Here is a 144,179-nt window from a genome sequence, read left to right on the forward strand (position 1 = left end):
GTGCGATTTCTCACCCCCTGGTGGCAAAATGAGTGAACTACCGAAACCAATGAAGTCTCGGAAGCGTTCGCAGCGGCTACCCAGGGCTGTGAAACCGAAACCGAAACAGGCGCCACTGAGTAAACGAATTTGTTGACCCACACGTTTGTGTGGGCTGGGCCGTAAAGGGCTAGGGAAGCCTACGTCTGCCCCAGGACACGACGCAGTTACCTGGCAGGACCTCCGAAATCTGCCCCCAGAAGGGCATTGTAATTTTTGGGGGCTTATAATTGGTCATGAAAGTAGGACGATGTTCCTGAACTTCTTAAAACAACCATCATACACCTTATTCCCAAGGCAGGCAAGGATGCTTTAAAACCTGAAACGTTGAGAACTAGCGCACTAACGTCTACCCTAAGCAAGGTATTCAAAAGAATAAATAAATAATCGTTCAAAATATCATCTAGAATGCACGGGCCGGTTCCGCCATGCTCAAAATAGCTTCCGCCCGAATCCCGGAAAGCATGACTTCAAGTGGCTCCTGCGCCAAATCATCAACCGCAAATCCCGAAAATGCATACTATATTACGTCTTAGTTTTAAACACACGCAAGATTTTTGACAATGTTAGACAAAACGGAATCCTACAGGAGCTATCCTAGAGTATTCCCAGTGCAAGGGCAGAAGCCTGGATCCACAATTTCCTGCAACATCGCCCTATGCAACTCAACTCTTCTGGGCATGAGGTCACTACTTACTTCCAAGACAGAGGAGTTCTTTAAGGCTCAGTACTAAGACCGTTGCTTTCCAATTTTCTACGAACTGTGTGACCCGAGCGCTGTTAAATTGCTTGTTTACAGGATGGCCAAAAAGTCTTGTCATGGAGAACGTGGTTCCTCATGTCGCATGACTGTTATAGGTCATGCATTATTCAGGTGACTTACCATGACGTTTTTTACATTACAAGTTTTGGCATCATAGATATCAAATGAACGCTGTGGCGTTGCTTGTTAACATGATGGCCAAAAAGTCTTGTCATGGTGAACGTGATTCCTCATGATGTTGCATGACTCCTTCGGGTCATGAATTAGTCACGTTACTTACCAAGACGTTTTTTACATTACAGGTATTGGCGTAATAGGTGTCAATCGAATGGTGATGAATTTCTTGTTCACGTGATGAGCAAAAAGAATATTGTCGTAGTGAACATGATTCATTATGATATGGCATGACTCATATATTGGCCATGAATTAGCCACGTGAGTAACCATATTTCTTACATCCGAATTATTGGCATCATACGTACCACATAAAGGCTGTTGAATTTCTTGTTCATGTGCAAGAAGAATCTTGGTGAACATGATTGATTTTGATGTCGCATGACCCCTATGGGTCATGAATAAGTCACGTGACTTACGGTGGCGTTTATTACATCACGAGTATTTGCATCATAGGTATCAAATCAACGGTGTTTAATTGCATCTTCTTGATATCTCAAAGAATCTTTTCATGATAAACATGATTACTTATTATGTTGCAAGTACCACATGGATCATGAATTAGCCAATCAACTAACCATGACTTTTTTGCATCACATGTAATGGCATTATAGGCATCATATATACTCTGTTGAATTGCTTGTTTGCGTGATGTGCCAAAGAATGTGGGCATTGTAAACATAATTCCTTATGATGTGCCCTGAGTTCCATAGACTAAAAATTAGTCATCTGACTTTCCATGACATTCATTTAATCACGAGTATTGCCATCATATTGCCGCATGCTTTCGGAGATGTCGCAAAGTTGGCCGCGTTGCACGCGCAAGAACCGGCTGCAACCGGCAGCGCAAACTCGGCACCGGGAGCGCGAGCTTGTCTGTGTTCGCCGACGGAGGCGCGAGCGCACGTGCACTGCGAGGGGGAGATCAGGCAAGAGATCACGCCACGAACGCAGGCAGTCGTTCTCGGAGATCGAACGAGACGCAAGGACCTTTGCTCGCTTCCTCTCTCCTTGTTAGGGCACACGTTCCCCCTAAATAAAAGTTCTTTCTTTACTGTTGTGTCCTATCCTACGTGACACTATATACTTAATTAACGCCACGAATTGGTTGTTTACGTGATGTGCGAAAGTATCTTGTGATCATGAAAGTGATCCCATAAAATGTCGCATGACTCTTGTGGATCATCAATTTGTCACGTGACTCTCTATGAGGTTTTATACTAGACGTGTAATGACATCACATGTATCAAATGAACCCTATGGAATTGTTTGGTTACGAAAACTGTGAAGGAAGCGTGTCTTTGTGAACGACACGCTGTTTTCTACAGTACTTGATTGCAGGCAGTGTCATGCTGTCCACACGAACAAAAGACCTGATTTCGATAATAGGGAAAACACTTTGGTGTAGGAAATTTTGGTAATCTCATACATTGTTATGTTTCCCCGTGGATTCTTTTGTTGGTGCTGGACACATGACACTGACTGAAATCACGTTCCATAGAAAGCAGACTGACGTTCACAATGACACGCCTCATTCACAATTAACGTAAACAAACAATTCAATACCGTTCTTTTGATATCTATGATGCCATTACACGTGACTTATGAAACGTCATGCAACTTACGTGAATTATTCATGATCCAGAGGAGTCATGCTCACGATGACAAGATTCTTTCGCACATCACGTAAACAACCAATTCGAAGACGTTAATTTTATATCTACGATGACGATACTCGTTATTTGTAAACCTCATGGTAAGACACGCGACGAAATTAGGATACATGGGAATCATGGGACGTTATAAGGAATCATGTTTACGATGACAATGTTGTTTTCCCCATCAAACAAACAAGCAATTTAAAAGCCTTTATTTGATGCCAATGATGCCATTACATGTTATGTAAAAAGACTTCATGGTAAGTGACGTGACTTATTCATGATCCATAAAAGTCATGTGACATCATAAGGAATCACGTTCACATGCGAAGATTCTTTTGGAGATCATGTAAAAAAGCAATTAAACAGCGATAATTTGACACCTTTAATGCCAATAGTGGTGATGTCAAAAACGTCATGGCAAGTCACGTGACTAATTCATGACCGATAAAAGTCATGCCGCATCATAAGGAACCACGTTCACCAAGGCCAGATTCTTTGCATGTCTCGTGATCAAGTAATTCAACAGCGTTCATTTGATACCTATGATGCCAATACCTGTGATGTAAAAACTTCATGGTAAGTCACGTGATTTATTCATGACATCATGGGGAATCATGTTCATCATGACAAGAATTTTTGGCCATCATGTAAAGGCAATTCAACAGCGTTCATTTGATACCTGTGATGCCAATACTTGTGATGGAAAAACCGTCATGGTAAGTCACGTGACTAAGTCATGATTCCTAGGAGTCATGCGAAATAATGAATCATGTTCAGTATGACAAGATTCCTTTTCTACATCACGTGAACAAGTAATTCATTTCCATTCATTTGACACCTATGATGCCAACACTTGTGATGTAAAAAACGTCATGGTAAGTCACATGACTTATTCATGACACATAGGAGTCATGTGACATCATGAGCAATCAGGTTCACCATGACAAAACTTTTTGGCCATCACGTAAACAAGCAATTCAACAGCGTTGATTTGATGGCTGTGATGCCAATAGTTGTGATGTCAGAAACGTCATGGTAAGTAACATGACAAACTCATGATTCATAGGAGTCATGCGACATCATAAGCAATTATGTTCACTGCGCAAAGATTGTTTTGCACGTCATGGGAAGAAGTAATTCAAGAGCCTTCAATTGATAACTATGATGCCAATACTTTTGATGCAATAAAGCTCACGGAGAGTCACGTGACTAAATCAGGATATATGGAAGTCACGCGACAGCACTTTCAATCATTGTTTGCAAAGACGACATTTTTTGCACATCACGCAAAGAAGCAAATGAATAGCGATTATTTTACACCTATGATGCTATTACTAGTGAGGTAATAAACGTCATGCTAAGTCACGTGACTGGCTCATTATCTGCAGGAGTTATGCGACATCATAAGAAATCACATTCACAATGACAGGCTTCTTTCGCGCGTCACGTAAACAAGCAAGTGCATAGCGTTCACGTAATGCCGGTGACGCGTGGCTCGTACAAATGCAAGTGAAGCATTAAAGCTCACGGTAAGTCACCTGACTCCTTCTTGGTCGCACCTAATGGAACGGGTGTCCTGTTTGTATTCAACGAATCACTCACGCCTACGCTGGGTGTTCCAAATCATTGTTGCATTAGCTGGCAATTTTGGAGTTGTACCAATCCTGCAGCTTTCATGTGACATGGTGTTATGAAGATGTCCCGCTATGATACAGGATGAGGAGCCATTCAAATGGATTTTATTGATAATTATGACGTCATAATTTAGAGCGGGCTTCTCGTATGGCTAATATCAGAATCACATGACCATTTGGTTTCGAGAATTAGCCGTTCTGGCAGCTTCCCCTAACATGTCGGGTAAATGAGCAATTTAGATGCATTAATTCATACCGATGAAACCCCCCTCGGGTTGATATAGTAATTAGGTGAGAGTGGTTGAAAGCCACGTGACTCTGTTTCTGTGCGCTCTTTCTAAGTTATCAGCTTAAACAGGTCACGTAACATAGTTCACCCAACTTTGATGGAAATACACTGTGCCTGGATGGTATTGGTTGCCCCTAAGTTACAGGGCGTTCGCGTCCGTTCTGCCCTGAGTGACTCCCGGATTATATTGGGTGGTGGCTGGTTTATATTCACTAGGGCTTGATTTATATTGAGCGGGAAATCCTGTAGAAAACGCAAGAGGGAGCACGCTCGCTGCGCACGTTGCGAATTTCCCAAGTTGGTCGGCTTCGTGTGAGCAGTGCCACGTGGTCGCCATGTACTGCGACATGCTTTGTTGGGACATTGCCTCCGAGATTCCCCCGCGCGCCTTTTGCTCCGTCCGTCCCAATCGGCCCGAGAGAGCGTAAGTTGAAAAGGGGGCGTGGCCGCGTCATCCACCGCACTGCGGCGCTCGCCACCTATGCATCACCTATTCCGCGGCAGCTTGGCGCAAGTGAGGAAACTCGCTTTTTCGCAGCGTGCAGTCAAATTGAGCCGAGCAGGCAGTTTTAAAATGACGGGTACAGTACAATAACCTATATTTTAACATGGTTAAATAATTAATATGAGGCCCGCAAGTACAAAGATTAAGCGGCAATTAGCCGAACGAAGCCCAGTCGGTTCTGGCTCTCTATGCTGCAATTTCGCGTCCTTGTTTTGTATTTTTAAAATTTTCGGATGTGTATTTACACGCGGTGCCCTTGAAAAACCTCTTACGTCCTCACCCAACATTATCTGCAAGAGTGGCGACTTGCATAAACATCTATAGCGTAAATACAATAATATAATTGCTTCTGATTTGTATGCGTAATAGATCTTTCGTAAGCATGCAAGTCCGACCCAAGTCAACTGTGGTGCATTCAGTGACCACCGTTCATTGCATTGCGGTGCAATGTGGTTCATTGCAATGCGGCATTTTAGAGGTTTTAGTAAGCGCTTTGTGAACTAATATAGCGCATATGCGCGGCAGTTAAAAAAAACGCCAATCATGGTGTGCAAAGAACTACACGATACATCATAGCATTAGAAGCTGCATAATTATTGCGCGATGTGCGACTCATACATATTTGTGTTTGCAATTGAGAATGCTTTTTGTTTGTATACCCTGCACGCAGGAAACTGGCTAGATTAGTGAACTAATATAGCTGAATTTGGAATTATAAATTGTGCTAACTACGATATTTTTTTATTTGTAAGATCACTTAAAAGGTTGTTATTTATTTTGGTTATCGTTTCTGTTTTCAAGTTCCACTTAATAAATTAGCTCGATTTACCCTATTTTAATTATATTAAACATGCTACATTATATGCGAAAAAAGGGGTTTAGACGGTTCGTTTTCACGATATTTTTAAACGCGTTTCCGCAGTTCTTTTTAACGCCTTTTTCTAGTGTTCCTTTTTTTGGAAGAAGTGTATAAATGCGCATTTTATTTTGTAATGTAGGTTTTATAATTTATGTTGTAATTTCCGTTCTTTTAAGATTCTGTACAAGCAATTATGTCCACTCACGCTATCATAATGCTTAATTAAATGTGCTAACTCCGTCTATTATACATTTTCCCGCAAATGCGCAGGGCGTACGCTGGGGCAGTTTTAATGATTTTTATTTGTGTGTCCGCCGTTAATTTTTGTCAGGGCTTCTTATCCTTGTCCGCTTTGCGCGGGAGATGTATCTCATAGTTTTAAATTCGTAAGTTTATCTTTATAAATTATTTGTGGCTTTTCTTGTTTTTAATATCCCGTTCGATCGATTACCTTTATTCGCGCTATTATAACAATTAAATCAGTTAAGTCCGACAATTATGAATTTCTGTCCAAATGCAGGGCATCGCAAGGTTCGCCTGTTTGCGCGATTTTTTATTCACGCTTTTGTCATTATTTTTGCTGCTGCTTTATTTTTGTGTTTGTTTTGGCAAGCAGCTGGATAAAATTTATATCTTTGAATTTGTTAACATCACTCCTATATTTCTTATTTTTCTACTTTCTGCACTTTTATTTTTCCTAAATACGTTCGACTAATTATCCTTATCCATGCTTTGTATCTATAAATTATATTAACCCCGCCAATTTACATTTGTGTGGAAATGCAGGGCCGCACATTTGGCGCCATACGTGGGGTACTTGTCGGTTGTGTACGTTTGCTCTAGAATTAGCCAACAACGATAAGCTGCTCTCATTCTGAATGCGATTGTATCACTAATGGCATAAATCGTATATGACAGTTATATGCTGGCTTCCGCTTCGCGTAAGAGCGCAAGGGAGGGGTGGTGGGGTCCCTTTATGCACCAATCGACCAGCAAAAGCGGAGGCCTTTGCCTCGAAGGGGTCGACTTCTCGGGTGTTCCAATGAAGGACACATCCATTACAGGTGTTATGTGGCAGCATCTCCGGCAGGAGCTGAGAATTAATGCGGCAAATAAACTCGCAATTACGCGTGCTCGTGCCAAGACCAGAAAAACAGACCAGCGTTGATATGCCGCGAAATGCCGCATAAACAGCGGCCCAACGGGATGTACGACGCATTCGATGCATAGGTGGGCACTGCCGCCTGGCGGAGCATGGGGGATTCAGCGCGCTTACAAAATTTGGCTGGGGTTCGCGGCGATTGGGACGGCGGGAGCAAAACGGTCGCGGGGGAATCTCGGAGGTCATGGGTGGGATATCAGAGAAGCCTGGGAAATTCACACGCGGCATGAGTATTTTATCAGCGCAACCTCCGTCACCCTTACTGGGAAAGAAATCAACTGTCTTGGTAGATTGGAGAGGTTGCTCGGGCGCCTGATATAAACTCTGCTGGCTGCTGCAGATTTAGCAGTAGTGCAGATTACTGTGCCATACAAGTTTTTTAGGTTTAATGCGATAGCGATATTAGGCCCATTTTTCGGTTTCCTTGTGGCTTCAAGCCGTCCGCTATCAGCCGTGCTCATCACGCGTCCGCGAAAATACGTTATCCCTGGCACCCGGAACCTACGACTGAGGCAGCAAAATTCAAGGGGTGGCCTGCATCTTGAACATGGCGCAGCGGCAACTGAAACGTGGAAACGAGGACAGTGATACTAGTGTGAGACGAAATAACGGACACATTTTCAGCAGGTGCCCCGCCTGCGCAGTGAAGTTAGTTCAACGCACAGTCGGGAGCATATTCGACAGATACGGTAGTTTCCACAACTGACGCCTTCACACCAAATTGTCTCTCTATCGTAAGATAAAAAATGCGAATTTCCGGTTTTCTCGTGCCGAGAATAGCTCGGCATTGATTATGCGCAGAAACAACTTAAAACCCAGTCATCATCATCACCATCATCATCGTCATCAGCCGTGTTGTGCCTACTCCAGGTGTAACACCTGTCCCAAAGATTCCAGCCACGTTTATTCATTTCTAGCTGAGTCCACCCTTTCCACCCAAAACGGTCCCTTTTCCCTTTTTATCTCCCCTTTCCGTGCCAACAGGCCGTAAACGCAACAGGGGTCGGCCAAGAATTCAATGTCGGGATGAGCTAGAAAATCTTGTATACAGGGTATATTCACATGAATTTCCGAATTACTTTTCAATATTCCCGTGGTTTAGCTGCAAGCTCCGTTTGGCAAACGACCGAGGGCGCCACCCGGCCAACCTAAAAATCACCCTAAAATAGGTACGGATGTCCTCCGAGAGAACAGTCGCGTAATAATGCTCGGCGCGGTTTTATTCTACAGCCAAGCGGTGGAACCGAACTCACATTCGCCGAAAGAAAATATCCTTAACCAATTTCACAGAAACGAGACTGAGCAAAAGAAAAAAAGAAGAAGCGGTAAGAATCATTGAGCCAGTGATCATTAGCCGTATACGGCAGAGCCTAACGTACCCCAAATTTACCCCCCCCCCCCGAAGAAAATCAACACCATCATCAGGACAGCATATCAGGTATTCCTGAACTTCGCACTTTTGACCGTTGCACGGAAATACAACCGGTGGGCCACCAGGATAAATGAATGGACAGCCAGGGAGGGATCTGGAAGAAGGGGAAGACCATTAACGCAATGGAGCGATGAACATACATTCGGAGGAAAACAATGGACTTGGGCAGCGCTGGACAAAGCGGTAAAGAACAATGGGAGAGAGCTCCGTCCTGCAGTCGGCCTAAATAGGATGTTAGTGCTGATGACGTCCAATAGGCCCTCAAATTGTGTCTTCATAACGCTTTTGAATAAATGAGAGATACCACTCGCCCAGCCCCCATAGATGGGCTATGGAAACAAAATAGGCATGGGTCATTGTATGAAACAAGGCTACCCTCCGATAAAATCCACTGCGCGTCACGATAGACATGCCACCGATCCAGCGAGTCAGCCTAAGAACTCTCCTCTATTAAAATCATGGATCCGAGCCTAGACAAGAACAGCCGATACGTGAGGATCAAGTTCCACAACCATGCGTCTGCATTATATACCGAATCCAGCACGTACGAAAGTATAATGCAGTAATTGTAGTTTACTGCTTCAACAATCTTTCTGATTGCACGACCCCTCTACGCAGAGGAACAAATAAACAGAAGTTGGAGGCATCCTTATGGCAATCCGTCTAGCGGCGGTATCGAACAGAATCGTAAACATCATTCATCATCATCATCATCATCAGCCTATCTACGCCCACTGCAGGGCAAAGGCCTCTCCCATTATTCTCCAATTACCTCGGTCCTGTGCCAACTGTGACCAATTTATCCCCGCAAACTTCTTGATCTCATCTGCCCATCTAACTTTCTGCCGCCCCCTGCAACGCTTGCCTTCTCTAGGGATCCACTCTGTTACCCTTAATGACCAGCGGTTATCTTGCCTTCGCATTACCTGCCCTGCCCACGTCCATTTCTTCTTCTTAATTTCTACTAATATGTCTTTAACACCAGTTTACTCTCTGACCCACTCCGCTCTCCTCTTGTCCCTTAATGTTACGCCTATCATTTTCCGCTCCATTGCCCGCTGAGTCGTTCTCAATTTAAGTTGAACCCTCTTAGTGAGCCTCCAAGTTTCTGCCCCGTAGGTGAGTACCGGTAAGATGCAGCGGTCATACACTTTCTTCTTCAGCGACAATGGTAGGCTGCTATTCATTATCTGAGAATGTCTGCCATATGCACCCCACCCCATTCTGATCCTTCTAATTATCTCTGCCTCATGGTTGGGATCTGGGGTCACAAACATCATTACAGACCCTCAAAGGGCACCGGACTATTTTCTGCAGGAAGAACACTTAAACGCTTCGGTAAGACACACCACATCACCCTTCAGAAAGTTATAACGTAACCTGGACACCCGGACATAATTGTGTTGAAGGGAGAGCGAGGTACCAACCAAAAGGCACGCGAAATCGTATAACGTGCTTCTCGTGACGAGGACGACCGCAATCTCCTCCAAGGACCCGCCTCAGTGATTACAAATGACGTACGGTGCCGCTGCCTCGAGATACCAGGGCAGGAAAAACATCGATTTCGGCAGATTTCAGCGATTTTTTAGGTCGCCGGGACTTGAACGCATTTTTTAGTAACTTCTGATATGAATTACCGATTGAAATTTATTTCTGGTAAACATGAATGTTCAAAGAATCTAATACGACTGAAAACAACAAAGTGAAAATTTCAAAAAAAAACGCTATTTTTCGACCGGCGTCTTCCCTTAAAGCGTCCCGTAATCCTATGCGTAGGCACGCGATTCTTTCCTTTGCTTCGAGTGGGTCTCAATGCCGAAGAATCGCAAACGCAGTGGAGGACAAACCAACACAAGTGATGTGGGTGAAGATGCTCGGTTGGAACATATCGCACATTAACTCACAACACTGCTAAAATCGGGAAAGCATCCACCCACTTCCACGCAACCTACCAATCTCAAAGGGTACTTTGAAGGGAGAACCACTCAAACATTACATTTTCCACTTCTGTCGATACATGCGATGCACGTTTGACCAGCTAGGTATCTCGAGATCAGCTCGAATTGATAAGAGGGCAAGAAAAGTAGCTGCTGTACCAGGTGCCCCAGACTTTAGATTCAATCCTTCAGCTCAATATCTCTACCACCTTTTTCCTAAACCCCAACTATTTCTTCCGTAACAAAGATATTCCCTGTTTCTTTCTGTCCGTAACAAAGATATTCTCTCTCTCTCTCTCTCTGTCTTCGGAAAAGGCAAAAATGTTCACTCCAGCGTAGACATCAGAGAATGAACTCTTGAAACACTGACACTGACACCTTCTCGTTCAAACTGACCAACACCCCCTATTCGCAAACTTTCAGGATCATATCTTATACCGAGTGTGGCGACGCAAAGCGGCGCTTCCGTGTGTGGTGCAAAGAGCGCATGCGCACGCAAGAGAAAGTTATATCCGAGAGGAAGGCTGATAATAAAAGTCACTTGATTGGGACGCGGGTTGTTCACTTGCACAGTTCTTCCGAGCAGCGCGTCCCAACATTGGTGAACCGGAATTCAGACGCAGCCACCGGAGTGTCGAACCCGCCGCGATATGGCTTCACCGTTCATAACAGACGCCCCCCCGACAGTTTCCTCGGTCGACGGTAAGCTGCCCCCTTTTGGACTGCGGACTCCGAACTTTGGTTCATACAAGGGGAATCGCAGTTCGCAGCCCGGCGCATCACCGCAGACCTTACGAAATGCCACTACGTAATCAGCCGCCTGGCGCCCGCTGTAGCAAGTGAAGTAAAGGATCTTTTGCGCGCACCACCTGTCGAAAATGCGTATGCAACTCTAAAAGAAACTCTTGCTCGCCGAGTTGCGCCCTCCGAACCACAACGATTGCAGCAATTGCTTCGCGGCCCAGAACTCGGCGCCCGTACTCCTAGCCAGCTTTCGCGGCGCATGCAACAGTTGCTCGGAGCGATATCAACCACGCTAGAAGGAGCATTGCTCCGAGAACTTTTAAGTGCGAATGCACTTCTTACGCTACCCTGAGTCACGCTTCTGCCGCCGTCCGTCTTCAGCCGCAGGTGTTATCGCGCGCGCGCCTCCTCGCCCTTAGCAACGGCGCGGAGCGGAGGGGAGAGCGTGCGTAGCAACGGCGCCATGACGTAGTACGCCACGTGACGTCGCGCGCTCTCGCCTCCTCTCCCCTTCCGCTCGCCGTGACGTCACGCGCTCTCGCCTCCTCTCCCCTTCGCTTGCCTGCCGTTTGCGCGCTCCCGCCTCCGTCTCCCCTTCGCTCGCCTGCCGTTTGCGCGTTCTCGCCTGCCTCTCCCCCTTCGCTCGCCTGCCGTTGCGCGTTCTCGCCTCCTCTCCCCTTTCACTCGCCTGCCATTGCGCGCTCTCGCCTTCTCTCCCGCTTCGTTCGCCTGCCGTCGTGCTGCGCGAGGGTTTAAAGGCGAGGCTGTCGCGGCCCGAACGTGATCACGCGGGGGTGTTAATGTAACTAACGGGCAAATGCCACCAAATTTCAACAAACTCCCCCTCATAGCATCACCCGTGCATTCGCACTTCCTCATGCTTTCCTTCGGGGAAATGTGGGGGAATTTTTTGTACAAAAGTTGCCTTGAGGCGTCCGCATGGTCGTCGCTGCCTCAGCACAAACATACCAACTGGTAGCAATAACCCCGCCCACACCCGTGGCTGCTATGCAAGCACAACAGTCTCAGGACGAACGTCAAGAAATGCGTGAGGCGATTTCTCGACTCGCCGAAACGGTATCAGCTTTGCACGCAAGCAGGAGGGCGAAAACGATAACTGAGCCTAGCACGCCGCTATCGCAAATGCAGCACCAGCATATTTGCTGGAATCATCGGAGGTTCGGAAATAGTGACTGTAGATGTGTTCCACCATGCGTGCACTCGGGAAACAGCCGCGGCAAGCACTGAGGGCGACCAGTGCTACTACGTTGCCTCCAAGTCGTCCCTCGGTATTCTTTGTTACCGAGCGCTACAACGGAGTACGTTTCTTAGTCGACACAAGCGCTGAAGTGAGCGTTATACCGGCGTCACAAGCCGAAAGAAAGAAACCTAATGCATCACCCCTGCAAGCTGGCAATAACACGGTGATAAGATATGTCCATCGTTCACTCTCGCTGAACTTCAGTTTCAGCAGAAGGTTTAGCTGGGTGTTCATAGCTACAAATTCGCCATATTAGGCACAGACTTTCTCCAGTACTTCGCTCTGTTTGCCGACGTCCGCTTCAAGATCCTGTTTCTCGGGGAGCGGTACAAGGCACGCCGTGTTGGCGCCCCTTTATCAGCCCGACCTTGCTTAGGCCATCTGGAGAAGCGTACTTTACCGCAATAATACAAGGGTTCCCAGAGCTGACAAGACAGCCACATGCATTTCCTGAAGTAAAACACGGCGTCAAGCATCACATCAAAACCACAGGTCCACCGGTCTATGCGCGACCACGGCGCCTATCACCCGAGAAGCTGCGGCTGGCCCGACAGGTGTTTGCCCACATGATGGAACTCCGGGATAGTACATCCTTCATGCAGCCCATATGCGTCACCTCTTCACATGGCCCCAAATCAACAGAAGGTTGCTGGCGCCCTTGCGGGGACTATCGAGCACTGAACCGGGTAACCGTACAAGACCTTTACCCAGTGCAGCACATTCATGACATGACCTCGTTCCTGCAAGGTGCTACCATTTTCTCAAAAATAGATCTAGTACGAGCATGTCATCAGATGCCCGTAGCACCGGAGGGTATTCCCAGTATATTCTAAAGAACAGCCAGCGCGGCCGGGATCGAAGCAGCGTCACTGGGCTCAGCAGGACAATGCCTTAGCGGACCTTTTAAGGCGAAAAGCTGTCCAAATAAACGTAAAGAAACCGAATGGTGGCGAGTTATGTTTCGCTCAGGCACGCAATCGGCAGAAGCAAACTTCGAAGCTAGGCTACGTGAAATTGTACTCTATGAGTGTTGCTCGCGGAATGCGAAGGAAGCACCATATTAACGATGTATAAATCCACCGCCCTTCTGAGTTGTTAATTTTCGGTTCCAGCTAACGCACGCTCTGATGGGGTAATGAGCAGGAGGAGTTTACCGTCGTGAGCCTTTTGAGCTCCGGCGCGCCATGTGAGTGATTGTTCAGAATGTTGTCTAGCTTTTTACACGACACGTAATCCCGTTGAGACAAGAAACGTTCCTAGCGCAGTAAGTGGAATGCTGTTTGCTTGCTTACAAGCCCCTGCCAGCAGCCTGCCGGTGATTCAGACAACTGCTATCGCGACCGTGCTCTCCACGGTGAAGCTGCTAGGACAGAAACAGCGAAGCAGCAGTTCTTGAAGGGAAACGTTATGCAACCGCACATCGATACGTTTGCCCTTACAGTACGTGTCATCCGGAGTCCTGTTTTAGGACGCAGCCCTTTGTCACCCATCATTGCGCAGAGCCGCGTCGCCGTCGTTGTGACCGAGCGAACGATGGGAAGACCAACGAGTGGAAGAAAAAGGTGAACAATGGGGAGACCGACGAGTGAAAGACAGCAAAGGAGTAGAGTGTCGCGAAATTTGGCCGGGAGGGCGGTTCGCCGTGGCGGCGCGAGCCAGTGCTCTCCGAAAGTGTGCGGTGGGGGTGGGGGGGGGCAGTATGCTGTGCCCGCATTAGGCACTCGATGGCGCGACGCTTGGCGAAAACGTGAGGGGGGCGTGCGCGTGACTATGATACGCGTTCGCTTAAGACGCATTTCTCAGTCCCTTCCTGAGACGCACTTCGCGCAGCCGACGCATAGGCTCATCATCGCTGCCGTCGAGGGAACCCACGAGTGAGTGCTGCCTCAGCGCACTGCTTCTGCGCCCAAATATCGCGTTAGGGACTATGGTAATCGCCAACCCATTCTCTTGCTCTCGCACACACAAAAAATCCTAATTAAAAAGACCCTGCAACGTTTTTGATAAGCGCTTCCACTCTTTCCATCGCGTCTGGAACCACTGCGAAGGATACAGTTATCGCCAGCGCGGAGCAGCACTGCGTGATTTGCTCGTCGCACCAGATACGTCTTCCATTTCTGCTTTGCTTTTGTGCCTTTTTTTAAGTTGCTATCGAAAAGCATTCATTGATTCCGCTGAAGGAAAACGGGCCAACAGCCGCTGCATGGCCTTGGTGACGTAATTCGGGCCTTCGAAGAACGTCAAGACCGGGAAAGGATGAAAAATCTTTCTAGCAAGTTTACAAGTTATCTGATGGGCATAAAGCAGTATTTTTGGCTGAAATATTTTGCGACCCACTAATCTAAGTACTAGGTGTGTTGGGTGACTTCGTTCTGCAAGCATTTAAGATTTCAAAAACAGTGTGAAAAAAGTGTTGCAGGGTCCCTTTAAGGTACAGCAGTTTCTAAAATTTAAATCTTGCGTCGAGCACCTCATACAGAGCACGCGGCAAACTTTGTTGATTTTTTTTTGTGCTGCCCTGTTTGGAATTCGTGACATTCATTCAGTTAGCTTCTCGCATGTTACTTGGATTTATTGTTTTATCTAGGATGTAATAAAGTGATGACATAATAAATCCTGAATTTACATCTATAATAACGTTATTGAAAAGGCCGCAAGAGAAACTTGCTGCAAGTAAGGCAGCCTGGCAAGGTCTGCTACCTCTTTTACAAGGCACCCGGCCACAACAATAGCCACTGTACACATGAAAATGTAATCGGGTAACAGCTTGCACGAATTTTTGCAATAACAGGTTCTTAAAAAGCAGGGCCCTGAAGATCTTTGTTAGGGTATTACACGCGAAAATTTAAGCGGCTAAGAGCTTGCACAATTATTTGCAACTACAGATTCTTAAAGAGCAGGGCCTTGGAGTTCTTTGTTTTGATGTAAAACTGCGTTTTAAATAGGCTAGGTTTCCGATGTATTAAGCAATGTTTTACCTCCATGTACCTAATCTCCAGCGCTAGTAAGAAGAAATGTCTGGACTGGTTTAGGAGTGGATATAATACCAGTTGTCCTAAGTAATTAACCTGTGAATTCCAGAATTACAAAACCTAGTAATCATTGACCGCTCAGTATATTTCGCGTAGAAAAGTGCCATGGTTATTAGGGAGCTCAATAATGTTGCCCTGTAGGAACCCTGTCCTCACTGTAAGTAACGCAAAATCAATTTGGACATGTGTACACGCCTTCGGTACTTTTCTAGCTCAGGCGTTGTTTTAACTACGCGGTCTCCATGCGATCAACTACGTTAAAACGCACGCCACCGGATGCCCCCCTCGTAAAACTCACCGATACAGCATGCCTCGAGCACATGGCTGATAATGCCAAATGCAGTGCTGCAGTCTTGCTCTTTGATCGTGTTTCCTCCTCTTGGAAACAGTCTGTGGCAAAGTTCAGCAGCGTAATTCAAGGCCACAACATTACTGATGGTCTGTGTCAGTGAGTACGACGGAAGCAGCATTAGTGCTGCTTTCAGCAGATGTGGCTTCACCCAAGCCATCAGGAGAAGTTTGGCCAAGAAGGCGGAAGGACCTGCGCGGGAGTGAAAAACTACACTCCTAAAAAAGGTGGTATCATTTACGAACGGAACGAACACTAATTAGTTACTTATCACAGCTTTCACTAGGTACTCAGTAAATATAGCTCTAGTCAGTTTTCTAACTGCAGCAGTTAGTAAGCATCAATTACCTTCAGCAGGAATGTCCTAGTGAATAACATTGTCCTCAGCTACATGCTTTTACTAACTGGCCATGCAGAAAAAAGTAAAAAGCGTGACATGAATGTAGTGTGTACACAATAAACTTCAATTTTACAAACTTTTTGCCGAAACGGATCTATAAAGATCTTGCTCCATGCAACGAATCTGCAAAAGGTGCTAATAAAAAGGGCGTGAGGATGAGAAAAAGGTGTGTTTGTGAGCACCCTAAAGGAAGGGTGTGGGCAGCGAAGCTCCGCGCACAATGTGGATCGGCTGAGCGTGCAACACGACATGGAGACAGGTTCAACATGCACATATCACACTTAAAGAACAAATAAAAGTCCAACGGGATGCTCAGAGAGAGAGAGAGACTACAATTAGTTGCCTTAGAAATACATCTGCTCTTCTTCTTTTATAGCCAGAAGCGGAACGTTCTTTCATTGAGTGGGTGGGCTTGTCACAAAAATCAAATATCTTAACGATAATGGCGGAATTATGCATTTTAATGTCAGCATATACAATTCAGCATGTCCATTTCCAAAACATTTTAGTCGTGAGGTGGAGTGGGAAAAGAGCTGTAGTCATTAAGTTCAATAAGTCATAGAATTTGCTCTGTTACTATCACAAAGTGTTAGAATCAAACAAGCAGCCGTTACTAATAGCACGGTCTAGGCTGGTAATGATAGCAACTTACAGTGCACATTACATTCCAGAACCTACCTGTCGTCTACAGGGTGGTAAAGCTTGTAGGGTGTTAGTAAAAAGAGCCGTTAGTGCCCTTTACTAGCTTTTTGTTAAGAGTGAAGGAGTATGTGGTATCACAATCCAGACATGAACACGACTGCATAAAATCATGCAGGTTGTGCATTTTCAGAAGCCACGCTTCTGGTATTGCCTCGTTGGCTGTTAAAGGTGTCAGGATACTATATATATATATATATATATTAATTGCAAGACTTGGACACAGGGGGGGGGGGGAGGGGGGGGGCTCCGAGGACGCGTTTAATGGCGACGCAGCCTCGCCGGGAAGCTGTTGCAAAAAAAGCTAAGATGGGGAAGGCGAGACGATCAAAGATGAATAAGATGGTCTGGTGCTCGCATGTGACATACTGATGATGATTTGCTAGGTGGGATTGACCACTCCGGTAACAGTTATACAGCAACGATGACACCTGTGCTCACACTATTCCACCCCCCGGCAGAAGCGGCCCCTCCGGGTGCTAAAGAGTCGAGCGGCGCCGGTGAAATGGCTTGATGGGTGAGACATGGACAATTTTAATTTCACAGCACCGACGGTCGGACGTGGGGTGAGTAGGAGCCACCCGATAGTTGACTGGAGAGGTCTGCTCCAGAACGGTGTAAGGACCGATGAACCATGGAAGGAGCTTTTCACATAATCCCGCTGCACGCATGGGAGTCGCAAGTAACAGTTCATCACCTGGTTGAAAGGGTAGTCCAATGCGTCGCATCATGACAATACTTGCGGTCTTCTTGACTGGCATGGGTGTTCAACTGTGCGAGACGGCGGCAGTGTTTAAGGCGAGAGACAAACTCGCCTGGGACATCCTATTGCGGAGAGGCAGGTGCAGAAAAGAAAGTGGCATCAAGGACGGAAGACCGAGGGCGGCCGTAAACGAGAAAGAAAGGCGAAAAGTCAGCAGTCCGTTGCGTTGCGATGTTGTACGCATAAGTGACGTAGGGTAAAACGGTGTCCCAATTCTTGTGGTCGGGGCTTATAGAAAACGAAAGCATATCGGAGAGGGTGCGGTCAAACCGCTCAGTCAGCTCATTTGTTTGGGGATGTTAGCTTGATGTGGCTTTGTGGACGGCACCAGCAGCGCGAAGAACTTCATTCAGCGGGGTTGAGAGAAACGTTTTTCCGCGGTCGCTGAGAAGAATGTGGGGAGGGCCGTTGTGCAAGAATATTTCCTTTAGAAAGAAATGAGCCACCTCTGAGGCGCAGCCGGCGCGAAGGGGAGCAGTTTCGGCGTAATTGGTTTAGTGGTCCACCGCTGTGACGATCCAATGGTTACCTGCTGTCGTCAATGTCAAGGGCCCGTAGAAGTGAATTCCCACCACGTGGAAAGGAGCGGACGGGCATTGCATGGGTTGTAACAGTCCTTCAGGCACCGTGGTTTCAATATTTTTGGTGCTGGCAAGTACCACGCGATGCAATATACTTAGCAACACTCGTGGCGAGGCCAAACCAGAAGAACCGGCTCTTGACGCTATCGTACGTTTTGCAAAACACAAGATGGCCAGCGGTGGTAGCATCGTAGGACGTGTACGACTCGGCTGGGTGCTGCACGTGCTCAGCAAGGTTCTTCTTGGAAGCAGAAGAGCGCGAACTGGACGCGCCAAATATTGTACGCATTTCTGCGGTGAACCGAGACCACTCAGTTAAGTCCTCCTTGTAATTCAGGTACCTCGTCTTAGCGACTGGACTTAGAAAAAAATTGACGCTGGTGAGCTTGAGCTTATCCCACCGATTGAAGGAGCTCACCCGGTTATAAACGTCGAGTCAATTCTCTACGTCGCCTCCAGGAAGTCCTGCAAACATCTGAGGCTCTCGCTTCCGGCTGGTGATCATCCAGGCTAGGGCAAGCGGGCTTGCAGGCACTGGGCCATCGGCAGGGTTGGTCAGAACGCCTTCCGGCATGCTGGGGGTGGGAAGACGAACACGCCGACCTGAACGAAGCTCCACGGAGAAGCCGGGGGAGCGTACGTGGATCAAAGTGTACCACCATTACCCGCAAGGCTCGGACGCTGGGGGCTTCGAGGACGCGTTTAATGACGACGCAGGCTCGCCGGGAAGCCGTTGCAAAAAGTTAGGATGGTGAAGGCGCGACGATTGATAGATGAAGAAGATGGTGTGGTGCTCGCATGTTATACACTGATGATGAGTTGCTACGTGAGATTGACCACTTTAGTAACAGTTATATAGCAACGGTGACGACTGTGCTCACACTATATATATATATATATATATATATATATATATATAAAAGAAGGTCCCCTTCATCCCGAGAAGTCGGAGTGGCGCTGGCTACCACCCCCAAGCACAGGAAAAAATTACATTGACATAAATACCCCAGAAAGTAGAGGAGAAAAATAGCCCCGCCGGTAGCGTAGTGGTTATCGCACCAGACTGGTATTCTGGAGGTCGTGGGTTCGGATCCCACCTCCACTTTATCCCACCTCCACTTTCCACTTTTTCTCCACTTTCTTTCTTTCCAAATTCTTTATCAGTTTCAATGACCTACCACATCCTCCCCTTTGCTTTCCGAGGTTTTCTTGGCTGCCAAGTTTTATTTTTGTCTCATATATATATATATATACATATATATATATATATATATATATATATCAAAGTTGCAGTCCATATTGCCAGTGCTGTTTGGCGTTTTTAAGAGTGTTTTATAGTGCCGAATGAAGTATGATTGCCTTTTTTTTATGGAGGAATAAATAATTGAAAATTCAGGTCGAGAAAAAATGCGCCGTTTTTTCCGGAAGCGGGAATCGAACCCACAACCTCCGCATAACGCGTGCGGTGCTCTACCATTGAGCTAGTTCCGCGGCGACTCCCCTCTCGACTATACCACGGGGTTTTGTATTTACGACTGCTCAGAGCCCGGTCAACTAGCGCCGCCCCTCGACCAGCGCGGGAAGACGTAGAACGTCTTTTCCCAGCGGCCGCACGTAAGACGTGGTCGGAAGTAGGGGATAGCCAAAGGCATTTCAGACTGCTGAAGCCAGAACCCTCGTAATGCATTTTTGTAGAACAGAGACGTACGGGACGAGGGATTCCGTAAGGACACATATCAAAGTTGCAGTCCATATTGCCAGTGCTGTTTGGCGTTTTTAACAGTGTTTTATAGTGCCGAATGAAGTATGATTGCCTTTTTTTTATGCAGGAATAAATAATTGAAAATTCAGGTCGAGAAAAAATGCGCCTTTTTTCCGGAAGCGGGAATCGAACCCACAACCTCCGCATAACGCGTGCGGTGCTCTACCATTGAGCTAGTTCCGCGGCGACTCCCTTCTCGACTATACCACGGGGTTTTGTATTTACGACTGCTCAGAGCCCGGTCAACTAGCGCCTAGCGCCGCCCCTCGACCAGCACGCCAAACAGCACTGGCAATATGGACTGCAACTTTGATATGTGACCTTACGGAATCCCTCGTCCCGTACGTCTCTGTTCTAGAAATATATATATATATATATATATATATATATATATATATATATGTATATATATGGCAGCGTCTTGTGCGCCAGGCGCGTGGAGGAAGACACGCCCCCCTCGCAGTGGCTGCCGCCGCGCGCGACGTCATGATGACGTCATAACATTATTAATTGTCATTATTTTGTGTAGTGTAGTCTGAAATAAACATTTTTTTATTTAAAGTACAAATTAACGCACCATTAAACTGCTAAACTTTTCTAAACAAACAATTTTTGTTTTTGGGGGAGCAGCCGGTGATGCTGCTGCTATTATGCTATTGTGCTATTGGTTATTATGCTTGGTGTGACAAGTGTGTGGCGCCCCTCATCCCTGATATTCGTTGGCCGCTAAGTTCAGTGGCCCCACCAGGCTCGGTGGGCAACCTTGTGTGTGGCCGGGCAATAAACACCGCCGAGCACGGCTGCTCAGGGGTCAGTCACCGTCACCACCAGCACGCTGCATGTCGTCTCTCGGCTGGAGGGTACCCCTACCTTCTCAGGTTCACGAACGCGGGTCTAGATCGTGACACTGGCGACGAGGGAAGAATCCCGCGGAGCGGCCGAAGCCACCGTGAAAGCCGCCACCGAGAACGCCGAGACACCGCCCCCTCAAGCCAGCCACCATTACGCAATGCCGCTGTACGGGAGGCTCGAGCCGTTCGAGGGTGAAGGGTACGCCTGGCCGGTCTACGAGGAGCAAGTCGGCGTGTTTTTCCGGGCGAACGACACACCCGAGGCAAAACAGCGCGACATCTTCCTGGCCAGCTGCGGGACCCGCGTCTTCGCTCTACTGCTCGACCTGCTCAAGCCGGCCACGCCGCACGACAAGCCGCTGGGTGAGCTGCTCGCTACGCTACGCTCGCACTACAGCCCGGCTCCGTCAACGTTAATGGAGCGTTTTCGCTTCAATAACCGGAGCCGCCGAGACGGAGAGACGCTCGGGCAGTTCGTCGCAGCGCTGCGAGGGTTGGCGAGCGGCTGCGCCTTCGGGGAGCAGCTCGACTCGTTGCTCCGGGACCGTTTCGTCTGCGGCATCAACGACCCCGCCATGCAGACGCGACTCCTGGAGCTTCCCGACCCCTCGCTGGACGACGCCGTGAAGGCAGCGCTGGCGATGGAGGCTGCGGCCAAGGACGCGGGCGAGATGGCGCGTGCGGCCGGCTCACCGTCGGCGGAGGCGGCGGTGAACAAGATGGCGGCACGGCATGGCAGGTGCGTTCGCTGCGGTGGTGACCCCCCCCCCCCCCTCCCAGTGCCAGTTCGCGCAACCGGAGTGCTTTGCGTGAGGAAGAACTGGGCACATTGCTCGGGCGTGCCGAGGGGGGGACGACGGCAGACGGACGGAAGCAGCAGCCGGCGTCGAGCACAGGTTCCGCGCCAGCCCACGGCCGAGGAAGTCGGCGCAAGGGTAGGCGGCGGGGGCGTGCGGCAGCAGCTTCGGGTGCAGCGGCTAGGCTTCACGTCGTGGCCGAAGACCCGCAGATTTTCGACATGTGGCACGCGGGCACAGTGCATCCGTCGGTGCCACCATACATGCTGACCGTCGAAGTCTGCGGGCGCCCCATCTCCATGGAGCTGGACACAGGGGCCAGTGTGTCGGTCATGGCCGGGAAAGCCTTCAAGCGCACCTTCCCTGGCGTGGCCGTCGAGGCGTCGGGCGTCATGCTGCGCAGTTACTCCGGACAGCTCGCCCAAGTCGAGGGTTAAGCCCAAGTCAGCGTCCGCCTTGGCGACAGGGAGGCAACCCTGCCCCTGTACCTGACCAAGGGGCCGTCACCGACGCTGCTGGGCCGGAACTGGATCCAGGCTTTGGGCTTGCGGCTGCCTGAGTACCAGGAAGCAGTGTGTGCGGTGGAAGACGTCCCGAGCCTCCTGACCAAGTTCAAGGCCCTGTTCCAGCCCGGGGTGGGCACATTCACCGGCACGGCGGCAAGCATTCATGTCCCAGAGGGAGCCAAGCCCCGGTTTTTCAAGCCACGCCCGCTGCCATTCGCCTTGAAGGACGGGGTCACCCAGGAGCTGCAAGGGCTGCAGCGAGACGAGATCCTGGTGGCCGTCAAATCTTCGGAGTGGGCTGCTCCCATCGTGCCAGTCCTGAAGCAAGACGGCAGTGTAAGGATCTGCGGGGACTTCAAGGTCACCACCAATCCCGTCGCTACGGTCGAGAAGTACCCGCTGCCACGCATTGAAGATCTCTGGTCGGCGCTGTCCGGGGGACAGAAGTTCACCAAGCTCGACCTCAGAGATGCATACCAGCAGCTGGTGCTCGAGGAGTCGTCCCGGAAGTATGTCACCATTTCGACAACGCTGGGACTCTTCCAGTACACGCGCCTACCGTTCGGCGTGGCCTCAGCTCCTGCCATTTTCCAGAGAGAGATGGACAACCTGTTCAGGGGCATGAGGCACGTGGCGGTGTACTTGGACGACATCCTGGTGACCGGTAGCGACGACCAAGACCACCTGCAGAACCTACACAACGTCCTGGCACGACTGCAGGATGCTGGGCTGAAGCTCAAGCTGGAGAAGTGCGTGTTCTTGGCCCCCAGCGTTGAGTACCTGGGCCATATCATTTCCCAGGCAGGCCTAGCCACGGCACCCCGCGAGGTTGAGGCGGTGCTCAAGGCGCCCAAGCCCCAGAACAAGAAGGAGCTGCAGAGCTACCTGGGCCTGGTAAACTTCTACAGGAGCTTCCTGCCGAACCTGTCATCGCATCTGCAGCCGCTGCATCTTCTGCTTCGAGATGGACAGCAGTGGGCCTGGGAGAAGGAGCAGGACTTGGCCTTCCAGCGCAGCAAGGAGCTCATCACCAAGGCTCCGGTGCTGGTGCATTTCGATCCGGCCAAGCCTGTCGTCCTGACCGTAGATGCGTCACCGTACGGCGTGGGAGCCGTCCTGGCCCTCCGGGAGAAGGATGGCCAGGAACGCCCTGTATCGTTTGCGTCCCGTCGGCTTCATGCGGCAGAGCAGCGGTACAGCCAGCTGGACAAGGAAGGCCTGGCCCTCATGTTTGGGGTCGAGCGCTTCCACCAGTACCTGTGGGGCCGGAAGTTTGAGGCGGTCACGGACCACAAGCCGCTGCTGGGACTGCTGGGGCCTGACAAGGCGGTTCCAGTGCAGGCATCGCCTCGAGTGGTGCGCTGGGCCTTGAGGCTCGCGGCCTACAGCTACCGGCTGGTCTACCGTCCGGGAAAGGACCTGGCACCTGCTGACGCCCTGAGCCGACTGCCCCTGCCGGAGGTGCCTGCTGCAGTTCCTGAACCTGCCGAAGTGTTCATGCTGGAGCACACTTACCCGGAGGTGCTGTCCAGGTCGGCAGTGTCGCAGGCGACCAGCCGGGACCCAGTCCTGTCGCAGGTGGTCAAGGCGGTGTCCCGAGGGGAGGAGCTGGCTGAGCGTACGTACAGCCACAAAGCCGGCGAGCTGAGCCTGCAGCAGGGCTGCCTGCTGTGGGGCTCCAGGGTGGTGATTCCGCAGAGCCTGCGGTCCAGGGTCCTGCAGTTGCTGCACGTGGGTCATCCAGGCGTGGAGAAGACCAAGATGGTGGCCCGGTCCCACGTTTGGTGGCCTGGCCTGGACCAGGACATTGCTCACATGGTGCAGAGCTGCCAAGTCTGCCAGGAGAACCAGCGAGCCTCGCGCCATGTGGAGATCACCCCCTGGCCGTTCCCGGAGAGACCCTGGTCCCGCCTGCACGTCGACTTCGGAGGCCCTTTCAAGGGCCACTACTTCCTGGTGGTGGTGGACGCCTTTTCCAAGTGGGTAGAGGTGCTGCCGGTCACCACTCCCTCGGCAGGAGCAACCATTGCGGCGCTGCGGCAAGTCTTCGCAGCCCAGGGGTTGCCGGACCTCATCGTGTCCGACAACGGTCCCGCTTTCGCCAGCGAGGAGTTCCTGGCCTGGCTGACGAAGAACGGAATCCGTCGGATGATGGTTCCACCGTACCACTCTGCGTCGAATGGTGCTGCCGACCAGGTGGTGCAAACAGTGAAACACAAGCTCAAGAAGAGCCAGGCTGGGGATTTCCGGACACAGGTTGCCCGGTTCCTCTTCCAGTACCGGACCACACCCCACGACGTCACGGGCCGTTCCCCCATGTGAGCTCCTGTTGGGCCGGATGGTGAAGACACCATTGGACGTGTTACACCCAGACCTCCGGTCCGCAGCGCTCCTGAAGCAGTTGAAGCAGAAGCTGGCGGCTGACCGAGGTTGCCGTCCTGGGCCGTTGCCAGAGTCTGGGACTCCGGTCTTCGCCAGGAACTTCCGGCCTGGTCCACGCTGGTCTGCCGGGCACGTGGTCTCTCCTGCCAGTGCATCGTCACTGCTCGTTCGCATGTCGGACGGGACCGCGTGGCACCGGCACGCTGACCATGTGAGGCCTCGCCTGGCGACCCCAGCCACCCCTTCAGGAAGCCAGCAGGCAGGGGAGCCAACCACAACGACCGCTGCCAGCACAGCACCAGGGGCTGGTGCTACTTGCGCAACTGTGGCGCCACCTGCAAGCCCGGGGCCACCTGCAAGGCCGACAGCTGGTGCGAGTGTGACCCAGGCAGCACCTAATGCTGCCACAACGGGTTCGACACCTGCGCTCCGGCGGAGTGAGAGACAGCGGAGACCGCCGAACCGTTACTCGCCGGGGTGAGAGGTGTTGTTTGGTGTTTGTGTAGGACAAACAAACTTGGGGATGAGGGGTGTGACAAGTGTGTGGCGCCCCCCATCCCTGATATTCGTTGGCCGCTAAGTTCAGTGGCCCCACCAGGCTCGGTGGGCAACCTTGTGTGTGGCCGGGCAATAAACACCGCCGAGCACGGCTGCTCGGGGGTCAGTCACCGTCACCACCAGCACGCTGCATGTCGTCTCTCGGCTGGAGGGTACCCCTACCCTCACAGGTTCACGAACGCGGGTCTAAATCATGACACTTGGTGTACACCGATTGTACCTGCATACAGTTTCAACGTACGTGAGACGACATCGCACAGCCGACTGGCCCCGTTCGGACAAGCTACGTTCCACACAAGAAAAGACACAGTCCGAGCGTAATTCTGTGAACCTTCCGACGCATGTCGGCGTGGCGGCATCTGCTATCAACAGTTTGCACCACGGCAAGTTCAGAGTGCTTGAATGGGCGACCTGAAATCGCGGTGTGTGTTCTCGAAATGAAGACAACTTAGCAGCGCCAAAAGATAATCGGAATCTACAGTGCTGAGGACGAAGGGTAGTGGCGAGAACTGTTTTTATTAGGCACATGTGCGCATTACAATTACAGACAATTGCGCCAAGAATAGGAAAGGTAATCTTTGGTGTCCCGACACATGTACCGCATACGTACCACTACAGTAGATCTCCTCTTCTGAAATATTAGCAAGAAAAACTTCCCAAAATAGGGAAGTTCTTATTTTCTAGTGGGCGAAATTGTAGCTTAAAATTTGTTTTACACCCACGATACGTTTTATGAGCAGAAAGGTCTTGTGAGCATGCGCCACAAGCATCATAATTGCGTGATATTCAGTGCTTAAAAAGATTTCCTAGTAGAAACCAAATATTTCGTAGTAGAAAACATGATTCTACGACAATTTAGGACCTGCGTCCTTCAAAAGGTAGACTAGCTAGGCGCTTCATCTCATAGCTTCTGCATTGGTATAACTTTCACATCTCACTGTACCGTGGTATACGCTATGTTAGCCAGACTTCACTGAGTCCCTTTATGCAAAGGAAGGTAATTCAGCACACCCAGACGATAGGGTCACAGAAGAAGCTGTACAGACTGTAATAGGAAGGGTGTACACTTGACCGGCCATCATGTCTAATACACATACATGCACTCCCCCATGTGAAAACCTATGGGTTATATACAGGCTCAATAAGCAACGTCAAAGAGAATGTTAAGATGTGCCTGGAACGTGAAAACATCTACGGATTGTTTGTGTACACAGGTATAAGCAGCGAGCATGCTGCAAATGTAAGTGATAGGCAAACATCAAGGCTGTCATGGAGCGAGTTTAACGAAAAGAAATGGTGAAAAACATCCCAATTTCAAACTACATTGATGATATATGTGCATGCACTATAAACACAGTCATCAGTATGTTAACTGTACGTAAACACTCAAGTGATATGATCAAACGGAACTAGTTATGTTTCTTTGCAGTGGAATAGGTCGATATCTGTTAGTGGCACAAACAAGATTCTGTGATGCATAGAGAAAATAGCTGGAAAGTGGCTATGGAGCTCCGGCTGCTTTACACATTTTCTGTAATACCAATTATTTGTTTGAAGTTTGCAATAACATTGATGTCATTTGTTAGTCTTTTTAATGAACGAAACTTTTCGTTGCCACAAAACAGTGGTCGATAAACAAATGCTCACTTTCTTTGGTGGCTTGTAACGATTCACTAGAATTTCCCATGGCAAACCCAAGGAATTCATGGCTCGTACACTGCAGGGTAGTGCTAGCCTCCAAAAACAATTGACAGGACTGGAAACTAGCGCTTCATAGGTGGAAACCAGTAGCCCACCCACACAGTGCCATAAAACAGCCAAAGGAGTGAGTCTGCTAAATATTAAGAAGGTTCAAAGGGTAGGTTCGCATTGATAGATTTTTATGCAAACGTTCACTGTGCGTAGAATAACTATTTAGGGGGCACACTAGTCATTTTTGTTACTTCGTACAGTTCTTGAAGGGTTGTTAGACGTTCTTTAACAAAAAAATGAAAGCTCTCAGTTAGGAATCTCAAAACCATTGTTTAGTCTCTCCAGCAATTGTCCCAGCCTGAAGGAACTCGGCTGATAGTTGGTGCCGACTGTCGTCCTCGCTTTCTAGCTCCCTGAGCAAGCACATGAATGCAGTGACTAAGAAAGATGGTGACCAAAGTGAGAAGAGAAGGTGGATCCTGTACAACAGCCCTTGATCTTCTAAACACCAGAAAAAACGCCAATGACTCACAGGCCACGACTAGGGCGTTAAAATACCTTTTGACATACATTTACAGAGCATTTACAACCTTTTATAAAAAAATCTTATGATTACACACAGTCCCTTCATGGAAGGGGTTTGTTTCTGACAAGGTCATTGAAATTTGTTATTAGTAACAACATAAACTCATCATTGGTCCCTTTCATTCAGCACGCTTACGAGCTTCCTTTTAAAAACCCTGCTGTTTCTAATTCACGTATAAATGAACTGCTTATGCAATATTCGCTTATTTACCTATGTTCAAAGTAAACTATGTTATACCGTAAAATGTGATGTGCCGAGTGCATGCAGGTGTAACATTCTTCAATGGGACATGCAGAACATGAAGTTCAGTGCTGATAAACTTAAATCAGGGGGAATTAAGCTTCCCATGTTGCTTTCTTATTTTTGTAACTATTCTGTCTACCAAATACCTTGGTGGTAACTCAACTAAGCTCACCTTTTCCCTAGGCTTTATTATTGTTTTGCTCTGCAATTATACATTCTCAAATCGAGCATGCCTGCTGAATTCAGGCTCCAACCACGCTTTGATATTTCACAATTGCAGCTGTATGAAATGTTGCTCTTTAGGTTTTGCGAATGATTTCCACCAAGCCACTTAACTAGTGTCAAAACCATTTTATACCTTTAATTGCTATTTATAGCAAACAGTATTATATCATTTTTCATAACACATTTTGTTGTAACCTCACTCAATGATTTTGTTACCCCGCCAGCCTGGTTCATAAATCTTTGCTTGAACATAAATGTCTTATTGCAATACATTCACATGCCCGTCTTGCAGCAAACCTGTAGTAACAGACACCACACATTTTGGCTTTCCAGCGCAGCTTTGGTGTCCACAAAAAGGAATCTTTTTCTTGGCTCCTCTGCAGCGCTTTGTAGAAAAAGATCACTTGCTTGTTTGGCTTTCCCGCAGGACTCTAGTGTAGTGCAAAAAAGTATCGCTTGCTTATTCCTTTTTTTTGTTGTTTTAATGCTGTGCATCTTCCAAAAGAACCCTGCAATTTTGTTTGGAAATGGAGCTTCACACCGCAAACACTGCACAGAAAGTAGAGCTACTCACTTTTTGCATAGACACGGGAGTTTGGTAGACCACTTGTCATTGACAAGCGTTTGATTTTTGGCTTAAGGCGCAACGCTGGGATAGTTTACTAGTTGGGGGGAAAACACAGAGCTGATAAACAGTACTGCAGTACTAGGAATGGTGCCGTGATCAACATGGTTTCCATGTGTTGGCAGCTTTTTTGTCCAGTGTTTTTTATGAATATTTGCCAGGGGGCCTTAACATGGCCTGCTGTTGTGTAATAAAAATGTCAACAGTGAAGCACTTATCAATGCTCACATGCTGCTCATTCATACCAGAGAAAAAGTACGTTCAGGTGTCATTTTTTTGTTAAAGCCACCCATGATCCATACACCTTCCAGCTGTACTGCAACTTTCACACACACCGACAGACATTCACATCCACGCACGTGGCCTTGGCTCCAGTTCTTGCACAAGGTAATAAGAAGTACTCTCGGGGGCGGCCAATGTCACGCTCGACATCAACCACTACCCCGAAGTTGTACTTGATAAACTATTTTTTAAGCCTGTTGGCTTAAAGGATTGTTTAAATGCCCGCTTTGTGGAAGAAAAAGAAACATCTAATGGGCACACAACACACAACCCGTGAATGTGTTTTCTAGCAGCTGGCTTCTGACGATACTTGCATCATTGTAAACGAAATGTAGAACATTCTGTAATGCCCCTTATCCCTAAGTAAATTCACTTGAGCAATTTTCTAAAAAGAGTTTACATAGTGCGGAGTTAAAAAGCAATAGAATGTGAAACGTCCCCTCACAATTTGAAACTCTTCCGGCTCACTACCCCAAAGGCTTGGACAGTAGACGCTTATGCACGCTTCACCAGTTGCGAATACAAGCATTAGTGTCAAGTTGAACTCCGCAGAGTGCTTGGGATGGGCATATAGATGGCACAGCCACTTGGAATTTGTGCATCGACTGCAAGCCTCCGAGATAAGCTATCATCATCATTAACCCATCTTGCTGAGAGTGAATGAAAGTATTGTGACTGGTTATGTTCAATTCCAAGCAAGCCAAACACAAGAGTAAAGAAGGAACGAGCCTATCAAAATACATTCTCAAAGCAGATGCCGGAGGAAGTTTTGTTGCCTAACCAGGTTAGAGGAGGCAAAAGGTGCTGGAGCGAAGGAAAGGGAAATAAAAGCCATGCAGCTATTTTAAGCCTTGCCTATCATTTCATTAAGACTTTCCAAGTTGAAAGCACAAGGTACTCTAAGCAACAAATCTGAGCATTGAGCATAGATGAACAACAACTGAACTGTCACTTGTTAACCTTATGCACACCAGACTTTTAAAGGGCTATTAGCAGAAGTTCCAACCTTGGCTCACACGGCGAACTTATCGGCTGCACTTCTCCCATGCTTGCACAGTTGGAGCTTGAGCCTCCTTGCACAAGAATCCAGCCAGTCAGCGAATGGTTTCAGTGGTATCATGAGCAGATATCTTTGGACGGGCAGTTGGGCTTCAACCACGGAAGTGAAGCTGCGCTCCCTGCACACGGATTCTGTAGCGCTGCGTGCACAGATCGTTTCTGCGGAATAGTGCGGATACATTTCTCGGCGACAGTAGTACTGCCCCGGGGGAAAAATTGCAGAAGCTACATGCGAGGTCGCATTGCGTTCGATGATGCCATGCGCTACCTGACGACACTCGATTCGTGCACACGCTGACACTACGTCGCTGGCGTTGGCATGTTATTAAAGACAGCTACCTTGTTAGGCACGGCGCGACGCGATGGAAAATACTGATCCCTACGTTTTATGATTGAGCCACCACACCAGAATCAGAACACAAGGCTTGGCATGGAAGAAGCGAGGCACAAGCAGACAACGAATGCAGGCGCGTAAAGCCGGTGGCACGCGAACTGCAAGACAACGTGAAGCTTACAAAATATTAAACGACATCACTACAGTTCTAGGAGCATGTAAAAAGCGGGGCGAAGCAGCGTGCAGAAAACATTGCGTTAGGCTTACCAAGACGTGCAACAGCAAGTTCACAAAAAATACCCTATCTAAATAATTACAAGTACACCTTCCAAGAAAAAAGCGCCTTGAGGCAGCCGCTATACAGGGAGATAAGGACGTAACGATGCGTCAGGCCTGCCATTCGAACCATGGGCGGAGAACATCGGAACACAAGACGTGAACACCCTGCTGCCGTCGTGGTTAACGGAAAAAGCGACATCATCAAATGACGTAAATATGAAGTTTGTTTTGTGACGTCACAGGAAGTCACGTGATTACTTTAGCTTGACGTGCCTTCTGCGTGGCAGCAGCCACTGTGAGAGGGGCGCGCCTCGTACCACGCGCGTGGCACGAGACATAACCTATATATATATATATATATATATATATATATATATAGGGAGAGAGAGAGATAGAAAGATAAAACCCACAAAGCGCGCAGAAATAGTATAAGTAAAGAGTCGGATACACGGCAAAAACAATAACAACGTTTACTTACAAAGCGGCAACGGGACTTGCCTTCATCAGAGTACAGTTACATGATTTTGTTACAAAATCATGTAACTACTCTGATGAAGGCAAGTCCCGTTGCCGCTACGTAAGTAAAAGTTCTTCGGTATTGTTCTTGCTGTCTATCCGACTCTTTACTTATACTTTATATATATATATATATATATATCTTGCGGGATCTATCGACCCCATACGACGAGACTCGAGCGTCAAGGTAGGAGAGAAGTGACCATCAAGGTCTACATTTCATGGAACGTCGAATGGTCAGAAAAGAGAAAAAGCAATGCGTGCGCTCGTGATGCGCGATCCCTGATGATGATGGTGCCAGTCAAGGGAGACTGGCCTTCAGTTTGTACAGGTGGTTCGCAGCGCAGGCCAATGGCTGCCGATGACGATGGAGCTGTTAGCAACGCTTCAGAAGATTCTATATCTTCCCGGCCACCGAAAATGGGAGGTCAGTCTGCTTTCAAAGGGTAGAAACGCTGGACGGGCCGCCTTGTCACGAGTCCATTTGGAAGGCGAAGGCTGTACGAGCGCACCATTTGATCACGATCTGGCTGAACCTGTTCGGTGCGAGCGAGGCTCCGAAGACTTCTTGGCTTGTTGGGGTCTTCAAGCAGAACAACTGTCCCGGGCTTTATATGATCTGCTGACCCATTACGTGTCTTGCTTTGAAAACGTAGTTCATTCAGGTAGCACACTTGCTGAGTATTTTCTTCACAAGTTTCCGACCTCTGAAGATCCAGTACTTCTCTCGAAGCTGAACTAGTGTGTCGCGAAAACCAGCGTATCCAGGTCCTAAATGTGCGTGTCGAACCAGCAGCTTCGTATAATGAGCTTCGTGCCGTTGCCCTCAACAAAAATGGACTTGAAGTTGCAACAAACTGCACTCTCGACATCCTCCAAACCTCTCGACGTGGAAGTGGTTAACCGAACTGTGGGCAGCTTTCAAACCAGAGAAAGCGCAGGGAGTCGCGGTCTTGTTCTTTTAAGGTATTCTGAAGGAAGGCGTTTTCAACGTCAGCAGTCATACCAATCTTGAACTGCCGAAACCTTAAAAGGCGAGCAACAATGTCCGGGTTTAGATTTGGTCCGACTTCCAAGTTTTCATTCAACGACCTGACCCCTCTGGCGTGTGAAGATGCATAAAAAACGATGCGAATGTTCGTCATAAGGCGGTCCTCGCGCAGGACGGCTCGATGTGGTAGATAATAAACGTAGCGGCCATCGTTGGGAGTTGTCGTAGGAACTTTTTCTCCGGTTCCATCCATGATGTTTTGTCGAATGGCTTTATCATACGCCTCCAGGCTTAAAGGGCTTAATAATTGCTTCCTGATCAAATGACTGGGTCTACGAGCCGTATGTTTTCCTCGAAGTCTTCTAAGACATGATCTTGAGTCAAAGTGTTTGTCGGATATTTTATGCCAATGTTCTCTAGTTCCCAGAGTTGTTTGAGTGCGGACCTTACATCAGACGGGCTCGCGTGCAAAATCACGACGTTTTTGCAGTGTACGATTTTCGTTGTAGTGCGAACAGGCTCTTGAATGGTCCAGCCCAGTTGTGTCTCTATGGCTTTCATGCAGGGTCCAACTGTTTTGATATTCCCTGTCACAATGTCCCAATAGAAGTCAGAACCAACCAGGATCGATATGCTCTTGTCACGTTCTGAGCCGCACAGCACGAATGTCGTGTCGATGGAGTGCTACTGTAAAGCGTTTATGATTCGCTCGTCGGGAACAGGAATCATCGGGTTGGAAATGGACTTCACCTCCAGTGCTTCCACGCTGAGTGTTGTTTTTCCGGGAGGGTCGGGTAAGTGCACTCAAACTCTTGTGAGAGTTTCGCTTGTTTGTTCCCCTCCGAAGACCTCTACAGTCAAGACTTCTTCAATGAATTCGCACCCCAGATTCCTAGAGAGTTCTGTAGTTATGAAGCTACGCTGGCTTCCCCCATCTAAGAAAAGTCTGCACCTTTTGGCACTGCAGGAGCCAGACGTCTGGATGCTCAGCGTTTGAAGTAGTACCACGCTACCTGCTTGTCCAGAGAGGAGTTGTATGGGGGCTAAAGTAACTTGTCTCTTTTCATGACTATCCGTGTCTGCGTTGCACATAGAGAGAACGTGGTGTCGTTTGCAACGCGGGCAAGCAATTTTCTTTCTGCACTTTCGGGCGATGTGTCCTCGGGTCAAACAACGGAGACAACTTCCGTATTTGGTAAGAAGGCTCTTCTTCTGTTCCATTGTTATGTTCTTATTTGAGCAAGATCCTGTATCATGAGGGTCGGAACAAAAAAGGCCCTTTTGCTTCTCATTAGTTCTGACATACAGGGCTGTTGCAGAATGTCGATGTTGATAGTTCCTGTTTGACACTGTTACCCTGGTTCGTCATTCGCCGTAAACTCAGTTCTTGGAGGCGACTTCAATATAGCTGTTTCGCGATACTCAAGTTCGTCTCCTAAGAAATAATTAAATCGTCGAACTGTTTATTGTGGTCGGTGGGTTGGTGATCACGCTCCACACCGGTTGACGTTGAAGCATTAGACGACGTTTTCGAATGCCGGTGGTAGCCCAGAACAAGGTCTCGAGGTAGTGCCCGAGGAATGATCTCGCGTAGCATGGCCCAAGAAGTCTCTGGGCTTGTACCAAGAGCATTCAAGGTTCTGCAGTGTACTTGAACCTCGTCGTAAAGCTTTCGAAGTTGTGTAACGTCCCTCGAAGACTACACTGCTCTGATGTCAATCAGTGCCCGTAGATTGTCTTGCGCAATCCGAGTCTGATCGCCGAACCGCTTCAGGAGTATTTCTATTGCGTTGTTATAGATCTATTCTGTAATGGGAAGCCCGGTTACTGCGGAAGCAGTGGAGCTGGTAAGTAGGTTGGTCAAATAATAAAACTTCTCAAACGCTCGCAGTTCCGAATTCTTGTGTATGGCGTGCTCAAATTGACTCCAGAATCTCGTCCAAATATGATGGTCTCCATCAAACTTCAATAGTTCTATTGTCGGTAGCTTCGTTCTGGTGGTTGCGGGCTCGCTATGAGGCGGTCTCGTTACAGAAGGAAAAACGAGAGACTCAGCAGCCTACTGGTCTCGAGATCTGTAGCGAAGCTCCGCTATGATCTATGATCTTCACCACCTGGTAACTGAATGAAGTCACGCTGGAGGTCTCTTCTGTGACCATTTCCTACGTCGCTTCCAGAAAAATGCCGGTGTCTAGCTACTGGATCGGTCGTTGCATGGCCTCGATCCTTTCCAAGGATATCGCTGCGTCCATCGTTGTAGTCAGGGTGCCACTTCGGAGGCCGTCTTCTACCTCCGTGAAGACGACTGAAAGCTGTCCCGAAGGGCAGTTCGTCACCGCAGCTTCCGCTCGATCGAAGTCATCCTGGGTCCTTGGATGTAGGTCCACCGGTCAGACAAGCAGAAGCCGTCGAAGAAAGGCAATTGGTCCTGCTTGTCGGTGTCGGCCTGGCAAACCCGGGTCGTTTCGGCACCAAGTTGTGGGATCCGTTGATCCCCAAGGGCGAGACTCGAGCGTCAGGTAGGAGAGAAGCGACCAGCAAGGTCTACATTTATTGGAACATCGAAGGGTCAGCGAAGAGAAAAAAGCAATGCTTGCGCTCGTGAAGCGCGATCCCTGATGATGATAATGCCAGTCACGGGAGACTGGCCTTCAGCTTGTACAGATGGTTCGCAGCGGCAGGCCAATGGCTGCCGATTGCGATGGAGCTGTGTAGCAACACTTCAGAAGATTCTCTCTCTCTCTTTATATATAAATATTAATATATATATATATATAGTATAAGTAAAGAGTCGAATACACAGCAAGAACAATAAGAAACAATTTTTACTTACATAGCGGCAACGGGACTTGCCTTGATCAGAGTAAAGTTACATGATTTTGCTGATATATATATATATATATATATATATATATATATATATATATATATATATATATATATATATATATATATATATATATAAGAAACGAGGGGGCTTTGAACTTTGAAAATGGGCGCCAGATAGAAATATTACTTTGGAGAAGGTAGCGGCCTGATCCCTCTGCCAACGTGTCGACAAGAGGACTTGTCTTTTTTAAGGAGTCAGTGTTCATCTCTGGCACACTGTTTTATAGATACAGATTCAGTTTAAGAGAGAGGCAGGAGGTTGTTACGAGCGGGGCCGGAAGGAGGACAGCAGAGTGGGTCAACGGTCGGTTGAAAGGAGCGGAGTAGTGAGAGAGAAACGGAGGTGTGGCTATTTCGACAGGACCCCGCAAGAGAAAAAAAGGGAAGACTACGAGAGGGTCTGGGGAAACAGGGGGGAATGATTTAGGCTGGGGTGCAATGGTACCGGGCGACCTCAAAGGAGGCTTCCGGGAAGTTTGAGGCCGAGAGGGGCGTCTTAGGGGTGCAACTGCAAGGTTAATGAACTGTGTGTAAGAGAGAAAACTCGTAAACAAGAACAGCCCGTATAGTCCGAAGAATTCCGTCTGGGGAGGCCAGTGTTCGCAGAAGAGCAGAAGAATAGAAGGGGTATTCGCAGGTACAATCCAGGGGGAGCTTTGCAGTAGATTCAGGGAGTTCTTTTCTGTTCTATCTTTTTACCTTTTTCCTTTTTGCGTGTGTGTGTAAAGCAGGCAGTAAGACGAAATGCCGAAGGTCGAGGGAGGCGAGTGCTCGTGGTATGTCGAAGTCGGCTAGGAGCATGACAGGAGAAAAAAAAGCACTGAAATGGATTCGAGTAACAGCTTTTGGGATGGGCAGGGAGGAATGTTGCGAATGGAGATGCCCACTTTTTGTAAGAGCATTATTTTTCTGTTCAATTATGATACCCTAAGGCTTCTAAGCTGAATTCAGAAGCATTGATTCCAGCCGGCTCCAGGCAGTTGAATTTATGGATTAAGTACGATTCCCTGTATTTCCTGTCCCTTGGGGGCTTAAAGTTTGACTACAGAATATAGAGCTTGAGATCATCGAAATTGTGGTTCCGCTGGTTGAAGTGTTGCGCGACTGCTATGAAGGCACTGTTATGAGTGTCCGCCCGATGTCCATTCAGGCGTAAGTTCATAGATTGACTCGTTACTCCAATGTACTGCTCTTGACAGAATGAGCATTCTAGCATATACACAATGTTAGCAGAATTGCACGCGAAGTTTGAATTAATCTTGTGAACGTATTAGCTGGCTGTGCTCTTGACAATGCAATCCGTCTGCAGATGTTGGCAGGTCTTGCATCTAGGGCGGAGGCAAGGGCTGATGGCTGGTTCCTGGGAAGCACCAATTTTGGCATGCACTAAAATGTCTTTTAGGTTCTTATTTCTCTTTAGGTAGCACTTGAGGCTTCCGGGAATGTCTTTTTATGTCGGTCATTACTGGCTAGAATTGGGTAGTATTTCCGCAGGGTGTTGTTTATGTTAGAGAGCGCGCTTGAGAATTTGGTTAATAAGGCTGGTGGTCGGGCGCTTTCGTTTCGACGTTGTTGCTTGAGCACTTCGTCCCTTTCTGGATTGGATGCTCTTTCGTAAGCCATATCCAGCGAGGTGACCGGGTGATTCTTGCTTGGCAGGGTGGACTTTACTTCATTAGGGTGTTTTATATAGTCTGTGTTATCACTGCATACTCTTCTTAAAACTGGTAGCATGTCCTACAAAGATACCTTCTTTGCAGTATCGTGGGTGATGACTAGTGTAGTCTAGGTACTGTTGCCTGTACGTTAGTTTCCTATGAAGCGTGGTTTTCAGTTTACCATTGTCAATAACAACAGTGGTGTCTAGGAAGTTCACTTCTTTATCCGAGTACTGGCATGAGAACCTAATGGTCGGATGCGAAGAATTAAGATGCGAAGTGAAACTTTCTTGGGCTGTGCAAGCGTGCTCCCAAATTATGAAGATGTCATCTATGTATCATCTATGTAATGCAGGACATTAAGAAGCTCATAGATTCCGCCCCACTCAATATCACGCCCTTCATACTTCATTTCGGAACCACCGACCTAAAGTACAACAGCGCTGAAAACACTTTCCAAGCCATCAAATCTCTCGTACGAGGTGTTCAGGCCAAACGACCTAACGAGAAGATAACCCTGGCAACACTGCTTCCCAGAATGGAAAACAATCTTCAGCCACTCACACCCCAGGTGCACAGACTAATAGCTCACCACGAGCGAGCAGTTAAGCTCAACGACGCCCTCATTGACCTAGAACTCCCCCAACAAAACGTGGACATCATTTACCACACAGAAATCTATGTGACCCCCAGGCACATCTGGCCAAAGACGGTTTACACCCTAACTTCCGAAGTGTTTGGATAATGGAAGATAACATCAAGTACAGGCTGAGCAAGTCGTTGGAGGTGACGCTCTCCACTACTGGCACCACCGGCCCGTCAGTGGCCAGCACCGAGCAGCAGACCGAACCTGACATTCCCAACAGTAGCGAACCACCCTGTCCCCGCAAGAACCCCACATGAGACGCGAGCACACAAACGGTAGATGCAGCCACAAGATCAGCTCAACAACACGTAGGAGAATAACATCCCGACCCACCAAAAATATAACGCTGAATGTTCACACAGACAGCCACACGCACTGAAACGCAAACAAGCACCAAAACAGACATCGACGTGGACATCACCCTTAACAGACCCCCTAAACAACAGACTCCGAACAAAAAACAACCATCCCGTCGGTGAACTCGGAACAAACGAAAATAACCTGCCCCGAGCAGTCCGGACGCCTTGCCCCTCAAATCTTGCGCTTTGCGTAGGGTTCGAAAACTCGATGGCAAACAAACACACTACAGATTTCACCTCAACACCTATTCCTCTTACCTCCAAACCAAGAAAATCTCCAAAGGCCTCCGCCTTAAAGCTGTTTGTTCCCTTGCAGTTCCCCCCCCTCATCGAGAAGCAAAATGGAGGACACTTTGAAGCGTGCATCGCTTTCCCTTCTAGAAATTGTCAGAGAGCACTTTGACAAACAATTGAGTGTTTTAAATGAGCAGATTGAAATCATTCCACTCACTGAGCAAGAGAAAATTGATCTTGATGCATTTAGAAGCCGTAAGGAGGACGAGCTGTGCTGTAAACAAACAGTTAAATTTGAAGGTGACCAGCTCATTTTGACTGACACACATTTCACCATTGAACCTCCTGTTCTCGCTAAGCCCGAAGACGTGGCACTAAATCATCTGGCGTCCCCGGAGACATATTAGAATCTGCTACGATGGAATTTTTCCCTCCCGCTAATAATATAAATGTAGAATCTAGCCCCCACAGTATGAGTAACAGCAACATGACACCTGTTCCCAAACAGAATGTTCTATCCGCCTCCCCCGTCACGTGTAACAGCTACGTTATAGACATTTCAGAAACATCGACAACCAAAAAAATTATCCTAGAACGAGGCCTCACTTTCCGATCTACCAACAACCAAGTGAAAAAATACGAGTTACACAAGCATCTCACCGAATTTTCCCGCAGAATGAGACTGAAGGAATTCTTTTTCGATAAGCAAGACAATAGTGAAATCAATGACCACGCACTCCGTGCACCAAGCCCTTGGACGCCAGATGCCGAGGAATCTCCAGAACTCGATTTGTATATAAAATCAGTATCAAAAGAAATATAATGACAACGAAGAAATCAAATAAACGCAAAAACTTGACCCCCTCAGAAGAAGTCACTCTGAATAACCTAGCAGCCCGAACGGACATAACCTTTAAACCTGCAGACAAAGGAGGTAGCGTTGTCATCTTACCAATGGAAAAATATAAAGATGATTTCTATAGGCAGCTTAAAAACCATGGCCACTACCAGCCTTTAGAGCATGATCCCAGCAACAAATACAGTCAAACGAACCTTCGCACTCTCACAGATCTGCTGGCAAGAGAATCAATCACGACAACAGAACTAAACTTCAGGAGACCGACGAGCAAGCAAGCAGGACGCTTCTACCTCCTTCCAAAGATCCATAAAGTCCCTACAGAAGCATTGTTCTCAGCTGACATTCCGGGCAGACTCATGGTTTCTAACAACACCCCTACGAAACAATTGTCTGTGTCTCTTAATCACCATTTGACAGGCATTCCGACTTCTCTTACTTCATTGGTTCAGGAGACCCCACACTTCCTCCGCATAATAGAAGTAATGAACGACACCCTTTTGGTCACGCTCGACGTCTCCGCCCTCTATACGAACATTCCCATCACCGAAGGAATGGAAGCTACACCAAAGGCCGTAGCAGGAAACCGGCACCACCATGCGTTGGGAGTCTACATTATTTTACTAAAATTAGTTTTAACTCAACTATTTCGAGTTCGACTCACCTTACTACTTGCAAGTTTTTGGAACCAGCATGGGCACCCTTTCCGCACCCACGTACGCCAATATTTTAATAGGACAAGTTGAAGCTTCCATCTTAGAGTCTTTCCCCCTCAACCCGAAGTGTACCTTCGATACATAGATGACATCTTCATAATTGGGGAGCACGGTCGCACAGCCCTAGCAAGTTTCATTTCGCATCTTAATTTTTCACATCCGACCATTAAGTTCTCATGCCAGTAGTCGGATAAACAAGTGAACTGCCTAGGCACCACTGTTCTTCTTGAGAAAGTGAAACACGCACCCAGAGTGGGGACCGAACCCACGCCTTTCGATTAGATCTCGAATGCCTTACCAATTCGGCTATCCGGGCGACGACTGTGTTCTCCTTCACTTTCTAGGGTATTTATATTTTCTTCAACTGTATCTGACGCTTGAGGGTGGTATCCAGCGCCACTTAGACTACATGGGGAGACGAGGACCTTCTTTTCAACCCCGGGGCTTGACGCGAACGTCTGCAGCCTGGTATAAGCGGGTAACTGGCGGGGAACCCTCTTATGCTACCTTGGCATCAAGGCTGCCAGAACCGAGGACCTCCCTAAGCTTTCGCACGATAATAGGGTTTGGAAATGAGGGGCGCGATAGGAAATACAGAAAGAAATGCCGGCAGTCTACAACGCCAAAGAAGGCATAGGGGAATGGTTAGACTATTTTTTACCGTTAGTGACGTTACATTATTTTTTTTAATTATTACGTCAGAAAGACTTCTTGACTGCCAATTCTTATTTCTGTCTTATTTTCAACGAGCTCCTCATTCCCTATTCTGATTCGCTACATGCATAGCGAGGGCCTCTGTTACGACAGTGTTGGTGCCTTAGGGAGCTTAAGAGAGTTTAACGCCGGCCGACCACTCTCGACATGTCGTAGACGCTCGAGTCACGGCCCGGGGATTAAAAATAAGGTCCCCTTCACCCCGAGTAGTCCGAGTGGCACTGGCTACCACCCCCAAGCGCAGAAAACTAAAACACCTGAACATAAATACCCCAGAAAGTGGAGGCTAAAGTAGCCCCGCCGGTAGCGTAGTGGTCATCGCACCAGACCGGTATTCTGGAGGTCGTGGGTTCGGATCCCACCTGGCGGGCATTTTTTCTCCACTTCCTTATTTTCCAAATTTTTTATCTTCAGCTACTACATCCTCCCCTGCGTCGCTTTCGGAGGTCTTCCTGACTGCCAATTCTTATGTGCCTTATTTTCAACGAGCCCCTCATTTCCTATTTTGATTTCTCTCTCTCTCTCTCTCTCTCTCTCTCTCTCTAGATATATATATATATATATATATATATATATATATATATTCGACATGTAATCGAAAGACGTGGGTTCGGTCCCCACTCTGGGCGCGTGTTTTTCTTTCTTTCTTCTGTATATTAAAAAAAATGTTTACTTAATTAACCACAGTGAAAAAGAAAAGAGCCTAACCACACCCCTATGCCTCCTTTGGCATTGTAGACTGCCGACCTATATTTCTGTATATATATATAGATACCCTCTGCTGTCATCGACGTCCAGTCCGGTGGCAGCTTAATCTTCATCTGTTACCCATCTTCTTGCCCGACTACCTTGTTCCATGGGGAATGTATAAGGTGTGTGGAAGCAGTTGACCCTTCTCACGTGAACGCTGTGCCCGACGAACCATCGCTGCTCACTGTTGGCACACTTAGTCCCGTGTGTGCGTCAAGCTCGGATGCGTTCCTGCAGTCCGTCGACAAGGGCCTTAGCCTTGAACAACGCGACAAGCTCATCGCCCTCCTTCAGAGTTTTCGCGACTCCTTTGATTGCGTACAAACCACACTGGGACGCACGTCGACAGTTTCACATGAAATAGACACCGGCTCCCACGCCCCACTGCGGCAGAGACCATATCGCATGTCACCTACGGAGCGCCACGTGATCGAGGAGCAAGTGTCCGATATGCTTGCCCGTAATGTCATCCGACCCTCTACCAGCCCGTGGGCCTCTCCTGTTGTTCTGGTCACAAAAAAGGACGGGTCGATCCGGTTCTGCGTGGATTATCGCCGCCTCAATAAGATTACGCGCAAGGACGTTTATCCGCTGCCCCGTATCGACGACGCTCTTGACTGCCTCCAGGGTGCCGAGTTTTTCTCCTCCTTGGACCAGCGGTCGGGTTCCTGGCAAGTGCCCATGGCTGATGCCGACCGCTCCAAAACACCGTTCGTTACACCTGACGGTCTTTACGAATTTAACGTGATGCCGTTCAGGCTTTGTAATGCGCCAGCCACTTTCGAACGAATGATGGACAACGTTTTACGGTGCCAATAAGTGGAAAACCTGTCTTTGTTATTTGGATGACATTGTTGTGTTTTCATCGGATTTTGACACGCACCTTGAGCGCCTTAAGCAAGTGTTGACCTGCCTCACGTCAGCCGGCTTGCAACTGAATCTGAAGAAGTGCCGCTTGGCTGCTCGAAAGCTAACAATTTTGGGCCATGTTGTGTCCAAAGACGGCATCCTTCCAGATCCGGACAAGCTTCGTGCCGTGGCAGAGTTTCCCAAACCGGCCACTGTGAAAGTCTTCCGAAGCTTTATCGGCTTTTGCTCCTATTTTCGCCGATTCATCCGAAACTTTGCCACCATCATCGCCCCTTTAACGCAGCTCCTCAGCGGACACAACGAACGTCTCCAGTGGTCGCCTGCTTGTGACAACTCATTTGTGACCATGCGGCGCCTGCTACGACGCCCCCAATACTGCGCCATTTTGACCCGCTTGCACCTACTGAAGTGCACACTGACGCGAGTGGCGTCGGTCTTGGCGCCGTGCTCGCCCAGTGGGAGAGAGAGAGATGAAACGTTTATTATTAGGAAAAAAGCAGGTGGCGCGATTGTCTTAGGGGTGGTGCCCTCCTTCCAGGGCCCCAGTTTCTTCTGCTCCTCTCCGGGCTCGAAGAATTAAGTCCTTCTGAATCCCGAAGTCGGAGCTGGCCAGAGCTGCCTCCCATAGCGCGACCGTATTTGTGGGGTTGTTTCTTGAAGGCCAGATGATAGGGCAGGCCCATGTTGCGTGAAATAAGTTGGAAGGGTTTCCGCATTTATTGCATGCGTCTGTGTGTGTTTTAGGGAACATTTTGGATAGCCGGGATTTGTTAGGATAAGTGTTCGTCTGGATTTGCCTCAGCGTTTGAGCTTCTGCGCCAGAGAGGTTCTTGTCCGGGTTGGGGGAAAAGGGCTCGTTCGCCTCTTTGGACAGTGAGGCGTTCGCCAAAGCCACTTGGGAGGGGCTGCAGAAGGCTAGGACTGTTAGCCGCGCGGTTTGTAAGATCGCGCGCAGGCTGGTCGGCCCTCTCGTTTCCGTCCAGATCCTCGTGTCCCGGAGTCCAGACAATGCGGTGGAATTAATTCGACATTTTCGGCTCTAATTTTTTAAGTCGCTTGTGAATTCTTCCATTCATAAGGTTTTGCGTAGCTTTTTTGGAATCTGTGACTATTTGGAGGCTTTGGTTCTTATGCTGCCCATACCTTATTGCCAGGAGGAGAGCACCAGTTTCGGCTACGTCGGCAGTGGTATCTTTTAGCGTGAGGCAATCCTTGATGGCTCCTTCGTGATCAATTATAACTATGGAGGCATTTTTCCCGCTGTAGAAAGCAGCGTCGGTGTAGATGACATTTTTTTTGTTTTCAAGTTGTTTCCGTAGGAAGGCTACTCGTGCTATTCTTCTCTCTTTGTGCAGGCAGGGGTCCATGTTTCGAGGTAGGGGGAGCACTTTCAGTCGTGTTCGTACTTCTCTGCTCATGTCCACTTTGTCAATAATCGATTGTACGTCCGCGGGAGAACCCACTCTTTGCAGGATAGCCCTGCCAGCTTTTGTTTTTTCCAGGCGTTGTTTTTGCGAGATGAGGAGTGCCTCTCTGATTTCTTCAAAGGTGTTGGATACACCCAAGCTCATCAGCTTTTCATTTGATGTATAGTTTGGGAGAGCGAGGGCTGCTTTGGAAGCCGTGCGGAGTATGACATTGGCTTGATCAGTCTCTTGTCTGTTAAGGCAGTGGAAAGGCAAGCTATATGCCAGGCGGCTGACTACCAAGGCCTGCATAATGCGCAGAGTTTCTTCTTCCTTGAGGCCGGCTCTGTTTTTAGTTATTCTTCTCACTATTCTTGCAATTTGCACAGTTGATTTCTTTATCCTTTCTATGGTGAAGTTTGCCTTGCCATTACTTTGTATAAACATCCCTAGGACTCGTATTTGATCTTTTTCGGGTATTGTGTAATCTCCAAGCTTAATGTTTATTGGCCCTGGGCTTACATAGCGGGTGCCGTGGATTCGGATAACTTTGGATTTTTCTGGTGCGCATTGTAACCCATTTTGTGCAGCCAGGTTTTCACCAAATTTGTAGCCTCTTTAAGTACCTCTTCTTTTGCAGCCAGTGATCCTTTAGTAGCCCAGATTGTTATATCGTCCGCTAAAAGGGTAAAGCCTATGTCGGGAATGGTTTGCAGTTTTTTTGCGATTTTGATCATGGTAATGTTAAAAAGCAGGGGGGAGATTACGGAGCCCTGCGGCGTCCCTTTGTTAGGCATAGGAAAGGGATTCGATCGAACGTCTCCTATTCCTATGGACGCGGTGCGATCCGATAGGAAGGCTTTTGCATAATTGTATGCTGGCTCCCCACAGTGCAGTTCATTCAGTGCCTCCAAGATGGCCTGGTGTGAGACATGATCGAAGGCAACTTTAAGATCTAAGGCTAGAACGACGTGTTCACCTCCCTTGGGGATGTTTTGCAGCACTTCCTCTCGGAGTATTAGGAAGGCGTCTTGTGTGGAAAGTCCAGTCCTAAAGCCCAGCATGCTAGGCGGTATCATGTCGTTATCCTCTAGATAGTTGACTAGTCTGTTCGCGACGATCCTTTCAAACACCTTCCCCAAGCAGGACGTAAGGGATATGGGCCTGAGAGCATCAATTCCTGGTGGGTTTCCTTGTTTCGGAATTGTGACTGCGTCCGAATGTTTCCATTCCGGCGGGACTTAGCCCTTTGTCCATAATTGCTCGTTGATGTACTCAGTCAGCTCCTCCACCTGGCGATCGCCGAGATTTCGGATCATTGAGTTTGTTATGCCATCAAAACCTGGTGTCGTGTTCTTCTTCGCTGCTAACATTGCACTGTAGACCTCTTCCTTTGAGATTTCCTTATCCAGGAGCTCATTTGGTCTACCTTTGTACGTTCCGGTGAAAGGAATTGGGAGCTGTGTTCCAGTTAGTTTGTTTTTATGTTCCTTCGAGAAGGGCATCATTGCTGCCCTGAAAGGTATAAGCAATTCGTTTCAGTAGGTGATTGCTTGCGTTTTTTGTTGCGAGAGAGTCGAGCATACTTCGAAGCAGTGCCCAGGTTTTGGAGGTGCTCGAGGTGCCTTGCAGAGACTCGCAGAAATTATTCCAATTTTGTCTCGCTAAAACGTCTGCGTATTCTCTCGCCTTTTTGGTGATTTCTGCGATTCGTTTTTTAAGTTTTCTGTTTTTCTTCTGCCTTTTCCACCGCCTTGTTAAACCGTTTCTTGCCTCCCACAGATGGGCTAGATGGGAGTCGAAGTTTGGAGTTTGTGTCGTTCTTTGTAGTGTTTGGGTAACGCTGAGGTATTTATTCTTGAGCTGAACACACCAATCCTTGATATCCTTAATAGATTTGATTTTCTGTGAGCTGTCGGTATCGTTGGTTAGTTGTTCTCTGAATTTATTCCAATCGGTGATCTTGACTACCCCCAAATTTCTCCTGAGTTTGGCTGTTGAGACTGAAATGCTGATAATGGCGTGGTCACTGCCCAAATTTTCTCCTAAGTTTGTCCATGTGACGTCCTCGTCTATCTTTACTAAAGTTAAGTCTGGGCATGTGTCACTGGCTCGTTCCCCGCCTGCTCTGGTAGGCTGATTGGGATCAGTGATGAAGGTTAAATTGCAGGCTTCGGCTGCACAGATAATGCTCTCTCCCTTTTTCGTGTTGCGCTTATAGCCCCATTCTCTATGGGGGGCATTGAAATCGCCTGCAATGATGACTTGATTGCCCTTGGATTTTGTAATGGTTTCTCGGAAGAGCTTCTCGAAATTGTCGTCCCGGCTAGATGGCGGACTGTAGATGTTAAGGACGAAGGTGCTTTTTCTCCCTCTTTTTGTCGGGATTAGCTCTACAAGAAGGGCATGTGACGCGGTCGTATCGAGCTTGTGTTCTATAGTTGTCACGTCTTTCTTGACCAAGGTGGCTATACGCGTCGCTTCGTTTTCCTTTATGGTGTAGTATCCCAGTAACCTAGGGTTATTGCCAACTTCCTGTAGACAGATTATGTCTGGTTGGATGGGGGCTGCTTCAATGTATTTTTCTAAACTGTGTTGCTTGCGCTGTAGGCTTCGGCAATTCCATTGACAGATTTCTAGTTTTGTGTTGTCAGTGGGTGCTCTATTATTCATCGTCAGTGGAGCTGAAGTCAGTGTCTTCTGCATTGGGGTCTATTACCTGCATTTTTTCGTTTCTTGGAAGCTCGGGCATTTCCAGTTTGCGCTTGCCGTCCAGATTTCTAGTTTTGGGTGAATCCATTTGTGTCTGAATGGTGTCGAAACGGCTGTTTATTATTTCTAACAATTGAGTTAAGAAAAGCCCTATACCACTCGGATCCTTCAAAAGAACTTCTGGGACGGTAGGCTGAGGTAGTTGGGACAGATGACTTTGGGGGAAAGACATAGTGTCAGTAGCTGGGGGCTGCGTGCAAGAGTGCGCCCTTTCCCTGGTAGGCTGCATAAGCTGTCGCTTGAGGTTTTCTATCTCAAGTTTCTGTTTCTCTATTTGCGCTTTGAGGTTCTCAATCAACTTTTCTTGTCTAGACTCATGTGTGGCTACTTTCGTGCTCTTGGTGGCTAGGGAGGCAGCTGCCGTGGACCAGCTCACCTGTTGTAGTCGCATGGGTTCTCAACAGTCGTTGTCCTTGATTTGAGATGTTTTCGGTTTGCCCTCCTTCTGTTTTGGTGTTGAGGCGAGGTGGTGTTTCTTCGGAGACTCCGTCCTGGACTGAGACCTGTCCCTTTTTCTATTCTTCTCTTCAAGGCCTGGCCATTCGGAGCTGAACCATCTAAGATGTTGTTTACGTTCCTTGGTGATATCTCGACTGGATTTACGGTTGTTTTGGTTATCTTCTGGCGTGCGTAGTTTTTTCAGTTTTCGTGGACATACTCTCGAACCAGTGATGTGTGCGGCGTTGCACAGCACGCACTTCGGTTGGCAGCAATGTCCATCCTGAGGGTCACTGGTTCCACACGTAGGGCACTTCCTGATTGCTGGTGTAGGCACACGTCTGACCGGTGTCCGGTGGTCATGCATATGTGACACACCTGTCGTGTTGGTCTGTAGAGAAAGCGAGGAATTTCCCCGCCGTAAAAATACACCGCTCTTGGCACTGTGTTCACTTCAAAGGTGATGAGTGCTGTCTTGGAGCTGCTGAGCATGCGGGCTTGTAGTATCTTGCTGTTGGGACTGCGGACCCGTAGGCCGTGCATGAGTTCAGCCGGGCTGGTGTTTTCTGGAAAGCCATGGGCAACTCCTCTGACTTCATCTTTCGAGAAGGCAACGTACGTGACGACTTCATATGAGGCGCCTCTCATCGTGATGCGAGTGACTTTTGGCAAGGCATTGGCAGCTTGTATATCCGGTGTGCTCATTATAATGATATTTGAGCCAAGGTGCGGGCGGACCAGGAAGTGGTGAAGATATTGTTCGCCATGTTCGCACGCTTCTATGATGGCTTTCGTGATTTCAAAGGTGGTGTAGTCCTTCAGCGGTAGGCCTTTTCGAGGTTTCATTATGATTTTGATGTCTTCTCTCGGAAGAGGTGGGAGCCGTGGACGCGGAGGACGCTGTTTTTCGTTTTCCGATGTGGGGGCGAACTTGCCAGGCTTCGACGTCTTCACGTTTGCTTCCAGGGTTTGCTTGGCTTTCTTCTCTTTCTTTAGTCTTTGCTTCTCTCTACGACTGAGGGCCTGTATCCAGCCCGCATCGTCGTCGTCGTCGTCGGCCATTTTGGAGCCATCCCCTGCAGGCTGGCTGGTTGCGTTGTTTTGAAGCGGCGGCGCCGCCACCGGAATTATTCCTTCATCCGAGTTTGCCATTTCGTATTGTCGTCGCTGTCCAGAGTCGCGCGCTTCGTCGGTGTCACCGGCGGGGCTGTGCGGCGGGCTCTCACACCCGCCGCTGCCTTGGTTGGCGTTAGGCTTAACGCGGCCGCCGATCGTCGGTGTAGTTTGGATGGTCGTAACGAGGTGAAAAAGTCACTCGCACTCAAAAGTGAGGTATCCACCAGTTCCGCTTGATGTTCTCTAGCTTGCCGCACTGAGGAAAAGGTGCACCAAGCGAAAATAACTGTGGGAGAAAGCATTCTTACGGAGCCCATAGAAAGCGCGTCTTCTTCATCTTCTTCCTGACGTGGTTACTCTCGCCCAGCGGAAAGCTAGCTTCCATTAATACGTCGTCGCATACGCCAGCCGCACTCTGACGAAGGCGGAACGGAATTATTCCGTAACAAAGAAAGAATGTTTGGCGATCGGTTGGGGAATCAACAAGTTTCGCCCTTACCTCTACGGTCGTCCATTCAACGTCGTTACGGACCACCACGCCCTCTGCTGGCTGTCTTCACTCAAAGACCCTTCTGGCAGACTCGGTCGTTAGGCTCTTCGCCTGCAGGAGCACGACATTCGTGTCGTATACCGGTCCGGACGCAGACACACGGATGCTGATGCCCTGTCCAGATCACCCGTGGGGTCGGACGGTCACAGTTCATCTATGCCAGATGGTACCGTGGCGTCTCTAGACTCCGCTGACTTGGCTGTAGAACAGCGTAAAGATCCGTCGATCGCCTCTGTCTGTCAATATTGTCGAGTCCGTCAACAGTTGCCGCCTCTGGGACGCTGCGCCGCCAGGCTTCGCACTGCGCCCTTCGGGACGACCTTCTTTACCGCCGCAACTATTCATCTGAGGGCCGGAAGTGGTTACTCGTCGTCCCTGGCCATCTGCGCTCTGATTTCTGCTCCCACTACCACGCTGACGCAACGTGCGCGCACGCTGGGGTGCTCAAAACGTACCAACGCTTGCGTTTGCGCTATTACTGGCGTGGAATGTACACGTTTGTAACCAAGTACGTTCGCTCGTGTACAGATTGCCAGCGTCGCAAGTCTCCCTCTGAACACCAAACCTGCCCGCTGCAGCCGCTACCGTGTCCGGCTCGCCCTTTCGACCGTGTCGGCATCGACATATATGGTCCGCTCCCCACCATGACTGCAGGCAACCGATGGATTATCGTCGCGATTGACCACCTCACGAGGTATGCAGAAACAGCCGCACTATACGCTGTTACCGTCAGTGACGTCGCATCGTTCCTCCTTCAACGTTTTTTACTTCGCCATGGAGCGCCGAGAGAATTGTTGAGTGACAGGGGAGGCGTCTTCTTGTCAGAGGTTGTGGAGGCCCTGCTGACCGAATTCTGAGTCGCTCATAGAAAGAGCTCCTCCTATCACCCGCAAACTAACGGACTGACTGAGCACTTCAACCGTACATTAGGCGACATGATTTCGATGTACGTTTCTCCCGACCATTCCAACTGGGATTTAGTTCTGCCTTTCGTCACTTACGCCCACAATACGGCGACGGAGACAACTACGGGCTTCTCGCCGTTCTTTTTATTATACGGACGTGAGCCATCGTGTACATTGGACACTATCTTTGCATACCACCCAGATGCGTCCGAGTCTGCACCCGTCTCGGAAATCGCCAAGCACGCAGAAGAGTGCCGCCAACTAGCGAGATCATTCACAACCGCAGACCAAGGCCGTCAGAAGGCTCGCCACGACGCTTCCAGCGGAGCTCCTACATACGCTGCTGGTTCACTAGTTTGGCTTTGAACACCGTCCAATACCCCCGGCCTTTCGAGCAAACTACAAGCTAAATACGAGGGACCCTACCGAGTCGTCGAGCGAACTTCACCCGTGAATTACGTCGTTGAGCCGGTCACTCTTCCTACAGATCGTCGTCGCCGTGGCCGCGAGACTGTTCACATTCAGCGCCTTAAGCCGTATTACGACCCGCTCATCCTCACCTCGCATTGAGTCGCCAAGGATGGCTCCTTTTTTTCCCGGGGGGTAATTGTAACCGAGATAGTGGCCGTTAGCAGGCGCGCCAGTGTGGCCAAAGGGGTGTGTGCTCAACTGAGACCGAGGCTGACTGTCAGGTGGCGTCAATCCCCCAACTGGGTCTATGTGCAAGGCTCAGTCATCGGAGCAGCCCCATCGAGAACGATCTTGCTGAGAAACCTGCGCGTGGACTCCCGAGCTAGCTTGGCCTCTGGTACAACCAGCCCCCGTTACCACGCTCTAGCCGTTTGCAAATAAACCCCATTATAATATGTATATATATATATATATATATATATATATATATATATATATATATATATATATATATATATATATATATATATATATATATAATGTATATATATATATATATATATATTGTTACGGGGATGAGCAGGCGAGTAAGAGGAGAAGTAGGGTTTATTCGCAGGATGCGGCGGTTCACCGGAGAGAGTGAAGCAATCATCGATTCCGCCCAAACAGCGCTTCGTTCCCTTCTTCATCGTGCGGAAAGCTGGCGGGGAGGAATTGCCCATAAAGTGGAGCAGTCTTGACATATCGTGTAACATTTCCCCCTCCGCAGACGAAACCCACCAGGGAGAGTCACTGAGCAGCACGCGGGTTGTACGTTTTAAGGCGTGCCACATGTACAAGCTGAGTCTTGCTTGCCCGGCGTCCGGTCGCGGTGAGACGGGAAATGACGTAGGTGACATCGCTGACACGGTCCATGACAACAAACGGGCCGGTGTAAAGGGACAAAAACTTGGCACACAAGCCACGTTTCCTTAAAGGTGTCTATATCAACACCAGATCACCTTTACAAAATGCAACACTGCGGTGGCGAGCGTCGTATCTGTCGTTAGAACGGCTCTGCGAGGACAGGGTACGTAGACGGGCTAAATGGCGGGATTATTCAGCCAGGCAACGAGGTTTGGCAATGAATGCCTCGTTGTGCAAGAAAAATGGTAGAATGGTATCGATAGGCGTCCTAGCTGAGCGTGTGTAGACGAGGTAGAAGGGACCGTATCCAGTGGTTTCGTGCTGGGTGGTGTTATAAGCGTAGGTGATAAATGGTAGTATGTCATCCCAGTTTGTATGGTTGGAGGAGATGTACATCGAGATCATGTTGAGGAGTGTGCGATTCGTGCGTTCAACCAGTCCATTTGTCTGTGGATGGTACAGGGTGGCATGCCGGAACTGCGAAGTACAAAGCCTAAGTAATTCCTCCACAACATCCGCAATAAATTGGCGGCCACGATCACCAATAAGCACAGGAGGGGCACTATGGCGAAGAATAAGGGCACGCAGCAGGAACGCGAACACAGAGGTTGCGGAAGCAATTGGAACAGCTGTGGTTTCCGCATAACGCGTTAGATGGTCAACACAGACGATAATCCAGCGGTTGCCAGCAGGCGTTCGTGGAAGTGGACCTACCAGATCAACCCCAACCTGCTCGAAAGGAGCAGTGGGTGGTTTCACAGGATGAAGCACACCGGCAGGCATGGCGGAAGGACGCTTGTGACGCTGGCATTCTGTACAGGTGGCGACGTATTTTTCAGTCGTGCGCCGCATGTGGGGCCAGTAAAAGCGCTCTTGGGCACGGTGTAATGTCCTCGCGTAACCAAGGTGTCCATACATCAAGTCATCGTGCATAGCGCGCAGCACGAAAGACCGGAGACTCTCTGGTACAACCAAAAGAAACCGCGCACCAGCTGCACCGTAGTTTGCATTGTAAAGCAGTTCGCGCCGAAGAGAAAAGCGATTAGAAAGGGCGGATGCACGAGCAGCGGCGAAGAATGGGGACAGCTAGGGATCGTTCTGTTGGTTTCGTCGAAAGGTTTCAACTTTGGGAAATTCCTCAGATACTGGTGCAAGGTAGTCGTCGAAATTTTCGGCGTCGCACGCAGTCGTTGAAAGTGGTAGTTGGGAAAGGCAGTCAGTGTCGGTGTGACGGTGGCCGCTTTTGTAGGATATAACGAAGTCGTATTCTTGGAGACTGAGAAACGAGCGGGCGAGTCGCCCGGATGGATCGCGCATTCCAACCAACCAACAAAGAGAATGGTGATCCGTGACAATCGTTAAAGGACATCCGTAAATGTAAGGGCGAAACTTCTGCACAGCGAAGATAACCGCCAAACATACCTGCTCGGTCACAGTATAGTATTTCTGACTTGCTGAGTGTGCGGCTGGCTTAGGCGATGACATGTTGGGCCCCATGAAGCCTCTGCACGACTATTGCTCCGAGGCCGATACCGCTGGCATCCGTATGCACTTCGGTCGAAGCAGATGGGTCGAAGTGGCGAAGTATTGGGCCAGAAGTGAACAAAAGCTTAAGTTGGGAAAATGAGTCCTCGCACTCTGACGCCCAGTTGAAAGGCACATTCTTGCGCAAAAGATAGGACAGAGGAGCAGCCAGCTCTGCAAATTTAGGCACGAACCGGCGGAAATAGGAGCATAGTCCTAGGAAACGCGTAAGGTCGCGCACAGACTGGGACGGCTTGAAATGGCTGACGGCCGCGATCTTTTCCAGGTCAGGTCTAACGCCATGTTTGTCAACAAGGTAGCCTAAAACTAGTGCTTGGCGCTAGCCGAAGTGGCACTTTTTTTGAATTCAATACAAGGCCGGCCTTTCCTAGGCAGCTCAGGACAGTGTCAAGGCGTGTGTTATGCTATTCAAAAGTACGGCCGAAAATTACCACATCGTCGAGGTAGAACAAGCAAATCTCCCACTTTAAACCTCGCCGAATCGTCTCTATGAACGTCTCAAATGTAGCAGGAGCATTGCAGAGGCCGAACGGCATGACGTTGAATTCGAAGAGTCCGTCGGGTGCAACGAAAGCCGTTTTCTCTTTGTGGGCTGAATCCATCGGAATTTGCCAGTAACCTGATCTTATATCCACTGACAAAAAATACGAAGCAGAGTGCAGGCAGTCGATTACGTCGTCTATTCGTGGTAGTGGGTAGACGTCTTTCTTCGTGATTACGTTCAGGCGCCTGTAATCAACACAAAACAGCAAAGAGCCAGCCTTTTTCTTTACGAGAATCACCGGTGCTGCCCACGGACTAGCTGATTCCTGCACACCACCCTTTTGCAGCATTTCGTTGACCTGGTCCGCAACAATCCTTCTCTCGCTCGGAGAAACGCGGTAAGGTTTCTTTCGCACTGGCCGGGAGGTTCTGGTATCGATGGTGTGCCGCGAACGGCAAGACAGGATGTCGATCTTGGCGTCTCTTTGCGAGATGTCAAACACCGATACATGTCTGGAGAGTACACGAGCTAGTGCCCCGTCTCAGTAGAAGACCCTTGCTTCTCATTTGGAGGAATGGTCCGTCGAGCGTAGCCCAGCTCCCAGCAGAATCACAAATTTCTTCGGTCACTGCTGCCAGGGATACTCTCACATCTTTTTCAAATGCCGCTAGTTTCATTCCTTGCGGCAAAACAGTACCAGCCGCTGAGCAGTTAACGGCCCATAAAAAGCTGCGCCCACCGTTTACCGAAATCAAACAATGCGATAAAAAAACATCTTGATGCAGTTTGATGCAATGGGCTCAGCTATAGCGCAAAAGGAAGGCTCACCAGCACCGCGGGCCAACACTGGAACAAGAGACGCTGATCGGGCGGGCAGAAGCATGTCTTCGGATAAAACCAGAACGCGTCGGAAAGAGAAGGCTCCTCGGCGAGTACTGAATGGAACATGCTGTTTATGAAGAGCTCGCCCGTCGCACAGTCCACCATAGCACCACATAACGGAGGAAGTCGATACCGAGAACAACATCATGTGTGGACCTCGGAAGCACTGCAAATTGAGCCTTTAAGTGTTTTCCGGCTAGGAATACGTCCACCGCACAAATACCGATAGGGCACAATGACTCGCCCGCAACACCTCGAAATATGGCACCACGGTCCCAGCTGAACATCACTTTATGCCCAATGCGCTCCTTAAAAGCCTTACTCATAAAGGAAACTGTTGCTCCAGTATCAACTAAAGCCATTGTATGTACACCATCAATAAACACTTCCCCTTTGCTCTTGACCATAAAGACAGGCAGAGGTATGTTCCCTAGAGACTGTCCGGCGGCCTCACCCCCATCGGCCGCGCCGGCTAGTTTCCCGGCGGCGGTGACAAGGGGCGCCGCCGAGGCGATGTAGATTGGCGTTAGCGTAGGGGCGGTGGTGTCAGGCTCCTGTCGGAGGTGGGAGAGCCATTTCGGGGACCATTAGGCTGCTGGTTGTTGCCAGTTGGTGGAATTGGTGGCGACCAACGGTTGCCAGGGTTATAATTACTACCCCTAGGCCCGGTAAACCGCAGGCACGCGCTTGACCCCGGGTTGCGACGCCGGCAAAACCGCGAGGTATGACCGGCGACCCCACATCGGTAACAAACAGGTGGCTCGCGAGGAGAGTCGAACCGCCCGGATGGGAATTGGCGACTAGAAGGGCTTGCACGCCGGTAGTCGCCCGGGTGGTAGGCGTCCTGTGGACGATGGAAACGCCCTCGTTATTGATAGTAGCGATCTCGTGTCGGGCTGATATACATGTCACCTCGCCGGTCGTCAACGAAGTCGGCCACGTTGACAGATGGCTGTAACGATTCCACGTGCGTCGTAGAAAAATAGAAATACGGAGGTGTCTCGTGCCGAGAGTGGCTCACGTGCGATTGGGTCCAGGGACGGGCAACGTCATTGTGTCGAAGCAGCGCTTAGCGAACAATTTGTCGTACGGTCGACGCAAGGTCCACATACGAGTTGACCTCCACGCTGGCGACCGTTGTGACGTTGGGTAGTCGACCAAACTTTGGCGTTATCCGGCGCATCTTGAGTGCTTCAAACCTGCGACAGTGTTGTATTACGTCAGAAATGGTGTTCAGGTTGTCCTTACTGATGAGGAAATTATAAACGTCTTCTGCAATGCCCTTAAGTATATGCCCAACTCTGTCGTCCTCCGGCATCCTAGCGTCGACGATCCGGCACAACTTCAGTATCTCCTCTATGTAGGTCGTGCATGTTTCACGAGGAACTTGCGCTCTCTGGAGGAGTGTCTGCTCGGCCTTCTTCTTTTTCGCTTCCGAATCACCAAAGGCCTTCCTGATTTCCTCGACGCATCCGTCCCATGTGGTCAACTTTTCCTCGTGGTTTCAAACAAACGTCAACGCTGTCTTGTCCAAGGAGAAAACGATGTTCGCAAGCCGGTCTGCGGCGTTCCAGCGGTTGTACTTGCTCACTCGTTCGTAATGGGTGAGCCATTCGTCGACATCTTCTTCCGGATACACTTCAAAGTTCCGCGGCTCTCGTTGCTGCTTTCAGCTCTTGGGCGGTGTCGCCAAAGAGTTGCCTTGAGTCGGGTGGGTCATGACTTGTCGGACGGGCGAGAGGCCATCTACGCGACGGCTTTGACGAAGATCCAGTGACGCCGTTGTCCGCTGGGACTACCCCGCACCTCCACCAAGACTGTTATAGGGATGAGCAGGCGAGTAAGAGGAGAAGTAGGGTTTATTCGCAGGACTGGCGTCGGTTCACCGGAGAGCGTGGAGCAATCATTGATTCCGCCCAAAAAGCGCTTCGTTCCCTTTTTCATCTGCCGGGAAGCTGGTGGGGAGGAATTGCCCATAAAGTGAAGCAGTGCTGACATATCATGTAACAATATATATAGCGAATCAGAATGGGAAATGAGGGTCTCGTTGAATTAGGACAGAAATAAGCGTTACCCTTCAAAAATGCATCGGAAACCAAAGGGGAGAATGTGGCAGGTCATTGAAATAGATAACTGTTTAAAGACAGAAAGAAAGTGAGGAAACACTGCCCGCCGGGTGGGATCAACGAGCCCCTCATTTACCATTCTTATTCGCTACCTGCAAAGCGAGGGCTTCTGTTATGGCAGTCTTTGTGGCATAGGTATGTTAAAAGAGTTCAATGCTGCTCGATCACTCGCGACATGTCGTAGACACTCGAGTCACGGAACGGGTGTAAAAAGAAGGTCTCCTTAACCCGAGTAGTCCGAGTGGCGCAGGCTACCACCCCTAAGCGCTGGAAACAAAATACCTGTGCATAAATACCGGAGAAAGTGGAGGGGAAACAGCCAGGCCAGTAGCGTAGTGGTCGTCGCAGCATACGCGTATTAAGGATGTTGTGGGCTCGGATCCCACCCGACGTACATTTGTTAAGCACTTTTTTTCTGTCTTTAAAAAATTCGTCATCCATTTCAATGACCTACCATGTTCTCCCCTTTGCTTTCAGAGGCATTCTGGACTGCCGCCTTATGTCTGTATATATATATATATATATATATATATATATATATATATATATATATATATATATATATATATATATACAGAAAGAAATGTCGGCAGTCTACAACGCCAAAGAAGGCATAGGGGAATGGTTGGACTATTTTTCACCGTTAGTGAAATTATATTTCTTTTTAAATTAATTAAAGCGAGAAAGAAAGAAAGAAAGAAAAACACGCGCCCAGAGTGGGGACCGAACCCACGCCTTTCGATTAGATCTCGAATGCCTTACCAATTCGGCTATCTGGGCGACTGTGTTCTGCTTCACTTTCTGGGGTATTTATATTTACTACAACTGTATCTGACGCTTGAGGGTGGTAGCCAGCGCCACTCAGACTACACGGGGAGAAGGGGACCTTCTTTTCAACCCCCGGGGCGTGACGCGAACGTCTACAGCCTGTCATAAGCGGGTAACTGGCGGGAAACCCTCTTATGCTACCTTGGCATCAAGGCTGCCAGAACAAGGCTTGGCAACCAGGCTGCCATCTGGCAGCCTTGATGCCAAGGTAGCATAAGAGGGTTTCCCGCCAGTTACCCGCTTATGACAGGCTGTAGACGTTCGCGTCACGCCCCGGGGGTTGAAAAGAAGGTCCCCTTCTCCCCGTGTAGTCTGAGTGGCGCTGGCTACCACCCTCAAGCGTCAGATACAGTTGTAGTGAATATAAATACCCCAGAAAGTGAAGCAGAACACAGTCGCCCAGATAGCCGAATTGGTAAGGCATTCGAGATCTAATCGAAAGGCGTGGGTTCGGTCCCCACTCTGGGCGCGTGTTTTTCTTTCTTTCTTTCTTTCTCGCTTTAATTAATTTAAAAAGAAATATAATTTCACTAACGGTAAAAAATAGTCCAACCATTCCCCTATGCCTTCTTTGGCGTTGTAGACTGCCGACATTTCTTTCTGTATTTCCTAACGAGCCCCTCATTTCCTAACTATATATATAAATATAATACAGAAAGAAATGCCGGCAACCTACAACGCCAAAGAAGGCATAGGGGAATGGTTAGACTATTTTTTGACCGTTAGTGACGTTCCGATATTTTTTTATTAATTACGTGAGAAAGAAAGAAAGAAAAACACGCGCCCAGAGTGGGGACCGAACCCACGCCTTTCGATAGGATCTCTAATGCCTTACCAATTCGGCTATCTGGGCGACTGTGTTCTTCACTTTCTGGAGTATTTATATTTACTACAACTGTACCTGACGCTTCAGGGTGGTAGCCAGCGCTATATATATATATATATATATATATGTATATATATTTATTGTACTGGAGATAGTAGTCTCCGACACGACGACATACCTTGCTGTTAGTGTGCGCCAATCTCCCCTGTACAACCGACGGGGTATGTACAGGAGGAAGGAATACTATGGGCCGCATGATGATGGCAGGCACAAGGTGCTGCGCGAGAGAAGAGGCACGGTCAGCATCGCGTGGCTCGCTCTAAGAGAACGCACCGAGACATCGGTCTGCGCTGCCTTACCCGTCTCTGGTCTCTGCCCCTTTCCAAGCGTCTTGCCGGTCCCCAGCTATAATCCCCTTTGCAGTGTGGTAGAGGTGCAGTTCCCCTTTGCTTTTCCAGCCAGGAACTACGGAGCAAGCGGATAATTCGACCAGTATTACAAGAAATCCATCGTGAAATGGCGCCTCCGCAGCATGAACCCATCATGTGCTCCGGATCTCTTCCTCGACGCGACCCTGCCAAGTTTTCCGGCGCCGACGATCATGACGCAGAAGACTGGCTGTCATCCTTCGAAAGAGTGAGTGCCTACAACCGCTGGGATGACCCGACGAAGCGTGCTAACGTCGGCTTTAGCCTTACTTAAATAGCCGAACGGTGGTTCCTCAACAACAATGCCGACATGACAACCTGGTCGGCCTTGAAAACGAGAGTCTTAGAAGTGTTCGGTCGTCCGCAGGCTTAAGGCTGAACAGAGCTTACGTGGGCGCGTGCAGCTTGCCGACGAAACTTACGCGAGCTATATTAAGGACGTTGTCGACCTCTGTAAGCGCGTAAATCCTGATATGCCCGAGTCCGAGAAGATCAAGCACGTCTTGAAAGGCATCGAAGACGGCGCGTTCCAGATGTTGCTCAGCAAGGACCCCCAGTCGGTTGGAGATATCATCAAATGGTGTCTTAGCTGCGACGAGCTCAGGAAGCCGCGCATTTCTACCCGCCAGTGCTTCCCGAATGACGAACCGCATCGGGCCTCGCTGTCAGCACTTCCAGTTTCATCTGATCTTGCGCCTCTTCTTCCACACATTGAACAATTCGTGCGCGAGGAGGTTGCGCGTCAACTTAACCTTCAGCCATTGGCATCCACGCCCTCATGCCCGTTACCTACGACAGTGCGCCGCGTAAATCAGGACCGAGTCGCCGAAGCGCTGCCGTTAGACCACCAGCCTACATCCTCGAGTGCGCACCTGGTCCCGGCCGTTACCGCTCACCTCGACTCGCCCATGGCCGCGCCCACAGCCGCACCTGTGGCGGCGCCTCTCTTTTCGCCTATGGCAGCACCTATTCCTTCCACCATGGCGGTACCCTTCGCTACCCCGGTGGCAGGGCCTTACACGTATGCTACGATTTGTGCGCAGCCACCACCCGCAACATTTAGCCGCTGCAGTACGCCACAAGTCAGCGGGTGCTCCCATATCCTCGTGCGGCAGCTCAAGCCCCCAACCCATGGCGCACGCCCGATAATCGCCCCATATGTTTCGCGTGTAACGTTCCCGGACATGTCGCACGTTTCTGCCGACGCCGACCTCTTCAGACGAGTGACGTTCCTCGAGCCCCCGCTTTTGGCTCTCAGCCCCACTCAGCGTCCGTTCCTTCTGGCTCAACGCCTGCTTCGTATTCACCCGACGGGTTTCCCTTTTTTGACCGCCGTTCTCCTTCCCCACGCCGCCGTTCCATTTCCCCGATGCGCCGCCGTGTGAACCCTGCAGCCGAGGGAAACTAGCAGCCGCAGTTCCTGAGGCACGAGCTGCGAAACTGTCGAACGTGCTAAGTCCTCATATTTCGCCTTGTAATGTGATTGATGTCATTGTGGATGGTACCCCGGAACTCGCGCTTATTGACACTGGAGCAGCCGTATCTGTGACTCATGAGACTTTTTGCCGCAAAATTCGCAAAGTGATGACGCCGCTTTCAGGATTTACTCTTTGTACTGCCAACGCACAGCCCGTTCAACCGCTAGCCATGTGCACTGGTCGCGTTATCATTCAAGCCATTCCCCACATCGTTGAACTGGTCGTCCTACGCTCATGCTGTCACGACGTCATCCTCGGCTGGGATTTTTTGTCACGTAACCGCGCTGTCATCGACTGCTTCCGTGCAGAAGTTGAACTGTTTTCACCTAATGATGGTGCAGCGGAGACTAGAAGCGTGAAATTGGTTGCTGCCGAAGATGCTTCCATGCCCCCATCCTCTTCTGTTCTTGTACCTGTATTGTCACCTGATGTTCCGGACGCCACCGTTCTCTTCACGCCATCCAGTCTGTTTTCGTCGCGCACAAACCTACTCTTGCCGTTCGCTGTCCTGGACATCAAATGTATTTCGAGCATCATCTCAATTTCTAACCCGTCCCCTTGTCCGTCTCGAGTGCTTCGCGGCGAATGTCTTGGGTGCGTCGAAGTTGTTGCGCCACACCTCGTCGTCGACATCCCGAACGAGTCAGTCACAGGCCATCTCGACGCGCTAAGCCCCGACACCACTTTCGATCCGGCAGTTTTTCTGCCTTCCATAGATACTGGCCTCACCGCGGAGCAAACAGACCAGCTCCTCGTTCTTCTAGAACGATTCCGCACGTCCTTCGACTCCCACCAAACAACCCTAGGGCGCACGTCAACTGTCTATCATCAGGTTCACAACCGGGAACCACGCACCACTGCGCCAGCGACCATACCGCGTGTCACCCAAGGAACGCCGCGTTATCCAGGAGCATGTAGGCGATATGCTGTCCCGGGACGTTATTACACCCTCCACAAGTCCCTGGGCTTCTCCAGTCGTGCTCGTAACCAAGAAGGATGGGTCTATTAGATTTTGCGTGGACTATAGTTGTCTAAACAAGATTACACGGAAGGACGTGTACCAGCTACCTTGAGTAGATGACGCGCTGGACTGCTTGCAAGGTGCCGAGTTCTTTTCTTCATTAGATCTGCGCTCCGGTTACTGGCAAGTACCCATGGCTGAGGATGACCGACCGAAAACAGCGTTTGTGACACCGGATGGGCTCTACGAATTCAACGTCATGCCCTTTGGACTGTGTAATGCGCCAGCGACATTCGAACGAATGATGGACAATGTTCTGCGTGGGCTGAAGTGGCGTATCTGTTTATGCTACTTGGACGACATTGTCGTGTTTTCACCGGACTTTACGACCCACCTCCAGCGACTTTACCAAGTCCTTACGTGCCTTACTTCGGCTGGCCTGCAAATGAACCTCAAGAAATGCCGTTTTGCTGCCCGCAGACTTACTATACTAGGTCATGTGGTATCTAAAGACGGCATCCTACCAGATCCAGCCAAGCTGAGTGCGGTCCGCGAGTTCCCTAAACCGACCACAATGAAGGAGCTTCGAAGCTTTAATGGACTTTGCTCCTACTTTCGGCGATTTGTCCGGAACTTCGCGTCTATCATCGCACCATTGACGCAGCTTATCGGTGACGCCAAAGAAGTTTTAAACTGGTCAACGGCTTCCGAAAGAGCGTTCGAGACCTTACGAAGGCTTCTGACATCACCGCCGATATTGCGCCATTTTGATCCTACCGCGCCCACTGAACTTCACACGGACGCCAGTGGTACCGGTCTCGGCGCTGTCCTGGCTCAATGCAAGGCTGGTTTTGACGAGTATGTCGTGGCGTACGCAAGTCGCGCTCTGACAAAAGCCGAGTACAACTACTCCATCACAGAAAAAGAGTGCCTTGCAATCGTTTGGGCAATTAGTAAATTTCGACCCTACCTCCATGGCCGCCCATTCGAAGTAGTCACGGACCACCATGCTTTATGCTGGTTGGCATCGCTGAAGGACCCGTCCGGACGTCTGGCCCGCTGGTCACTTCGGCTCAAGGAGTACGACGTTCGTGTTGTTTACCGCTCAGGACGAAGACACACCGACGCAGACACCCTTTCTCGTTCGCCATTGCCACCGGAAGCCACTACGTCAGCGCTGGTGTCGAACATCGACGTGTCGTCGCTACAAATTGACGACATGACAACCGAGCAGCGGAAAGACCCTTGGATAGCTTCGGTACTAGACTTCCTTGCAAACCCTACAACGCCTTCCGCATCTCGCACACTGCGGCGCCAAGCAGCGCATTTTGCCATTCGAGAGGAGCTCCTATACCGGCGTAACTATTCCGCAGAAGGCCGCAAAATGGTTGCTAGTAATACCGCGTCACTTGCGCTCCCAGATATGCGCATTGTTTCATGCTGACGCCCAGTGTGGGCATTCTGGCACACTAAAGACATATCAGTGCCTACGCCTACGCTACTACTGGCGAGGCATGTACACGTTCGTCGCGAAGTAAATTCGCTCCTGCACTGACTGCCAGCGTCGTAAAACCCCTTCATGACACCCCGCTGGAGAGCTGCAGCCGCTACCATGCCCGGAACGGCCTTTCGATCGGATTGGGATTGGCCTCTACGGACCCCTTCCAAGCACTCCATCAGGCAACCGTTGGATCATCGTCGCGGTGGATCACCTGACTCGATACGCCGAAACAGCCGCCCTGGCCACCGCAACGGCGCGCGACGTCGCCATTTTTCTACTCCGGCGTTTCGTCTTACGCCACGGTGCGCCCCGAGAGCTGCTTAACGACCGAGGCGGCGTATTTCTCTCTGACGTCGTGGAGGCGCTGCTAAAACAATATCAGATTGTCCACAGAACCACGACTTCATACCACCCCCAGACAAATGGCCTTACTGAAAGGTTCAACCGCACCCTTGGAGATATGCTCTCCATGTACATATCGTCCGACCATTCAAATTGGGACATGATGCTACCTTTCGCCACGTACGCATATAACACCGCCACGCTAGCGGCCACAAGCTTTTCACCGTTTTTTCTTCTATATGGACGTGAGCCGTCTTGCCTGATCGACACTATTTTGCCCTACCGCCCCGACGCCTCTGAATGTGCCCCTGTTTCCGAGATGGCGAGATACGCGGAGGAATGTCGACAGCTCGCTCACAAGTTCACATCAGACGACCAAGGACGCGAGAAGTCTCGACATGACAGCTCCGCCGCTGCACCAACGTTTGAACCTAGATCCCTTGCATTGCTTCGTGTGCAATGCCCCAATCCTTGTCTTTCGGCGAAATTCCTTGCTAAATACCACAGCCCACATAGGATTCTCGAACAAACATCGCCCGCGAACTACCTCGTCTAGCCCATGACTCCCACCTCAGACCTTCGTCGTCGAGGTCGTGAAATAGTGCACATTGAACGTTTGAAGCCCTACTACGATCCCCTCGTGGTTTCGTCCCCTTAAGTCGCTAGGATGGCTCCTCTTTTCGGTGGGGGGTGATTGTACTGGAGATAGTAGTCTCCGACACGACGACATACCTTGCGGTTAGTGTGCGCCAATCTCCCCTGTACAACCGACGGGGTATGTACCGGAGGAAGGACTACTATGGGCCGCATGATGATGGCAGGCGCAAGGTGCTGCGCGAGAGAAGAAGAGGCACGGTCAGCATCGCGTGGCTCGCTCTAAGAGAACGCACCGAGACATCGGTCTGCGCTGCCTTACCCGTCTCTGGTCTCTGCCTCTTTCCAAGCGTCTTGCCAGTCCCCAGCTATAATCCCCTTTACAATATATATATATATATATATATATATATATATATATATATATATATAGGATATATATACGCCGTGATGCCTAGGTAGCATAAGAGGGATTCCCGCCAGTTACCCGCTCATGACAGGCTGTAGACGTTGGAGTTACGCCCCGGGGGTGGAAAAGAAGGTTCTCCCCGTGTAGTCAGAGTGGCGCTGGCTCCCACCCTCAAGCGTCAGATACACTTCTAGTAAATATAAATAGCCCAGAAAGTGAAGGAGAACACAGTCGCCCAGATAGCCGAATTGGTAAGGCATTCGACATGTAATCGAAAGGCGTGGGTTCGGTCCCCACTCTGGGCGCGTGTTTTTCTTTCTTTCTTTCTTTCTTCTGTATATTAAAAAAATTGTTTACTTCATTAACCGCAGTGAAAAAGAAAAAGAGCCTAACCACACCCCTATGCCCCCTTTGGCGTTGTAGACTGCTGACCTATCTTTCTGCATATATATATATATATATATATATATATATATATATATATATATATATATATATATATATATATATAAATATATATATATATATATACAAGAAAAGAAAACTTTGAACAAGGTAAAAGCACGATTTTTGCCAACGTTTCAGCAAAGAGACTTGCTTTCGTCAGGGCGATCTCTCGCCTGGCTGGCACACTTTATATAGGGGTAGGTCCCCAGGTGAGAGGGGAGAAGGAAAGAAGGAAGTGAAATGGAGAACGCGGATTGGTTTGGGGTTATGTCGGGGGAGATATTGAGGGGCAAAGAAGGTTGTATAGTTTAAGCCGAGAAGTAGGTAACAGCGAAGTCAGCCGGTGGTTGGTGTTCGGGAAATTTTTGGAGAGAAAGGATGAGAGGGTGTTTGTTGACCCGCCGCGGGGCATACCGAAAGGTTCTCAGAACCGCCGGAAGCAGACCTGGCGGTGAGAGTGGGGTCCTTATCAGAAACTATCTGCAAGCCTCAGGTCAAAAGAAAGGGGGAAATAACTAGGTCAAGGAAAAAGAAAAAAAGAGAAAAAAAAAACAGGGAGGGAAACTTCACAAACCCACACACAAACGAAAAAGCAATGACCCCGCAACTGCAATGGCACGTGTCACCCACGGCAACATTCCTGGAACAGGTCTGTCCGAAAACTCAAAAACGAAAAGATAAAGTTAGAGTGACGTACGGGCACAAGACCACGCGGAGTAAAAAAAAAGATAAAAAAATAAAATGGAATTCCAAAAGCAAAGGTTGGAGGGATGCGGGCGAGTATTAATCTAGACGCCAAGGAATGAAAAAAAAGAAATTAGGTGACCAGGTAAAAATCAGAGGGAGCAGTAATAGTCTTTGGATAAGGTATATGCAAGACATTGCCTATTTCTGTATTCACGGTGAATATCGCAAGGATTCCAAGTTGCCCCTAGACGCATTAATTCCAGTAGGTTCCATGGAGTTGAATTTGTATATATATGTGTTTATTTTGTACACCTTGCAGACGTGTGCGTTTGTACACTTATGTGCATGTGTCGGTGCACGCATGGTTGAGCAGTTTGTACCAGAAAGGCGCGACCCAGCGTGCTCATCGTCAAGGAGCCATAGTCATAGTCATAGTAAGGCATGGCTGTAGTGACTGTGCAGTGTGGTGTTAAGGGCCGTGTGTACAAACGGAGCGTCGATGGTACTACGACTCACGTAGCGGCAAGGCTTTGCGTGGACGCCAGCGGAGTCCATGCCGCCGCTTACACTCTTCCCGAAGTGCAGTACCACCCCGCGGAAGTGTATTGTTAGTGTACGCGATGTACCTGTCCTTCCCAAGGCAGCGTATTTTGTTAGTACATGCATCAGGAAACGATAGAAAGCAAACAACTGACCACTGAGGAAAAATGAGCTAGATGTGGCATTTTGAGCCTCTTGGACAACGGGCCGGTAGTGACTTATGGAAGGATTACGCAAATCATAAAGACACGCATTAAAAACTCCTTGCGGTAATACAGAAAGCCCGAATGGACGAAATCGCAAAAGGTAGAAGTAATCAAACTTTTAAAACGAAAAAAACCTTTTTGCCCGCCTATTTAGTCCAGTTAGGCTCACCTGCTGAGTGTAAAGCTTTCATAGAAAATGAATCACAGGATACGTATGTATTGTTATGAATATAATGAAATAATATATAACTGTCAGAGAGGCTCTGGCGTAGGCCAGTGAGTAAATGACAGGTTTATTTTCTTTGAGTTTTATAAGAAACATGCTGCCGTGCGTAAGGAACGCTGCGTCTGTTTTCTGCGCCCCGCAGAGAGCTTATGACACAGCATAGGGTCATGGTATTCTGTTCGATTTTATTTCATTGGGGGTCAGTGGGAACATGCTCAGTAGCATTAAAAATACTGGACCAACAGGATATTTAAAGTGCGCCAGAGCAATATATTGTCGTGCAGAAACATAAAAAAATGCGCGCTAAGGTAAAACCCCTTTTTGAAAGAGACTTTTTATTAACGCGTAGCATCCTTTGCCGCTTACTCCCAGCCAAGGCAACGTAATACCCTGAATTTTAAATGCATCATTGGCGGAAGTAGCTCGTTTAGTCATTACAATAGCGCGAATCGAGATAATGAGTCGACCATAATCTTGGAAAAAAAAGAAATACAAATAAACTCTTTAAAAAATGAACTCCAAACCAAAACCATCCAATTTTTTACATCTCCCCCAAAAATCAAACAGAAATTAAAAAAAAAACAGGAAAGAACGTCGAAAATACCTGCAAATAGCGTAAATAAACCAACCTTATAATGCCCTGTATTTAGAAAAAATGCATATTTTGCGGAAATAATACGTTAGTATCCCAAAAATGGGGAAATTGAAGATAATGCTCTCGTAAGTGCCCAATGTTCATTCCTATAAGCTCCGTTTCTCGTTCTTTCGTCCTACACATGCTTCATTTTGCCGGCAGGCGGTGTACCCGTCATGAGCAGATGACTCTGCACATGTTCGTGGCGTCACCTTAAAACTTTGGTGTATACGATTTTCACGTGGTTTTCCCATAAAAGGCGTCTTCCACCTTGAGTGGTAACTCAAGGTGGAAGTTACCACTTAAGGTGCCAACCTCTGATGGCTCGGCCGATGTGGCGTAGTCGATGTGATGGCGGCTCGAGTACAGTTTGTGCGGGGTTGTGTCCCGATCATTATCTTGGCTTGTTGTTATTGAGTTAGCAATGGATAGAACACATCGGGAAAAGCTCTCGCTTTTGGTCCGCAGACACATCGCGTGAGAATGACATAGAACGAATCAGCTCTTGCGAACCGGGGTCACGTCGGTCAGGTTGACTGCGGTGTCGCGGGCCGGGGCGACTTTTGTGAGGTTGGCTGCCGTGTCGCTGCCAACCTCTGACGGCTCGGCCGATGTGGCGTGGTCGAGGTGGTGGCGGCTCGAGTACAGTTTGTGTTTCTCGGCGAGTTTGGCACGGCTCGCAAATTGTTCTCCCAGAGGGCGACGAAGACACAGTTGCGGGCTTCTGGAGCGAGAACAGTCCTGGCAGATTATCGAATCGAAATGACAAAAACGGTGTGTATAACATTGAAAGAGCATTTTTCGTCTCTAAAAAGCCGATGTAGGCCCACGTAGTCGAAATAGGTGCTAAGAAGCCCAAAAAGTCAAGATAGGCACTTATATGCGCAATAAGCTACTGCTTAAAATGCTCCCCTTCCCGTTGTTCATGATTATATGTTAAGTAGGCTTGACACGAACTTATGGAAAGAATACGCATTTTGACTAACATACCGTTCTCTAGTCATCAGAAAACATCTCGTGAACCTAGAGCCTTATCGCACCGCCCTCCTTTAAAGACACACGGTAAGTGTGTTGATAGACTGGTCGTATAGCCTCATCGGTAATGATACCAGGAGTGTACCCAACACGTTTTGTAGACGCAAAGCAATCGCTAAACTAGTGTAAAATGCCCAAACGTTGTTCTTGCTTCGTTTGCGGCGAGCGCTGGTTGACATCGACGTGAATAGTTACTCGTCGTCTTTCGAGTCGGGTCCCTCTGTAGGACAAAACAATCCGTGGTGTCGGTGAGATCCTCAAGGATCGCCACTGTAGTTTCCAACGTGATTTCCCGACGCTGATTTGCAAATTTAGTCATAAGAACCTTTGCGGTGCCGCACGTTACGTTAACTCATCTCCCGGCGGCAGCGACTTGATGCTTGAATAGAATTGTACATATAATTTTCGCTTTTCCGTTGCCACTGAAGCGAACGTCACATGTGACGGAAACTAGTAAGCACGGCCTTGCGGGCACGCCAACTGGTATGCGTCACGGACCAGGCCTCCTAGTGCAATCTTCTACGTCAAAAAATTGACGAGGCGCTTCCATAGGTTTACCACGGCGTGATACTCCTGAAGAATGTCCATGCAAAGGACCAAGCCTATAGAGCACTCAGACAGCATCACGAAGGTCGTGGCGTAATCCCAGTCATCGATGCAGGTTCTGGTCGTGCATCCCCACACAGGTGTCACCGCACGGCCGAGGCCGGCCCCAAGCTGTCTCAAACGTTTTGAGCCCTTCATCGAGCATTTGACTGAGTATCAAGTAGCTCCAGTATGCACTACAGCAGTTACCTGGTGACCGTCGACGATGGTGACAGCAAGGCCGGCACTCAGTACTTCGTCGACTCCCGTGTTTCTTTTCTTCCCTTTCGCGCGCTTCGGTGGTGCTCGGAAGCCTTCGGCACTTTTTCTGTAAGCAACTTTGCCTCTAAAGGTGGCCCCGCGCTAGTTATCCACCGTGGGCTTTGAGTCCGCCTCGTAAGGGAGTCTCCATGGTCGCGACGGCTGGGTGAAGCGTAGCCGGCTGGGTACGGCGAACGGGATCGATGGTGCGGTTAGGGGGTACTTCGGCTTGCTATGTAGGCATCAATGGCCGCGGGCCTTTCGCGGAAACGGGGACAAAGGGATTTGGGTGGAAACCCGGGACGGCATCTCGCGATACGGTCGTCGGCGATAAACGTGCCCTGGCTCGCACAATGATAGCAGAGCGGTCGTTGGTCGGCGGTGCTCCACACGTGGGTCTTCCGAACTGCCGGACGAGGCGGAGCCTCCTTCTCAGGCCACGAATCAGAGGGTGCCCGCTCAGAGTACAGCGAAGCCTGTGGAATAGTCGCTGCAATTGGTGCAGCTCGCGCCTAAAAGCGGAAAGCCGCCGCGTAGCCCACTTGGGGCATTGGCTGCTGCCGAAGCTCGGGGGCGGAGACCGCCTGGCGAATTTTTTTGCCGGACAACTTCGCTCACCGAAATAGCCGCCGGATGCGTGGTGGGTAGTCCACATTTTTCCAGCTCATCTCGCACAACAGAGCGAAGAAGTTTGCGCAGGCATTTGTCATCTACGGAGGTAGCGACACTACATCCATAGATGACAACGGCTACGGATGGGCCCGCTGCTTTAACGGTCGTTCGGTCGTATTGGCGGCACCGCTATTGCACAGCGAGTTCAATGGTTGTGGCCTCCTTGATAAATTTGTGCATTGTGCGTGGTGGGTTGCCCACTAGGCTTGCAAACCGCTGTTGGTTAATGCTAGGCATGAAGAGCACAGTTTCGGGGGATTCGCTATGTCAGGATCGGCTTGCCTAAACAAACGAACCGCGTCCTCCACGCACATAGCGACGGTCTCATTCGGCATTTGTATGCGCGATTTCAGCAGGCGTTGTGCACGGTCTCGACGGCCACTGTTTGGGACGGTTCCTTCCACTTCTTAACGAAGTCCCTCCAAGCGGGCAAGTTTCCTTCGCGGTTCTCAAACCAGGTTTTTGCGTTGTCCTCTTGCCTGAAGCAAACATTCTGGAGCTTTTTTACAGGGGTCCACAGTTTGAAGTTGGCAACGCACAAGAACTGTTCTAGCCAGTCGTCTACGCCCGCATGGATGTCCCCATGAAAGGTGCTGGGAGCGCGAGGCCGTGCGAGACGGCGTACCTGGAATGGTGGGGACTGCGTCATTACATCCGATTGAGAAGCCTGGCCCCTGTGTGCAGTGTCAAGCAGCGCCCCGTGTTCTAGAGGTAGCTCCAGCAATCGGCGGCTGCGCCGACGGACAGGGGTGTCGTCGCTGAAAGGTTTCACGGGGCCCTCTAAGGTATAGTCCCGGACATCAAACGGTCTTGTGCTGAGCGCATCCCCCTGTGTCACGATGCAACTGCTGTTCACAACAACTCAGAGAGGCTTTTAATAGGAAGAACTTGTTTCTTACTATTTTAAATGCAGAATCACCGCTGACACGCTTACGAGCACCTCCTCACGAAGATCGCCCGTGGTCATAGCTTCTAGGCGTTGGTGATGGTGGTAAGCCTTAAAGAACCCCCTTCCTCTTAGGGATTTCTGCTGCCACCCAGACAAGTGGCACCAGTGTTGTTTATGTTCTGGGTACGGGTTAAGCACGTGACAATATTCTCATAAATTCAAAAGACAGAAACTGTTGGAAGATATTTGTTATCTTATTTTTAACAATTCGAGCACCAAGAACAGAAACGTGCACTACAAATCAAACAACACCGATAATCACAAGTGTGGCTGAGAGCCTTTTGGGAAGAATCCCAGCCATTTCTGTTTATGTGTCCTTAATTGCTCGTGGTTAGTTCAACATCACTGTCTTTTTTCTTTGACGTGGTGACATTTTATGCAAAAAGGACTTCGTTAGTTATTAACCCGTGCCACTATTTCACTACTTGTGACGTTAGGGGTCAGTACTTTCCGTATGTTGTTGCTCACAAGTTTAGAACGCAGATCTTGTCTCTTTTTCAAGTCTAAGTTATTGCCTAATAGTAGTTTATTCTTTTTGATGCATGATACGACATTTTCTCAAATTTTTCCACGCAGGCTCTGGGGCAATAATTTAGTTGCTGTCACGCGTTACTGCACGCGACAAGCGGCGCACTTTAACAGAGAGCTAATCTTTCTTACCTCCGATGACGTATGCGATGAGGATAATGCTGTAAGCGCTGCCTTCCGACTCAACAAAATTGGACAGCAGATACGCCTCCAAAATGGGGATCGGCGCAAACACCACCATTACCACGTAGATAGCCGCTGGAAGAAGTGAGGGTTAAAAATATTTAAGTGTGCTTTTTCATTGTATGAAATGGTGTACACATGAGCTCAACTAAATACGCGTACAGTATTTGCCAAAGTTCTCTAGCCAAGGCGGAAGCGTGCCGGCCGCAAAAAATTATGTGTAAAAGCTTCTGTTCTCATCGTGGCTGATATGACTTCCTGTAGCTAAAAAAAAAGAACGACAGAGGACACAGGGAGGCGATGGGCACAAGCGCTTGGGCCCGTCGCCTCCCTGTGTCCTCTGTCGTTTTTTTTTTTTGGCGCTACACCAAGTCATGGATCACCGCTACCAACTAGCCCTAACCAAAACTCTAATAAATGGCTGAAACGTTTTATGCCGGAAAGATAGAGAAAACACCTTTTTTTATTGCTGTCAAAATAATTGTTACATTTAAGTGTGAAGCTTATTCTTTGAATTGTTTCTGGTCGAGAAGGCTTAGGTGTGGCCTCGAAAATTTTGGCAAAGGGTGTACATTCATAGGCAAATGAAATGCGAACACGGAAATATGAACCACACCAGCAAAATTAAAAAATACAGCTCGTCGAGGTTCAATAATGGCGCTCTATTCGTATATTTGGAAAGCCATAATTCCTGATTTCGTTTTCGTAACTATTTCACGCGACATTTTAAGTTGCATGGAATGAAATCACGGAAATTGTGTGTTAGAGTTCATATTTGTGTGTTCGCGTTTCATTTGTCCGTGACTACAACATTTTTATGCAGTTTAGGAAAGTTTGAAACCCAAAGCTAAACGTTCACAAGGAGTGACAGGAAAGGCTCCTGTACTTTCTGTTCTTTTGAACGATTCACTACTGCGCGCATCATCGCCTGTGTAGCGTCGGCGCGTTAAAGCAGATAATCAATTCATCATCAATCTTGTGAACAATTACGTTTGCACATTAGCCTTACCAAACTCTTCCGAACCCACTATCCCTAAAAGGCATCCTCCTCTAGGGAGGTATCAGTGCATTGTTTGCTTTGAAATATGAGCGTTACTATTGCTACTTAGATGTTTATGTACAGGTATAATGGTGTTACGATTATTGCAGCCCATATAATAGTAATGTTATACGATTAGGAGAAGGCATTCACGTTTATTACATGAGTAACTAGACTTCGATAATTAGGGGTAGCCGCGGAAGAAATATTGTTGATTCCAGAATTGCAGGCAGAAGTTCCCTGACAATGCGTACAAACACCAAGTCTACCTCAATTGAAATATCAGGAAATGGTCTTTTTCAAACCTGGTTGGAAGCTTCATCTTTTTGCACCAATAATAAGCTGTGATGAAAGACTATTATATCAACACGATTTCTCTCTGGTCGCAAAACTATTGCAAACGGTGTCATTTAAGGCCATACGGCGTGCTTCTGTGAAGTAGAAACAGCCGTCACGTTTTTAAAGTATCTCAGGTGGATGCAGTTCATTGTGTTTTGAGGGCGCCTTAGGTGAAAATGGCATTCATTCAGTTTCACAACTTTTTGGCGGCCTCTTCAATTCGCTCATAACTATACTTCAGTGAAAGGCTGCCGACCCTTGCTGGCTTGTAACTCAATGACACAACAGACGCGTATGCAGTCCCACGTGGTGCGGCGCAGGTTTTTGTCGTTTGCCTATTTTTAGGGTGAAGCACGCCTCTGCAGGTTTTTGGTCGAGTGTGCGCCGCGCGTCTTTTCGAAGCAAAACATTGGTGCACCTTGCACTAGTGCTGCGAGGCTAGAGATACAGCAGAGCCGGGGTGTTGACCTAGGTTCTCCCCACACTGACAGCGCTGACAGCGGATCCCAGGAGAGAGGGAGCAGTCATACACCAGCCGTGCAAATCTGTTTTTTACGGAACTGTACATCAACGCCAATTAAAGTATGTATATTGTTTTATTCTGTAGCGATTGTCGTCATCCCTTTCGCCATCGTCTTCCGACGGCACAACCGCATAGGGTTGTGGAAAATACATGAGCCCCGGCGGGCAGCCGCAGCCCAGTGGGAACCACAACTCGACGATATCCCCACCCCGTATCCCAGCCCATGAACGTCGATGAAGCCCAGCCGAGACCGAGCGACCATGGCGCGTCCCCAGCCCTTTCGCCTGGCGTACGTGCCTCCAAGCACCCTCAACGCTTCGACGCGGCCTTCTGGGAGTGGGGTTACCACCCGTCCCGTAATTTGCGCGACTGTCCAGACTTCTCATACAACGCCCCGAGTGCCGCGCCGTCCCTATTGGGCCAGCTATATTTCGCAGATTTGTTCCGGACACCATTCAGTTAGAAATTTCTATGTGATCCAACGCACGCTCAAAAAGGCGCATCGCGCTACGGAACACAAAGTTAGCACCAATTTGTCCAGGGAGAACTGCAGGTAAAGCTTAACTTCCGCGCGAAGTGCGACAACTTTCAGGACTACATTCTCTAGCAAGAGCAATTGTTGCGAGCAGCATGTAGCCAGCTGAAATACCACTTCAAAAGGCCGCAACAATAACAGTGGATTTGTCTGGAAGATACCGCGGTGAAGAAAGCTGATCTCGTTGCCACCTTATGGTAGGGTACGCTACACCCCCTCCCTCCTCTACGACATCCTTGACCGCAAAGTTGGTAACGCCATGTTGGAGTCACTTATTTTCGTTGGGGGTGCGGGCAGTCTTTAACAGTCCAACCATCCTCATCCGCAGCGGCAAAAACTTTATGCGTTTTATTTATTTCATTTATAGCTCCGTGTACCTGTTAATTCACTGTAGCCTTAACCGTGACTGTCACTTTCGACGTGAAGGACATGAAAAATGTCCAAGAGCCAAGTGCATTCTAGCGCTGTGTTTTCACCCTCCGACAAGGGAGCAGCTATTCCGGGGCGTAGCATTCAGACTCTGTCACCGGCGCCGTGTAAATATTGTGAATACATCGTTAAGATTTTCCTCGGTTCGTGTCTTGTCGTCACGTGACATTTTTGATTTAAAGCAAATCCAAGTAGAACTTTTCTGAGTTGGCTGACTAGTACGATACAAAGATTTTACTCTGAGATACCGGGACGTCAGACACCATAATTCATATGGAACTGAAGACAATTCGTCAAAGTCTTATTTGGGGTTTTAATTTGCCGTAGTTATCAGCAATTTCTTCCTTTGGTATTCTTGGAAAGTCAACTACCGCTTTTCTGCTAGCTTAATTTGCGTCATAAGAGAAAAGTGCTGGGTTTTGCCTTGATTAACCTATAGTTGATAGCGAAAGCTTCACGGCCTTGGCTAGGCCTATTGTGGGGGTGCGGTCGAAGTGTTGTTCCGCAGTAATATACAGACATTTTTGCAATGAATACACTGCTTATTCATCTTTTTTTTTTGCCTTACGGCGTTTTTGAAGCATCGCCTCTGTACGAGAGAAACACTTTTATTGCGTCCTATGGTTTAGCGATGCGTGGTGGCCGCCGGTTGAAGTCTGGTGGCGACGGTGGCAGCTTTTGTGACCAGGAGTGTTTGCACGTCCAAATCCGAGCTGCACAGCGAACGCTCCCACTGCTCATCACTATTTACATACGGGAAGGGATACTGGGGGCATGCCCACATAGAGTGGAGAAGTGTGGCGGGGGCGCCATTGAAGAGGCAATTTGGTGAGGGATATTGAGCGGTGTAGACGCGGTGGAGTACTGCCCGACAAGTGAGTGTATTCGTTTGCAGAAGTCGCCAGAGGCGTTCCTGATAGCTGCTGAGCCCTGGATGAGCGGAGGATAATGGCGGCGGGCGAGGCGGTAATGCACGACGATGTCGTGATATGTGATTAGTCGGTCCCTCGCGAATCGGGCACCATGGTAGGTGGTGACGCTAGCCCCGGCACGCATAGCAAGCCCTCGTGCCACATTATGGGCCACCTCGTTCCCTCCCAGACCAGTTTGCGCCGGGGTCCAAACAAACGAGTTCGACCGGATAGGTCGGGGGATTTTTCAAGATAATTTTGGATGCCACGACGGAAATGGACCCACGGGCGAAATTTTAAATGACCATTTTGGAATCTGTGATTATAATTGTTGGAGTAGGCCGGGTCGTTAACGCGAGTGCTATTGCAGCCTCCTCCGCCGTCGCTGGGGATGTGGTACGCACAGTGAGAGAGGTAACAGGGGGGCTATCCGGGCGGTTTATGGCCGGGCATAGCCATCATGATGGTGGTATTCTTCCGCGTCAACATACGTGATATCTGGTCGGATGGGCAATTTCCTCGCCAGTTCTCGCGCTCGCTCCTCCTTTCGAGCCCTGTGGCACTCGGGTTGCATGTTCCGTGGGAGGGGCGAACGCGGAGACAGGCATAGGTGGTTCTTGGGATGGGGACCTTCGGGTCGGAGATCTCTTGTGCCCGGATACCCAAAGTTTTAGAATGTGCTCATTAGTGAAGGTAGTTGAAAGCCGACGGAGTTGGTTGATGTGATAGGCTTCAATCCGCTCCTGAACCGTATTGTGGTGGCCTAGGCGTTCAAGTATGGCAGTAGATGCATTCTGGGGAATTTGCAGCGCTGCCTTGTATGCTTTCCTAATTAGATTATCTATTTTGGCCAGATCCGCATTGGTGACTCGGAGGTAGGGGAGGGAATAAGTAATCCGGCTGATGACAAACGTCTGTATGAGTAGTAGCCTCTCCTGTTCTTTGAGTCCGTGATTTCGACCGAAAATTCGTTTGACTCCGATCGTTTGATTTACATGGGAGCGTAATCTTGAGATGTGTTGCGTGTTGCCTCGGTTGCGTTGTATTACCAGCCCTAGCACTTTAAGGGCAGGCACCTCTGGGATCGGGTGACCATCTATGAAAACATATGTTTGGGGGGCTTCGCGATCCGAATTTAGATGGCAGAAGGAGCTCTTCGGATTTGGCGGGTGAGAACGCAAGGCCTGCCAGCAGAGCTTCTTCGGCAACTGCTTGGGCCTCTTGCTTCAAGGTGTCCTTGATTTGTGTGTCACTACCGCCTGTTACCCATTGCGTTATATCGTCCGCATAGAGACTGTAGTGAAGGTGGGGTATTACTTCTAGGCATTTGGGAATATTAGGAATCGCCAAATAAAGGGCAGGGGTGATAATACGGCCCCTTGCGGGGTACCAATGGAAGGAAGAGCGAGAAGTTTTGATTTGAGGTCTCCTACTTGTAGAAACGCCGTGCGCGCTGTGAACAACGCACGCACATAGTTGTAAGTGCATTCTCCCGCGGCCATCGATTCTAGGCCGCGCATGCTGTCGGCGTGAGAGACTCTATCTAAGGTCCAGAGCCAATATTGCTGCTGTCTCGCTTTTGTAGTAGGCGTTGTTACGCCTCGAGATAATTGGAGCAGGAAGTCCTGGGTGGATAACCCGGGCCTAAAGCCAATCATTGAATGCGGAAGAGCATCAGTAGATGTAAGGTGGAGCGTGAGGCGAGAGAGGATGATGTGCTCAATGACTTTGCCTATGCATGAAGTGAGTGAGATGGGTCGGAGGTGATCGATGGTAAAAGGCTATCCTGGCTTCGGAATGAGGGTGCTCTGGGCGTGCCTCTATCTGGGGAGATAACCGAGCTTCCAGAAGTGGTTAAAATACAGTGTTAAGAGCCTTTATGAAGGAGTCGTACAGATTACGGCGCCCCGGGTCAGCGCCGGGGCTCGATGGAATAACCAACAATTGTTGGTTACTCCATCCCGCCCCGGCGCTGACCCGGGGTGGAGAGCAAGGAGGGCGCCCCGTACCTCTGCTTCGGTAATATCTGCATCAAGATCAGTATTGGGTGGTGCTTTATATAGTAGGAGCTGTTGGGTGTCACCAGTGGGGACATATGGTGAGCCAACTGTCTAGTAGTTCTTCACTGGTACCCGGGAAATTTCGTGTGCCCATTGTAAGCCGATGGGTCTGCTCGGTCTTCGCACGAATGGGGTTTAATAGATCGCTTAGGAGGTACCAAGTGCGTTTCATTACGAGGTGTCCCTTCATTTAATTACAGATTTTATGCCACTGATTTTGGGCAAGCTGGGCGGAGGACCGCTCAACTTCAGCGTTGAGGCGGGATGGTTTAGAGCGCATTTTTCTGTTGTTATTCTGTTTGCGCCATCAACGTTGAGTACTGCGATAGACAGCCCACAAATGCTGTAGGTGGGAATAAACCATATCCGAAGGAATGTTCGGATCCAGCGCGATACTTGTGTGCCCCGCACGTTTAACAATTTGCTGAGCCCAATTGTCTAATCCAGAAGTACTCATTTCGGGGGGATCGAGACCTTGGCGTACATGCCGGAAGTTATCGAAATTCGGCCAAAAGGTCTGCCGAGGGTGGCGGCGCAAGAAACTGGCTACTGTCACGTCCGTTTGGTAGATGAAATGCTCACTTATGAATGTGTGAGGCCTGGATGCCCAACATGCGTGTTTGACGTGATAAGCAAGGGTACCAGTGTACTACGGTACCAGTGTACTACAAATATCTATTTTCACCCACTTTATAGTTAGATGCGCAAATTTGCACATTTTCCAGTGCGTCGGTGCGGAGAATTATACGCGAGAAACTGCCTTTTCGAACACAGTTTTCTCGTTAAAAGCCAGCACGACAAAATATACGGAATATTTAAAAATAGGTATAATTAGAGAAATTTAATTATTCTTGGGCATACCGAATGTCCGCGGGTGGCCCCCTTAACGATGATAATAATGGCGCACCACATCCAATCATGGACACATAGTCGGGCAATCCCGCATCAGAGAGGGTTTTTTTAATTATTGTCAATCAGAGAGCAACGTAAAAAAAGCATAACTGCAGAATTGAAAGCCGACACGACGAACAAAGAATTCGCAATAAAAATTTGAAAATGAGCCAGAGAAATTGGCGCAGCTTGCACTATTGGTTCAAGGCTGAGGAAACAGCAGGGCTAGCGGTCCCTCTCCCTTCGTCGGAGACCCGGCTGTTGCACCTCCCATTTATTTCCGAACATGCCGCTGTAACATCGCCATGACTGACAGGCCCGGAACGTCTCGTCCATAGCCTTTCATATGTCTCCCGAAATGGACCGCGTTAGCACGCTGTAGAACCCGCGGCCGTGCATCGGGAAAGTGATGATCGCTTTGTCGGATGGACGCCGGTTTTATAACGCGAGAGACGCAGGTTGGATTCAAACCACGGGAAACGGCTTTTTTTAACAGCGAATCGGTTTAGGAAATCGTTAGAGCTGCGTGTCCGCTATTAAAAATACCAAGAAAATTCCGAGCGCACGTGAGCACGCGCTGTTGAGCGCGTGCGTGTCACCGACAATCCAGCAGCTAAAGAAACAATGGAAACGCCGATAAATCGTGTGCGCGTGCCTCGCGGCGACCACCCAGCGCCCCCTGCGCACGTTTGTCAGGCCAAGGATACCCACTTAGGATGATTGACCGCTATTGGCTAAAAAGAAACCTCCAGTGTTCGCCGTAATCGTGAACACTTGCTCGGAACGAGAGAGAAAGAGAAAGCATTTATTGCCCAGTCACCAACCTAAGTCGAGGTCAGCTAAACGATGGAGGCTGACGGGTCATTGTCTAGCGGTCCAGAAGGTCCTTGGAGATGTTTTCGACAGGAAGGCAGAGAGCCCCCTGGGCGGCCCGAACGTCTGTTTCGGGTGGGGGAGCCAGCGAAGTGTCCCTTGAGGTGATACGGGAGAGGTACGGAGGAAGGTTCGGGGGCTGACAGTCCCTGTAGGAGTGTGGAATAGAGGGGTATGGGGTATGCGCCGCGAGAATGGCAGGTTGGGGGACCGGAGCACTTTCGTGTGCTATGGAGAATGTGGTGAGATGGGAGGGAGCGAGTATGAGCCTCGTGGAGAAAAAGCGTTTGTGCGCAAGTGAACTGCGGGTCTGGAGAAGCGTAGGTTTCTCCTGGGCCACTTCTCCAGACCAAGACAAAGAGGTGAGAAGGGTGGCTGTTGAGAATGTTAGTCACTAGGTTTGAACAAAACGGGTTGACGGTGTAGCGTAAATAATTTCGGATGGCGGATCTGTGAAGATTTAAGTCGGGTGCTCGGTGGAGGTCTTGAGAGCAGCATGATCTATGGTAAGAGCGATGGAGTGCTTCTATAGAAGGGGGCATCTGGCGGGCAGAGAAAGGGCGTTTGCGCGGAAACCAGCGACGAGCAGCGTAAAAAGGTGAAGGTTCCTGCTTGTGTTGTGGAAAAATGACTGGCTTGTGTAAAATATACCATCGATCCCTGCTTTTCTAGCAAGGAGACACATTTAGTGAGTGCTTTACAGCGTAGAAGGCGGCGGGTGGCATGCCCGAAATGGTTAATATTCTTAGGTAAGGGTTATATGCGTATACGAGGGAACCTGGTTTAAGGAGGGGGAGTTGTGGGGATTGTGGGAAGCGGCGCAGTAGCGTAGGTCATCGTCTGCAACAGTGCTCGAACCTGGTGTGATGTCTGAAGGCGCTGAAGTTGCGCTTGTTTGTGCATCTGAATACGTTCTTCTAAAGTGGTATATGTGCTGGTCGTGATAAGATTGATAGTAGGAGTGTATTGGGGCACGCCGAGAGCTATGCGGTAAAGCTTACAAGGAGCTGTCAGTATATTTTGGTTAGTTGGGAGGGTGTGGGATGCCGGTATAAAAGTTTTATGCAGCATGCGGGACGTGGTAAAAATAAAAACATCTATAATATGTAGGGGATGTTGTTTGTGTGAGCCAGACTGAGGATTTGTGACGCTTAAATGAGATGAGTCATTTGCTCGATTTGAGAGTCTATAGTTCGAAGTGTAGAATATGAACTACCGGAGTATTGATAAGTAAGACGTAGAATTTTTAGTGAGTCTTTTGGGAATTGGGGTATGTATATTGAAGATGTTGATGAGGTCACATTCAGGGGCTCTGCCTTTCTTGCTCCTTATGTTCATGGGGGCCAATTTCGAAGGGGAGATAGCAACACTTATGGTTCGAACATGGTTGTTTATTACAGCATATGCTTAAAAGGTTTCTTCGAGTTGGGCTGGGCTACCATGGGAGGGCCACAGTGTAATATCATCGGTATAGAACGAGCAACAGAGGTAGGGGATAGAGTCAAGGAGGGGAGGCAGTTGGGCTAGTGCCAGGTTGAAAAGTGTTGGAGATAGGATGGAGCCATGCGTGGTGCCAGAGGTTACATAAAAGGATGGAGCCGACGATCTCGGAATGCTTAAACAGGCTGTGCAGTCTTAGAGAAAGGATTTGATATAGTTGTAAAATTGGCCCCCGCAGTTTGTTCGGACAAGGTTAGCAAGGATGGCCTGGTGTGAAACTGTATCAAAAGCTTTGTGAAGGTCGAGGGAGAGGAGGCCGCAAAGTTGGGAGGATCTCGGTAATTCGTAAAGATCGTCAAAGATGCGGAGCATTGTGTCGTGTGTGAAAATTTAATGGAAGGCGGTGTCGGTGTAGAAGAGAGAGAGAGAAACGCTTCGCCATTTGCGCATTATCTTGCATATACAAGGTGTGCTTTTTGCGGCTATGATTTTCGGCAAAGAAGGCTCATGATTAATATAAGTTAACTGCGAAATGAGACAGACTTTGTGGAAGAACAGAGCGGTTCATGTAAGATACCTCTCCCGCGATGTCTTTGCACAATACATTGCCGGTGGAACGCACTTATAAGACGCAACGTTTTCGCAGATGAGATTTAACACCAAAACTAACGATCAGGAAGCGAGCCTCATTGATGCATTATTTTGCGTGTTACATTTAAAAGTGTAGAGACGTTGCACTGACTTAAGTTTACAAAAGAAAAAAAGTAGGAGACGCACGCACGTATGCGCCTCTGTATGCCGTGTTTCTCCCACTATTTCGTCTTGTCGACTTAGCTAGCGCAGTGTTTTCACTGTTAAGACGCACAAACAAGCCCACAAATAAGTTCTGCTTCACTCTGGAAGCGGTTTGTGGCCACGGAATGCGTGTGCATATAAGAATCCGATAGCACATCCCTGTACTTGCAGCGGGCTGCCCCAGCGGCGGGTGTCAACATGGATCAAGATGGAGCTTCCTCTCTAGTATGCTTACTAAGAAACTCTATGATTCAGAGGACAAGGAAGCAGCACACTGCAGGGGCGGTGTCGCACAGATTCGTCGTTTACGGCCGATCGGTGAAAGCCACCGCGCAATCAAGAACGATTTCCTTACCGGCGTCGGCGTCGTCGGCAGGTCGCAGACGACGGAGGGGAATATTTCCTGCCCCGTTTTAGTGCTTGGTAAGGCCGTACCGAGGGCGTTACATGTTGATTGATTGTAGGGTTTAACGTGCCGACGCAACGCAGGTGAAGAGGCACGCCGTAGTGGAGTTCCAGATGAATTTTGGTCACCTGGGGATCTTTAACGTGCGCCGAAATCTCGTACACGCGGGCGTTTTTGCTTTTCGCCTTCATCAGAAAAGCGGCTGCGGTGGCAAGGAATCGAACCCGTGACCTTGTGCTCAGTAGCGCAACGCCTTAGCCACTCAGCCACCACGGCAGGTGTGGAGAAAGGGACGAACCACCATGACCCGTTCAGATGCGTGCTTTAATCGAACATGATGATGATCATAATGGGCACGAGGGAGGCGAGGCGTCATCTTTCTGAACATCCTCCCCCGCGCGAAGATGACTTCAAAATTTCACAGCGGGCTACCGCCCGTGGTCCCAAAGCCGTCCAGTGTACAGGCATCAAGAATTCAAGTCCGTTGAAGCAAGAAGAGTCGGGGAACTCGCCGCTTCTGCTTCCACCAATGAAATCGATGATTGCTAGCCTCCAGAAGCATAGAACTCTGGCCTCGATGAGCAGCTGCTGAACCTTGCTTGTAGATGAGAGTCCTGGAACCCACGAATTTGCCACTGCTTGTGGACACAAAACGCTTTGTTCGCCAGCAGACTTTTCCGTTCTTCACAGAAGTTTTCGTTGTTTGTAACCCCTTTAGAACCCTCGGGGAGTTCTTTTGAATCGAAGGCATTGCTTTGTTTTGACTTCTCTTTCGCTTAACTCTCTCCGTCGTCCTGGGGCTGAACACGACTCGGTGTATCCTTCCTCTGCATCTTGCCACACCGTATCCATTGGTGCCGCTTGCGTCTTACATATGCAACGTTGCGAAGCAAATCGCTCTTAAGTTTATGCTTGACCGGCGTGGTTGTTTCTTTCCGGCCTTTCGGGTGACATTTCAGAGGTTTCATGCGATCTCTTACTTTAGGGAACATAAACATGCGTGGTCGCTTCAGAAACGTGGTACCTTTTTTCTCTTGCCCTTGAGATGACCTGCTGCTATCTGTTTTTTGCGATTTATTGTGGTCCGATGCCTGAACTGCCGCATTTGTCATTCTTGCTGTCTGATAACCAATGGTCGAGACGTGAACAGTGTTTTTCCCTTCCTCTTGTCTCTCTATATTCAGAACAATTTCACTTTTCTCTTAGCAGTTGTTGTCCGTTATATGGTACGAAGTATTTGCGGCACTGCACCCAAGATAGCCGTTCTTCATTGGCAATATATCTTGCAAATTGAATGCTGGATGCTAGCGGCAACTGTGATTTGGGGGGCCAAAATTGTTCTTATCATTCGGTGTTTCCACATTTTCCGCATTTATATCTTCATCCGTTCGGTGCTGTCGGAGGTCTGACGGGCTTTGACTGACGCTATGCGCGGTTATTCGTTTGTCCTGGCATGGGGGATCTTAATTTCCAGTTTAACTTTTGCCGATATTAACCTTCCTTCAAAATCAAATGCGTCAAACATCTCCGATTCCAGCTTTTCAATACCCACGGTATTTTCTATTTCTTGGTGAATCTTGTCCAAAAAATCGTTTTGGTCAGTCACAGTCTTTAAAAGATCAGTCAACTTACGTATAGGTGGTTGCTCGATGAGGAGAAGGTCTTCAACTCTGCCGATAACATCTGTTACGACGATCCGCCGTCTTTCTTATAGAGCCTCCATGGTTCAGTCCAGCATCACAGACGTCGATAAGGATGGGGATCGGTCTCACGGGGCAAAGGTTGGCATTACTATACCGGCACATACACAACCGCTAAGGGCCATCTCATGTGTGCCAGCAAAGGTCCAGCACGAATGAGTCCAGCTCGTTTCTTCTTCTTTAGCTGGCCCAACCTTTCTGAACGGGTTCGCTGAAACGGCGGCTTCATTATTGTTCCCCAGAGGTGAGAAGGCGGTCGAAGGTAAGGCAAATCCGCTCGGTGGTGCTCACCTCCGGAGGTCCCTTGGTCCCGGGTTTGGGCACCCAAAATGTGGAGAAAGGGACGAGCCGCCATGACCCGTTCAGATGCGTGCTTTATTTGAACATGATGATGATGATAAAAGGCACGAGGGAGGCGAGACGTCATCTTTCTCAAGAGCGGGTGGGCGCCACATGTAATCAGCTAATGAGAGAAACACGCTGGGCTGGGGGAGAAAACACGCGATTTTCTCCCTTTTAGGGGCGAAGCCCCTTCGGCGCTCGGGCTGTCGGCGTCTCCGGTCGTCTCATGTGGTCGCGGTACTAAGACACCGGGACACTCGTTTTCCAGCGCCTAGGGCTAGAACGCTTCGTGCTTACGCCCCAACGGTTTTCTCTCCGTGGGCAAAAAGTCCAATGCCAAAGACGCCGAGCGCAGCATCGAAGCCGCACTGTGGATGATAAGGCGCCTGTCAACAATAGGACCCCCCCCCGCCCCCCATGTGTACCTGGTAAAGATTGTTTGCAGATTATCTTTGAACGCTATGCAGGATCTGGTGCCACTCGCCGAGTGCAAGCGACAAGCCTGCCGAGACGACGAGAAACATTTACAATCTTTGAATGCACTTTGTGGGAACGCGACCTTGCGCGTTCCCTTTCGTTTGGCTTCGCCGCACTTCTTGCTCCTCGCGGGAACTTGCTTGGCGCGACGTCGCCGAGGGGGATCTACCTCCTCACCGATGGAGTGTCCTGTGGCCGGCGAGAGCGCGCGGGATGCAAGCGGTAGGAGGTTGGGCACGGGAAGCAAGGTGACAGGAAGCGCCTGGTGACCTCCTTCCTTCGGGGATCGGACAAAAAGGAGGCCGACAATGGCTGCCATCGGCGTCTCAGCGAGGCAAACGGGAGCGCGCTGAGGCGCCCCCGGGGATCACTGTTGTCGCGGTGAGTCGAACCTCTCGATTCCCTGAAATTGACAGGGCGAGGAACTAGATCCTCGCCGTCAACCAGCTCGCCTGCATGCCCTTTGTATGGTGATTATCCAGCAATAAATGCCATTGAGCAAAAAAAAAATTGTCCGCGTATCTGCTCCTTTCGTTGCAAATGTCGTCAAAAGACGATAGTCTTCATCGACTTTTGCCAAGTAAATGCCTCCCTTCGCTTTCCCGCTCAACTATCATGTTGTTCCTCTTGCGTCGCGTTCCTCCCAATGTAAAGACGCCAAAGGTTTGCTTGAATCATTTTAAATTCCCCGCGTTCCACTGCTCCAAACCGGGTGTCTCGATGCCAACGCTGCCGTACGGCGAAGACGCGTGTGAATCGAGGCGCCCTAATTTAAAGTTTATACAATCGCGTTTTAATACTCCACGTGCGTTGCAAGAAGAACGTGGAACCTATCTTGTAGAACCTTTCGTAACTGTTTCCGGTTGATTTCTTAAAATGGCGCCAGAAGCTATAGTGGCGCGGGCGACAGCAGGTGACGGCGGAGTGAATTTTGTTTTCTGCAGTTGATGAAGAATTTAATTTCGCAAAAGTCAAGCATGTATAATTTTTTATAAAGGAACACTGCAAATTTCACTTCTGTATTAATTTGTTGTCTTATATTTGCGTAATGTCTTGTTCTTCTTACATAATGTTGACAAGTATTAACATTACACCGGACTTAGACGGGTAGATCTAGCTGTGACTATATAAGACTATTGCGCAGGCATTGTTTTACTTTGGCCGGGTGGCTGAATCGAGTCACAGACAGACAGACAGCAGACATACAGACAGACCAAAATTTCTGCGTTTAAGTAGTCCAAGAAAGACTATCGTCTTGAAAAACTCTTGTCGCTTCCTTTGTTCCGTCGAGCCGCGGGATGGGAGATAGCTTGCTAGCTGGACGAAACGAGAAGACAAAGGCTGATTAGTCTGTCTCGTCGCCGGTTTTGCTATTGCATGGGAAAGTTACCAACCTAGTTTGCCCCTGCGACCCCACAACTTGTACACCGCATGCTTCATCCCCCTCTCCCAGATTTCACGTTAGTGAGGTGGCCCAGGATTTTTTCTACATTTGTTTTCTTATAGTGTAGTAGTGGGGGGCGTTATTTTCTATGAGAGATCACGCGCTCGTCACTGCCTATCATAAAACATAAGCGCTTTCATTTAACTCCGCTTTCGGGTGCAGTGCTCACCAAAATCGTCTTCTGTACAGCATAAGCGACTGGCTCACAAATTTGGTCAGAAAAAGCGCGTTGCTTCACGGTGCCGGGGTCTCAGAAATCGCCCCAGCATATTCATCACGAGCCTTCCCCCTGCTTGTAGAACTTATGTGAAGCTCGTTGCTTTCCGTCTAATTTTGATAGAACTGTTATTCTAAAGTTTTGCTAGCCAGTTTTCAAGTAGTTTGCCTGTTGCTGATGTCACCGGCCCAAACTGGCTCGCTTGAACTAATTGATTCTTGCTGTACATATCTGGTGAAGTAAATAATTTCGTGCGTTCAGGGCTTACCTACGGTTACAAAGGACAGGTCGTCGTAGTACCAAAAGCAGTAGACGGTGAGGCAGGCACCAAAAGGCACAAGGTACGGCAGCAGAAAGTCGAAGACGAAATGGGTTCCGATGAACAGCGGCCCGGGGACCCCAGTCATGAGCTGTAACTCACGCGCGCCACTCAGCTTTTCGGCAACGGGAAATGTGACGAGAGTAGACGCCGTCAAACCCAACAGCGCGGGCGGCACAAAGGCCCAGAAAAACATCGGGCCCAAGAAGGAAAGGAACTGGAGGAAGTCTCCTATTTTTTCCTGCTCTTTTGCTGTGCTGCCGAAGAAACCGAGCACGGAGTTCACCCGGGCGGCTGGAGCTCCGGAGTAGTCACGAAGCAGCACCGTGTTAATGAGGTTCAAGACCACGCCTCTGGAGACGGGGCTTGCCGGGTTGTACCATCCTTCAACCCTGCGCAGTAAATAGACCGCAGGTCCAAAAATTATCTCCTTCATCTCTTTTAAGGGAAAAGCTTCCCGACAATCTATAACAAGTACTACTTTTCTTTCGGGGTGTTCTGAGTACACGTGTTCCATCGCTAGGGAGCGCCAGCTCCCCGTGAAGCCGGCACCAGGGTCGCCTGTGCAGAGTTTCCACGGCTCAAAATGCTATTGCAAATGCCAGTGCTTACGACAGGGAAGCTGACGCAAGTAGGTAGGCTTCTGGAGCCATGGCGCATGCGCGAGGAAAGCAAGTACGCGGCATTTTAAAATTACACTCTGATCAGTAGGAGTTGTTCCACAATTTCGGCGGTTGTTTATCCGATCGCGATTTTGCTTACGAAGGCCCAGGTCTTGCAAAACATTGGCAATTTTTTTACCGGTCTTATAAGTTCCGCTTTTGCCAGCACCATTTCACGGGCTCGTAGAAAGGAACGCAACAAACCACTAACACACTTGTCACATAGACCCTCTCAATCACGATTGAGTCGATACGGGTCGAGCTCAATCCGAACCGAGTGCTGCGACACGGTCAGTTTCAATCTCCATAGAAACCAATTCCGCTCGAACTCAATCCGCGTTATCCAAGCGCAATCGCAAGAAAGCGCTGAAACTTTCGGGCCCGCTGAATAATGCCATAGCAGGTGACAACTTCAAATAATACAAGTAATCGTGTAGAGTTACCAAATAATTCGCCAAGATAAGCGGGCGGGAATGTTTTCATAATAATGTGCATCTACTTTTAAAAAAATTCTTTTGTGGCTCTCAACCCCACGTGCCAATTCAACATAAGCACAACAAAGGCACCCCTGAGCTGCGGGCGGTTATCTCGAGTACAGCCGGGTTTGTTAGTTTTTCTTCAGTCTTGTCACAGTTAGGAGGAATTTGAAGAACCATCACAGTGTAAGCCAGCTTTCGTCGCGAAAGAAGGGATCACAGACCGCAACACAGAGCTTCGCACCTGTTACAACCAAAAAAAAGAAAGGCCTTGGCATGGCTGGGAATTCGGCTGATACCGGTCACGGGCTTTGGCAACCCTGTGCACAGGGCTGCCACAGTCGTGGCACATAGCAGGTTTTTTTATCGCCTTCTGGCGTACGTGAGTGCAACCAGTGCTACTTCTGCATAAGCACTGAAAAATGTCCGGTGGCAGCGGTGCTGTTTTCAGTAGCTAATTTAATGGTTTGCCCCGCAAGAGGACATGGTCTGTTTCGACAGCGTTTCTTGAAGTTGTTGTTGGTCTTCACGGCACAGCCTAACTATTGTGGCCAGGGTGGGAAGGATGCTGATCAGGAAAAAAACTGGGTATCGGTCTAAAAACTACCTGAAATTATCACCATGCTTCACAAGAAAACAAGAGCAAAAGAAAGTTTGGTCAGAAGAGTTCATTGAAAATTGATAGTTCGTTTTTTTTTTTTTGGGGGGGGGGGGGTAGGACCTGTTACGGAACCCACGAAAATGTTAATTGCCTCAAGGATTAAGAGAGCAGTGCACATCCAGAAACCCTATCAAAGGTGTGCCGAAACTCGACACTTAGAGATTGATTTCTAAATATCAGAGAGTTGTCATTCTCGCATGTGCAAACGTGTTGAGCAATGACAATTCAAGGGTCATGAAACAGCTGGCCGCTGTTCAGCGGCACCTGTGACATTGCAATGGCGGCAAACTGTCTGGAGACGTGTAGCACCGCGCCAATTCACAGCGGTCCTGAAAACTGGAATATCTACCGTTTTTTCAGCTGCGTACACGCTCTGCGGATTTTGTTGCCGTCGCATCGCGGTGCCGACATTGCACAACGTTACGAGATCAAAAGGAAGTTTTAGAAGTGGGGGCCCCAACGCTCTGGGGCCCCCAAGCGCCTTGGGGCGCCGTACTGCGCATGCGCGGAACTCAAGCCGTCCTTGGGGTTTTGGATGTGCGTTTAGCGCGCACGCTATTTCGCCGAAATAGCGGTCGCCCCAAAGCTGGAGCTTGCGTTCTTGCGTTCCTCTCGCAGACAGCAAGACTGCGCGTGACCATGGCTGAAGCGAAACCTGCGGTTCGTTTCCCTATCCACCCGATCAACTACGACGATTGCTGGGCTGAATTTGTAGATTCCGCACGCCGTGCGCAAGTAATGAATAAAGAAGGCAGTCGTGAAGCGTTTTCTGCCCTCGAAGACAGTCCGTGCGCAAGCCGGCCGCGCCTGCCCGCTCGGCCCGCTAAGCGGCTCGAACTGGCGCAGACCATGGTAGCAACACCTATTCGCCACTCTTCCAACGAATCTGACCGCGGAAAAGAAGTTCCACATGCGAGAAAGTAGATGTTAGTGTGGTGAAAATTTTTAAAAGCGGCGATCTGGTATCTGCCGCGATGCTATGCCTACGCGGACCGGCCGCGGAGGTTCGGCGGTCCGACTGGGCCACGCCCATGCCCGCTGGATGAGAACGTCAGTGCGCCCGTCATCCAGCGGCCGTGCCACGCCTAGAGCCACAAGATCAAGTTTATTTAGTGGCTCTAGCCACGCGCGTGGCGCGAGGTCCGGCGAGCGGCAGATGGATGGCACTACCGGCGCGAGGTCCGGGGAGCGGCAGATGGATGGCACTACCTGCGCGGAAGCATCGAAACAGGCTACGTACGGCAGATGTCTTGGTCACCGATCGCTCAATCCGCAATTATGGGCCCTATTCTCGACTGCGCAAATTGCCGGCAATTCGCCATTTTTCCGGCAATTTGCCGGAAGTTTTTTCCGATTGGTTTTCAATTTTGGTCACGTGCTTCCGGTTGACAAAGCGGTTGTGTGTGCTGTCGTCATTTTGACGTTTTATGACGTTTACGGGCACCAGTTCTAAAATTTTCCTTATTTCTTTTTAAAGAAAGCGCATAATTCTTGGCCGGCAATGAAAAACCAGACTAAAAGCACTAGACATGACAACGTAGGCCTGTCCTTGCTATTCAACAACAATAATGCCTGTAATACACGCTCTCTCTGTGATTGGCTGAGAAGGCATGACGTAATTTAAACAGTTGGCGGGAACGATTACGTCATGCATTGGAAACTTCAGCCTGCGTAAAAGTGACGTAATGCTACGTAACAGCTTGAAAATGGCGGCTGTTTTTGTCGTAAAATTCAAGCAAAATAGGGCGAAAAATTGCCCCGGCTCTCGGCACGGCGAAATGTCCGCCAATTTGCAGCAGGCGCAGTTTCGCATGCGCGCTGTTTAAAGCATGTTTCCTGCCGAAACAAATTATAGTTTCAACTGCTTCCAAGTCAGCGATCATGGAACATACAAATAACATGCAGTATTTTGCTTCTATGGTTGGCAATAAAATAAAATGATTTGTTTGGCGTAACCGCAACATAAGAGGGCAGTGCAAGCCTCTCCATGACAAAGAGAACCCAATGCATGGCATTTGTCCATACTCGCCCTAGTAAGCTGTTGGGTCACATGATTGAACTCAAGTAAAAAATACCGAAGAAAAGTGACTATTTGGTTCATAGCAGCGCTGGTTGAAGTCGAGCTTGACGAATGAGTGAATCGGCAACATCGGTGCGCTCTGCGGTTCGCGATGGTCGCGACCGTCTTTTTCTGTGACCCCGCCATAAACTTGTAACATAGCAGCAGACGATGGCGTGGCGGCTGTGGCGGTAGGGAATGTGATAACGCAACAAAGCTTTCATTGAAGCAGAGGACCCAGCTATGTTACTAAAAGCTATTGAAAGAAATAAATAGATACGGTAAACAAACTGTGGGATGTTCTTTAGCTCAACATCCGCCTTTCGCTCGCTTTTGGATCAACGTTACTCGATCGCCTTGTGGTGTTGACGCAAAATTTCACCTCCAGATATATGTTTTTCTTGTCAGCCTCAGCTACCGCCTTAATTTTTATAGTACATGCCAATGGTTTATATATCTTTCTTGCGCAATATTTGATACCTTCATTGCGATCTTTATGAGTAACTCGTCAAATTACACTGCATGTCGTCATAGCTATAGGTGCAGCACGTCACTGATTGCTTACGTCGTGCTTACGCAAAAAAACATGGGCGAATTGCCGGCAGTTTGTGCAGTCGAGAATAGGACCCTATAGCGGAATTAAAGTTCCACTGGTGAGAAAGGGGATGATAGTGTGGTGAAAAGTTGTGTTAGGGAGTGTCATCCGCAGTTGCACAGATAGCGGCGATCAAATATCCGGAACAGCGCTAAGCCTAAAGTTCCCAACACCCGAGCCCATAGAGTTAATACTACTAACTCTAGAGGAGCTGCCCGGCCAGCCTGTGTATTGAAACCGGGCTAAACCCGAGCGCAGCCATGATGCTACCCTCACAGCGTTGCCCGCTGTCTTTTTGCCTACTAGAGTTGGCGGCAGTAGTGGGTATTCACCTAGCAACCAACGAATTCCATCATGGCTGCCTCCGTCAATTGCAGTGAATGCGCCGTGACAACTTTGGTGCGTAAATTTCGACATGGTAAAAAGCGCACTTGACGGGGACAGAAGAAGACAGTGACACGGGACGAGCGCTAAACATCAACTGTGGCTTTATTGACAAGAAAGGAAACCTTGCAAGTTAATCTCATCACAAAGAGCCAATGCCTTCTTCCTTATTTCTTTCTTTGAGCACCTAACTGGAATAAAATTCTTTGATACAGCTTGCTGTGCTTTTTTAGAAAAGTCAGCCTTAGAAGCACTACAAATCGACCCTCTTTATCTGACACCAGGAGAGCTAAGTTATTCTCCTTCAAAAAGTTTATGGTGTCCGGACTTGAACGCTAGCGTTGTTGCTCGGTCTTCTAGACATATGGCAGTCAGCACCTTCTGAAAGAACCCTTTTTTGTTCATCTGTCAGAACTTCATTTGCGACATTCCTTACTACAGAAAGCAGTTCTACAGGAATTTATACTGGAAATTCTTAAGTAGACCATTATATATGCAAAACATTTTCAATCCAATATACCTACAAAACGGTCCTAAATTTGGAACCTTTGTCGAGGAAAAACAATATTAGCCCTATTTGCGAAAAGAACACGCGACACTGAACTCCGGGAACCTCCAATGAGTGAACCGAGATAGGAGGAGAACAGCATCAGAGATGGGCGAATGATACAGGAGAGGCATTTAACTGGCAGAGGCGGCAGAAGACGATCGTCTTTCCGCGATATTTGCAGTGACGCGAGCCGATGCGTGACCACTATTTTTCGATGAAATACGCTGAAGCCGGATGCCGGCTTTTTCGCTCAAGCTCACACCGTGGGATGGCTCGATTTATATAAAAAGCGTGATGTATAAAGACGGCAGAACAGCCCCTTCTGGTGGATCTCTCCCAGCATACTCAGCGCTGTTCGCGATTAGAGCGGCATATAGGTCCGCAGCCTCGTACGGCGCACACAGTGCGTTAACACGGCAGCTACCACGATGTCAGTGCCAGCTACTAGGTCTCCTAAAACCCATTTTGGTCTTATATATGTCGAACACCAAATTTCTTTCCCAATTTGCCGTTTAAGATTTCTTTCTTAAAACACAATGACTGGGCACCCGCCGGATGTTGTCACCGTTATTCATACCTCCGCACGCACTTTGTCTGTACAGGTAAGACTGTTCGTGTGGTAAGGGTCATAGAGCTCAATCTTATCATTTCAATTAAAATATGAATACCAATGGGGCTATACATCTTGTGAAACTCGCCGATTACCGGACACGAGCAGAAGAAGCATATGTGGTAAGCTCTATAAGCATTTAATTCCATTTGGTTGGTACCGAAAGGGCCATTCATATCTTTCTCTTTCGAAGTTCCTTCTCTTCGGGCAACTTTTAACTCGAAAGTGTTTTATGCTGGTGTACAGCAAGACCTCACCGACGTCATATCCGTCACGGAAATGGCATATCCGGAAAGATCCCTTGACGCGGCGGCGGTATGATTCGAGCCCACGATCACTCTGGACGCAACGCGGGGGAGGGGGGGGGGGGGGGGTGTGTGAAATGCACTGCTAACTTGGCTACGATCTCCAGCCCTTCGATGAAATACGAACGCGCCCGATATCCTTCCTTCTCAGAGAGTGCTGCCGTCTAGGAGAGGTGAAGCGAAGTAGTACGTCATGACGCAAATGAGCGCGGATAGTTTGCGCCTCGATAGGGCACCGTATAGCAGCCCTATTTTATGTTGAGGTGGATTAACAACGCAGCATAGGCGGCTGCCGGCGATGGCCCGGTGCACGGTGGAGGAATGATTCCTCCACCGTGGCCCCGTATAAGACAAATGTTGCCTTAAGGCTACGCCGACTGGCAACTACGCCGACTGGTGAATGTCGCTCTCCTGACTGCTTTGGTGCGACGAGAGGCGCCAGCGGGAAGCGAACGCGTTCAGGCATTCACGGTCCAATCTACGAACGCTGCCTCTTGCGCTCCACAAGCTGAGCTTGTCGCAACACAGGCGTCTGCCGTACGCGCCACGGAGCAGGACCGAAGTGGTCGCACCTTTGCCGAAGTGACCCGCCAGCAGGACGTCGCTCGCCAAGCACGCCCACATGACTTCTGCCGACCCGCAAATCATGATCCTTTCGCTGCAGCCGACCTTGACTTCACTGAACGATTCGCTGAGAACCCATTCAGTTTCATTCGCACGGTTTGCGAGCGCCTGGGGTTTTAATCGGATTTCAGCAATGCTCCGGTGCGTGTAATCCAGTCTCTAATGTTGTTTCGACTAACGGCGCCATACCGACGAAATATAAATAGTCATGTCAAGTTAATATCGATGCACAAATACACATTCAACTGCTCCTGTGAAAGAACCTTTCACTTTCGTGTTTTACGGATTCCTATGAAAGAGGGTTAAATAACATTTTTTCTGCTGTCTTCCATCATCCTCTACGTCATAACGTTCTGAGATGGCAAAAACAGTCAATAATAAAGGAAGGTCTGTTCAAGAATCGATATACTGTGGCTGCGGAGGCACACGCTCGCCACGTCATGTTTTTGCACACGGCGCGCTTTTCCAAATAGCTCGGCCGCTCACGCCACGCGGTATCCCACTGCGCAGACGCGAGGCCCCGCTCATGAGTCATCGCCTGCTTAACTTGATTTTCAAACGACCACACGGAGAAATAAATCGTCCCGGTTGCAGCCACCTGTTCTTGCCCATAAAAGAACGGGCGTCTGGCCAGAGGCAATCATTGATGGAGAGAGCCAAAATGTCCACGCAGGAAAGGTGACGGCGGTGATTTTAAGCGGAAAGGCCCAACAAGCTGAACTCCTAGCCGTGAGCCATTCTTAGCGCGTATTATGACCATCAGATGAAGAAACGCTGACCTTGAGGGCTAATGAGGGAGACAATGTTACGTAATCAACAATTTTGTTGTTGGTAATAAATTCAGTAGCAAAAAGGCAACTGACATTATTTCCGAATAGACTTGATACACACGTAGCGAGTGGGGGTAATCAGTTAGATAGCTGACAAAGTATTGGAGAAATCAGCTTAAGTGAATGCTCCTTTACCGAAATATTTTTATCAAAGGCAGAACGTGCTGTGACTACTTTAGCATTACCTTTCCTTGCATTTCGTGCTTGACAACCGAAAAGAAGACCTAAATTTTTGCAAAAACTTCGGTAGCGCTGAGACAGACAAGTACAAAACGAGCGGAACACACCGGACGCCTCGCGTGTCTCCACCCGCTTCGTCCTTGTGTATGTCAACGCTACCAAAGTTTGCTTTGTTCTACCGACAGGCTCCAACCAGCACTCTCCTAGCGAAAGTGCTGCTTCGCGTGGAATCACTCACGTGGTTGCGTTGACAACTATACCGAACGGGTACAGCGTGTAGTACTTGATGAAGTCCGCGCGGGCGCTGGCGAGCAGCTCGGATTTGGCGTCGGTCATCGGCACCATGGTGAGCCCCTCACTCTTGGCGAGTGCCGAGAAGCCCCGCGAAAAGTTCGTCCCGAGCGGATCTTGGATGAAGCACTGCGCGCCCGGAAAGTGGCTGCTGCTTTGAAGCTTCACCTTTCCACTGTTTAGGCTTCCGCTGAAGTTCGCCACGTAGCCCTTCACTGTGAGGCAGTAGAGAGTGAAAAGCACCGTGGGAACTATGCAGCCCATCAAAATGGTCATCGGAGACCTTGAGAAGTACAGCAGTCGCTTGGCCAGCAGTGCGCGTACTCGCTGTACCGTCGCTGGACGTGTCTCCAAGCCCGTGCACGCCGCCGGCGCTGACTCCGGGGCCGCCGCTGCACAGCAATGTCAGGAGCTCAACATCTTATACCCCCGTCACACGGGCACTTTCAATCTCGCTTGAGTCGATCCGGATCGAGCTCAATCCGCATCGGGTGCTATTACATTCCAGTTTAAATCGCGTTCGATCCCAATCCCGCTCAAACTTAATCCTGGTTCCCCAAGCGCAATTGAGACTTCCAGGCTCGATCAGAGGGAAAGCGGTGATACTCTCGTCCCCGCTGAGTAATGACACAGAAGTTCACAACTTCAACTAACGCCACAAATTGTACTGAATAACTTGATCCAAATAAGCGTGCGGTATACCTACGCCCGCGCAAAGCACCAGACGCCGGCCGCGAAGTACATTTTTGGCGCCATCTGGTTTACATGAGTGCAACCGGTGCAATTTCTCAGTTTGGATTGAAACGTGCCCTGTAGCAGCGGCGGTGCGTCGAGCGCGCTCGAAAAATCAATTGCGCTTCGCTTCCATCCAACTTTAAAGCGCCCGTATGACAGGGGCACGTTCGGAACGCTTAACATGCAGGAGCGGGCTACCGCGTTGCGTGGCGCTTAAGGTCTAAAAATCTCAGGATTCACGTATGCAAATCTCACGGTAAAGGGGCCAGGTAACCGTTTCACTAAAATAGCGCAAGCCGTGCACAGAGATGTACCTTACCATGGTTCCTAGCCTTTAAACAAAGAACAATCATCAGAGGTGGATTACGCAACAAAACGCGTCACGGTTGAAAGAAGCCGTAATGGTTCAGCAGTCTGCTGTTATTTTTGAATTATATCCACGGAGCCTACAAAGTGCACAAAACAAGACCACTCCGTGGCGCGGTCGCGTAGGCTATACGTTTCCTTCCTGCACGGAGGCGAACATCAAAATCAAGGATAAAAATTTAGGAGAGCTTCTGCAAGGCCATTGCAACTACGCAAGACATATGTTAAAACAAGTCTTCCTTCGGAGGATGCCTAATTTGACTCGGTGTAATTACACTTGCGTCGAGAAATATGAGAAGAGTTTGCGGAGTAGCTGTTCGCGCAAACTTCCGACCGGCGCTTTTATGGGAATGCGGAGAAGTAGGTGTCCTTCTATACAAAGGGAAACCTTGTTCTTAAAATATAACGAGTGAATTTTATTGTAGCAAGCTTTTCTAAATTTCCATCGTTTAAAGGATAATTCCGCTATGAGGCATCGTGAGGTATGATATCATTGAGCCAGCTGACATCAGTATGCCATCATTGAACCGAACAATGCGGCTACCATTGACAACCGAACGCATCCTCAACGCATTCGTGCATGAGCGAAGGCCGAGTACGAAAGTGTCGGTCACGAGTAGTAGTGGTGTAGGTCTACAGCCCTAACTTATGAGGCACGGCTTGCAGTGCAGTGCTTTGGGGTCCCCATTTAACGAGTTTTTTTACCGAACGAAGGTCGGTGGCTGGATTGTTAAAAGCGCCATGAAGACAACATAGAATGCCTTCCCTGACTCAAACCGCGAAAGATGTTTTCCTAACGAGGAAAACGAAAGAAATATTACAAAATCTTCCCAAATTAGCGCTACACTGACGTACAAAGGGTTAGACAGCATTATGGAGTCGCACTAAAACATGGTTATCAGTGTAGAAGCTGAAATCTAAGTCACGTTTTGAGGGGCCAACTGCTTTGGTGGGGACCTCCCAATCCTTGCGCACTCCACTGGGACGTTCGTTTTGGGACGCGTTACTCTTACGAGGCACGCGAAGCTTCGGTAGTTCTCGTTATCAGAGATCAAGGATACATAGAACTTTGTCCATGGGCTTCGCTTAAAATAAAGGTCTCTGAGCGGCCAAGGTGTGTCACGCATATAAAAGTGTCACTCTTGAACATAAAAAGCAGACGAATATACCAACCGGTCGCTCAAAGATTTGCGCCTCATTCGATTAGCGACCACGTGGCTGCAACGCTGATATGGCGAAACAGCGACTTTCTGCATGTGTCTGACATGAATTAGCCAAACGATTCGTGTTGTGATATGCTAAGCCATCTGCACGACGAGCCACCGTAATTGTATACAGCGCTATCCCGGTGTACGATTTTATCAAAACCACGCCATTTTCCACTCGTTGCAAACGACAACGGCGAATTCAGGCTCCGCAACAGCTTTCACAAGTGTACTGCGCGTCACTTTTGGATGGTCTCTCACCCCCCGTACGCGAGATTTCGTTCCCTTGAAGATGCAGGTCCTGGCACTTGCTACACGCACCCCGTGCAGTTTGCTGGCTCAGTTTGGTCGCTCCTTTTGTTTCAAGCAACTGCTAAAACAGTCCCGCTGTTGGTCCTAGGTATTCTAGGGGTAGAATGCTCTGTTTTGGAGCGAAGTGGAGGGGTTCGAGCCCCAGCATAGCTGACGTTGTTGCAATACCGCGCCATTTCTTCTTTTTTTTTTACTGTAAATTGTTATCTGCCCTGAATCCGATTCACTCTTCTCAGAAGTAAGGGTATACCTTGGTATCTTTTAAATGGATTTAGGGGTGGAGTATTCTTTCCGTATCCCTCCGCATACTAAAGGTTCCGCATCGCCCCTGAAGTGCCTCGCTTTACCTATTTCGAAAGAAAACATCGACCGCAATACAGGTCAGCTGCATATTCTCCTCGTCACCATATACAGCTGCGCTTCATCCAGGAACAACAGACAATGTCTCGCAACGTTCACCAATGACAGCTTGCCGCCGTAAAGTATACATATTGTGTCGTCTTTACTCCAGCAGCCATTAGGCGTACGTACCATGCGTATCTGCCTAAATGCGCTACGTTGGCAATACCTCAAGCATATGTGACTTAGTGCAACATGCAGTTCCGGCAAGGAGCGATGCTAATGACGGCGTTATCTTGTGTCAGCATTGAATCCGTGTGCTTAGTAAATACTGAGTGTATGCTCTTTTCTCGTCTGAGTCCTGCGGGGTCCATAGGTCCGCGGCAACACTTTCCAGCATCGGTAAACCTGCGTTACGAGAACTAGCTCGCGGATCTCGGTCGCGTCGAGGATATGTGCGAGGGGGGGGGGGTGCACATGGGGCGCACGCTTGCACCGATACCTGTTAGGTTCATATGAGAGTACAAAATCTGCGCCCCCATACACGTGTAAACGCTGCAATGCTGCGCGACTATGGCCAATGTTCGCGGGGTTGGACTCAAGGATGCAGGAAGAGACTGAAGGAGATCGCGGACAGCTTGCAATCGCGGAAAGGAAAAGACCGAAGAAAATCTTGCAGTCAAGAACAGCGGGCAATTTTGGCAGTGGCACGCCGCTTGGCGGAAGCGTCCAAAGACAAAATTGTTGTAGACTAAGCCTGGTGAGAAGTAGGAAGTGCGGGAGGCCCTGAGAAAAGAGTAGTGGATGAGGAAGGCACGGGAAACCTCAGATGCAGGGGTCTAAAGTCTGAGAGAGACTGAGTGGTGCAAGAATAAACCTGCCAAGGACGATCTGGTACAATTTATCACGGTACGCGACCGCAAATGGTGGATAGCAGCCATGCAGCACTTTCGTATGTGCACGTGAGTGTGCGAGGAGAGTTCGGCAAGCAGAGCAGCACGAGGGAGCGCCTGGAAGCCTCAGCCACAGTGTGAGACACTATGTAGGTGTTGGCAGAGCCGCTATAAGACTGTCGGATAAAATTGACGAAACGAAAGTGGACCTTTTATAGAAAATGTCTGGTGGCAGCACTCGTAAAGGTAATCGTCTGCTGACTTTTCCCGGCTCCACCAGATGGCTGTACGAACGACTGCCCCAAACACTTTGGTTCACGTGTAACCGACAGCATGCCCGTACAGCAATGTCAATCTGCATGTTTTAGAAATAATACGTGTGTAGTTCACGGACGTAAGAGGTAGCTGTTATTTTAGAAACAGCTTGGGCATTGCCGACGCTCTGGTCTTCCTCTCAAACGCTGACGGTGTGAAGGCTTCCTAACGGCCATGACTGTGCAGACACCACGTGCGAAAGAACAGGACGAAAAAAGGTGGGGAGTGTACAATGGATTCTAATTTCGGAGTAATGTATAATTTGTCTATGGGGAAGGCTTTTGTAAAGCATTGCGAATTAATAGATTAAAGAGACCCTGCAACACTCTTTGAGCGGTGCAGGTAAACCTGGGCGACGCTCAGCTTATACTACCAGAAACACGTGAGCCAAATATTACACGGGCACATGACGCGGTGAGCGCGGAAATCGCTGTGAAAGACGCGGAAAAACCAACTTCGCTCTCTTCATTTCTCCTCATTATGCACCCCTGGAATGGCGTACGTGACGTCATTGAGGCCATGGCTGTCCGATCGGCTGTCACTGGTCAACTTCGCGGCTAATTTCTCGCATTTCCTGTGACGATACGCCGTCGCCAGTGCTGTGTGCGAACCACTTCTATGCCCGAACCTGTAGGCACAGTTTTGCCTTTTCTTTTGTGTTTTCAGTGCCCGCGGAGTTTGAGTGGTGAGCTCAATACTTCCCTTTCAACCAGACCACTCGTCAACAAACGCTTATTGCTTGAAAAACGCCCTACTAGCCGGAGCGCGCGCTTGCGAGCAGGCACCCATGCCTGCCTTTTTGTGGCACCAGACTGGAAATAGACCTCTCCACATTGCGGAGAAAAGGAGAAAACTCCCCGGCCTGTGATATATGGAAGGCCGCGGAAGAGAACGCTGTGAGCCGCCCCCCTCTCCAGCAGAGTGCACAGCTTTCGTCGCGTTGTACGCAGTCGAGTTGATTGGGAACGATTATGCGCGATTTCTCGTCGCGCTTAGTTTCGGTGATAGTGAACGAGTTTTCACAATTCTTGCGGGAGGAGATTGCTGGGACAATAGACTTAACCCCAAAATCGATTCATAGCAGTCGATGGCACGTGTTGCGGGGTCCCTTTATATTATATTGCAGAAAAAGATGCATTGGCCGAGCTAAGTACTTGACGCTAGCCTAGACTACACAGGCAGCACTGAAGAATGGGGGGCAACACGCACCAAATGTGCAATTCACAATGTTACTCAACCGTCAAGCCCAATGACCGAATTATTGTGCTGGCGAAATGATGGTCTTTACTGCGAAATATATTTGTCTCTTTTCGCTGCAAACAATTTAAGCATGTACGTACGTCTGTACTTTACAATATACAAATACACTGTCCATTCGAATGGTGTAATGTAATATCTACCTTAACCGCACCATGTTTTCTTCAATGCACCTTAGATCTAAAACATGAAAGCCTTCACGACTCCTGAAAATAGTGCCGCCTTTGAAGGACCATAGTATTGAAACTACAACGTTACGCTTTAGTTTATGTACCCAAGAGATATTCTAGCATCCTCTTGCGCCACCTTACGTCTGTGGCTATCGTCGCACAAATGAAATGTAATTTGAATGGTGTTATGCACTACGTACCTTAATTGCCCCATTTTAGTTCGATGTACCGTCGGTTCAAAATATTAAACCGTTTACTACACTTGAAGGTAGTGCTTACGAAGCACCAGAGTGTTAAAACTACAACGCTACGCTTTGGTTGATTTACTCAAGAGGTATTCAAGCACGCTCTGACGTGGCCTTATGCCTGTGGCTATTTTTATTTAACAATGTCACCAGTCAGTCTTTCTGAATATCGTTCTGACTTACCTTCGGTACTTGTTGATGCGCCCAGGTCGTTAGCTTCTGCACCTTCTGCTGCCCAGTCTTTGTCAATTCTGGAACAGGCAACAAGATTTTACCGAAATCACAAATTCCGGTATCGTAGAAAGTAAATTTTACATTGGAACATTTTTTTATTAAGATCATCATGATTTCGTCTAGCATGTCAGAAGAAAAACGTATCAGAACCGACGCTTCCCTCAGTAGTCATCAGCCCCTATTCCAACCTGTAATGATCGTTGCTTTTGCAAAGTAACACAAGACCGACAAGACATCGCCAACCGAATGCACTAACTCCGTACTTTGCGAGAACGTACACGTTTAAATTTTCGTTTGTTCCACGCACCATTTCAGACTGGAACCAGGTAACCGAATGTAGTACTTCCGATACTGGGTAACTGTGCATTGTTTTTTGTGTATGTTTTATTGCATTGCTCTTTGCATTGTACCATGCGCTCCTGCTTGGACCGAAGTGTGGTACGCTGTATGTAATAAATAAATATATATATAAATAAATACTGTGAGGAAGTTTTAAAGCAAAGCCTACTACCTCTACCACCCAACGATTCCTTCGTGGTGTGCGCGACAAGAAATTCCTAACGCGGATGGGAAAGGACAGGGCGGTTTTACTCCCCGAGTACAGTGTAGACGACGCGGCGATAGGGCGCTATTACCCAGCGTTCCCCACGCGCAGCTGCCTGCTCACACCGGCGGGCGCGTTGGAGGGACGGCTTTGTCGTCTGCTTAAGCCACGGTTGTTTTTGACCGGTTCTGGCGTGCTTAGCCTCCATTGCGCGCTCCCTTCGCAGGGCTTGATTAACTTGTTCGACAACACCTCCTGGGTAACCTGGAACCGACGGAAATAAATGGTCGTTCGGCAAAGATATGTGAAGGATTGGTTTACAGGGCGTGAAAACAAAATGTAGAGACCACATACAGACATAAGGCCGCTAGAGAAACGCTACCTTTTGCGCACTGCTTGCCACGAATCGGCCTCCGTCTTCTAAAATGATCAATACAAATTCGGCTGTGTCTGAAGTTGTATTACAAAAGGCGAATGTAGCAAATGGTTCTGATAAATCGCGATTTTAAAAGTTCCTTCAGCTTTCTAGCAATTCCCCAACTTAGTAAAATAACTAGTTTAAATTGATACAAGTGGGAATCACTAAGTTCACATGCCGCATTGTTTTGGTGTCTGCACTTGTGTCTCGCCTTGGTGTAGCCCCAAACTAGCACACCAGGATGGCTAGGTTCCGCTGTCGCCCTTCGAAAGACGCTCCTCTCCGTTTTCTTTCACTTCCGACTCACGGCCCGTCTACAGCGGTGGCGTCGTCCGCCGCCCTAGCCCGGCCGTGGCCTACGCTGCTGCTGCGTTCGGGACGCCGCCCCCGCGAGTACCAGGTAACGCCTTGTAGAATCTTTGGTTCCGCTCTTTTGTAGAGCCACGTGTGTGAATTCAAGTGACGTCGCATGGGCAATTGTTGGAAGTGTCGTTTAAAGCTTTGCTTTCCAACCACCTTCACAGCGTGGATTGGAGTCAATTTTTCGATCAGGATACGCTTTGTCTGAACATATCAAACACCAGTTTTACATTTCCAGCTCTGCACGCTTCGCATTGGCTCTTTAATGGGACATGTACTTCTGCCTGCATTTTTAAAATCTTGCTAGAGGTCTGAGTTTGCGCTTTTTTTGCCCGTTTCTCTTCTCTTTATCGCGTGGTTTAAGGCTTTCGCAAAGTGAATGGTTGGCGCCTGGTCTCCTGTGTCGACTTACTGCGTATTTTCGAATCAATTGCACCATGCCCTGTTTCACTGATGAGAGCGTCAAAGTCAAAGACATACGAAGGGAAAAGGTGCACGACCTATGTTCGAACGATATATTTCAGAAGCCAGAGAAAAGGATTGTAAATCACGCCCTTATGTAATTATGAAAGATCCTAGCCTAAACCATACCTGGCACTGTTGCAACAAGGCACTCGGTCTTACGACAACAGACATTGAGAATAGGACTAATGGATGGTAGAAGTAAGGCCAGCATGTCGGTTTAACCCAGTCTGCATAAAACAACAACTGAGAATCAGGAGAAGGGCAGAGCGAGTATCATGGGGAGAAGGTATGGCAAAGTGTTGGGTTAAGATGGCGAGATGTCAAGAGTAGGGAAATGAGTAAGCTGGCGAATGGCTTCACCAGAACAGTTTTTACCGGGGATGAAAAAATCAAAGTGTGAGTTAGAACCTTTAATATTGAGCATATTATCACTGCACCAATGAACGATTTTATCGGTATCAGCATTGAGGTGAGATAATGGCGAATACAAACATGTGTCAAAAAAGTAATTGTCGCGTCATCAGAGTATAGAATGTTTAATTTGGTCTGTTAGGTCATGAATGTACACAAGAAATCAAATGAGTCCCTAAATTGAGCCTTGTGGAACTCTAATGTTAGTTATTCTTGTACAAGACTGAGTATCAAATAGAGAACACCTGTTTTCGATCACGTGAGCGACTGCAAATTAGTGACAGTGCTGGGCCACATACACCTATAGCGTTTAGTTTAACAAAATGTATATTGTGATTTATTTGATCGAACGCTTTAGAAAAACTTAATAAAAACGGCACCCGCAAATTTACCTTCGTCAATGGCTGTTTATGAAAGGCTGTTTGTGTCACGCATTGTGGGGTCCAGGAAAGGCTCAACCTCAAACAGTGCAATTGATACCACCGCTGGTCGTCCTCATCTTTCGACGCTTTCGCCACCCCAGAAGCAGTAATATTTGTCGCATCCATGCCGATAGTCACGACACCAACGTTTTGTAGCTGCCATTAAAATGAGCGATGTACATGCTTGCGTTTTCTCAGAACATCACTCAGTTCCCGAGACTGCGATTTGTCCACACTGCCATTTACTATTATTTCCCACTGCTTCCAATACTTCATGCTCCCAAGTTAAAAACAAAAATAAGGGCAGGAGCAACACCCGTTCCGGATAAGCTATGGCTTATTTCTAGGCGACTAGATTTCAACACTGGTTAATTTTAATAAATAACGGCACGGCAATTGTTGGTAGGTAGGCTGATTCGCAAGCCAATTTTGTTCAATTATGGGGGGTGTTTTATGCGTAAAAGTAAATCGCGAATTGGTGCAGGGCGTTCTTTACTTTGGTCCGTCCCGATACGGCTTATGACGATATGGCCTGGTGAGAAAAAAAGGCTGTCATGCGACGCCAGGCATTCGGTGAGGAGCAGTAGGACGCTCTCCATCACGGTCGCGCTCTTTTTAACGTGGTCAGAGGGCACATTGTGCAGTCACTTGCAAACCCCAGACTGATTTTGCAGACAGCAGCTGAGCCCTCATCCATGGCACCGATTGCGCAAAAACAAACAAGGACAAACAAGAAAACTAGACGAGCGCAGTCTAACAACTGAAGTTTTATTAATTGAAACGAAACACCTGTACACCTTGTGGGGATCGCGACTTTCACGCGAACCCCTTTCTGGCTAGATTCCCATCGCGGCCGGCGCGCAACGCGCCTCGCTTACGCGACGGGAGCCATACGGGAGGGCGCCAGCGACCGGATGGTTTGTTGTCGCCCCTGGTGAAGGCGTTGACCCTTTTTCTCCCTGCCTTACCCGAGAACCAGTTCTTCCTCGATACTAGCGCCACCGTAAGGCGAAGTCTGGTGGGACGTAGCATGACGAGGGGACGCTCTCTTGTCTTGTGGATCCGGTAGCGCGCGGACGTTTCGGCGCGCTTGTCCTGACCTGGGGAACGCGCCACAATGGGACGCGTCCGGACGAGCTGGGAGACCGCAACCGCGTTCGCACTCCGCAGCGCTCCGCTGCTCCGGTATGCCATCGGTGAGTCGAACCATCTCGATCTCTAGCGTTGTTTAATGCCTCGCATCCCAATGTTACCGTTATGGCCTACGATTAGTCTGTATGCAGTGTATTTGATTTGCACTTTGCAATAAATGCTGCCATTGATGTTTTGCCCTCGCCGCCTCCTGCCTTTGTCTGTCTCCGCAAACAACGGACCCGTCCGCAGCCGGCGCTCGCAAGGCATGTTTGCTGAGCGCGGATGGCTGCGGTGTGGGAAATAACTAGTGTGTGAAATGTAGAATCCCACATCTGGCGCCCCAACGTGAGGCCTTGTTTGCGGAGACGAGCAGGAGGCACGGCAGCATCCTTTGTTCTGGCGTCGGACGATCCGAGCACAGACAACAGACTTCAGGCCTAACTGATTGGAGCGAGTTATTAGCAGAGGCGAACTTTCCTGAGAGTGAGGCGAATTATTTATTGCTGCGGCGTTTTTAATTTGTTAAGCGCCGAGTTTGCAGCAATCGTGTATATGGCAGGACATCGCTGCCAGTTAACACGTGGTCGCCGAATTTTTGTCGGGACGTTGTTGTTTATGGAAACGGGGGTTTCCGAGTTTGCATCCACGCGAGGCCGGGAGCCCGCGCCGTTGTGTCAGCCCGAAGTGAGTGTGTACGGAAGCTGCAATTTGGGTCCGAGTTTTGTCGACTCCGGGAGTCGAGGCTCTGGGAGCCGTGTGGCCGGGCCACGTGTGCCGCAAAAGGCTAGCTGGTATTGCAGCCTGGCACGGGCGCTCCGATACCGCTGAATGCGGTAGGCGCCGTTCGCTCATAAGCTGCTTGTGTTGCAGCGAGCGAGTAGGACCCTAACAAAGCAGATGTCTCCTCACGGCTGCACGTACGGGCACGTTCAGGGTTTCTTTCGTTTGGTCCGTTTTATTTTGTTGTGTTTTGGATGCGGGTCGTTTGCCGAAGTGAGTGACCCGAAGGCTTTCACAGCCGGTCCTCCCGGAGAAGGCACGACCTTGGGAACAATGCGAGGGCGCATGGAGCGCTCCCCCTCTTTTGTTGATCGCCTCGCGCGAGAGAAAGGAATCTCTCCCGCCTCAGGAAAGACTTGCTTTGACCCCTCGCTGCTTGAAAAACTGCTTTCCGCAGCGTAGTTGTTTTTGTTGTCGCGCCACGCGGGCGACGGGACTGAAGGGGGGCCTCATCCCTCTTCCACTGACGGGGAGAATTACGCGAGGCAAACTTTGCGCCCGCTGATTGTAACGTCGCAGGAGCCTTCTTGTGCGGCTCGAGAGACCAAGCTCTGTTCACGTAAACTACGCGCCACTGTGCTGAAACGTATTTCAGCATTTTTACGCAAGCGGCGTTCATGTGTGTGAACATAGGGCTGTCGTTGGGAGCAAGTACTGTTTCCGCGTTCATGTGTATGAACGAAGTGTTACTGATGCGAGCAAATACTGCTTTCGCATTTGTGTGGTTAAGCATCGCGCCGGGCGGTCGATGCGACCGTGTGTGTTCTTTGTGCCCTGTACCGTATAGGGTTAGAACAGGTTCTAGCTCTGTTGACATTTCCAGAGTGGTTGCATTGCTGACAAACTTAGCGGTTGAACCGTCAGATGGTGTCACGTTGTTGATGCAATCGAGTTGATATTCTCCCTACCCTGCACGCTGCAGCGTTAGGACACTTTGGCGTGCTTTGTTGACGTTAACAAGCAGGTAGTCATGCCGACGCCATGGCAATTGTGATATTCGACATCGAACCACGTGATGAATGGGATTAAAGGGCTACTGCAGCCTGTTTGTCCTGCCCTATACGTTGTAGGGTTTGGACTATTTATTGGGCTTTGTTGACATTAACAGAGCGATGGCAATGCTGACAACTCGGCAGTTGTCGTTAGGATCGCGCCACAAAGGCGCTGCGATCGGAGAGCTATTTTTTCTGCCGTACACTGAAGGTGCGGGGAGTTTCTTTGTGCAGCTAAGCCACCCCGGCTTGGACCACATGACGGAGCGTGTTTATGCTGCTGTCTACTGTTCCGGGCGAGCTGCCGAGCCTGCTGAAGGGGTGCGGTGTGGCATGCCGTCACCAGCCTGGCTGAGAGAGTCGGCAGTCTGGTCGCTCGGCGGCCACGGGCCATCACGGATGTGCCGCCACTTGAGCAACGCTTGCTTGGGTTGGCTGGTGCGATTCTTCCCGGAGCTACCTGCCTGCAGACATCAGCGGGCGACGACCGGGCCTGCTGGTACACTACCAGCGGTGGCATTGGACGAGTGGAAGCCGGCGTAGGCAACACGATGCAGTGACTAACGATTTAATCGACGAACGAACTTTCCGTCGCCTCTAGTCCTGTAGTCAGCTCTCACCGGCGTACGCAAGGAATTTAGGAGGGAGGGATGTGGGGATCGCGACTTTCACGCGAACCCCTTTCTGGCTAGATTCCCATCGCGGCCGGCGCACAACGCGCCTCGCTTACGCGACGGGAACCATACGGGAGGGCGCCAGCGACCGGATGGTTTGTTGTCGCCCCTGGTGAAGGCGTTGACCCTTTTTCTCCCTGCCTTACCCGAGAACCAGTTCTTCCTCGATACTAGCGCCACCGTAAGGCGAAGTCTGGTGGGACGTAGCATGACGAGGGGACGCTCTCTTGTCTTGGGGATCCGGTAGCGCGCGGACGTTTCGGCGCGCTGGTCCTGACCGGGGGAACGCGCCACAAAGGACGCGTCCGGACGAGCTGGGAGACTGCAACCGCGTTCGCACTCCGCAGCGCTCCGCTGCTCCGGTACGCCATCGGTGAGTCGAACCATCTCGATCTCTAGCGTTGTTTAATGTCTCGCTCCCAGTGTTACCGTTATGGCCTACGATCAGTCTGTATGCAGTGTATTTGATTTGCACATTGCAATAAATGCTGCCATTGATGTTTTGCCCTCGCCGCCTCCTGCCTTTGTCTGTCTCCGCAAACAACGGACCCGTCCGCAGCCGGCGCTCGCAAGGCATGTTTGCTGAGCGCGGATGGCTGCGGGGTGGGAAATCACTAGTGTGTGAAATGCAGAATCCCACAACCTACAAAACTGCGCATCATCAACGCAAAAAGAGGCTTTTACAGCGCATACAGCGCACACAGCAAACACGCGTCGGCTTCGTACATTACATACAAGATAGCATCGATATTTATTTGTCCAATAGGGCACAGAGGGGTGACTTACAGATTTTGTTTTGTTCTTAGAAATATAAAACGGTTCCAGAATCTCTCTAGAAGTTTGATTGTGATGGGTAAACAAGACAACTGTTTTCAAACAGATGTACGCAGCCAGAGTCTTTGCAATGCGTGGCTAAGTGCGTGAAAGGGCTTCCTTTTAAGCTCGACGGATGTTCCATTAATCTCATGTTAGGGCACTTTCCAGTTTGCCCTACATACACGTGCTCACATGTCAATGTATCTGGTTGACGAAGTTCTTCGTACATTGAACAAAGGGACGCTTGTGGTTAAAGGGACACTGAAGTGATATGTAAACATTGCGGGATTACTTGCGCAAATTGTAGTCCGGAGTCCCCAGGCCATGTTTCGACCACCCTGGGCGCGTTTACGCGATTTTATTTAGTAGAAAAATTAATTCGAAAATGCTGTCCCCCTCTCTTTACGCTCGCCCATTTTCTGCGGCGTTTTGGTGTGACGTCGCGAGGAGCCAAGCTCGCAATTGGCTGCGTTACTGCACGGCTCCCCGGCCTTCAGAGTCAGTCGGCCTAGCGTTTCGTCCGCCGGCCGCCGACGGGTCATCGCAATTCGTTCGCTCAGTTGAAATGAAGCCAGGACACGTTTGTGAATGGAAGAATCTGCCTTTCTTTACTTGGTTAGTTTGTACACTGTATCTAGCTCCAAGTCAAGATCGCTTCACACAAGCGCTGCACAAGCGCACATGCGACGCTTCGCTGACTGGTACGCCAGTAGGAAAATATGAGGCCTCTTGAAGGCGGGAGAAGAGTAAGCGGAGTGAATATAGGTACTAAGGAAATAAACTCAACTGATATTTTTACCGTACAGCGTAAAACTAGGGTGCGGGAAGCACTTTTTTGCGCTGGTCGAACAAGCACAGCGGTCAGCAGCACGACTGCGCATCTGCGAACGCTTTTCCGTCTACGAAATGCAATTGCTAGACGTGAGCTATTGTGGAAACTCGGGCGACGCTTACTGCACGAGCGCAATACAACAAATAGTCACCTAAGCTGCTTGAAATGCCAAAACTAAATAAAAGTGTAACACTGGTTGTACAATATATACCCTATATTACCAAGGGCAGGGGAGCCCGCCCCGTGGCCGAGTTGTCTGGGGCGCTTGGTATGTCACCGCACGTATTTTGCAAGTCACGAGTTCGAATCCCCGCGGGTACGTGCTTTTTTTTGTAAGTCCCCGTGGCCGAGAGGTCTGGGGCGCTTGGTATGTCACCGCACGTATTTTGCAAGTCACGAGTTCGAATCCCCGCGGGTACGTGCTTTTTTTTTGTAAGTTAACGTTTTCGTTTTCCGCCGATGTTTTCTATATTGAGTTTACCTTTTTTTGGGCCGCAACGTTCATGGCTCCACGAACTAGTTCACAAAACGCGCGCAAGCTGGCACTGGCGCGCTAGCGAGTTCTCGTTGGCGTGCTGTTGCCATAAGCACCGACTGCTTGCAGGCAGTGGGCACAGGCCAGAATGAAGAGACCCTTGGCCTGGTGCGAACACGCTTTTTACGATACAGGCATGAGGGAGGCAAGCTCCAAATAGGGGGGAAAAGCGCATGGCATTTGGGCGTCTGCGGATACGCGGAGGGAGTTCATGCACTGCGTAGGTCTCGCCTACTGAATGCTACGATTCCAAGCCGTCCTGGGAGGCTTATCTTTATGCATTTTCACAGCTGACAACATGGCAGAAGCGCGGTACGATGATTACTGAGTTATTGAGAATGCCCATCCAACAACGCCACCGGTTGTGTTTTACAGAACCGAAACCGAAACCGAAACTTGTTTGGTTGCTCACCTTGGGCATAGTCCAATCACGGTGCCCGCACCTCCCAACGTCACAGCTTTAGTTGGTGCGGCCGCCGCAAACCGCGCATGGTAGTTTGTCTTCTTTCGCGCTATGTAAAATATTTACCGATTTGTCAACCGGATAAACGATGAAAAGTGTGCTAATTTGAGCCAGTCTACGCAGTGCAAGCAAAAACGGGAGCTTGACAAATTCACTTCAGTGTCCCCTTAATAGTGCAGCCTCATTTTAGTTTATATTTAACCTCAAATTTGTTTTACCAAAGGAGAGACACTACGGATTTTGTTTTTTGCAGAGAACACCACTTTCACTCCATAGTTCTCGGCCACCTTTTTTAGTCGGTGGGAGAGGCCATGTACATATGGAACTACAAAAACCTTAGGGCACTCTTCTGGTTGTCCTCCTTCTATCCTTACTTGCGTTTCATGCGTAAGCTTTCTTAGTAGCCTGTCGCAAGATGCTCGCAAAACAGTTAGCAGATGGCCAGCCTCTTGCAGCCACCAAACCTGTAATCTGAAGGCCTAGCCTACAGCATTTAAACAACGCTGCTCTGAAGTACGCAACGACAGTGCCATTTTTTATTATCTTAGAACGACCCGAGGCGTAGTTCAAAAGAGGCTTACCAGCTCTCGGTGAATAAGACCAGCACACATGAGCACGCCCAAACTTAAAAAAGAACATCAAGATGCTGCGTCTGATCGCCAAAAGTTGCTTCTGAAGTGAATTTCAGCCATTTTCTTCTGAAAACAAAGGCATCTAGTTCCCGATTCCTAAAAGCATTTGCCTGAAACCCTTATCTGAAAACCTTCTTCACTACGGCATCCAAGTCTCTGGACAGCGACCTGTCAACACAACGTGGAAACATTTTGCTGAGGACCGGAGCGACCTTGGAGCCTATACACACGCCTGCTGTTTGCAAGAAGGTCTTGTCACAGAAACCAACGTGGGTGTTATTTAAGCACGAAATGCAACAACTCCATGAAAGACTCAACCGCCACTACGAAAGTGTTCCGGAACACCTTTCGTTTCAATCAATAAAATTTCGGCTATTAGAGTGCGCTCGTCCTCGTCGTTTTCTTCTTTGTCCTTGCTTGTTTTTGCGCAATCGGTGTCATGGATAGATTCCAACTAGGCCGGCTCACAGTGTTGCTGAGCCCTCACAGCGTGAGGATGAAGGAGTGGTAGCGTAAAACGTATCGCATCGGCACCTGAGGAGCTAACCAAGAACAAAAGCCTCTTTGAAAGTTTGCTGCTGTAGTCAGGGATTGTGTCGTGAAGCCCCTATAAAACCGAAATCGCGCCATTTATAGTCTCAAACAAGATTTGGCCTCATCAGCGCCAACTTCCTTAGGAAGTGCCAATTAAAAATAGCAGTTCTCCATACGCCAAACGTCATTGCTATGCAAACAAAGCAGGCGAGAAGAAGCAACGGTTACCAGAACATCTGGCTACTTTTGCCTGTTGAAACAACGAGTTTTCGCACACGAGTCTTCAAAAACTCGTGTTTTTTACCTGGGGCTTCTAATGCGAGGGCTTTTAAGTAGCGTCGAGAATGTGACGCTACGCCGAGCGACACCGAGCTCACACGAGAACTGTAGATTCATGTTTAATGGAAATGCATCTCAACCAAGCACCTGTTAGCTGAGGAAGCCATCCGATTGCAGGCCTGGACTCCGTCGGCTGTCCCCCCTTGGCTATTGCTTCTCCCACATTTCACACTTCTGCCTCATTGCGGAAGAGGAAGAAAATTTCCCCCCAAATTAATGAAATTGTTGTACTATTTTACGGCGTCGCGCGACAAGTCAGACGTCCATTTAATCCCTCTTTTGGTGAAACTAGTGCCGGATGTAGAATGCATCAATGTATGTATGTGAACGTGGGCTCTATCTCTAGAGGGAGGGGAAAACAGACAAGAGGATACAAAGTCTGAAGGACAAGGAGTTTTAGCTATCTGCGGCTTTATCTTTAAGTGAGAATAGAAGTCTACCTTCTAACTTTGCACATTAAGTTATTAAATCGGCACCCGTACTCGGGCTTGGAATTGGCTTGGGCTTGTTGGGACCCAGGTTAGAGTGGGTAAAAAGGAAATAAGGCAGCCGACAAGAATGCAGCTGCTGCTCACTCCCTAACTCTTTCGCTACCGCGCCTATCAAAATCGATCAATTTGATCGATACTTTTGGGAGCGCCTTTTCATAGCGTTCCAGGCGTTTCTCGAACAAGTAAAGCTGTTCGGAGTTAGATCAGAAAATGGCCTTTCAAAATCAGTTTTGTTTTCATTTTTGCAACGGAAACGTGATTTTTGACACGCTTTTGAATCACCTGGTTGTGGAAAAGGGGCGTGGTCATCGCGCCTCAAGGCTACCAACGAAGAATGCGTGCAACTCGTAATTACTCTGCACCAGCGCTTGTTTTTTGCTATCAGGGCGTGAATGGGGAACTAGCAAACGATTTTCAATCGTCAGGTTCACGCTCTGACAGTAATAATCCCAGAAATCGGCTGAAAATGTCAAGCAGTGCCTGGTTGCAAAGCTACTTTATGATTTTAGGCAGTTTTATTGCCTTTGCGCAAGTTGTCCTAAGTACTCTGGTAGTTCTACTGACCCCAGGACCATTCCCAAACATTTTACAGCAGTTTCGGTTTCGTTTCTGCATCGCGAAATTCATATTTAGCGCAACTACGCAGTTACCCAACTTCAAGGCTAACTGCCATGGCGCCTGAAGCGTCCGCGACTGATCCTCGAACAAAGCACGCCGCTCCTCATTTCCCCCCACCCTAACCCGATTTCTGCGATAAGAACTTCAGATGCAAGTCAAAAGGTCACACCCAGTCGCCAGATATCTGTTCCGCCGAGGACAGCGCTTCAAACCGGCCTTACACTGCCAGCTGTTCGCCTTCCAGTTTCGTTTTCATGCGAGGGTATATCCGGGTGTCTAATGTTGCTGCTTAGTTGAACTGTCTATTTGGACGGAGTCTCTGACAAGTTTTTGTACTGTTTCATTTGAAAAATGTTAGGTGGCGCTGCAATAGAGGAGGCTCGTTGTGCTGATCTTTTTTAGCGCGCGACTGCTACTCGGCCAAAGATCGCAGGGGACGATTCTAGCTCATCGTACCTAATTTTTGCGAGCAAGGCTACAATTGCGAGTAAGAAGATGATAATAAAGCTCAGCTTTATGTTTTGAGAGATAACTGACCGTGAACGACAACAAACATCAGCCACGGCGTTCCGTTTTCAACTTCATGCATGTTTTTTTCTGCATCGCGTGCTTGTCCCAAATATTGTGCTCGCTGTAAATGCAAAGTCAGCCATTGACAAGATGTTTTTACGTTATGTGGGGGCAAATTGGTGCCTCTGATAACGTCAAACCGCCAGATTTATTCCAAGAAACCACCCAAAATTGCACAGTTTGAATTAGAGGTTGGGCTTCACCGCATGACACGAGCACTGTGCGTGCTAACATTTTTTTTTATATCTGAAAAACTGTTCCGCGCAAGTCGACATTTTTTAGGGTGTGTTTTTGAAATGTTTCCCTGCAAAATGTATATTCTAATTTTTTTCTACTACCGGTGGTTTGATATACACAACTCCTTTTTTATCATTTTTTTCGACAACTTGACAAAACTTTTGATTTTGATATTTTTTTTCACAACTATGATATATGAAAACCTTTAAAAAACTGGTGTTATTGGAAAGGCCGTTAAATAATCTGCATTTTGTGCTCCTGCAATTAGTGCCTAAATAATTTTTTAGCAGAAAAAAAAATGTTTTCTTGGACCCCCCAAAATTGGTCAATTTTCTGCGGTAGCGAAAGAGCTAAACTCTGTGGCCGTAACTGGTACCTAATACTGTAAGCTCAGACCAGTTATTACAAAGCGACTTCGGGAGCACAAATGGAAAAAGTTGGAAATGCAAGTGGACAAGCTTCCCACGGTGAACCCGAGAATAGGCAGATATGCAATCGGAACAACTAGCCGAGCATCTGCTTGCTCAGCTGAAAGTGTTGTCGAAGTCGCCTCTGACGTAATACGCCCTCCTCTCCCCTTTCCCTTCTCTTTCCTCCCATAGTTATTGCTCAATCAGTTTTCCCGCTCTCGCACCGCTCGCTTACCACCTGATTACACACCAAGCAACATATCTTTGGGTTTTACAACGGGTGTTTTATTCATTTGCGGTTGTATGAAACAATCTAACGTGTACTTCCAATTAAAAGTACGTGGCCTTTGTTGCCACTGTTCGGAGATCTCGCCAAAAACACGTGTGAGGGTTCTATGACGCGGCATAAGCGAACATATACAACCGCTTTCACTGGTTTTTGTAGTTTTGAACGGTTGTTCCTCTATGCACTTCTTGTTAAAAAATTGTCTGAACTTTTGGGCGGGTGGTTGAATCGTGTAGCAGATGGACGGACAGTTAGAGAGACCGACATACATATGTGCGCATTCGGGTGGCCCAAAATACACTATCGCCCTTGAAACGGAGCAGATTGATCAAATGTATTTTTTTTACAAACTCAGAATGGTACGCACACTCCAGACACATTTATACCACTTAAATAGCCCGCAAAGACCGCACTGAACAAGATGTGGCGGATGACCTTTCGTTTTTCACGTCTTGGTAGAATGCACCGATTATTACAGATAATGTTCAAACATTTCCAGGAGCTCTTTCAAGACCACGTTCCCCTGTAGAATACGAACTTGCAAACTAAGCATCATATTTACAGGCAAACTTGCGTTTAGCTACTTATTTATTGTGATGAACCGTGCAGGTCGTTTTGTATGGCTCATATTGTGTCAATTACTCTTTTACTGTCGTCATTGCCATCCAAAATGACCACCTTTGCTTTAAAGTTAAGGGTACCATTGACCTTATGCGAAATCTGCTGCCGTCTCGCTGCCAATGCGACAGCGGCCGCCATTTTCAAGGAATGAACCGGAAAGCGGAGCATCTAGCTAACACAGTGTTAGGAGACCTGGCGGGTGCTGCCGTCCAGGGTTCCCACACACTGTTGTGTGCCATGGTGCACACAAGTGTGAACAAGGAGGTTCAAGGGAGAAAGGAAAGGACTCTACAAGTCACAGTATTTTTACTCTGGTACCACAGGTGCCGCAATGACCGTGGACGTTGCTACTTGCTCTTGTATGCGTCTCCTGCGCGGTGCGAATTGTACGTTTTAGCTGCGGAGTAACTTAGGACCACACAATGTCCGTCCGCGTCCGTGCGCATAGCATTTACGATTGCAAAAAATTACACAGGCACCGGCACCAGCACCGGCAGGATTTGATCCTGTGTATGGTAGACCAGACAGAGTTAGTGTCAGTCGTCTTACCCATTGGGCTACGACCGTGAGTTAGTACCGGAGAGTCAAACGGCTTACTTCCTCGCCTGTAACGGTGCGGATTACCTTAGGACCTCCCAATGTCCGTCCTAGTCCATGCGTGCGCACATTACCATCAAGGGAAAATCAAGCTATATTCGATTTGAGCCGTGAGTTGCAGTTTCATTTCGGAAATAATCAAGGTGCAACTCACGGCTCAAATAGAATGACGGTCGGGGCCCAAATCGGATATCACGCGTGGCGCAACTTGAATGTCATGCCCAATCCCCGTACTCCGCACCCTCGCCATAATCAACGGAGGCGAGATGCTGCCATTTTTACCCTCATTTGTGTAACATTGACAAGACATTACGCCCGTATCCTACAAAAGGTGTTAGGATCAAACTGCCTGTTTCTCTCAAATCTGTCAGTCACTTGGCGCTAACCCAGCGGCGAGCATGCGGGCGAATACTGCGGTGACCGACGTTGACGATATCGAGACTGTAAGACCATTTAAAGCGAAACCCAAATGAAACGGCTATGTACGTGTGTCTAATAATAATAGGTTCGCTTTCAATTTCGCTCCTTCGGTGTGTAAAATTATTTCATCTTTCCGGAAGCCAAATCTGTCAACTGACGTTTGAACGGAGGCGCAGCAACCGCTCTGTTGACATACATGCTTTGTGACTTTACGGCAAGCATATCTGCTACAATTTATGGTCATGTGCTCGTTATGTGCCGTCTGCAAGAATCGGTTCTTTAGGTCCCCGCGACAAAGAGAATTTACCGCCGTAGGTTTTCCACGCGATGTAAGCGTGTACGCCCTTTTCGCACCAAGTTGCATGCGTAATCAGCTCGAGCGGTTGCGTGAATGAACGCTGGGCCGAACCCCAATCATTCCTTGAAATGTGATGGCCGTGCCCACCAATGACGTATATCTGGCGAACTTACACAAGAGCGCAGGAAACGCGCCCAGCGTTAAAAAAACGCTTTGAAAAAGACGCCTTACAGCGAAAATGAGAGCATAAAAAAGCGCGCAGTTTAAGTAAATTTTTATCCTGGCAAGTATGGATGCTTTTATGGATGTATGGACGGCGATTAGCGCAATAAATAATTTTTGAACAACTTTTTTCCGTGCGGGCTTGAGAAGGAAGCGCAGAAAGGTCGGGGCAGCAGAGTGGGCGGCTATTTTCTTGAGCATATATTGTTCTGTGTGGTGACCACCGTCATACTCCGTTTCATTTTATAAAGTACTCCTCAGTGCAAGCTTCATTTCATTTCATTTCATTTCAAGTCTTCATTTATTTCACGTTTTTGGTACACAAGGAGGCGGGATAAAAAGCCACCCAACGGCAGCTTGACGAGGCCCCTGCCTCCTGTAACATGGACAACATTAAGCACAGTGCATACAAGAGCATTTTGTTTTCAACCATTTATGCTTCAATGAATGAACATAGCGTAGTGTATTTGCGATTTCAAGCTACCACGAATATTCATTGAGGAAAACAGGTTAAAAATACTTGCTTCTTTTTCTTTCTCCTCAGGACAATCATCGCTTCGTCTCATTTTTACAGCTGTCATTCTACTGCATGCCTGGCGATGATGAAGCGTAAAAGGATGGCTTTATCCCGTGAAAATGCACCTACCCCCCATTTATCATCAGGAGAGCCCTAGTTTGTTCACAGCACTTCACCGAAGATGATTTCTTGTGGCTCTATTCTTGGTGCCGTTGCAATCGCGTTTTGAAAGCGTAGTATATCTGCGCGGCGCCGTACCGGAAATGGCCAACGCATACCATTAATCGTCGGTGCAACGCAGGTTACACACCATATTGAGTCATTATGTGCGATCACCGATCAAACAGCAGCAGGCTGGCAGCGAGTCAGCACGACACAAAAAACGCACGTGTTTCGCCGCATATTACCGAACGGCACTACCCCTAACAAGGCGTGGAAAGGAAGGCTCGCTTTGGCTTCAACGCAGGGCGGCCCTTTTGCATAAGGCGTATTCACACACATTTTAAGCACATTTAACTGCATCCCTCCTTCTTTTGCAATACTTAAAGCATCGGCCGCTTCGCTTGAGTATGTTCTTCTTTTCCTCAAGGGTTAACGTTTTATCACACGCAGTAAAGGAGTGTTCTTCAGAACTGCAGAAATAACACGGTTCTTTGTCCGATCCGGAAGTGGTGGTAAAGGTGGCTGCTGAAGGTACATAGTGGCGTCCCGCTTTGTCGTGGAGTTTCTTGTGGACTGTTGATCCGTCCAAAGCGATTTCTATGGCCTCCTCCCTGCTGCGAACTTCCTTCTTCAGGAAGTCTAGAAGCGCTGAAAATGTGCTATGAGTGTCAGCTTCCTCAGGCTTCTGTTGACAGTACCGAAGTACAAGCTCGTGAGGTAGCCGCTTCTCGATAGCCACCCTGAGCAGGGCACTGTACTGCTCCTGCTTCACCCCTAGTGCTTCAAGACTCCTGACGTTCTTTACCACTTCGTCGTAAAGATGTCGCAGTGCCCCAACGTTTTGCGCTGAATCAACAGCCTGCAGTTGTAGGAGACGAGTCATGTGGTCGTTGATCGCAAGGTCCTTCCGTCCAAAGCGTTCCTCAAGTAGATCTATCGCTATCTGGTAGTTGCTTTCAGTCAGGGAAAGTCCACTGATCGTATCTTCCGCCGTACCAACAAGGTAGCCTTTGAGATATTTAAACTTGTCAATGGTCGACAGCTGCGAGTTCCGGTGTATGGTGGCTTCATACTGGTCCCAAAAGGAACGCCAGCTTTGAATGGTTCCATCAAATTTTCCTAGTTCCATTCGTGGGAGCTTAATAGAGGCGGTTGAGTGCACACGAACTGCGCTCGATGGCTCTACGTTGTTCATTGGGCCGTTTGATACTTGTGGGCGCTGAATTTCTTCGATTCTTCGGGAGAGCTTGGATTTTGCCACACTTATCGAAACGTAATACCCTTCCACAGCTTCCCACTCTTGTTCTAAATTCTGCTCATCAACGGTGTCTTCAATTTGTTTGTCTATGTCTCGAAGTGCTGATTCTTTCATCACGAGGACATTCAAAAGGTCCTGCAGCTCACCGATAGACGCAGATTGGGAGTCCAACAAAGCGTTGCTGTCATTAATGGTCTTCGTCACGCCAGCTCGAAGGGTAGCCCGCTTGCGCTTGTGTCGATCCATTGTGTGGAGGGCTTTGGCGTGGAATCGACTCCGCCTAATCAGGAATGGCGTAGCACACCACTGCGTTGAGGCGGAGGCGGCGTGAGGCTCGAGGGCAGCTAGAAGCGTCGGGTCGGGACTAAACACATTGTAGAAGCGCCGTTTGTTGCTTCAGTCGTGCAGGCTGCTTCTTCAGTGGTCTTCAGGAGAGGTTTCGTCGACTCTTCAGGGGGATTTCGGCACCAAACTTTTGCGAAAAGACCAGAGTCCAGAACCCGCCGAACAGTCCCATCGAACATGAGGTGTTTATTGACACATACCCCAAAGAAAAGAAGAAGTTTGTACGTGCGTTCAGACTAATTTGGTAGGGAACCTGCTGTCCAATCTCTGCGTAGGTATGTGCCTGATTTGAAGCTACGAACCAGAATACATTTTCTAACACCTTCTTATGCTATGTACACTTAATCCCAATCCTTTAGCAACACTAAATTACCCCGCGACCGACTTAGCCTTCTTTGGTGAAAGACGCCCTCCCGCCATTATTACATACCCACAAATTTATGTCAGGCCGCTCTGAACGAAGAAACACTGCGGTTTATGAGTACAAGGTCTCACATAGCGACAGTTACATTGTAAGTTAGGTGAATTATTCAAAATGAAGTTAAACCATACCGATAAACTGAAAAAGGCGTGACTACGAAACGTAATCGTACGACTGGAGGGCAGAAATTGAAATACAGCATGTAACGCTATCATGCTTACATGAGATAGGCGTCCGCCATCGTTGCGACTGAGACGCCGAACGACTTAATGCCCAAATTTCCAGCCTCTTTTTCGAGTTTCTTGAACATGGTCGCTAGTCCCTGGTGTTTAGTGGTGTGGAGTGCGATGGTTAGGCTGCCTTGCTTCTTGTCCTTGATAGCTGCATTCGGAACGGTCTCCCGTACAAGATCCAGCGTCTCCTCGGCATTGAACTCTCCAGGTTTGGTATTGAAGTTGATAGCGTAGCCGACTCCTAGAGGCCCAGCAGAACGGCAGAAATTAATCGCCTGGCCTGCCTATTATTTTCAACCGGAAAGTACAGTAATCAAACAATCAATCAGCCAATCAATCAATTATTTAATCAATCAATCGTTTAGCCTTTATTAACGCGCCCAGAAATAGCCGGAGAACCTTTGTCGTGGCGCACGACAGAAAGATACACGCCTCCCAAAAAACATAGTTAAGGGGATACTGTTCATTACACAGGAGAAAAATTGCACATTTTGTAGCACACGCACTCACACATAAGTATAATGTCTAGCAGTGAGGCGTGTGACACCACAACAGTTTGCCGTATACAGATACTCCGGCACAAATATACATACATTATTAACGATGCAAACTTGTGCGAAAATAAAGTGACCTAAGACGGTTAATATGTGTTAATATGAGAAACGAAGCATATATCGAATGTGCATATAAGGAAGACGAGACAATGAGCAAATCAGACTTAAAAAAGAGAAAAGACAGATTTGCTTGCAGGCAAGATTTTAATATCTTAATTCATGGTTCCTTAGAAGAGCCATAGACAATGTCAGTGCCGGCTGGGATAAGCCCCTCACTACATACCACAGGCTTTCTTGAGGAACGTCGGAGATCCTTCACAGACGACCTTGCCGTTGCAGAGAAATACGATGCGGTCTGCGAGGACCTCAGCTTCTTCCATATCATGCGTCGATAGTAAGATGGTTGTCCTCTCGCGGAGGTTGCCGATTAATTCCCAGATGCTTCGCCGGGTCTCGGGATCCATGCCGGTTGTAGGCTCGTCAAGGATCAACACCTGCGAATTTTCAAGGATAGTGCTGTTCGAACTCGCAAACTAAAACAGACATGCTTGTTAGTCAAATTAGGCTCATTAGTCCTAAGCCACGAATACCGGCTGGGTGTTTCGCGCATTTTTACGCTGAAAAAAGAAAGAATAAAATCTTTTATCGTCCCCAGCGCGAAGGTACCACGCAGTACCTTTTATTCTCCTAGTTTCCTGCGTATGATAAACAGTATGGCCAACGGGATGGCGTTGCCTTACTTTTTGGCTGTCGCCTATTCCCATCGATGATGAAGAGAGTGACTGCAGCGATAAAGATGATCGATGTTTCCTAATCATTTTTTTCGTGTTTGTATTTGACGTGTTTGTGCCCTGGTGGGTGGCATGCATTCCTCAACGCTAGCTACGTTTTAGTCAGTGCCGAATGAGCACATTGGTCAACAAACGGTTCAGTGGTTTCCAGTTATTGGAGCCCTAGCGGCAGTACCCGGGGGTACCCGGCTGGGTTACTGCACTAATGACATTGTCCCGAGCAACGTTACTAGAATAAGCTCAGTTTCGGAGCTCCGCATCCCCGCCAGCGGAGGAGGGTGGGCCGAACGTCTGCGCGGAGGACATTAAGATTGTCATGAGGCCACGTGGCGGCCTCAATATTGCCAGGACGGAGGCCTCGATAATCAAGTCGCTCGTCACGATGGCGGCACACGTAACGTGGGAGGAAGCTAGAGAAGACACCATCTGCACAAACGCAGCGCAGAACATCATTGTGGCCAGCACCCGGACGAACGTCGCGCCCGGCAGTATTCAAGAGTTCGGGCCATAGTCATCGGGGGCACTGCGTTTGAAGTTAGCGCCTACCGGACGGCGACGGACGGCACGATCAAGGGAGTCATCTGAGGCATTGCACTCGAAGACTCCCCGGCGGAAGTCAACGAGAACATTGTGAACCCATCCAACCCACTTGCGGTGGAGGGGCACAGGATCGGCAACTCGACAACGGTGATTGTCCTCTTTGGAGGGCAGCAGGTGCGCAACTACGTAAAGTTCGGCTGCATCCTCGTCAGATGCGGGCTGTATAGGAAACATTTTGAGGTGTGTAGACAGCGTGGCATGATTGGACATCGGAGCGACGTGTGCCCCTACCCCAACACGAAACTCTGCTTCGCCTGCGGAGCTGCAAGCCCCAGTGCGGACCGTGAGCGCGACAGCAAACATCAGTGCAAGCTGTGCGGTGGCCAACACCCGACCGGTTCGAAGGAGTGTACCAAAAGATATAAGATGCCCTACGTCGTCAAGAAGAGGCAGTGGGAACGCAAAATGAAGACCCTGGACCAGCAGCGGGGGCAACAACCTCCTGCAATAGAGAGCTTCCCTCCGCTTCGCCAGGCGTGGACCGACGGGCAACGCGGACGGTCGAAACAACGCAGCAGCAGCAGACGGAGATCAAATAGCAAGCGAAGCGCCAGCCGCCGCCGACAGCCATCGCAGTCGAGGGAACGGGTTGCCTGGGCCGACTCTGTCAAGACACCTGGGGCCTTGCAAAGGAACAGCCTGAGCAGATTGCTGCGGTAGCTGCACTGGAGACAGAGAACGGGAAGCTAAAGCACAAGATAGCCGACTAAGATGCCACCATCAAAGACATTAGCGAGAAGCTGACGCAACTCTTCGCACTACAACAGCAACGGCAACAGCCACCGTAGGTTGCGAACAGATGGGAGGAGCCCGTGGAGGATAAGCCAGAACCCCGAGCCTACAGTGCCGTGGAGCCGAACCCCAAGAGACGAGCCCTCGAAGGTGCCAAGGACCGCCAACTGATTGGACGAATAGACAATCAAGACGACCGCCTGGACATGCTGGAAGCCTCTGCAAAAATCACCAACGAATGCCTCAGAGCACTAGCGCAAACGTGTCAGCAAATGATGGCGGCCATGCAGGGCAAGCGCAAGCGCAAGCGCAACTTCAGACGCTCCTCGGACAACCCATACCAAGTGCTGAACCCCAGAACACGCCGACAATGCACCAGCCATGGATCGGACAGCCCACACAGCACCTACTGCAGTCAGAGACCTCCTGGTATGGCACTGGAACTGAAACAGCTATCCGAGCATGAGAGCAGTCTTACCACAGCATCTACAGCAGGTCGCCCACACACCCGAAGTCATTATGCTCCAAGAGGCGCACCATGAGACTGCACCAAAGCTTCCTGGGTACCGCGCGCACGCCAGCCCACCGAGCGCACTGGACACGGCCAAAGGACAGGACGTGGGGTGTGCGCCTTTTCCACAAAGGAATTACCTTTGTACAGCACGACCTGATTGGCAACAGCGCAATAGAGTACTGCGCGGCGGAAATCATCACGGGCAAGCGGCAGAAGGATAGCGCGTTCATGGTGAAGGTGTACGGCAACCCGGCGCATGGGCAACAAAAGTTTCGGGCACTCATTCAAGGATACCCAGGTAGCTGGAGGAAGTACGCTGCTGATCTGTGAAGACTTTAATGCTCCGCATCAGGAGTGGGGCTACTCAAGAACGGCCGTCAAGGGACGAGACCTCAGGGAAGACGCTACGGACGTGGGGCTGCACCTGATCACGGACCCCGCCTTCCCACCAGTTTCGGGACGTCAGTTTTACGGAACACTACCGCAGACCTTACATTCCTCAGGACTGCGGTGATCTCTCCAGGCACTCGGTGGCAAAACACAGGCAGCGACCTCGGCAGCGACCACTACATCGTGGAAGTCGTTGCACCACTCGCTGGCCCCGCCAGCGCTACGGCAACATGGAAGCACAGTCTCACTGACTGGGATGCCTTCGGCCTAACGCTCCCGGCAGAACAGCGTGAAATCACGAACATTGAGCAGTGGACAGTGGACACAACTACAGAGCTCGAAATAGATAAGTATCGACAGGGTCGACAGTCGGCTCGCGCATCTCTTAGAAGCCAAACAGTCCATCCAGGAGCCACAGTCGGCTCAAGCATTTCTTTGAAGCCAAACAGTCCATACAGGAGCGATGGTGCTATATCGCTCCCGAGCGAATAATACTGAGAGCACCAGCCACGAAAGAATGGCCAGATGGAAACCGCTTATATTCCACTCAGCAAAATCCCGATGATGATTCCTTGATTGTTGCTGATGACGATAATGACGTATCATCTCTTGCCCCCTTAATAGGTAAAGCGTTCAGGAGAAAAGCCGTAGCGGTTAGGGGGGCGTCGGAGCCTTGTCGATGTTCGCAAAGTTGCCGGGTGAGCGCCCCCCTCGTCTGCTTCTGGGCTGTCGTGCAATGAGGTCGCAGTACCGGGAGATGAGGTCGAGGCATTCTACGATGATGGCGGGGTACTCTCGGCGGCGGGTTCCCGCTTGTTAACGTCTCCCGGGCTACAGTCTTGTTCTTCAGCCCGACTTTTCAACTGATCCAGATGCCGTCGCTCAAGTTTCTGTTCCAACTCAATGGTAACCATCCGTGAGCCCTGGTGACTGTGCATAACTCCGGGAATCCACCGTCGACCTGACCCAAAACTGCGCATCCAGGCAGGGTCACCGGCATTAAAATTAGTCTTTCTCGCTCTCGGTTGGATGTCTGCCCTGTCCTTGTTCGCTGTGATGTCGTCCATCTTGGTTCTTATCTGATATCCCAATAACAGCTCTGCAGGTGACTTGTCATCCTAGATAGGCGTTCGTCGGTATCGGAACAGAAACCAAGCTGTTCGTGTTTTAAGGTTCCTTCCAGGGTTTTTCTTTAGCCCTTCTTTGAGGATGCGCACTGCTCTTTCAGCTAATCCGTTGCACTGTGGATGATACGGGGCAGTTGTGAGATGTTGCACGCTGTTTCGGGCCATAAACTCGCGAAAGACAGCACTCACAAATTGCGGTTCGTTATGTGAAAGGACAGTTTTTGGAAGACCAAAATGTGCAAACCTTGACATTAGCGCATCAACCGTTGATTGCGCTGTGGCAACTTTTATAGGAACTGCTTCCATCTATTTTGTTTTGGTGTCCACCACAACCAATACCATCTGGCCGTATATCGGACCAGCAAAGTCTGCATGTAGTCGGCTCCGTCTTTCGGTGGGGTCCGACCACACCGAAGGTATTTGGGCTGGTGGCATCGCCGAGGCCTGCGCAATTGTACAGCATGATTGTACGAGCCGTTCTCTGTCGCTACACAGACCCGGGTACCAGAACAGAGCTCTGGCCATGCTTTTCATAGATGTCATTCCGGGGTGTGTGTCATCCAGCAGACGCGACATGCGTTTTGCCACAGCCATGGGTAGAACAATGCGGAGTCCCCAATACACCAAATCGTCGCTTGCGGTAAGCTCTGTTCTTCGGTTCAAGTACGGACGGAATTGCTCGTAACCCTGTGGTAGGGAAGACGGCCATCCCTCTGCAATCCACTTTTTGACCTGACGGAGCATGGCATCTTGATTAGACAGTTGCGCCATGCATCGAGCGCATATCGCCGTTTCCTCCTGACCTTGGGTATACAAAACACATGCGGGGCAGTCGTCCCGCGCCTCTGTGACCGGCAGTGGCAGACGACTGAGGGCATCGGCATTACAATGTCCACTGCCCTTGCGATACTGCAATGTGTAGTCATAATTTCCCAGAAATAAGGTCCAACGTGGATTCTCGCTGCAGCCATCAGTGGAATCGCCTTACTTGGATTGAATAATCCAGTGAGAGGTTTGTGGTCTGTTACTAACACAAATCGGTGTCTATACAAGTAGTTCTTAAACCGTGCGACGTCGAAAACAACAGCCAGTGCTTGTTTTTCCAACTGCGAGTAATTGTGCTCGGCCTTTGTAAGTGTGCGGGACCGGAACCCGATGGGGTATTAAACACCGTTGGCACGACAACCCCAATGCCTACGGGTGACGCGTCACACTCGAGTCGTAGTGGCTTATCAGGGTCGAAGTCGGAAGCCGCAGGTTGGAAGCCGCAATAGCCTCATTAACTGTTTGGAATGCTCTCTCTTGTTCCCGCTCTCACTGCCACCAGATCCCATTAGGTAAGAGCGCATGTTGGCTTCGAGGACATACCGAGGCGCCACCTACGAGTGACGTCACTTGTAGGACGCCGAATCGTGTTGTCGTATGCTACAACACATTTCCCGTGCGTATGCGGAAGCGTGTTTTCTTGTTGAGACAACCGTCTCGCCCCCTCCGTGTGGATGTGATGCAAATTACCGAAAAAGTTGTCTGTAAACCAAATAATCCAGGCAAGCAATCAGCGACTCGCCTGTTCCCGGCGATACCGCCGCGTTTAGGTAGTTGCTACCATCGCGACCCACTGCTCTTACATACGCAGCCAGCTAACGCCAAGGACGATGCAGCTGATGCCGAGAAAAGTGCGCTGTAAATTCGTTGTGAAAAACTTGTGACGGGATATGTGTGTGCAAGGAAACACCTTGTAATAGCGACGGAAACGCGTTGCTCACTCATGATCTCACCGCACGAACTGCTCGTATTGCCTGGTGAATGAATGACTACGTTAGAACGGTGATGAGATTGCTTCGCCGCACATGCTTAAAAGTATTGTTATGGTCTGCAGTTTGGCTTAATCAGTGCCTATTTCCCCTACGATGTTTTTATAGTCATGCCCGGATATGATTCACGATCACTGCCGCAGCCTGTACCCTGCACGGATGATGTTTACTTTTGGCGACAACTTGTCCGCAGTATGAACGGTATGAACGCGAGTTTTTAACGCCTTCGAGCGGGTTTGTACAAGGCTATATTTAGTTTTCATTAGGTGCTCGGTCATTTATAATTGCAGCGTGTTTTGTATGTTTACAGCGAGCCGGCCTTTCTCAAGCATCAATTTCGAAACGCACGACTGCGTGCACAGAAGGCGAGGCTGCGTATGAGGCGAAACACGTCGTTAGTGATTTCAGGTAATGGAAGATTTAGAATAGGAGAACCGAGCGTTGGGGGCCCCCAAGGAGCTAGAAGAACCCAAATGCAACGCGCGTGCGCGACGGTAGGGCCTTCTCCAACAGCTCGCAGCCGGCTTCGGATGCACGTAATCGGATGTTGGGAACTTTAGGCTTGGCGTCCCAGCAGATATTTCATCGCCGTTAGAGTTGCGAGTGACAGTCCCTAACAGAACATTTCACCGCGCAGGGAACTCTGTAAGCGCGGTGATTTCCGTTGAAGCGATCGACGATCAAGATACCTGCACGGCCTCGGCCGATTCTTGCGCGCAAGCATAGCCATCCTTCGACCGCTCGCCGCACCGTGCGTGAACGGGCCGGCGCCACGGAGCCGGCGCTGCCGGGACCGACCTACGCGGCCAGTCAGCGTAAATCGCGGCAGATATTTGAGCATCGCTTTGAAAACCACAGCTGATGACACTACCTATCAGAATTTTTCATCGAGCTTCGAAGTAAGCTTCCAGGAGAACCCGGTACGTAGGCTACGCACCTCCTTTGTCGGTAAATTCCGGTGGGCGCCCGGCACTTATTCTTGCGTCGGACTACTCGCCTAGCGCAAGAGCGATCCTCGTCGCCACTGCTGTATCGCTCCCGAGCGATAATGCTGAGAGCACCAGCCACGAACGACATGGCAAGATGGAAGCCGGTTTTATTCCACTCAGCAAAATCCCGATGATGATGATTCCTTGAATGTTGCTGCTGATTATGATGATGTATCAAATGGAGGAGGCAATGTAGTAACTGACGCCTGTGAAAGAAGGTCGCCGACCTCAACAAGCGGATAAGACCCACTGCAGAGTGCTTTGCGCGTAGCAGTGGCACGAGGTCTGCAGCGAGGCCGACGGAGAGATGCAGAAGGGTAGGACATGGAACATGCTACGGCGTTTTCTGTACGAGACCAAGACGAAGGGCTTCCATCACAACAACCTCGCCAAGACCCTTCACAGGGCCATCCCAGACCTAGGGGAGGAAGAGGTGTGCAAGCGTCTAGATGCCAAGTGCTTGCCGACTACCCCTACGGAACGGCATCTGGAGTACGCAGGCGCTGACAATGAGATACTGGACAGAAATCGAGGTGTGGGAGGTGCGGGCGGCCTTGCAGACGCTCAATGGCCGGTCATCGGCAGGCTCTGACAAGGTAACTAACAAGGCTTTCAAGAAACTGAACGACGCGGCGGTAGAAGCGCTCACGCGTTACTTTTACAGATGCTGGGGCGCAGGACAGCTGCGTCGGCAATGGAAGACAGCCAAAACGATCCTCATTCCGAAGCCGGGCAAGTCACCCAGCATACAGCATCTCAGGCCAATCTCGCTTACGTCGTGCTTGGGGAAGGTCCTCGAGCACGTCCTCATCAACAGATGTCAGCGATACTTGGAAGACTCTGGGCGTTACCCAAACTCCATCATAGGATTCCGGGGGAAGCTCGGGACGCAAGACATCACGCTCTTGCTGAAACACGAGATTGCCGACGACGCAGTGGGTAATCGAGACAACAGAGCCGTGCTGGGTCTCGATCTCCAGAGCGCCTTTGACAAAGTCCGCCACTCCGCCATTCTTGCTGAAGTCTCTCGACCGAACATGGGCCGGCGGACGTACACGCGCATCAGGGACTTCCCACGGGCCGAATCACAAAGATTGCCTCGGGCGACTTGCAACTACCGGAAAAACAGGTCGGCAGCGTCGCCCCGCCCCCAGGGTCGGTGACATCCCCGCTACTATTCAACTTGGTGATGATTGGCATGGCCAACCGTTTCGAAGAAGTGGAGAATGTCCGGCACACCATATCCGCCGCCGACGTGGACGCCGTGGACGCCATCGAGGTCGTGGACGCCATCGAGGACCAGCTACGACGGACGGGGCTGACATGCTCCCCGTTTAAGTCGGAGCTGCTCGTGATCGCGCCAAAGAGCAGAGGAAAGAAGTATACGGATATCGCGCGGATAACGGCCTGCACGGAAGGAGGTCAAGTTATACCCGAAGTGTACAAAATTCGAGCCCAGGGCCTGCTACTTGAACGCAGTCGAGTCAACGAAGCCACAGTAACCAAATTGGCAACGAAAGCCGCGACGGCGGTGCGCCTCATTGGGCGGATATCCACACGAAGAGCAGGGATGAAGGAGGAGAGCCTCACCTGCCTCGTACAATTCGTTGCAATCAGCCACATTGCGTACGTGGCTGCCTTTCACAACTGGCGGTCCTGCGAGCGAGCAAAGATTAATGCGTCTATCCGCAAGAGGTACAAGACGGCGCTTGGGCTCCTCGGAAGCACGAGCACTGAACAGCTCATGGCCCTGGGTGTCCACAATACCCTGGACAAAATTGCAGAAGCACAACGGACGGCCCAGCTGAAACGCGTCTCCGGAACGAGGACCGGATGGCACATCTTGCAGCACCTGGGCCTAGTCCCCATGGCAGACCGACAAGAGAGTGCAGTATCGTTGCCGGATGCTGTCAGCCGCCCACTTAAAATATGTCCGGTGGCCAGAAACATGAACCCTGACTGCGTATCCGTCTCATTAGTGCCCATTTTATTCTTTTCAGTATCATTTTTAAGAACTGCGTGTAATGATGTAGTTCAGCATGTGCAGTTGTCCTCCCCTCTTAGCGGTTCGATTTGTGCGCGGAATTCAATCTGTCCTCGTTGTTCTCTTCAGGCTGGCGCAGATGTATTGTTATACTATCAGCAATCTTGCACTTGTGCATACGAGCCACTGTCGCCATCTCTTACAGTTGTTAGTTTCTTTATACGTTGGTTGTTTTTTTTCTTGTTGCTGCTGTTGTCGCTAAATAATGTATAAATTTGCGTGGTTTTCTTTAAATAAACAGTTGAAAGTTTACGCCTGCATCTCTCGTTTCTTTTTATCCTCGTCCACGTCTGGTTACCAACCATGTTTTATTTTCTTCAGTATGTACCAACTCGGTCAGCAACATGTTTTCTTCCTGCTGTAATGAACCCGTGCTCTGCTAGGAATAGTGACCACTGATCAAGGCAATAAATGTCCGTGCGTACTTTTCGTCACGATGACCATTAATCAAGATAAGAAAGGAATTCGTAGCTTCCTTCAGAATTCTGTGTCACCTCGGTGTCCTGTGCTGTACAGCTTAGCTGGTCAAGCGGGATTAGCACGACGGAGAAATCCTATCTTTCTGGCCCGCAGGCCCGCTCACGTGACCGGTTTTAGGCTCCGCCCCTCGGTGGGGATCGCCGGCGGATTCTCCGGGACAGAAAATGCCTCAACATGTTTCCGCTCGACGGCGGCGGCCCTCCGCGGGGAATGGAACCTCTTTTTGGCACATAGGCGGCATGGAGTCTGGCAACGCGTGCTAATTGCGGTGACGTGGTTTTATGTCGTAGCAGGTAAAAGTTGGTGGAAGGCGGTTTTTTCGACGCGGCGTGGTCGACACGTGGTGAAGTGAGAGGAGCGGGCGCCGCTTAGAAAGAAGCAACACAGCGATCGCAGCCAAACGACGCTTTCGACCCGCCTCTATCGTGGTTGTTACTGCTGGTGCATTTGTCGGGAAAACAGGGTGAAGCGCGCCTCAGCGTTTGGGGGCGCTATGGGAGAACGATAGCAAGCAAAAAACAGGTTTCGCAGGCTGCCTCGCCGAGAATCCCGTCGCTTCCTCCGTGATGTCGTTTGCTTGTCACTCAGCGTAGCTCCGCACGTGTGGATGCGCCGCCAAGGCGGACAATCGGGTCACGTGCTGTTTTGACGCCACATACCCGTCCGCCTTCGCGCGCCTGTTTCACGTCACGTACCCGCCTGCCTCCGCGCGTCGTGTGAATCCCGCTTCATCAACCTTCACGGTGGGCTGATGACGATTTTTGTAAAACGTTTCACTTTGCACAAATAAACCCTGTGAAATGCAAGGATTGTTGATGCTTAAACTCATTATCAAGAGCAATTCAGAATCAGTTAAGTTTTGTGTGACTTCCTAATTGGAGGAGACAGCAGGAGCAGTTATTCCGGTTAGATACCATGGTAGGTTGCATCGCGAACAGCGTGCGTTTAGGATTAAATGAATGAATCCTAAATGTACGTTTGTAAATAAAAAAATACTTCGCGTCCTCAAGGCGCAGTAAAAGTCTCCATAAAGGTAAGAGTGTCGGTTTCTGTAGCTTATAAGCTTTCAATGTGGCTCATTAGTAGATATCGTGCATATTTCCAAAAGTGAGCCGGACGGGCCGTAATGTGTGCAATGCACTGATATCTCGCCACGGATAATAAATAACTTGTTTTCCGTGGGACGCGCCGGTTTGCTTTTTCCGCGCGACTGCAACTGTATCGTGCTCGTGGCTGCTCTCAATGATAGTTACACCAGTTCCTGATTACGTCTTTACCCGCAAGTTTCTTGCGAGGTTTGTGTAACAACACTTCTTCCTCTAGGGTTAGTTCTTAACGCAGGGTTTCTGCTGCCATAACGGACGCCTGCATTCTTGTCGAGGTGCAGATTAGTGCTTGATGGGGCTTTCAGCAAGGGCGACACGGAAGATAAATACAGGCGCCCGTCCCGCCGAAGAACTGACTTGTGTACGGAATCGCCTGCTTCTACCGGAACCCCAACAAAACACCAATGCTTTGGGCTGTCTCACTTCGATGCCCAATATGTACTGTTAGTTTAGAACATTGCAGGTTACCCCCGCTGACAAAGCATTCTCCTAAGTGTAAGGAGATTGTGGTACTGCGTGTGCTTGTTGGAGAGGACGTTCAGACAGTGCCAATTACTGTGATGGTATCATGCCAAACTTCAAATGTCTTATTCCAGCTATTAGCGAGGCGGAGCTACTGAAGCCGCGAATGAACGCCAAATGGCGTTGATGTGCCTCTTCCTACACCGTGTTAGTCCTTCGTTCAGCCGGTTCTCCTAGTTACGTGTGCGTTCTGGAGGCTGCTGTTTCTGGTAGATCTCGATCATTGTGGACTGGGAAGCTAGTAGTTTTTATTTTGCAACCGTGAAGTATTTATTCTCAACGTATTACGCTGTTTTCCAGGAAGGGAAACTCCGGAGGCATTGTCCAGTCGTAGTCACGGTGCAGCACCCATGCCTCTTGGCAAGGCGTGCGTGAATGATCACTTGCACAGCGGGAAGTTTTCAGTATAAAATCATCTAGTCTCGTGCGTGTGTAAGTGCGCTCAGAAATTAGCGATGCATAGAACGTAGAGCTGCTCCTGCTGCGCAAGAGCGGGATTTAGGCGCACAGACGTGTAGAAAGCTTTGAATATCAAAGCCAGCTGGCTGCGCAAGTGGAAAATGTTTGCGCCCAAGGCAGCGAAACGGTTGCTTATTATCTTTACAACGCATACCTGCTGGTCAGCATAGTTGGGGTCACCGTGCAAGATAAAACAGAAGCGCTGACTCGGCTATCTCAGGCATCGCGTTAATGTCCCTGCCTCGCTGAGTACAGTGCAGATGGCACTGCGAATGGGCACTATTAGTCATCGTCTTCCGCGCACCGGCGCTTCTCACCGCCGGACGTGAGCCGAGGCTTATTATGGCTGAAGTTGTCGTCTGCCTCAGCAACGATGGTTCTGGGTCCGTTTTGGCGTAGCGTCGCGTCCATTGCGTGTCTACTACGCATTGCTTGATAAGATTATTCGGCAGGACCTCCTCAGTAACCGCTACCTGGACGAATGAAGTTCTTGTACGGCAAAGATGTGCCAATGATCGCTTTGCAGTGCGGGAAAACAAAATGTAAAGACCACATACACACATCTGGCCGTTAGAGAAACGCTACCTTTAGGGCAACGCGTGTCACGAATGGGACTCCGTTCTGTGAATTTTTGAATACAGATTCGGTTGTGTTGTAACATGCGCAACAAAAGGAGAAAAAACCAACTAGTTCTGACAAATAGCGATTTTAAAAGCCCCCTGAACTTTCACGCCAATTTTCTACTAAACTTGCTGGATGAAAATTGATATTGATGTGACCTTCTCTCACGTGCCAAACTATCTCGCTATCTGTGCTCGTGTCGCGGAGTGTGCATCACCGAGCTAGCAAATCAGGATGGCTAGCTTCCACTGTCTTGTTTCGGGTTGTCCCGTGACCTCCTTCTTTTTTAGAACTGAATACGACACCTACGCAACGTAATATGCGCACTGCATACCACATCAATGTATAGTGCACTGCGCTCCAGAGAACTACATCCAAATAGTTTGAGGCAGATTGCTACTTGCCGTAGAACGCCCATAAAACCCCCGGTGCTGCTTGAAAAGTTACGATTGGGGCTCGGCGCGTTTCAAGGCACCACCGAATTTCAAATCGCAGTAACTATGTTTTAAATGCGGGAAGAGATGTTTTTTGGCTGTTGCTGTGTTGTTGTTGTCTGTTGTCGTTGTCTACTTCATCGACTCCAACTTGTCGTGAATAGTGCCGACATAACCACGGCAGCAACACGAGCGTGGACGCTTCAGGAAAACTTTCCGAAAGACTGCGCCACACAGCGCCAACATGTCCCACGCTTTTACGACACATCACTTCCCACCTCTACTTCCTCCTCCAACGTCTGAACTGTTTCGATCCTTCAACTGGCTGCCCAACTGGTAATTACGACACGAAGACAGGACATGTAGGTCTCAGATTTACGTTGATATCCACATAAATACCACAACAATAGGCATGGATGTATCCCATGCTACAGACGTAATGTTTTTTTTTTCATCGCAGACTCCGAACTATCAGCCAATATTACCTAAGCAAATTGGAAAGCGATCTTGCTTGAAGAAAGTTTATCTAGCAAAGGCTCGACAATGTCCTCGTATTTAGGCAGTCGAAATGGCTAGCAAAGCTGCTAGGATAGCCTCCCGCGATAACTCGTAATGACGTTTTTGTCGCTTTCTGTTTGAAAAAAGGCCGAGACTTCACACCTTCCCTGTAGTTGACCCGCCATAAAAGACATTGAACCAGCTGGAAAGGCAGTTCTTTCAGTTAGAAAGCTGGCTAAGAGGCACGTAAGTGGGTTTACTGTGTTGAACCAAACATGAGAAGGTTATGGCCCTGGCACCCTCCCCGGGGCCCCGAGTAAAACATGCGTTCGTGTGTGAGCCAGCACGTCCACACACAGCACGTCCACACGTGTCTAAGTATGGTCAAAGGAAAATACGCAAGCAGTTCTTATGGCGAAATATAAGTCTTTATCTCTCTTTGCTCTTTATTTTATTACATCTGGATGTTCACAAACCAGGACATCAGAATGCGTGGCTCAGCAACGCATCAGGCGTTATCTTCTGGCGGAATTAGCAAGATTACAACACCTCACAGTGGCAGTGAACAGCGGGTCGTAAGACGTGGGTTAAAATAAAGATTGGGTTAGATATTCTTGGGTTGCCATATCCCACGGGATTAGGCATTTGCAGTGCCTTGCCATATTCATTGTAACGCGGCAGCCGTCCGTTATTGACGCACGTCTATGGAGACTACGGACGACCCTCATAAACGTTGTGCGTTTGTAGAATAAGCATAAATCGTTCAGCATGCTGCAAAATAAGGGGCGAGCAAGACATGGCGATTTTTTGCGCCTGCGTTTTAGGTGCGAGTATATAACTTCGCCTAAGCACACGATAGTTTAAATTTAAATGTACTCCCGGAATTGACCTTTCCACGTGGTCAGGAACGTCATTTCCGAACAACAGCTTCACGAAGGTGAAATGGCTAGTTTTCCAGATATATGGTATCACTGTCGTATCGAGTGCAAACCCACAATAAACATCTTTGCGGATCACCTGGGTTCTCCTTATGCCTGTACGGGCCTGTGTTCGTGTGTGCGAGATTTCTTACCCTTAGCAAGAATGCACCAACCGCCTATCTTAAACATCTTCTTACGAACGAACACAAGTTCCTTCCCTCCGCATGGACACGTGCAGCACTTAGGCAAGCGTAAATGAAATTTGGGAATATTGGCTTGCTCAATTGTGGACTTTCCTATTTTCATTTATAATTTAGTTGGGTTTGCGGGAGTGCACATGTTGCCTTCAAACCATTCTGATAATTTAAAATTTTCTACCAGGGAGCCTACCTATTAATAAATATCAGAAATTTCCCCATTTTACTGTGCTGCCTTTGGCCCCTGCGCGAGGCTGCGCGCTATACTGGTCTTACCAGAGTGAATGGATAAAGCCTGGAAGTATTAGTTTGGTTCTTCGGTGATGTTTGACCTGCTTTGAGAAACCGAGTACGTTAAATAACGGTACGATATTGACCCCAACGGCGACAGTGCAGTGGAATTACGCCACCCTTCTACAAAAGTGTTGCTTTCCAATCTCAATTTCCCAGCCACCGACTATTACGGTGTTGGGAGTGCGGCCCGGGAAAAGCGTACCGCGTTCTTTTTTGCAGCTCCAAGACGAAGCTTCGCGATTCGTTTTTGTCAAGTTATTGTAAAAGACAAAGGCACATATTTGTGGTAGGATGGCGGCGCTACGTTTGAAGCGGTCTGTGTGACGTCTGAGCACGTACTCGATGGTTCAGCGGACGGCAATACCTGCGCGATTTGTGTTGGCCATGGCGTTGGCTGACAGTTGCGAATACCTGCCAAATTCTTCAAGCGTTCGAATGTGACGGAGAACGGATTTTTTTCGCGGAAAGGAGGAATATACACAAAAGGAAAGACAGCAAAACGTCTGCGGACCACCTGTTACGTCGTGCCATGCACATCACCTTGTGTATGTAAGTCGAGTTAGCCTAAAGCGACTGTGAGGTGATTTGTAAACATGGCGGGATTTCTTTCGGAAATTGTTTTCTGGAATCCCTAGGCCAGGTTTCCACCATTCAGCGTGCGTTTACGCGACTTTATTATTAGAAACATCCAATTGAAATTGCTGTCCTCGTCTCTGCATCCTCTCTGCCGATTTTCTATGACGTTTCGAATGACTCTTACTCTTGTAGCCTTAGTTTGACTGCGACTGCTGCGGGGCTAGCCGACCCTCCGACCGGCAGTAGACCAGCCGCCACCAGTCCATCGCATATCATTAGCTCAGGCAAAACTGAGCCACGAGAAGATTTGTAAAAGGAGGAATTGGGCGTTGTATTGTTTGTAAAGAGTCGAACTCAAATGTCGAAGTCAACACTCGCGCACATGCAAAACGTATATTGGCTTACGACGCTTTGCTGAGTTGGCTTCAGTGGAGCTGTGTAAGCTACATTTGCCCATGCAACTGCTACGCTAGTAGAAAGCGAAGGCCATTAACAAGTGGGAGAAGATCCGGCGAATTTAATGTAGGTAATAGGCAGCAAGAATCAGCCAATACCTTTTTCAGGGTAAAACCAAGGTACGGAAAACACTTGTTGCGCAGGATGAGCTAGCACAAAATTCAGCAGCTCGATCACACATTTGCGATCTCTTTTTTTCCCGCCTAAATAGCACAGTCACTAGTGATAACATATTTGCGGGCATTTGGCGGACGCAAAAATGTTTTATTCAAGCTGGTTACATCAAAACTCCCAGTGAAGACATGGTTGTGCGACAAATGAATGTCCATCTCTTGCTCTAATAATTGCCACTTATATCAACTACAAACCAATAATTGTTGCTTGGTTTTGGGCCGTGATGCGGTGTTTTTATGGGATTTTTTGCAAAGAAATGTTAATGCGGTTCTTGCCTTTTAGAGATACTGGAGTGCCCTATTATATATTTTTTGTGACGGGATTGCATAGCTTAAGTGCCGCAAGACTGTCCGGAATGCGGAACACCCCCGCCCAACAAAGTTTTTGCACCAAGCTGCGCTGGTGCATAGGCTCTATGAGGCAGAAAGTAACCCACGAGAGTGGCTGCACCTGTTAGATGCGCGTGTCTGCTTGCTGAAGATTTGACAACCACCTTATTGTAGCTGCTGTGGTGCTATTCCTCGTGGATGACTGCTAACTTTTGTATTGTAAAATAACTGCACGTTTTTCGTGCAGTAAAGAAGAAAATGTGGCATGGGCGAGTGGTAAGAAGCACTAGATGCAGTGAATCGGAGGAGCAGGTTGGAATCTGATGTTAAAATTTCTTTTGGCAGTTCATTTCTTTTTGTATACGTGATTTTTTCTCTACTGCAGTCACTATTTTGCGCTGCAACGATCATTGCATTCAGAGCGGGTTTGGAGACTGCGTGCGGACAGACAAATACGTGCTGGTGAGTTCCCGTTGGCCTAGTGTTGACATATCACCGACAGCTTGCAGGCACAGTGCCGAATCCACGGACTGTTGGCCTCTTGCGAACGTTCCTCTTACGACCCAGGGACGAGCCAGGCAAGGTCTGAAGTTTAGGGAGTAGCGCCTCGCAGTTAAGTCTCTCCGATTGCGCGGAGGGCCTGCAACCACTAGGTACGCCTTGGCTAGTGAACGTTAGGATTCTAAGTGGGGCTGGTAGCCTTATCTGACTTATCATGCAGCCGACAACGACAGCCAACCAGCGATAACGTTGGGCGCCAAGCATGTTATTATGGAGAAGCATAACCGAAAAGGGATTGAACGACTCTGCAAAAATAGGCGACAAATACATTCCGATACATGTGCTTGTTGCCAATAGTACTAAAATTTTTTTCTGGAATAAACGACATTCAAAAAGAATCGACTGCACATGAAGTTAAAATCTCGGGCATCGTCCAATCTCATCGCAAGACGTGCCCTGGTCAGTGCTGTAGAGGCTACGCCCTCCGCTAATGCCACATGACTATTATTTCTCCTTTTGGGTTTTATAAATTGAATGCTGCTTTATTGACCGGATAAGCGATGAGTCTATGCCATGCAATTACGAACAGAAGGTAGAATTCACTTCAAGGACTCTATAAAGAAACACTGAAGCGATTTTAAGATATTGTGAGATTACTTGCGCGGATTAGAGTCTGCCGTCCTATAGACCAGGTTTTGACTGCTCTGAGGAGGGTGTCGGAACGAAAATGTTTTTCGTCTCGGTTTCGGTTTCATTCCATCAATAAAACTTCCGTCGCGTTTCAGCTCCGGAACGAAAAAAATAATGGTTCGTAACGGTTCATATCGGTTTGGGATTGAACGCAATAAACAGATTTATGAAATTCTCTTAAAAACATTGCGAAATATGAAATAAGGTTATGAACAATGAAGTGATGCTTCTTAATTTTTTTTGTAAAAGTATTCGATGAATAGCTCAGCTGTACACAGAACGATCCTAGGACACTTTAGCGCTCCTTGACGTATACTTTGTGATGGCGAGCTGCAAATGACGCTTGAACTTTCCGAAACCTTGGTACCCAGAAAGTACATTCCTGCAGCCCTCAACTTGACACCAAGGTTTGGTTGAGACGCCGTCTTAGATGAAAAATGCTCGCGCGCTGTTTCTTTTGGGGCCCGTCATTGGTGCGAATAACACAATTTTTAGGTGCGAACTCTCCAAGCCTTCAGAACACCACCTGCTCCGCGCGTACGCTCAATTTTCGAGCATGGCGCCTTGGTCTGAAACCCAAAAATTAAAAATCTCATGAGTAATTTGGAGCCGAATAAAAGTCCGGCTCCAGGCATTGTTCATAGCTCGTTTAGTTGTGATGCCATCGTCAAACGTTTAAAACAGTCTGCCTTATGAAACAGTGTAAAACTCCTGTGTTTAATCTTGAACTAGATTTTATGGGAGGAAGTCGGAATATACCAACGTCAATAAAATCAGCCCCCACAAATACAACCAGACGAAGCGATAACATCACAAAAAATGGTGAATATAATGGCGCACATCCGCATTTCATAGGTGTTTTTCTAAAAACTATGAAATATAGGAAAGCCTCGCCCACCACTGTCGCTTCCGCTCCCTATGAAATGTTTTCAACTGCGCTCTGCCAGCACTTGCCTACAAGTGCAACTTGTAGCTGTTTGCATTGAGTGTGCAGCTGTAATGTTATGCTTGCGGTTCTAGTTATGTATGCTGATCTTCACGCCAAAGGCTTTTTTTCTACCTTGTTCTTATGTCGTGCTTTGGAAAATTCGTGTCTACGTGTGTCACACCACCTAAGCAATGCCGTAGGGAAAATATGGGTATTTTAAAAATAAATCAATAAATAATGCAAAGACGCCTGCGTCGCAGCCAGACGCGTGCGATTATTACACAGTGTACTCAACACTGCGCCTATCGGCACAGAGAGAGATGGAAGGATGCAGCAAGCCTGCCGAATGGGAGAGGGTGCTGCGAGAAGAAAGACGGTTTAATATCCGCGAATCGGCGGCGATCTCCAGCCTCGCTACAGGGCGATTGAAATAAATCGTCAGATACTTGAAATTACCACTCAAACCGAAAACCGAAACCAAAATTTTCGGTTTCGCTCCTGAATGAAATAATAAATATCGTTACGTTTTGGTTTTCGTTCCGGCCAAAAATATCGTTTCGTTTTCGTTTTTCGTTTCCGGTTTTTATTTAGTTTCGACACCCTGAATGTGAGCGCATTTGCGTTAACTTATGAGTACAAAAATAAATTCCAGGGCGATGTGATTTCTGCATACTCCTTTCCATTTGCCGTGGCGTTTCCTATCAGCCGAACTTGTCTTGCACTACTATTGGGCGATTTTAGCGCTCCAAACTTCATGCATGCACTATTGCTTTTTTGTCAATGCTTCTTTTTTGTTTAGTAAGACCTTTAGTGCTATTGGCATGAATTAAAATCATGAGAATGAAGTTTTTGTGGTGTATTTTTGAGGAGTTGGAGCTAGTTTCAGTTTCCGTTCCGCCGTGCAATAGGTCCATGGTTTCAGACGTTTTCTGTGATCCCGCATTAGTCGTACTACAGAAATCACCATTATCCGCTATACACATATTCTTGACTGGGACGTGGGCCGGATAAACCTCTTTGCAGCGCTCCAACATAACAAGTATCGTTTTATGCAGTAAGGCAGGCCGAGCCGAGGTGGACGTAGTGGATGAACTCCGGTGCTCCTGTTTATCGGAGATGGTGACCCGCGAGACCTCTTTCCCGCACCAACGGATCTCACCTACATCTCTTTTTTCGTATTATACGCCGTGGCCACGGCCACTCGGCCAATTGAAAATGGTCTCCAATAAAAAAAGGAGATTTGAACCAACACAGTAGGTGCCACTTACTTCGTGCGTCATCATATTAGGCTACGGGAACATGCAACGATACTTACAAATAACAAGTATATATGTCGAGGACCACCCCCTCATATTGGACATTGCTGTTTACTTGTTGGATTCCAGCACTTCGAGCTGCTAAGCTGAGCATTGGTTGATTGGCGTTTGTGCAGTGGGATTCACCCAAGCCCCCCCCCCCAAATATCTGATCAGAAGCTATTGCAATTTTTCGGACAGTATTATGGAACGGAAATGTGTGGTTGTCCTGAATAGCTGTCTGCTATTTCAACCTCTGAAAAGTTTTTACGGTTTACGATAAAAACATCAGATGGTTTTATTTCCTTATTACGTACATTCCTTCGCTTTTATTGTGTTTAAATTTTGTACTAGCGTACCCAGTCCCGTGGGCATATGTAGCGTACGGCGAAGCGTCGTAGGTCAATTATATGAAACGATACTTGCTCGCTACAAACCGTGACAGAAGGCCTATCAGGCCCGTCTCTCAAGTCAAAAACATGCGATCAGGAAGTCACTGTGACTCCTGAAGAGTGTCTAATGCGCGATCACAGATATGGATAGAAACCAGGGGCGTGTTTCACGGCGAAACCGAAACCGGAAAAATTCTCAAAAATGAACTGCAATAACCATATCCTGACGCATGCTTGTTGCGAAGTGCACTAAAGTATTTCCTAGAAAAGATCCTTTACACAAACCGCGGTGCGTATGCATGAACTGTAAAATCTTGGTCGTCGTCCATAACATCGCAAGATGAGTTTGTGTCACTTCGTGTCACGGCTGCAGTTGTTGGGGCCGACGCGGACCCCCGCCTGGTATTTGTATTTTTTTCTTCTTGGGGGCTTCAAAACCTAAACACCGTGTTAACATCTGCATAAACGTTTAAAACGATGTTTATTTGCACCAATTTTGGCAAACGCAAACAGAAGATAAAAAGATTAAAAAAGCAGTTTGTTACCACTTAGCAACCCATTAACTAAGTGGTTTACTATTCTTAAAATTACAACGCGCTTTTCTCGTCGCGTGTGCAATGTTCCCGGCACTCTTCATGGGCTCCTCTTTCACCAAGCAGTTCAATGATTGTCCGAAAATGAAGTCAGGGATTGGTGTGACCCTTCGATGGGGAGCTCAGGATAGTGTAACGGCATTGCTGCCTTTCCAAAGATTGATACAAGAATTGCATCTATATAACCCGCAGTGGTGACTCAGTGGTTACGGCGTTGTCCAGCTTAGCACAGGAACGCGAGGTCGATTACCGGCCGCGACGGCCACTTCTCAAATGGAGGTGGAATGCGAAAACATCCATTTGTTCGAGATTTCGGCGCACGTTAAAAGTCTCTAGGTAGTTAAAATGAATCCGGAGCCCTCCACTACGGCGCGCCTCATCGCCTGTGTCGCATCGGTGCGTTAAACCCCATATTCAATCAATCATTTATATAACAGTCATTTGAAACCGTTTTATCTCTAGAATATGGCAGCTCAGTGTATGAGTAAGGTACTGCACTTTTGAACAGAAATTTTCCGCTTGATTCCTTGCAACGACAGTCGCTTTTTCCATGAAGTAAAAGCAAGGCAGCAGAACGATAAAGTAGCATAAGCAAAACGTATATGTACCTCGAGTGTTGCGCATGTTCAAATCAATGTCATCAATTGGTCCGTAGCCTCTCCTCTCCACCCCCTCCCCAGCTGTCCGCAAAGTGTCACATAATTGTTTGCGCGAACATTTCCAGTTTCAACTAAATTTTAACAATTTGAACGTGTTTGTCATACTCGGATCACTTTTGCCCTTCCGCCCATGTAATTCACCACAACTGTAAAATAATGAACAGCTCTATTTGAAGTAACGGAGCGAAAGAGTGACAGGGCTGGTTGCCGATGCTGCACCGATTCAAGTACGTATTCCGCCATCTCTCGAGCTGATTCTGCCTGCGCGTTTATTCCCGTCCAAACTTGAATCAAGTGTTAACAGTGCGCCGGCCAGCTCAATGGGATAGATCATGCGCTGATGTGAAATACAATTACAAGTGCAAGAAGTCTGTTTTTCTGCCATGCGGCTAATTATCTAAATGTTTTGATTTTCTAACGCCAATCATCAAGTATATTTAGTGATGCGACCACACTGTGTGAGGAACCCAACGAATCAGACTGATTGATTGATTGGTTGATTGAATGATTGATTGATTGTAGGGTTTAACGCCTCGACACAAACCAGGCGCTTAGGCACGCCATAGTCGAGGGCTCCGGACTAGTTTTCACCACCTAGAGATCTTTAACGTGCGCCGAAATCTCGTACACACGCGCATTTTTGTTTTTCGCCTCCATCAGAAAAGCGGCCGCCGCGGCCGGGAATCGAACCCGTGACCTCGTGCTCAGCAGCACAACCCAACGAATCAGGCTCTCACGCACTGCAGTACTGAAAACGAAGCTTCATTGTTTGCTTTAGTGACAAACGATATTGCTGAAATTGACCTGAATATCGCGGACAGTGCGCTCACGTGGAGCAGGTTACATAGGCGCAAAACTGAGTCCAGGGGCCCTATTCCTGACTGCACAAATTCCCAGGGAAACTGGAAATTTCCCGGAAGTCTTTTGTAATTGGCTTTCAGCTTAGTCACGTACGTCCGGTTGACAAAGCGCTGGTGCATACCTTCGTCATTTTGACGTTTTATGTCATTTACGGGCACCAGATTTAAAGTTTGCCTTATTCCTCTTTGCTGAAAGCGCATAATTCTTGGCCGGCAATGAAAAACTAGAATAAATGCACCTGACATGAAAACGAAGGCCTGTCTTTGCTATTCAACAACAATACTGCTTATAATACCCGCCCTCTCCATGATTGACTGAGAAGGCATGACGTAGTTTAAAAAGTTGGCAGGTACGATTACGTCACACATTGGTAACTTTAGCCTGCGTAAAAGTGACGTAATGTGACTCAACATCTTCAAAATGGCGGCTGCTTTTACCGCAAAATAGGCAATAAATGTGGGTGAATTTGCAGCAGGCGCAGTTTCGCATGACACGCGGTTTACAGCATGTTTTCTACCTAACGAAATAATAGTTTCAGCTGTTTCCAAGTCAGCGATCACGGAGCATACAAATAACATGCAGCATTTTGCTTTCATGTTTGTCAATCAAAAAAAATTATTTGTTCAGCGTAACCGCAACATAAGAGGGCAGTACAAGCCTCTCCATGACAAAGGGAACCCAAGGCATGGCATTTGTCCACACTCGTCCCAGTAAGCTGCTAGGTCACATGATCGAACTCAAGAGAAAAATAACAAAGAAAAGTGACTATTTGGTTCATTACAGCGCTGATTGAAGTCGAGCTTGACGAATGAGTGAATCGGGGACATCGGTGAGCTCCACGGTTATCGGGCGTAGCGCTTCGCTGCTCTTATGCGTCATACAAGCGATGGTAGCGGCCGTCTTTTTATGTGGTCACGCTATAGACTTGTAACATAGCAGCAGACGATAGCGTGGTGACGGTGACGGCCGCAAAGATGATAACGCAAGAAAGCTTGCTTTGGAAGTTAAAGCTGAACTATGTTACTAAAACCGATTGAAAGAAACAAATAAGTACGGTAAAAAAAGATTGTGTGATGTTCTTTAGAACAACATCCCCCTTTCCCTCGCTTTTGGATCAACGTAACTCAATCGCCATGTGGTGTTCACGGCAATTTTGACCAGCAGAAATGTGTTTCCCTTGCCAACCACAGCTACAGTTTAAATTTTTATATACATGCCAAGGGTTTTTATATCTTTTATGGGCGATATGTGATACCTTAGTTGTGATCTTTATGAGTGAAGCGTCAAATTACACTGCATGGCGTCGCAGTTATACGTGCATTACGTCACTGATTGCTTACGTTATGCTTACGCAAAAAAGCATGGCAAATTGCCTGGTAATTTGTGTAGTCGAGAATTGGGCCCCTTCATGCAAAAGACGAAGAAAATTGCCAAAACGGTCAGTCACGTTTGATGGGGTAAAATGTTACGCAACTGCTTCGAACCCATCTCTATCCGCTTTATCCGGATGAGCACACTAAACCTGTCTTACTGTTGCACCTTTAGTTTCGGTGGGTCTTTCATCTCAATGGACATTCAGGCTCGATTGAAACTTCAGTCGCGGCGAATCTTTCGTCTCGGTGGACATTCAGCCTAGATTGGACCTGCCGTCTCGGCGGATTTCTCGTCTCGTTGTACATTCAGGCCACAAGAGTAGAAATTGGGGGCACAGTTTGACGTGTTTGAAGACAGATGTCGCAGCGAACGGCAACAAGCCGCTGGTGAGAACGAACAAGGAGAGGGCAACATACACAGGCACAACGATGAGAGGGGGCGAAGAAGGAAGAGAGCAAAGTGAAAGATCGGCGGCCGGTGGCGCGGGGACATCCTCGGCCCGCGGGAATGATTCTTTTCTGGCAGACAGTTGGCGCTCCTCTTCATCTTACTCCGTGGTTGTGGTTATCGCGCCCGTCCCCCCACGACCTTCGTGCCGCACCACACGCGGGGTGCGAATGTAGGGCTAGAGTGGTTGCTGCATAAGCAGCCGACTGGCTAGGACGCACGTGTGCTCTGTTTCATTTCGTGTAACTAACATGGAGTGTTGTCTTATTTTAGGAAGATTGCATGCTAAGGACCGCGCGTGCACAAAGAAAAAGGGTCTAGCCAGCGTCGGCGTGGTGCCAGCTTTTGAATTTATCAATTTTTCCGCTCCTGTGTCTTTAAAAAATTGTTAGAAAGTGTGCGGATGATGTGGCAAACTTTCTTTACCTCAGAGCAAAAACAAAAGATCCTCAAAAGAACATTGATGCTCTATTTGACAGTTGCCACATGGCAGGTTTAGTCTTTTTGTTTCTTAGTCAGCGACACTCAACCAACTTTCTTGGAACAGAATGTGCTCTACCTCGCCGTGTGTTGAGAATTTTAGGCTAGTAATAGTAAAATACTGCAAAATTACCTAGGCAGGGACCTTAGGTAACAAACCTCGGCACATCACGGAGCACAGATGCGTACAAATAATGACTCGTGAGGCGAGACCTTTTGTTTCAAGTGGTTGAAATGCAGAACGCAGCCTGATCAGCAACCTGTCATGCTTCCGTACCTTTGGCCTTGCTACGAGAGCGATCGACAGGCTCAGCCTCCTCTTCATGCCTCCCGAAAGTTGAGAAGGGAAGTTTCCCCACTTGTCAACCATCTTGACGACATTAAGAGTTTCGCCGACGGTCTCGTTGAGCTTCGCGCGCGGCGCACCTTGCAACTGCAATGAGTGAGCGGAGAAAAAGCGAGAGTAGAGAAGTTATTTCATTTGGGGACAGCATATACACCCACACTTTATCATAGTAATCAATTTAGAGACCGGAAGTTTAGGCAATAATAAAACCGGTTTTAGGCACCTACTGTAGGCGCTCAAAACTGTAATTTAGGCATATATAGGCGTTAAGTACTACCTTATAGGCTTATATAGGCTCGAATAATATTTACTGAGGCGGTGTGCTTCAGTGCCATTTTTCGGCTTTGAGTAGACACAGGATACAAACATCGGGATTTAGAAAATGCAATTTTATTTCCTTCATGAAACACTCAAGGGTCGCGATTTCATAATATCTAGGGTGACGCAACACTGCGCGAAAGGTTGTGGAAGCAGTGGCAAAAAAGCACCTTCTCCATGTTTTCGGGCTCGAAGTTGTGCCTTCGGTCAGTCAATATCTGCTTGTACGCAGAAAAAGAACGCTCCACATCCACTGAGGCTAGCGGAGTGTACTTCTACTTCGGCACATTAGGTGTTTTCATTCCGTCTGGAATCGCGGTATGTCCGCTGCTCAAAACCTCAGACAGTTCCTTCATCGTAGAAAATCCGGGATTTCTGTCCAAGGCAGACTTAAGCTTCTTTATAGCTCTGTCAGCAACAGGTCCCCTGGGAGCACTAGCGAACCTTTCCTGAGCGTCCAAAATCAGCTGAATATTTTGAGTCAGCGTGGTGCCCGAGCTTTCAAGTTTCTGTATGGTTGTTGCCGAAAACGTGAAATGGGCAGAAAAATAGGCCAAGTCACATGGAAGTGTACCGTCATGTAGAACCTACTGTGCCCTTCTCGCGGCGACACTCTCGTCTTCTGCAAAGCTGCTAAGAACAGACTTAAAGGAGAAATGAAGACAAAACAGTTTGTTTTATTCGAAAGATTAGGTGTTTCATAGTACCTCAGGCGATTTCCCGGAAGCAAACGATGCTTTATTCACAGAGAAATAAGGCAATTTAGGCCAAATTTTCAAATGTTCCGCTAAATTGTACATTTCGTGACATGAACAATGGCGTCATATGAGCCTGTACATGAAACATATACTTAGTATGTCGACTGAATATAGCATCCACACGCGGAAATCAAACAGGAACCGGAGCTCGTGCAGAAAACAAGACGGCGGCCATTTTAAAACTACTAGTAAAACCTAGTACATCCGCAGCCTTAGTCATAGAATCACCTGATCCGGACAACAAACCTCTCACGGAGGAGAGTGGGCTTGCGTTTAACAACCTCACACCACTTGAACGGTCAATGCTTCTAAGTGCACGAGCGGCAGGAGTTGTGGGATACACTGATGGACCGGAAAGCGACCATTCCGCGCTACCCACAACAGTCGAACGCCCAGCTGTCCACACCGCTTCCTCGTCAGTCCCGACGCGACGGACGAATGCAGACTGGTACGTAAATGCCGTATTTTTATTACGGTTAATATTATTTCAATTTCAGTAGCAGTATCGCTTATGCCAGTTGGCCGGTGTCGTGTATGGAAAGCCGTTTACTCCAAAACCGTTTACTCCACCGTTCTTAGTGTCATAAAAGGAATGTGCGGTATGTTTCACGGGGATATAGCTCACTATGCAAACTGGTAAGCCCTGCCTAACTTGCGTTTGCTTTTGCCGGCCTCCGCCAATCTCAGCATTCTCGTATGACATCATAGGTTCTGTTGCGGGAAATGAGCTAGTGGGTCGCATGGTCATTCCCGTTTTCCCTAATTATGGAGCTTATTTGAGCGAAGTTTGCGTTAATTGTGGTGTGAGTATGGTTCTAACGAGGGAATCTTTCGAATGAACCAAACTTGTGTTTTCTCTTCATGGCTCCTTTAACACCGTTTAAGTGTGGCTTGTAGTATTCCACTGCCTTCAGTTAGTTCCCCAGTGGGGAACAAGTGAGGCTGGAGGTACACCCGGTAACTGCTCCCTGATAGCACGAATGCGGGAAGGACACTTGAGGAACACCGCATTCCCTGAAGCTATCAGTTCGTTGACCGAACTGAACGACTTTCGTAGCTTTTCACACACCCGATGAATCGCGTGAGCTAGACAAGTGACGTGCAATATTTCTGGATAAAAAAGTTTGAGAAGTGCACCAGCCTTATGCATATAAGCTGCTGCATCTGTGTAGAGCAGCAGTAGTCGGTCGTCGTGGGCTTCAGAGGGGTACAGAAGCTTCAAGGACGAGTTCACGAAGCGGGCGATGGTCTCGCCGCTAGTTTTTTCTAGCTCTTTTGAGGAGACCAGGAAAGGTG

The 144,179-nt window shown here is 48.9% G+C and overlaps 1 protein-coding gene across 1 annotated transcript; it reads right to left on the reverse strand.

Annotated features, from left to right (window-relative positions):
* Positions 1-65,810: 65,810 nt before the first annotated feature.
* Positions 65,811-117,638, reverse strand: LOC144168036 (glucosylceramide transporter ABCA12-like). The gene is made up of 6 exons (XM_077697126.1): positions 117,458-117,638; positions 116,609-116,861; positions 98,513-98,580; positions 92,440-92,884; positions 84,215-84,657; positions 65,811-66,001 (listed from the first exon to the last, which is right to left on the reverse strand). Exons 1-6 carry the CDS (start codon positions 117,636-117,638, stop codon positions 65,811-65,813), a joined length of 1,581 nt encoding a protein of 526 aa, XP_077553252.1.
* Positions 117,639-144,179: the final 26,541 nt, after the last annotated feature.

Source organism: Haemaphysalis longicornis, unplaced genomic scaffold, assembly GCF_048455015.1.
Source record: "Haemaphysalis longicornis isolate Haplotype H1 unplaced genomic scaffold, Haemaphysalis longicornis Haplotype H1 scaffold_2, whole genome shotgun sequence".
NCBI classification, from domain to species: Eukaryota; Metazoa; Arthropoda; class Arachnida; order Ixodida; family Ixodidae; genus Haemaphysalis; species Haemaphysalis longicornis.

Excerpts from the sequence above, each read along its gene's own strand:
- LOC144168036 (XM_077697126.1), bottom strand. The coding sequence starts at position 117,638 with ATGGATCCCGAGACCCGGCGAAGCATCTGGGAATTAATCGGCAACCTC. Across the intron at positions 116,862-117,457 it reads GTTCCTCAAGAAAGCCTGTG|GAGTCGGCTACGCTATCAAC; the intron begins GTATGTAGTGAG and ends CTGGGCCTCTAG. Across the intron at positions 66,002-84,214 it reads CCTGTCCTTTGTAACCGTAG|AACAATTTGCGAGCCGTGCC; the intron begins GTAAGCCCTGAA and ends GCCCTCTGGGAG.